Source organism: Oryx dammah, unplaced genomic scaffold (assembly GCF_014754425.2).
Source record: "Oryx dammah isolate SB20612 unplaced genomic scaffold, SCBI_Odam_1.1 HiC_scaffold_20, whole genome shotgun sequence".
Classification (NCBI taxonomy): Eukaryota; Metazoa; Chordata; class Mammalia; order Artiodactyla; family Bovidae; genus Oryx; species Oryx dammah.
This window is the reverse complement of record NW_024070204.1, coordinates 69615346-69759524: the sequence shown is the minus strand read 5'-3', so window position 1 is coordinate 69759524 and position 144179 is coordinate 69615346. Positions and strand designations below refer to the sequence as shown.

Below are 144179 nucleotides of genomic sequence, written 5' to 3'. Positions count from 1 at the left end.
TGCCTTTGGCCATCTGCTCAAGACAAACAAAGCCAGACGAATGGTGTGCCATCTTGAAGGTGGGGATGGAAGTCATTAAGAAACTAAGAGAGCAGGAAATGGAAATGGTTCTGTAAAGTTCTCAGAGTAAGAAGCAAAACCAGAGGCTTTCTGGTTCAAATAACATAAATGCATACAATGATTCCCTGTTCAGGGTGCTGGACAGTTCACATGATATTCCACAGTTTGTAAAATGTTTTCACATCCATGATCTCACCTGAGCATCATGACAAATCTTTCAGTAGACAGGACAGGGGTAATGGTTCCAGTTTCACAGAAAAGGAGATATAAATCCAGAGACCTGATGGGACATGCAAAGGCCCTAGAGCTAAGTTTTGACCTGTGGTGTGTAGATGCCAAGTCCAGTCCTCCATGGTGCCTTCTTAGTGACAAGCAGCTGCTGCTGCTGCTAAGTCGCTTCAGTCATGTCCGACTCTGTGTGACCCCATAGACGGCACCCCACCAGGCTCCCCCATCCCTGGGATTCTCCAGGCAAGAACACTGGAGTGGGTTGCCATTTCCTTCTCCAATGCATGAATGTGAAAAGTGAAAGTGAAGTCGCTCAGTCATGTCTGACTCTTAGCGACCCCATGGACTGCAGCCCACCAGGCTTCTCCATCCATGGGATTTTCCAAGCAAGAGTACTGGAGTGGGTTGCCATTGCCTTCTCCAGAGACAAGCAGGGAAGTACCCAAAAAGAGCAATCAAGTTGAGTCTGACATCAATAAAAATCTCTGGGTTTTTATAAGCACATTACTCAGCTTGATTCTACTTTTCCTTCATTGCTCGTGTGTCCTTAACGATAACCATGTGAGGACATCAGATAACACATTGTCGCCTACATTTTAAAATGAGGAAATGGGATCCCAGTGACATTCAGTGATTGACAAAGTCACACACACAGTGGGTGATAGCACAGCCAGGCTAGGGTGTCAGCGTTCTGAATCCTTCTCCAATGCTCATCACCACCCTGTACCATCCACTGCTGTACACACACCTCAAGTCCTTCCAAACAAGGAAGGAGACAGTTTGGGTAAAGGGAATACTGGATGATCAGCCACTGATTCTCCAGCATCATGGGAATGCAGATGATCTACAACACGAAATAATCAAGAAGAACTTTTCATTTAAGAACATGCTCTCAGGTAGGAAATCTACCTCTTCCATTGTGCTGTGTTCTGCTTCCAATGAAAAGTAAGAAAGGAGGCTAAAAAAATGAATGCTTACTGCTTCCACTACATTATCTTATCTAACCATAACAACTGTTACACAAGAATACTATCATCCACTTCTATCCACTTCACATGAATGAGGAAATAGGTTCTGAGGCATTTGTTCAGTCGTACAGGCAAGAATTTGCCTTCCCAAATACTCATGAACTTTGTAAGGAAGTGCCCCTTTAACATGATCCAGCTTTGCCATTAGAAGGGACGAGTATGAATTCTGGTTCCACTTCTCAGGCTCTGTGTGATCCAGAACCAGTTATTACCTTATTCCCTGAAATTGTTTCTTCATTTCTAAATACTGCAGGTAATACCTCTTCCCAAGAAGGTTAAGAGGATTAATAGCAATAGCTAACATGTGTTGAGTGTTTGCTGCATGCTAGGTGCTATTTTATGCTCTTTCCATTTATTATCTCCATCAACTGCTCTGAACATCCCTATAGGATTGGGTACTACTTTTTAGCCCCATTCTCCAGGTGAGAAGTCTGAAGCCCAAAGAATTTAAGGGACACCTCCAAGTTAGGAGGTGGAAGGGCTAGTATTTTAAGTCAAGGAGTCTGATTCCACAGTCTAAGACATAATAAGAGCTCAATAAACAGTGTCTGTTTCATCATTAGGACTGGTAGTTGAGGTGAGTGTGAAATGAGCAAGTCACTGGGACCAACCTACACAATAGCTTAAATTACCCACCTAAGGTGCATAAATGGGAAAACGTCAAGGAATCCTTCATGGACACAGAGGTAATGTAAACATTGACAGGTTTTAAATTACTTGATGGAGGCCTCAGAGAGAAAGAGGTCACCTGCTCCACCTCCTAGCACACACAGGGTCCCACCTCATCTGTGGAAGGTTTGGGGGTCCCCGGCCTTGTCTCTTCTCTAGGCTTGGGTAGGAGGATGATCTCAAGGAAGGGAGCATGGGTTTTAGAAACATTCAGAAGACAGAAGAGTCTGATTGTTAAAGAACAAAACATTTTAAATAAATAAACTGAAGGCTATATGGACATAGTTATACAAACACACACACGCTTTTTCACAATTTTTCTTTTATCTTTCATACACTTCACAAACACTATCCTTGCAGCTGGCAAACTGTTCCTCATTTTCCCACTTAGCTGAATGCCAATTGTCCCACTCCCACACCCACCCCCAGTCTCTCATAACTGCTTAAGCTTCCAAGAGACAGCTTGACTCAAAATGCCATCCAGTCTTATGCCAGGGGGAGGACTAAGACTTGTCCAGCAGGAAGGGACAGAAAAGATAACAGCCAGAACCACCATCCCAGTAGAACAGTAAAAACATGAGCACCTGCAGGGCATTTCTGCCCAAAGGTGGGCCTGCAACCTCTGAAGATTACTAGCCTATCAGTGAGTATGCCATGGGGCAAAAGGGTCTTTAGTATAAGTTCCTGGCCTCAACTTACGTTAAAAGTTAAATGAATGAGACAAATCAAGCAATTCATGTTACTTGTCTGCATCTGTTTTTCCTCTCTTAATAGTGCATCATAAGTACCTCACTTTGTCCTAAATTTCACTCCTATTTTAGCAAGAAACCTCAGAAACTCAAGGGGGAAAGACTCGGAAAATCTGAAAGCTCTCTGATTTACTTTTTTGGATTCAGATTCCTCTATCACCTGTCAATTTTGTCTATAATGTATTTATTCCTGTCCCAATTGTGTCACCTGAAGCCACATTTAATTGTAAAAAAATTTGAGAAGTTTAAGTATGATGCTTTTAAACGGGAATTGTGCTTCCATTTTTACAAAATAATTTAAAAATCATGTGTGTGTGTGTGACTGAATAAGCATGAAAGTGCATGAAAAAATACATATCAGGTCATTAAAATTGTTTATGTGGGGTGAGGAAGTAGAGACAAAGAAGGGAGGCAAGTATCTTTCATAACAACTTTTGCTTTTTGTATAATAATGTTTTTGCAAATAACTTTTACTTATATGCTTTTCCGATTTTTAGGGGCTACCCACATTCCTTGGCTAGTGTCCCCCTTCTCTGTCTCCAAAGCCAGCAATGACTCCGTGGCGTCTTTTTCACATCATATCACTTCGACATTGACTCTTCTGCTGCACATCCTTCACTGACACATTGAAGGATGCTGGTGACTACACTGGGCCCACCTGAATAATTTAAAATTATCTTCCTATTTTAAGGTCAGCTGATTAATAACCTTAGTTCTATCTGCTCTTTCATTCCCATTTGTCATGTAACCTAACATTTCACAGGTTTTGGAGATTAGGATGTGGACATCTTTGAGGGCTCTACCTACCACAAATTATGATCCCATTTATGCAAATATAGATATATATAAGACAACAAATGGTAGGTGGTCATCAAGACACAGTGGTTATCTTAGGCAGTAAAAGTCAGTTCTCTTTCTTTTTTTCCTCAAATTTTAAGTTGTGTCTTATCATTTAAATATTTGTAAATGTATGTACAGAAAAAAGCAAAAAAGCTAGTTTCATTGGTGAAAATGATCAAAATGATCTGAACTCCCTCAAATACCATAGAGCGGGGCCCTGGATGGGGAGATCCAGCCTCAGAGGAACTTTGTAACCACTGAAGCTCCCCTATCAAACCTCCTTCTTCTGTACACAATAGGAGATACTGAGCCAAGGCAATAGTAGGACTCCCATCTGGTATTGTCATAACCCAATCAGAGTGATCCAAAGCCAAGCAGAATATGCAGACTGATGGATGTGCAGAAACCAACTTTCAGTGGCTCCACAGGAGCAGGGGATGGTAGGAAGAGTCGGAAGGCAACTCTGAGGGTCTTAGAATATACATCTCAAAGGAAGCCACTTGCCTCTCCTTCCCCTTCAGCCCACTGCAAAACGTCTGCTCATTTTCATCACCCTCCAGCTGTCTCTTTCCATACCCTGGGTCACTCTCACACACACCACTTTCAACTTCTCCATTTCTTCGTCTCAGAGGGTTAGAACACTGCTTATTTAAGAGCATCATCCATCCATTAATTCTCGCTCCAGAAGACAATATGTGACATCAGCACTCCCCATATCATGAGATATTTATCAGGTGTGCAGTGAAACATATCACTCAGTGGTCAAAACATAGGAAAACAGGACAAAAACAGAATAAAACTCTTTTTGTTTTCCCTCTGCAGGACACCCCACAGGCCTTAATGCTATAATGAGCACAATGTGCTATCATGAGTATTACCATGCTCCAGGTGGTGGCTATTGTAAGCAGCTAATCCACCTAAATGTCGAATCATGTTAGTGAAAGATAACTGATAAAACTAGTTGGATAAAATCCAATGGATGTGTTGGAAAACAGCATCAAAACATTTCCATATGGGACTTCCCTAGTGATCCAGTGGTTAAAAATCCACTTGCAAAGAGGAGAAAAGAGTTCAATACCTGATCAAGAAAATAAGATTCCACATGCCTTGGAGCAAATAAGTCCCCATGCCACAATTAGAGAGAAGCCCACATCCCTCAGAGAAAGATCCTGCATGCCTCGATGAAGATCCTCTGTGTTACAACGAAGACTCAACAGAGCCAAAAAAAAAAAAATCTGTATGATGGTAGAGCAACACCTAATCAGGGAGCCAGAGAGAGCCCAAGATGCCATCTAGTAAGCACAACTTTATTTTGAAGCTGAATAAAGGAACAGAAACGGCAAGTGATTTGTCTTAAGTCACATAGCTGCTGCTGCTGCTGCTAAGTCACTTCAGTCGTGTCCAGCTCTGTGCAACCCCATAGACAGCACCCCACCAGGCTCCTCTGTCCCTGGGATTCTCCAGGCAAGAATACTGGAGTGGGTTGCCATTTCCTTCTCCAATGCATGAAAGTGAAAAGTAAAAGTGAAGTCACTCAGTCATGTCAGACTCTTAGCAACCCCATGGACTGCAGCCCACCAGGATCCTCTGTCCATGGGATTTTCCAGGCAAAACTACTGGAGTGGGTTGCCATTGCCTTCTCCAAAGTCACATAGCTAGTTAATGGCAAAGATGGAAATCTCTTTGCAGTGTACCACCTTACTCACTATTTTGTGTTCAAGTTACCTCTACCACACATAGAAAAGAGGCTCACTTCATGAATCAGATCTGATGCAGATCACAGATTACCCCTGGACACTGTAAGCTTTATGTAAGTTGGTGTAATGGCTTTTTACCTCTTAAAGATATTTTAGATATTACAGTCAAGATGACTTGGGTATTTTGGTTTGTGAATGTGGTGAGACAATAGGCATGTAGAACTGTAATGCCCCTTAATGGTTTCTCCATTACACATGGGACAAGAATTTCATCTACAATAATACAGAAAATGATTACCGGATATTTGAAAAGTGCTTTCTTGAGGTTTAACTGACATACAAGAAACTCAATACAGTATACTAACGCATATATATGGAATTTAGAAAGATGGTAACGATAACCCTGTATAAGAGACAGCAAAAGAGACACAGATGTATAGAACAGTCTTTGGACTCTGTGGGAGAGGGAGAGGGAGAGGGTGGGATGATTTGGGAGAATGGCATTGAAACATGTATAATATCATATAGGAAACGAATCACCAGTCCAGGTTCAATGCATGATACTAGATGCTTGGGGCTGGTGCACTGAGACGACCCAGAGGGATGGTATGGGGAGGGAGGAGGTGGGGGGTTCAGGGTGGGGAACATGTGTATACTTGGGGTGGATTCATGTTGATGTATGGCAAAACCAATACAATATTGTAAAGTAATTAGCCTCCAATTAAAATAAATAAATTTATATTTAAAAAATAAATAAACATAATAAACTACACACTTACAATTTGATAAGTTTTCACCCATGAAACTCTTATCACAAGGTGATAAAGAATCTTATCACAAGGTGATAAAGAATCTTATCACAGTGATAAAGAATCCACCTGCCAATGCAGGAGGCTCAGGAGACGTTGGTTCGATCCCTGGGTTGGGAAGATCCCCTGGAGAGGAAAGGGCAACCCACTCCAGGATTCCTGCCGGGATAATCCCATCGACAGAGAAGTCTGATGGGCTACAGTCCATAGGGCTGCAAAGAACTAGACATGACTGAATGACTGCCACACACATATCCATTACCCCCAAGTATTTCTTCATGCTCCACCGTCATTCTGCTTTCTTGCCTCCTGCTCCCACTCCCCAACCCCAGCAGCCACTGATCTGTTTTCTATCACTACAGATTAGTTTGCATTTTCAGCAATTTTATATAAATGGAAACATACAAACTACTTCAGTTTTGATTTGGCTTCTTTTACTTGGCATAATTTTTCTGAATTATATCCATATTGTTGCTGGCATCACTTGTTTATTCCCATTTATTGCCAAGCAGTATTCCACTATATGCATACATCACAATTTGTTTATCCAGTAAGCTATTGATGAACTTTTGGGTTACTTCCAGTTTGGGACTATTACAAATAAAGCAGTTATGAACATTCATTTACAAAACTTCATATGGGCATATACTTTCTTTTCTCTTGGGTAAAAACCTAATAACTGAATGACTGGATAACATGTTAGGGGTTTTTTAAAGTACCATCTAATGTACCAACAACATGCCACATCTCTTTTCTAAAGGGACAGTACCACTTTATGCACCCAACTGGAGCGTGTGAGAATTCTAATTCCTCCACATCCTCACCAGCAAAGGGTAAAGTTACTCTTACTAATTTCAGTCATTCTAATAATAATTATGAATTTAATTTTCATTTCTTTAATTACTAATAATATTGAACAAATTTTTTCATATACTTATGATTTCAGTGCTTTCTTTGATGAAATATAATTTCAAATCTTCACCTATTTTTTAAATGGGTGATTTTTTTCTCATAACTAAGCTAGAAGAACTCTTTGTATACTCTGAATACATATAGCTTATCAAATATATGCTTTGCAAATATTTTCTACAAGTTTATAACCTGTTTTCATTTTCTTAGTATATTTCAAAACACAGAAGATTTTTTTTAATGTTGATAAAGTCAAATTTATCAAGTAGCAGCTTTCTTTTTTTATAATGTCTTTGTCATGGTTTGGAATTAGGGTGACATTGGCACCAAAGAATGAGTAGGAAAGTATTTCCTCCTCATTTTTCTAGAAGAGTTTATATAGAATTGGCATTATTTCCTCCTCAAATATTAGGTGAAATTCACCAGTGAAACCATCTGGGTCTTGATGGCTTCTTTGTGAATAAACTTCTAATTACAAATTCAATTTCTAAAATAGACAAGCTATTCAGCTTATCTATTTCTTCTTGAATGAGCTTTGGTAGTTTGTATCTTTCAAGAAAATTTTAAGTTGTTTAATTTATAGGAATAAAGTTGTTCACAATCTCTCCCTTATTATTCTTTTAATATCTGTAGAATCTGTAATAGTATTATCTCAATTGTTCCTGATTTTGGTAATGCATGTGTTCTCTTTTTTTGTCCTTAGTGGTTTGGATATACTTGATCAATTTTAATTATCTAAAAGAACTAGCTCTTATTTCATTGGTTTTCTCCATTTTTTGGTTTTATATCTCATTGATTTTTGCTTTATTACTTCCTTTATATACTGAGTTTGCTTTTAATTTGCTCTTCTTTTTCACATTTCTTATGGAAAAAGTGAATGCATTGATTTGAGACCTTTTACTTTTTTAAAACAGTGATCTCCCGCTATATTTCTCCTAAGTATCTCTCTAGCATCATTCCACAAATGTTGATATGGTGTGTTTTCATTTTCACACTGTTCAAAATACTTTCTAATTTCTCTTTTTATTCAGAAGAGTATTATCTAGTTTCTAAATATTTGGAGGCTTTCTACACATCTTTCCAGGACGGATTCATAATTTAATTTCACTGTAGTTAAAGAACATACTTTGCATGACTTTAATCCTTTTAAATTTACTGAAACTTGTTTTAAGACCTAGAATATGGTATATCTCGATACATGTGCTGGATACACTTGAGAAACATGTGCATTTTACTGTTGCAGGGGTGATGGAGTGGGTGGAGTATTTTACAAATGTCAGGACAAGTTCGTTAGTAGGACTGTCCAAGTCTACTACATCGTTGCTGACTTTCTGTCTGCTCATTGAGATGCACTTATTTCTCGCAGTATAATTGTTTTTCTTTCTATTTCTCTTCTTAGTTCTATCAGTTTTTCTTCATGTATTATAAAGCTCTCTTATTAGGGGCTTCATTTATCTAGGGTTGTTATGTCCTCTTAATAAAGTGGATGCTTTATCACCAGGAAATGACCATTTTATCTCTGGTAGGGCTATTTTCTCTAAATGCTTCTTTGCCTGAAGTTAATACAGTCACTCAGTTAGCTTCTTAAAAAAATATTTATTTACTTGGCTGTCTTGGGTCTTAGTTGCAGAACGTGGGATCTTCATTGCATCATGTGGGAACTTCTGTTGTAGCATGCAGATTCTGGTTTTGGTGCAAGGTCTCCAGAGCACACAGGCTCAATAATTGCAGCATGCAGGCTTTCTAGTTGTGGCAAGTGGGCTTAGTTGCTCCACGGCATGTAGGATCTGGTAATAATCAGGTTTGATCATTCCGTGATCAGGGATCAAACCTGCGTCCCCTGCATTGCAAAGTGGATTCTTCACCACTAAACCACCAGAGAAGTCCTGTGATTAGCTTTTGATTAGAGTCAGCATATTTTTCCCAACTTTTTACCTGTAATCTGTTTTTGCCTTTATATTTATTTAGTCTTTTTTAGCTTTTAATTTATTTATTTTAATTGGAGGCTAATTACTTTACAATATTATAGTGGTTTTTGCCATACATTGACATGAATCAGCCTTGGGTTTACATGTGTTCCATCTTGAATCCCCCCTCCCACCTCCCTTCCCATCCCATCCCTCTCGGTCATCCCTGTGCAACAGCCCTGAGCACCCTGTCTCATGCATTGATATATTTAAACTGTGTTTTTTTGTAGATAACATCTACTTGTTTTTTTTTTTTTTAATTGAACCTGAAAATCTGTGACTTTCAAATGGGGTTTTTAGACCATTTACAACTAGTGTGATTATTGATATGGCCAGGCTTAAGTCTATCATCTTGCTACTTGTTTCATATCAGTCTCCTTTGTTCTTCATTCTCTTTTACCTCTTTTTCTGTGTTATTTTGAATTAATAACTTTTATTATTTCATCTTTTTACTGGCTTATTAGCTCTCTTTTCATTTTACTGGTTGCTTTAGGTTTGTAATATACATCTGTAACTTATTAAACTCTAGCTTCAAGTGACTTTTATAACACTTTATGTGTAAGACCTTGAAATACTATACTTCATTTCTGTCCTTTCAGGACTTCTGCCATTTTTGTCATACATTTTTACCTACACCTATGAAATAAAGCCCAGGACACGTTAATATTACCATTGTTAAATAATTTTTCTTTTAGAAACATTTACTTTATAAGAAAAAAGCTATACATGTAACCATATAGTATCATATCTGGTGCTTTTCATGCCTCTGTGTAGAAATTTCCATTTAGAAGCATTTTCATTCTGTCTAAAGAATTTCCTTTAACATTAAGCTAACTTTTTTGTGGCACAAGTGTTCTGGTGATGAGTTCTTTTCTTGCTGGGTTTTTTTTTTTTCACATGTGAAACTGTCTTTACTCATCTTTAGTTTGAAAAGTATTTTCACTGGGCATACAGTTCTGGCTTTATAGGTTATTTATTTTTTCCTTTTAGTACTTAGATTGTTCTACTGCCTTTATGATTAAATTATTTCCAGTGAGAAATCTGCTGTCATCCATATCTTTGTTTCTTTGTATGGAATGTGCTTTTCTCTACCTACTTTTGATATTTCATCATTAGTTTTGAGCAATTTCATTATGGTATGCCATAATGTAGTTTCCCGAATATTTTTTGTGCTTGGGGTTCATGAAGGTTTGTGATATGTGGGTTTTTATCAAAATTGGAAAATTTTCAGCCATTAATTATTTTAAAAAATATTCCCTCCACCTCTTGAGGACTTAAAAGTACTTGTATGTTAGGTTAATTGTACTTTTCCTATAACTCACCGAAATTCTTTTTTTTTTTTTTTTTTTGCTGTGTTTCATTCTGGAGCATTTCTATATATTCAACTTCACCAGTATTTTCTTTTGCAATATCTAATCTGGTATTAATCCCATCCAGTGTAGTTTCATCTCAAACACTGCACTTTTCATCTCTAAAAATTTCACTTGGCTCTTTTTCATGACTCTGATCATATGTTCAATCTTTCCTCTAAATTTGTGAGTATATGGAATACAGTCATAATAATGTTTTAATATCTTTGTCTACTATTGTTGAAGATGTCATCTTCAGATATCTAAGTTCTCTTTCTGTACAGTTCTCTCTCCAGGATTCTGTGCTATGAACACTAGCTACCTTGGGCTCTACTCTCCAGTTCATCTCTTCAACTCATGGAGCCCACCAGGCACTGGCAGTGCTGGCTCTGTGCTGCAGCTTAGGAATTCCCTCAGGGTAGTAGCTGGGCAATTTTAGGGCTTACCTCAATTATCCCTATCCTATGTGGATCACTGTTGTTTTCTGCTTAATGTCCATTATCTTGAAAATTGTTGTTTTACAATATTTTTCTATTTTATTTATTTATTTGCTTTCAGGCAGAAGAGTGAATCTAGTCCCTTTTACTCTACATTAAGTAAACATAGAAGTCCCCAATTATAACATTTTGATAAGACTTCCTTGGTTTTTCACTAGCTTTCCTTTATTCTCTCTTTAAAACTGAATATTTGCATCCTCATCCTTCTTCCTCTGGGGGAATCTCATCCCAAAGTTTCAAGTAAATAGACATTAATGAATCCTAAATTTCTGTAATCATCTCAGTCCATTCTCCTAATTTCTAGATCTAACTACCCAATAGCTTACTGGTTATCTTTTTCTAGATGTCCCATAAGTTGCATGAGCTCAACATATACAAAATAAATAGCCCCCTCCTACATGCTCCTATCAACTCATTTAAATCTCCCTGTAGCATTCATCATACAGCTCCTTGACACTAAAAAGCTTCTCAATAAATATGCTGAATTAAATTGAATCCCACAGATAAGGGGATCTGTCAAAGGCAGTGAAGACAAATAGTCTAAGCTAAAATCTATCACACTAAACAGGGTCTGGTCCTTCTCTCTGAAACAATGGATTGGGAAGCAGAACCAGTCTGGGGTGCTGGCTGACTTTCCATCTCTGTTAACTGTGAAGGAGATAACTGGGATAAGCAAGGATGGAAAATTAAGAGGAAAGAATGGAAGGAAGCCAACTTCCTAGGCTCCAAAATGCTAAACATTGCCTCTTAGAACTGTGTCCAAGTTAACTACTCATATTGCTCCCTTCTGTGCTGAATATACCAAATTCATTATACATTGCTTTTTAAAGTGTTCTTGAGTCACTTTATGTGAAGATGTTTCTTCTCACCAATCATATTATAAATTTCAACTAGACATAATAACACTTATTTCCCAGTAACTTTGAGAGACTTCAAGAACAAGGACCATGCCTCTTTATCATAATAAATGCATCTCAATAATAAGGACCATGACTCTATTTTCCCCCAGGAGAAAGATAATGCATAAAAATATTGTTTATCTATACAAAGAGTAGAGATACAGGATTACTTTGGGGTCTGAAGTCCACATCTGGTCGTAAACCTCATTTTCACACATTCCCTATCCATGCTATAGCCATAGTCCAATCATACTGAGAAGCTGGGCTATTTCACAGTGGCAAAACAACTTCAGCTTGCCTAAAGCTTGTTTTTCAGGGAAATCCTGGCACAGCTTTTCTGGATGCAGACTTCGTGGCATGTTTTTCTGTCTTTAGGGAAAGTTCTCAGCATGTTCTGCCTCTGTTCAAACTGGCTGGGTGGAGTTAAAGTTAACAAGAGATTTGAAGAGTAGGCCAGGCAGGTGTGAGGGCCTCTTCCAGCCATCCAGATAATAGACAATCTTTTCAATCATTTTGTCTGGTACCCATGTCTGGTTCCTATGTCTGGTTCCTCTCAGAGAAGAGGCTGGGATGGCTCAGCCCTCCAAATTCTAAGACCCAATGTTACAGAGAGTATAAAGTAATTAGACCTGCCTTAGAAGACTATTGTTATAAAGAACAGTCCAAATTCTCAGCAACCACACTTAATCACATTCTGTTCTAGTAAAGTTTAATAAAAATTTCCAATAAAGGTGGAAGGCCAAGAGGTTTAAAGATTAAAAAATGATGTTTAGTAAACTAAAACAAACATGGGGTATCATTACTTGCCTAAATTAACAATCTTTTTTAAACTGATAATAGCCAGTTATTGGCAGAAGTATGAAAAAAAACAGTAATTCTCCTATACTTTTGGTAGAAAATTTTAAAGTGCATTTTGGAAGTATCTATAAAATTTACTGTAACTATACTTTTCAACTCAGCAACTCCAGTTTCAATTATCTGTTCTTGAGAATTACATTCTCATGTATACAAAGATACACACTCAAGGATGCTCAATTCAGCATAATTTTTTTCCTTTTTTAAAAAAAATTATGTATTTTAATTGCAGGCTAATCACTTTACAAGATTGTAGTGGTTTTTGCTATATATTGATATGAATCAGGCATGGGTGTACATGTATCCCCCATCCTGAATCCCCCTCCCACCTCCCTACCCATCCCATCCCTCAGGGTTGTCCCAGTGCACTGGCTCTGAGTGCTCTGTTTCATGCATCGAACTTGGACTGGTCATCTATTTCACATATAGTAATATAAACGTATCAATGCTATTCTCTCAAATCATCCCACCCTCGCCTTCTCCACAGAGTCCAAAAGTCTGTTCTTTATATCTGTGTCTCTTTTGCTGTCTTGCATATAGTGTCATCATTACCATCTTTCTAAATTCCATATACAAAAATTCAGCCTAATTTTTTAATATTTAAAAGTTATAATCTAAATCCTCTTTAGTAAGAGTAAGGGAAAATTATTCCATGTATCCACATTATGAAATACTTTACCACAACTCAAAAGAATAAAGAGTCTCTCTGTATTATGACATTTTCTGAGAAATGCTGTTAAATAACAAAAACCATTACAAGATAATATGGATAGATGATCACATTCATGCAAAAAGTAAAAGAACCTTGGAACTCTGTCTGTATACAAAATACACTTCTATAAGGCAGCACATCAAACTATTCACAATATTAATGCTGGGACTCCAAGAAAGTGAGTGAATAGGGAACAGTGAGAAAAGGGCAAAGAGAGAATTTTAAATTTTATTCTATACTTGCTTTAAAATTTAATAAAAAGGAACATTAATGAAAACTCCATGTCTATATACATCATCTCTGGAAGTGATGCGAGTTCAGATCTTTCCCAGAGGAAGTGTTTTTCTAGTCTGACTATGTGGTAGAATTACTTGAGGAATTAAAAAAAAAATTGTCTCAACTCAGTCTCTGTAGGAAGTAGAATGCTGAGACTTTATTTAGGTGGTACAATTATAGGACAGTGAAGGTGAAGAGATAAGAAAAGTGGGCAAAGAGATACAAATTAATGTTATACAGTATTTCTTTTTGATGCTCACACTTCACAAAAAGTACTGACAATATAGAGCAGTTGCTCAACAGGACTTCTCCAGATATGTAAGAAGCAGCTACACCTCAGAACAGTCAACAGAAGAGAGAAGGAGGGGGGACCCAGACCCCTCCACTAGCCAAGACTTGCCTCATGGTTAGCTGCCTCCCCTTACCATCAAGCCCAAGATTTCTGGGAGAAATATCAATAACCTCAGATACTCAGATATGCAGATGATACCACCCTTATTGCAGAAAGTGAAAAAAAATTAAAGAGCCTCTTGATGAAGGTGAAAGAAGAGAGTGAAAAAGCTGGCTTAAAACAACATTCAAAAAATGAAGATCATGGCATTCAGTCCCATTACTTCATGGCAAATAGATGGGGAAATAATGGAAACTGTGACAGACTTTATTTTCTTGGGCTCCAGAATCACTGCAGATGGTGACTGCAGCCACAAAATTAAAAGACACTCGCTCCTTGGAAGAAAAGCTATGACAAGCCCAGACAGCATATTAAAAAACAGACATCACTTTGCCAACAAAGGTCCATCTAGTCGAAGCTATGGTTTTTTCACTAGACATGTACGGATGTGAGCGTTGGACCATAAAGAAAGCTTAGCACTGAAGAATTGATGCTCTTGAACTCCGGTGTTGGAGAAGACTTTTGAGAGTGCCTTGGACTGCAAGGAGATCAAACCAGTCAATCCTAAAAGAAATCAGTCCTCAATACTCACTGGAAGGACTGATGGCCGAAGCTGAAGCTCCAATACTTTGGCCACCTGATGCGAAGAGCCAACTCATTAGAAAAGACCCTAATGCTGGGAAAGATTGAAGGCAGGAGGAGAAGGGGATGACAGACAATGAGATAGTTGGATGGCATCACTGATTCAATGGATATGAATTTGAGCAAGCTATATGAGATGATGAATAATAAGGAAGACTGGCATGCTGTAGTCCATGGGTTCGCAGAGTTGGCATGACTGAGTGATTGAACAACAACCATCCAGCCCAAAGCTACTTCAATAAGTCATATCCCATGCCCTGACATTTGGCATTTTATCCAAATCTACATAAAAAGAGAAGAAACTTGCAGTAGCTGGAACTCAGCATATGGGTCATGAGATTCTTGCCTCTTGGGATTTTATGTTGAGTGCTAGCCAGGTCAGGGGAGGTGGGAGCTGAAGAGATGAAGGTGGTGTGGGTGGGGTGTTCCACAAGGATCTAGCAAAGATAAAAGTGGTAGAACAAGGTCAGAGGGGCAAGAGCCTTCGAAAGTTGAAGGAGATTAAGAAAAACTAAGATGGTACATAAAAGCTTCTGCCCACTGTAATTCTATGAACTACACAGAATTACAACCTATGAACTACAACCCTATGAACTACAGCCTGCCAGGCTCCTCTGTCCACGGAATTCTCCAGGCAAGAATACTGGAGTGGGCTGCTATGCCCATCCAGGGGATCAAACCCATGTCTCCTGCACTGCAGGCAGATTCTTTACCATCTGAGCCTTCTAACCCTACTTATGACTAAGAAAATCAGAATGTCTGTAGACTTATATTATTTTAAAGTTTCCCTTGGTTATTCGAATATTCAGCCAGCATTGAGAACCATTGCGCTAAAGCATCTATCAAAACAAACTTCCTGGAACAAATTTCATATCATGGTGGCCTAATTTTTTTTTTCCTTGCAACTAAAAAATAACAAAACTACCTAGATGGACATCTTGAGAGCCACTGTGCTTCAAAAGTTTAAGTTATTTCAGAGTAGTATTTCAGAATCTTCTAGTATTTCTGGAAGATACAAACATTTCATGACCTTGACTTCCTGTTAGTGAAAAGGCCGCAGAAGTTCTTGATGCAAAACAATACAATTTTCCATTAGGTTACATTTAAACAGCAATTTTACAAAGGGTAGGGAGAAACAGCAGGTACCTCAGCTGCACTAAATAGGTTTTGTTTGAAAAAGAATAATCAGTTCACTGCCTTGGATTTGGAGGGCACATCCTTCCTCAAAATGAACAATGTCACATTTTATTTTCTCCACATAAATTGTGCTTTAACCATGTGCATCCAGATGAAACCAAAACATGAATAAAGTGATTTCCTGGACTTTTCCTAGATATATATTTCTTGGTACAAACCTCCGTCTTTTACATTTGTACTCAATCTATTGCATGCTGGTTTCTATATGGATAAAGAGGAAGAAACTGCTCTGAAAAGAAGTTAAATACTGCATTCAAATGCAGCTTTCTTAGATAGCCTAATATTAGTTGAATGCCTTTGTCCCTCATTCCATTTCCCCACTTCCAGCTGCCCCTTTGTCAGTTCAGCAATTAGAGTAAAACTTATCACAAGTGATGATGAACCTACCAAAAATAAAATATATAAGGAGTATCTTGAGAGATATAGCATTTAGATATATCCCTTTTGCTATCTGGTCACTATTTTCCCCATCTACAAATGAAGGAGTAGGCCTTGATAATGTCTTCAGTCCTTTCAGTTCCAATATTTTACATTTCTAAATTCTTGGACCATTTCCCATATGAATCTGTCAACATACACTCTTGGCTGTGAATTCTGCCCACAAAGTTTCCAAAGATTTAGTGGTCAAGAAAAATTATCTCAAAATAAAATAATCAAAATGTCTATTTAAAACAGGCATGCATATTGGCTGCATTATATGTTGCAAAATATAGAAAAATGTAGAACCTTCCTCTGGGAACTTACAATTCACTCTCTGTTATCAGCAGAGATACAGGGAAAGGCAGTAATGACAAGAGAACCCAGATGTTGAAAAAATGTATGCCAAGTAAATTTTTTAGAGTATATATTATGGTTTGGGGATTTTGAAGATTATTATTTATTGATGATAATCATGAGCTAAATATGGATAAATTTTTTAAAATGACAATTAATAATGATGACCCAGCTATTTATATCTAAAGCATCTCTTTCAGTCTGTCTATACAAATCAGCCAAGAAGTTTGTGAGATGTGCAATTTAGATTCATTGAGTGTTAGGAAGGCTTTCTACAGAATATGCATGTGAGGATCATTATTCCTGCACTTTTTATTTCATGTTCTCGTAAGACCATTTATTTCTCCTTTTTGGTAATTTTAAAAAATCACTGGTAAAGGTATTTAATAACTATCATTCTCAATGGGTTATGAGAATCATGAGAACAGAGGTAGAGGGTCTTATTTGCCTCTGGTTTCTCTGCAAACAGCACAGGGTCATGTATATAATGAATACCCATAAATATCTGTTACATCATTGTGTGAATAAGTCAATGAACAGATTATATCTACCTGCAGAAAAAGATTTGAGGTGGCTCATTATAAAGTATATGCTGACCATTTTAAGAAGGACACTGGATCAACAGCCTTGTAATGGTGGAGAAGGGGACTATAATTTGACCAGAACACTTGCCTAAAGATACTTACTGCTATTAAACACAAACTTTAACTCTAGGATATCTGGCAGTTAAGTTATAAAAAATAAACATCATTATGACCATATAAAAGAAGCATACTGTTCTCTGCCTAAAAAGAAGAGCATGAAATCAGGACTCCTTTTATAAGTATCTTGAGGAATAATGACCAACATAATGGAAACGTCTTCACTCACTTCATCTGAATGCAAAGCACACCAGTTACTTGGGCATCCAACAGACAGCCTGCCTTGACACACGTTTTCCCCAGGTGAGTTGCGTTTGGCAAGCATTCCTTTAGCCTGTTTACGGTTCTGTTCAATGCAAATCATTCTGATCCATGGCCTTGTGGTTGGGAATATTCTCAAGGACACTGAAATCAAGTAAGTGCTTTTCTGTGAAATGACAGAAAACATTTTAAGGCTTTTGTGTCAAGTCAGAGGAAATTTTCATCGTTTCTCTCAGCACATTATTGAAAATCAAATGTCCATTTTCAAATGCTTCACAAATGGCAATAAGTATGAATAGGCTCATCCATAACTAGAATCACTCCAGTGCTCACGGGCCCTACTGTCAAGATCTTCATTCAGGGTAGTTTAAGCAGCTGTGGGTAAAGTGCAACTCTGCTTTGATGAATTGTTTAATACATTTTCAGGTAGATTCATGAATGGGAGAAAACATATTAGTTTCCATATAGTACATGGTGGCACAGAGGAAAACATCAATATTATTACTGCATGTGTAATTTTATTCAATCCTTTCTATAACCATGGAACATGAAGATTATTTCCACCTTACAGATAAACTCAGACACATACATATTAAGCAAACTGCCCAGGGTCACAGAACCAGTAAGTGACATATTAGTGCTTTCAAGTCCAACTATTTGAAACTACAAACTCTAAGCCCTTTTTGTTACAAAATTCCTGCCTCCAAGAAATACAAGGTCTACTGTTTTTGAAATACCTGAGGACCTGGCATGAATGACTTGGAAGATGAAAAATACTGCCTTTGACTATAAAACATAGTTAACCCTTTAACAAATGACTAATTTTCCGAGCACATTTAGTAGTGCTGGAAAACAGTGGAAATTTCTGGTGACGTGTGCCATGTCTCCACTCAGAAGAGCCTATTGATATACATCAGTAAGGATGATTTTTGTTGCAAGTAATGTAAGTCCCAATTTAAAGTATCCTCAATAATAAGGAGGGTATGGACTACCTCACAAAATAAGATGCCCAATGGTAGATAACTACAGAGTTGGGGTTAGAGTTAATTCAGCATCTCAGCAATATCATCATGGCAGGGGCTCTGCCATCTTCTGCATGGTTGATAATATGCTTATCACATTTATAATAATAATACTTGTTGAACTCCTATCATGTTCTAGACAGTTCTAAATGTTATACAAGCATTTCAACTCAGTTGATTCTCTCAGCACTCCTATAAGACACCACTGTATTGACATAGATAAAGGCCCTTTATGGACATACGATAGCTGCAACAATGCCAAATATCAAAGTGGACAAAATGACAACCAGGAATAAAGAAGGATGTTGTCTCCCATATGCTCTTCTTTCCAGAAGCCACTGAGCAGACTTTCTCCAAGGTTCCATGCTCAAACTAATCACCAGCAAGAGGAATGGAAATTATTACAATTATCTTGAACAAATCATAACTCACATAAGTTCCTCTGGAGTGGAGGCCACCCTGCACCCCACTTCTTCAAGCACATGGCCACCAAGGGAGGTGACACCCAAATGAAAGCTGGACTCAGATGCTACAACCAACTTCTTTATCCCCACCTAGATAGGGAACATTCTTAGACACCTTCAAAGCTGACAGGTTTCTTGTAAAAGATGGGCACACTGGATATATTTAGAGGTCCTGTTCCTTGGTAAACACTGGAAGTATTCTGCTTGAGCAATTGTAGAGGTTCTAAAGAATGAATCGCCAGTCTAGGTTCGATGCAGGATACAGGATGCTTGGGGCTGGTGCACTGGGATGACCCAGAGAGATGATACGGGGAGAGAGGTGGGAGGGGGGTTCAGGATTGGGAACTCATGTACACCCGTGGCAGATTCATGTCAATGTATGGCAAAACCAATACAGTATTGTAAAGTAAAATAAAATAAATAAATAATAAAATAAATAAAATAAAGCAAGCAAGCCAGGATTTGAGTTTTAACAAAAAAGTACGATCTCTTTCAGGAGACAAAAGTCAAGGTCTGAGTTTCACAAGTACAGCATGACTTGAAGTAATACCATTTGGAGTTTACAGAGGTGAGGAAAGAAGCCCCAGCGTGACTGTAAAGAGTGCTGCAGAACAGGAGACATTCCTGGTGGACGACATCATGCTGTATTAGGTAGATTTACTGCATATCTCTGTCACCATGCCTCCAGCAATGGCAGAACTCCCTCAATCCGCACTAAGATGCATGTATGTTTTTGTGTAGCAGCTAAAAATATGTGCATCTTCAGAGATAGCGGGTATGTGGGTAAATGTGTGTAGAAATTTCCCCAAAACTGCAGGCGCCTTACTGTTGACTGAATCGTATCCCCTCAAAATTTGTATGTTCAAACACTAACACCCCGTACCTCAGAATGCAATTCTATCTACAGATAGGCCTCTAAAGAGGTCATTAGGATAAAATGAGGCCAGACTTCTTACAAGAGGAGGAGAACGGAACACAGAAACAATGACTGAAGAAAGACCTTATGAACAAGCGGGAGGAGACATCCATTCACAAGCCAAGGAGAGAAACCTCAGAACGACAGCACCCTTGCCAACATCTTGAGATTAAACTAGCCTACAGAACTGTGAGAAAATAAATTTCTACTGCTTAAGCCATTTAGTCTGTGATATTTGTGAGGGCAGCCCTAGCAAACTAACATACCTACCAGTTTGTACAAGATAAAAGCATATACAAAATACATCATATATGGAATGTTGGCTTTTTACAAATGACTGGTTCTTCCTTGCATCTTTCCTCCTAAATAAATTGCAGAATGAAAGACAATGTAGTTGAGTGGTTTAGCTATTTTAATTGAATCAGATCAACTCTGCAGCCAATTGGGAGTGTTGTGCAAAGACTAATATTTTAAACAGCCCGGGCTTCCCTGGTGGCTCAGAGGTTAAAGTGTCTGCCTGTATTGCAGGAGACCTGGGTTCAATCCCTGGGTCGGGAAGATCCCCTGGAGAAGGAAATGGTAACCCACTCCAGTATTCTTGCCTGGAGAATCCCATGGATGGAGGAGCCTGGTGGGCTACAGTCCATGGGGTCGCAAAGAGTTGGACATGACTGAGGGACTTCACTTTCCACAATACGTGACCCAGACAATATCTTTCCTCCTAAGCTCTGACTCTTGAATCTATGAAAACATTTTGGTCACCAACAAGGACATAAAACTTACCTCCTCCTCCCACAAAGAAATTAGAAGATTTCACTGGAGAAATGAGAGGTGAGGTGAAAACTAATTATTCTGCAAAGAATATATGAAAACTTTCTTTTAGCCTTTCTATTCTCCCTCACATCTTTTCTAAAGATTGACAGCTTTGGAAGTCATCTCTCTTTTGCTTCCCTAAACACCATTCATGCTGAAGGTTCACCTACTCTGGATGCCCCCAGAAAAGCCAAATCCCCAATTCCCTTTTCCCTACTTAGCAGCAGAACTTTTCTCTCTTCCTCTGAAAACCTGGATGCCGGATGATAATACCAAGGCCCTGAGACTCCAAAGTGAATTTATCAGTGCATTTTCTCAAAAAAGCCAATGTTTCATTATAAGAAGTTCTGATACCAGCTTCTGAGATAATAAAATTATTTTCCTGTCTTTACTCATAAAAAAAATAAAAAGAAAGCAAATAAAAGAAAGAAAATGTAGCTGAATACAAGATACTCCAATTTCCTTGTGTCAGAGAAGAAAGAGGCTTGTGTATTGTGGGCTAAATAACAAGGACAAGCCTAGAAAATGAAAATAAGCAAAATCGCATAGCTGTGCCTAAGGGTCAGCTAATCCCATTTCCAGAGACAGAAAAAAAATTGAGGTTTTCCTTTTGAATTAACATTAACTTATACTGCACACGCGCACACACACACACACTTTATATTTAGAAATGTTTTAGCCCTGACTTTTCTGCAGGGCTAAGTGCCTTAATTTCCTGCAAATCATTGTTAAGTGTCTAGACAGGAGAAGTGGAAGCAAAGATAAGAGATCCTGAATTTCAACAGAGGGCCATCAAGCTAAATCCAACTCAGCTGTGCTTTTTCACTTGGCAACAAGTGATAACCCTGATAGCCACATTATCTTCCCTGTTGCCTTTGACTTCTGATAAGAAAGAGGAAAGTGGGAAACAATGATGAGCGTTAATGATAAACACCCTTGGCCATACATTTCCCTCGGTCTCTTACAGTTAACTGAACTTCAGAGGAATCCCAAACCCTACAGATCTGTCTGGTATCTGGAGAGGTTTATGAGCATTTGAAGCTACAAATGAACAATACTTTAAAGGGTTTATGACTTGTTTAGTGCCTTAATTTTAAATATATTTAAGTCAATCAAAGTCAATCAAACATGCTTTGCAGAAATTCCTAAAGTCAACTCTCTTAATCTTTAAGAACTGGGCATGACCTCAGAAGTCAGGATCATCCTATACACATATATTAAATTCACTGTGAGAATACCTGAGATCAGTATAAAAGTTTCTTCTCTTGGAAATATTCAGAGAATACCTTCCCTAAAGACCCAATCTTTGACTGTGTTACATGAATATACAATTTGTCCAATCCAATCCTCATTCAATCATACATTCATCAAACCTTTTACTTGGATGTCTTACTGAATACGGTAGGGGTTAAGTGAGTGGGTAGTGGAGTAAAAACTAAGTGGAGTTTTTACTTAGACAAAATTTAGAACAAATAACGATTCCACTATCCACCCTAGTTTAGAACTCTGTGAATCATTACTGTTCACTAGCTATGTGAATCTGAGCAAGTTATTTAGCTTCTTCTGCCTCAATTTTCCTATTTGTAAAACAGGGATACTGACAAGTCTTATCTCTCAGGATTGCTGTGAGGGTTAGAGAGTTATAGTTGCAAAACACTTAGGATAGCATTTGGCATATAGTAATGAATTTTAATTATCACTATTTTAGGTGAAAATAGCACTCTTTAATCAAAAGAGGAAAAGATAGGTGAAAATAATTTTGTAGGGATGATGGCAAAGAAGAGAAATTCACCAACTACCTAATTTAAGAAATAAGAAAACACAGTGGTACATAGTTTATTTCTAGGACTTGTCTAGATATTAATATAATTATAATAAGCTTCAACAGTAACTTGCACGATAGCACTAACTTAGGTAAAACATAGAACAAATAATGAAACAGTCTGGTTTGAAGGATGGTACTAGTCCAAAGAAAAGAGAGGTCACTATGGACTGAAGGGGCCAGACAAGATTTCATGGAGGAGGCATGACTTTTCCTGGGCCATGCTGAATAAGCAGGATATGGATGAGCAGATGGAGGAGAAGGAGTTTACTGAGGGAACGGCGGTAAAGCCAGAGAAGTGGGAACCACTGTGACGCAGGCTGCACTGTGTCATTTCTATCAGTCAGTCTCGGAAGAGGACTTGCCATCATCCTCAGTCTCTGCCTCACAGCTTCAAAGCAGAACTCGGCACAAGGTCCAGGCTGCATCATCCTCAGTCTCTGCCTTACAGCTTCAAGGCAGAACTCGGCACAAGGTCCAGGCTGCCTCTGAGTTTCTCCTTTCCAGTAGATCTTATACAATCTACTCTAACTCAACCTGCTTTCAACACTGCTGCCTCCTTGTCTCTACCCTTTTCCTAACCATCAGTATCCATCTCAATTTCAACTATATCCCATTCTTTTCAGGGTAAAACCAAATTTTTTAGTCCAATACTCAATGCCCTTTACAATCTGACTCTAAATTGCCTTTGGTTGCATCTCCCAGTATAGTGTGAACTCCGTGGGTCCATTTAATATGTGGATTTTTTTCAACAGTAAATACTACAGTACTACACAATCTCAGGTTGGTTGAATCTGAGAAGGCAGAACTATGGATACAGAAGAAGTGCGTATATAGAGGGCCAACTATAAGTTATATGCAGATTTCCGACTACACAGAGATGGTTGTTTCCCCCTAAGCCTAGAGTTTTTCAAGGACCAGCTATATACCTTGCCCCTTCTTTTGCTCACAGTTCTTCCATCTAGTCTTTCTTTCATGCTTCTGTCAAAGTCTGATACGAATTTACCTCCATTCTCTTCCTAACCATCTTATAATTATTATATCTGTGCATAATTTGTGAACTTTCTGGATCTCTGCCAATTTTCTAATTCAGTTAAATTTTTTGCTGACTTTCCAATCTCTTCACTAACTGCCTTAACCACCACATTTTCTCTCTCTCTCATGCTCACAGAACACATCTGTTCCATTTACCAAGCAAGCAAATTTGCAGTATTCTTTCAGCTAGAATTTTATATTATTATTTAAATTGGTGTTGGTGGGTTAGTCACCAAGTTGTGTCCAACTCTTGTGACCCTATGGACTATAGCCCACCAGGCTCCTCTGTCCATGAGATTTCCCAGGCAAGAATACTGGAGTGGGTTGCCATTTCCTTCTCCAGGGGATCTTCCTGATGCAGGGATCTTTCCAACCCAGGGGTCGAACCCAGGTCTCCTGCACTGCGGGTGGTCTCCTACATTGCAAGTGGATTCTTTACCAACTGAGATAGCATCACTGACTCAATGGACTCCATGGACATGAGGCTGAGCGAACTCCAGGAGATAGTGAAAGACAGGGAAGCCTGCATGCTGCAGTCCAGTTCAGTTTAGTTCAGTCACTCAGTTGTGTCTGACTCTTTGCAACCCCATGGACTGCAGCACACCAGGCTTCCCTGTCCATCACCAACTCCAGAGGCTTACTCAAACTCATGTCCATTGATTTGGTGATGCCATCCAAACATCTCATCCTCTGTCATCCCCCTCTCCTCCTGCCTTCAATCTTTCCCAGCATCAGGGTCTTTTCCAATGAGTCAGTTCTTTGCATCAGGTGGCCAAAATATTGGAGTTTCAGCTTCAGTATCAGTCCTTCCAATGAATATTCAGGACTGATTTCCTTTTTGATGGACTGGTTGGATCTCCTTGCAGTCCAAGGGACTCTCAAGAGTCTTCCCCAACACCACAGTTTAAAAGCATCAATTCTTCGGCACTCAGCTTTCTTTATAGTCCAACTCTCACATCCATACATGACTACTAGAAAAACCATAGCTTTGAATAGATGGACTTTTGTTGGTAAAGTAATGTCTCTGCTTTTTAAAACACTGTCTAGGTTGGTCATAACTTTTCTTCCAAGGAGCAAGCATCTTTTAATTTCATGGCTGCAGTCACCATCTGCAGTGATTCTGGAGTCCAAAAAAATAAAGTCTCTCACTGTTTCCATTATTTTCCCATCTATCTGCCATGAAGTGATGTGACCAGATGCCATGATCTTAGTTTTCTGAATGCTGAGTTTTTAAGCCAATGTTTTCACTCTCCTCTTTTACTTTCATCAAGAGGCTCTTTAGTTCTTCTTCACTTTCTGCCATAAGAGTGATGTCATCTGCATATCTGAGGTTATTGATATTTCTCCTGGCAATCTTGATTCCCACTTGTGCTTCATCCAGTCTGGTACATTATGCTCTCTGCATGATGTACTCTGCATATAAGTTAAATAAGTAAGGTGACAACATACAGCCTTGTAGGGTGACAATATACAGCCTTGACATACTCCTTTCCTGATTTGGAACCAGTTTGCTGCAGTCCATGGGGCTCCAAAGAGTTGGACACAACGTAGTTTTACTGAGCAACAACATTTCAGTCAGAGGGAGGTTAGTTAATTTTTAAATTGAGGTCTTAGCTTCCAATCTGGGTAGTAGGTTCCTTCAAATCACAACTTGTATCTAACTCTTCTTGCAAGCACAGTAGTTGATTAACTATTAGAGATGACAAGAACCTGGAAGGTCAATTTATAAGACTAATTTATTAAACTACACAAATGAGGACAAGAAAAGCATAAGGAAAAAGATAAGAGTTCAAGATTGGTAGGTTATAGATAAGGTTCCCTGGAAAATATACCATGAGATGCCAAGGTTTTTATTGCTGGTGTTTTGTTTTATTGTTGTTGTTGCTTTTGTTCTGAAACTTGTACTCAGGAAGTTACTACTCTTGGGCTCAACACCCCTGGGACATGAGGAACGAGGGTGAAGGATGAGGACTGGGCAGAGGAAAAAGTGAGAGGCTGAACTGTGCAGTACCTGGTAAGAGGATCTTCGGTCAAGTTCATGGGGAGCTCTGGACTGGGATGGCCACTGAAGCAAAAGGGCCAAGTCTTGGTACATCCACTTAGACCACTCTTTGAATGTGTACTGGACTGGAGGGAAGGTAATAACTCTGAGCAAGGCTGTTCTTGGCAATTCCTGGGGAGGGATGCAGCTGTGAGCTGCCAGGAGCCAACACTCCTTGGCTTGGTCCTAAAGGCAGAGCCTGGTGGTTTACCACAGTATTTGCCACTGTGTTGGGTAAGATGATAGCATGAGGTGCTGGCCTTCTCATTTCCACCTCTGTGGCTGCCACTCAGCTCTGCCTGGGATTATTCTGTTCAATGGCTATTATTTCCTACATGCCTGACCTGACTATGTTCATCTGTAGATCAAAAATCGAGTCCTTAATAAGTCCTCTCTTTCTGGCAGTTTTTTCTTCCACTCATCACAAAGAAACAACCCCAAATTGTTCATTTACTGGCCCAGCAACTAATCAGTGTCCAAATCATCAGCATTCGCTTTGGATTAATAAGTAACTATTCCATCAGATGTTTTCTAGACTCTCAAGTGAAGGGCCTCTCTAGAGATTGAGCTTTCACTGGATCTATTCTAGCTGAAACTGATAGGACAGCCTGAAGTTTTCGCCCTTCCCAGAAACAGCAGCTGACCAAACACTTGGAAATATCACAAAGCCAACAAGGAAGCGCTTGTGTGAGAAAAACTAGCTTAGCAAAGGGAAACAAGGAGACAGTCTGCACTAATCTGCTGATCCATGACCACCTCGAAGAGCTGACGGTTTTCACTTGGGTGGCCCTTCCTCCAATCCATCACCCCTGACACTGCCACTTCTCATATTTACATCTTTTGTTATTGATGATAATGATGGTGATGATATGAGAAATTTAACAAATACAGAAAAAAAACAAGAATAGTGAAACAAACATTTAGGTGTCTGCATCCCAAAATTCACTATTGTTAACTTTTTGCTCTATTTTCTTCTCTGTTTTTTTAAATTTAAAAAAGTTATAGGTATAATTAAAATTATCTCTTTTGCTACTTTCCATAGTCAAAATCATGATTTTTAATGTGCATCTTTCCAGCTCATTTTTAATAATTTTAAACGCATATGTTAGTATCCATGAAAGTGCAAAACACTGTCATGCATGATTTTCACATTGCCATAAATGGTATACTATATTGCACTTTGCTCTTCTTCATTAACTCTTTTTGAGAATTTTTCATATCGCTTTATACAGATTTAGTTCATTTTTAACTGCTTATGATAGTTCATCTAAGAATCATGTTACAATTGATTTATTTGTCCTTATACTGATGGACACTGAAGTAGTTTTCAAGGTTCTCCTTTTTGTGCATTTTTTTTCCTGATTTCCTTGACAGCTCAATATGAATGAAAGGTCTTTTTTTTTTTTTTTTTTTTTTTTAATTTCTTGCTGAGATTGACCAGGCCTCCAGAGAAGAATTCCTGCTATATCTTTGTTCTTTGCCCTTCTCCCTCAGTCCTGACAAATACCAGGTGCTGGTTTCAAGAATTCTCATTGTTTTCTGAGTTGGTTCTGCCGACAGTTTTCAATCCTAGCCAGACCTAAGGAACAGATTATAGAAGTGATGACTATGGGCAAAATTAATACATTTAACTGGGCCTCAAAATAAAATTGGAGTTACCTCCAGAAATTTAGCCCAAGAAAATAATTCAAAGAAGAAAAATCATCTATACACATGAAGATTTTCATTATAAAACTGTTTTTAAGATTTACTTATTTTTGGTTGCACTGGGTCTTCGTTGGTTTGCACAGGCCTTCTCTAGCTGCAGCAAGTAGGGGCTACTCCTTGTTGGGGTGCATGGGCTTCTTATTGTGGTGGCCACTCTTACTGTGGAGTGGGCTTCAGTAATTGCAGCACATGGGCACGGGAGTTGCAGCATGCTGGCTCAGCAGCTGTGATGCATGGGCTTCGTTGACCCATGGGTGACATGTGGAATCTGCCTGGATCAGTGATCAAACTTGTGTCCCCTGCACTGGAAGGTGCCACCAGGGAAGTCTTATAAAACTGTTTTTAATAGGAAAATATGAAAAATAATCAAATAGTCAACAATGGGTATCCTTATATAAATCACGGCATATTGACTCAATAGAGTATTATTCATTCTTTTACATGATGATTCTGAAAACTCGGTATTACATGGGATATGTGAAATTGCTCTCTCCAACTCAAAATAGTTAAATATCAGCACTTTCACATGATCCAAACTAAGACTAACAGAGAAGGACAGATGATGGTATAACAGCTAAAAAATGTATAAACCCCAGGTGGCTCAGCAGATATGGAATCTGCCTGCAATGCAGGAAACACAGGAGATGCAGGTTCGATCCCTGGGTTGGGAAAATCCCCTGGAGGAGGAAATGGCAACACACTCCAATATTCTTGCCGGGAAAATCCCATGGAGAGGGGAGCTTGGTAGGCTACAATCCAAAGGGTTGCAAAGAGTCAGACATGACTGAGTGACTAAGCACACATACAAAATTACATCTAGAGTATGTGAAAATATACTTGCATTCGGGTAAGAACTTGAAAGAAGCACAACAAATTAAAAATGGTTATACTGAGAAAGAAGAGTGGAAGAGAACTAAAATTTATTAAACTTACATATGCAGGACGTTACCTATATTATTATTTTAACAAACACACAGGAAGCCTTTATTATTCCCATCTATAGATGGGGAAGAGCTTCCCTGGTAGCTCACCTGGTAAAGAATCCTCCTGTGATCAGAACTCCCCAGTTCAATTCCTGAGTCACGAAGTTCCCCTGGAGAAGGGACAGGCTGCCCACTCCAGTATTTTGGGGCTTCCCTGGTGGCTCAGTGAGTAAAGAATCCACCTGCAATGTGGGAGACCTGCGTTAAGATCCCCTGGAGGAGGGCATGGCAACCCACTCCAGTATTCTTGCCTGGAGAATCCCCAGGGACAGAAGAGCCTGATGGGCTTCAGTCCAAGGGGTCGCAAAGAGTGGGACAAAAATGAATGACTAAGCACAGCACAGCACATAGCTGGGGGAATGGTGGTTAAGAGTTATTAAGTAAGTAGTTTAGTGTCAAGTCGATAGTGCCAGAGCTAGAATCTGTATGCAGGCCTCCTCCACTCCAAAGCCTGTGCTCTTCCCATATTCCTCTCTGGATGAAAGAACATCCTTTCTTTATAGTTCTCATATTATTATTTGTATAAGTATAAATTCAAATTAAAAATTCCCAAAGGTTGTGAGGATAAGGAAGACAGGATAGGAAACATCTCTCCCTGGTCCCAACTGATCTAGAGAGATAGGGCACCTACTAGAATCATTCTTTGATTTTCTTAGCTTGCCCTTAGGGTTCCTGGTATAGAACAGTTGCTGCTGGCAAGAGGGTGACAATCAACAGACAAAGCCAATTGAGCTGGGAATGGGATAAGCCATGTACTGCCTAAGGCCACTTCATCAAAGCTCTTGAACAAAGAGACCTCAACTATTATATGAAGGTATTGAGAGTAAGCTGAAAACTGTTTGCAGGCATGTGGGTGTTCTCAAGGAGAAGCTTCCAAATTCCAGCCTCAGTCAGGCTGGGAGTCAGGACTCCTGGGTTCCCTAATACAGCTCCTGAGCAGATGTGTACCCCTGGGCAAGTCACCCAGGTGCCCAGTTCTATCATATGCAACCTGAAAGGATTTGACTCTTCCAGCACTAAGTGTTTCTCTGGCTCTTTCTTTCTACCCAGAAAGAAGGGTTCCACAGTCCACTACCTGGAGAAATCGTATGTCAGACGTCTGAAGGAAGTGCTTATTCCTCTTACCTTCACTCTTTCAGAAAAGGGGGGACCTTCCACCAACAATTCTGTTCTTCTCTCCACCGACTCCTGTCATCATCACCTCCCTGCCTAGTGAGTTCCCAGAAAGGCCATATCCTGGGTCTAGTGCATGGAAATACTCTGCTATAAAGGCGGCAGGCAGGCGCCACCAACTCTCACTGTAGCCCACCTGCCAGCAAGTAGGCAGGGCTGCACCTTGTGCTCCTGCTCTCAGGCAGAAAGCATATCAGGTCAGGCTGCAGCTCTGCCTCCAAGGGAAAACCTAGAGACACAGACGTTCTGTCTGCCAGTTATCATCTACAGCCCTCCAGGTAACCGGCCGGCTAAACAGACCCCAGAGTTTAAACTTGGGGTGTGGGGAAGAGGAAGGAGCATGATGCCCCATTATAACATCAAGATCAGTCTGTATATTCCAGCAGTTTCAGTGGGGCCAAACTGGGGGTTCATAAGCTGATCCTGGAATTTGATCTTCCTCAAGTTCCTTGTATCTGTTTGCCACTGCTTAAAAAAAAAAGGTTAATTTGCATCCCCAAATCTCAAATACAGAACCAAAATCTGGAAGAAAAACCAGCCCAGGATCAGGCATAACCTCCTCATCAAACTGTTAGTGTGAAAATGAGAGAATGAAGGGATCAGAAGAGAGATGGGAGAAAAGTGGATGGCAGAACTGAAGCAACATTCTGCAATTAAGCTCTGGGAGAAAGAGAGCTAAATTAAAAATAAGAATGCCAAACTGAACTTTGGGGTCTCAGGAGAGACCGAGATATGGGTCAGTAAACCAAAGACCAGCCAGGGATGTGTTCTGGTTCCCAGAGCACCAGTACACAAGGAAACAGACTGGGGGTAAGAGCTATAACTTTGTTTATGGGGCTGCGCTGGGAAGTGGGAGAACGGGACGGACAGGTGCCTATACACCCTAGTGCCTGAAATCAAATGCGACCATCACCAGACCGTAGACAAAGCTGAACCACGTACGCCCTTAGGTTTCAAAGAGCAGAACAGATATCATAATAGCAACAACAGGGTTGCTGGGAGCATTTAATGAGATGATCCATGTAAATTACTAGCACACCTGGTGCTCTGAAAACATCAAGGTCCCCTCCTATCACTAGATGGTAGGTTCCAAGAGGCCAGGAGCCATAACTGCATTTGCTAATTGGTGGATCCCCAAAGCCTAACACAGTGTCTCAGAGAATATTTACTATTGGTGCTGACACTATGGTACTGGAGAAGAGACTGGAAGAAGCATTAATACCCTCTTCATCCTCCCCAGATCACTTTTCCCCTCATTTGAAGCAAGCTAAATACATAGCAGAGGGACAGCAATGAATTTCCCCTGCTACTTCAGGAATCATCACTGTATAGGAAAATGGAAGCTAACCTAAACTAACCCAGCCGAAGTCTCGGTCTGACTCTTATTTCCCAAGATGGGGCCAACAAGGCAGCATACTACACACTGCCCTTATTTGGTTGATATGATTTGATTTAATTAATTGTATTCCATTTGATTGATTTTCAAATTCCTTTCTTGCTTTCACTCCAAGTTCCCCAAAATGCAAGGGAGAGAGAACAACTACATCCTAGGAGACAAACTTTAATATTAGAATAAGTGCATTTACTTGGTCGTGAGGGGCTGGAGAAGAGGCCTCTATTGGAATAAAGACTAAAAGAAGAAATGCTTTTTCCAATTTAGATAACTTACTTTTTGAGAAGAAAATTTATCCACTTTCTTATATCCAGACTAAACAGTTGGTGATGAGGGGTTTTGGTTCTGGACTCCTGCCAATTAGAAGGAAAATTTAGTATTATTTGTGGTAGAACAGAGCTAGTACCCTGATTAAATTCCCAGTATCATTTAGGACCTGGATTCTAGGTAGGCAACATACAAACTCTTTACTGTTCACACTAATTCACTATCTTATAGCCCCTGAGTTGCCATGATCACACAAAGACTTTGGTGGCCAGGACCCAGGTGACCACCTCCAGGCTGGCATGGCATCAGGAGCATCTTGGATGATTAACAGATGTTCAGTCAAGTTTAAACATTGAGGTTGTCTGTCTAGACAGCTAGTCAAACTTCTTCACATGTCCCAAGAGCCCTGCCCTGACTCTCCCTGGCTCCAGCTGTGGGGATGATTGACATTTTGGACCTTTTAGAGACACACACTTTCTAAACATGAGTCTTGAAGTGAGGAAATGGGGAAGTGAATGAGGACCGTAGGGTCCCACTAGAGCAGGAATTTGTTTCAAACCCCTCAGCCTGTGGCTGAATACAACCTCGAGCCTCGGTCTGTGGACACTAAGGCCAGTGCTGTTTCCACTAAATGACATGAATATTGATAAATATCTTACCTTTTCTTCACACTTAACAAAGTCTGTGAAAACAGAATTTAATAATCCACTTCTGCATCTGCCAGTGGGCATTACAGGCACTTACAGGTTTCTACCCTTTAGAAGCACATATTTTTAAAATGTCAACAACTGTCCAGGAGGCAGTTAGCTTCAAGCATATGAAAATAATAATGCTGGGAAAGACTGAAGGCAAAAGGAGAAGGAGACAACAGAGGATAAGATGGTTAGATAGCATCATCTGCTCAATGGACATGAACTTGAGCCAACTCCAAGAGACAGTGGAGGACAGAGGAGCCTGGCCTGCTGCAGTCCATGGGGTCAGAAAGAGTCAAACACGAATTAGGGACAGAACAACAACAGTATGAAAATAAATTCTGTATTAGTTAGTGAGGGCTACTGCAACAAAGTATCACAGACTGTATGGCTTAACCAGTACAAGTTAGTATCTCATAGTTCTGCAGGCTAGAAGTTCAAGGTATCATCTGGGTAAGGCTGAGTTTTTCTGGGGGCTGTGAGGGAAGGATCTGTTTCAGGCCTCTCTTCTTATTAGTAAATGGTTGTCTTCAATGTCTAGTCACATCATCTTCCCACCATGCATGCATGTCTCTGTGTCCAAATGGTCCCATTTTATAAGGACATCAGTCATACTGGATTAGGAGCCACACTTAGTAAAAGACCCTACCTCCAAATACAGTCACATTCTGAGGTACTAGGGGTTAAGACTTCAGCGTAAATTCAACGGGGAACACAACTGAACCAATGGGAGGGGGGTTCATGTTTGGGAACGCATGTACACCCGTGGTGGATTCATGTCAATGTATGGCAAAACCAATACAGAATTGTAAAGTAAAATAATAAATAAATAAATAAATAAACAAACTCCAAATCAGTGTTTCCCAAATTTTGACTATTTGTGTATGTATCATCACATACCTTTGCTATATTCATATACCATCTATACAATTAACCCCTTAATATTTAAAAATCAACCTTGCTTAGCAAAATAGATTTACTGTAAAAGGTAACTTGATCTCTTATATAAATAATAAACCAATGCTTCTCTACTATACATTAAAACTATTATTATGATTAAAAAGTCCTCATACCACCCTGCCTGGTGGCTTCGGTCCACGGGGTCACAAAGAGCTGGACACAACTCAGTGATTAAGCACACACGCATGCATAGCACTTAACATTTTCTCACATACCACCATCGGCAGGCATATCATACTTGAAGTAACACAAATCCAAATGGCTGTGAGTGGGTTTGCATACACTCCATGTGAGTTGAGGTTTTGCAGGTTATTTATTAAATAAGACAAATCTCATTTAAGAGGCAATAGTTCTGCCACTCCAAATCAATTCTCAGTATCTTCCAGCCTCACAGAAACAGTCCATCTAATTTTCTGTATGGTAAAATTCCAAGAAAATTCTAAAATGGGAAAACAGGATCAAGGAGTCAACTCCTCATCTTTCTTCTCTCTAGGAATTTGACTGCTTCAAGTGACACATAGGAGAGCTGCAGAATAATTTTGAAAAGATAAATTAAGGTGGGGTCCACCCTGCAGCTCACTGGCTATATGGTTTCTGAATGAATTATTGAAACTTCTGCTGTGAAAGGCTTGGAGTGGAGTAAGTTGATTTTAAGGGAAGTAATGGGGAAGTACATCATCCCACAGTCTTCCCAGCTCATGTCCTAGACATTAGATCATAAGAAAAATCCTCCAGAATAGGGATAAATGGGGCCCAGGGGCCCCTCCCACTCCTATGATAGATACAACCGGTATTCCATGGGTCTCCTTACTCCTGAGCCCTTAAGAATCTTAAAATCCTTGCCAACACAACACTCCAGGAAGCCACTGTCAACTACAGAGAGGAAAACTACAGGCCAGCTCTTTGGTTCAGGGTGCTTTCTCTGGCCTCCACAAGGGCCAGTCCTATAAAGTAATAGGAAAAGGTCTTCACCACCCTTTTCTCCCATGTTTTCTTCTTACCCTTCAGGACTCAGTTGAAATGCATGTCTCCAAGAACACCTTTCCATAGACACCTAATAAGAGATCTAAATAAATGTGTAAATGCCTCCCATTATTCTCTATATCAAATATTTGATTCCTTTATATCATTTACTATGACTTATAATTACTATTTGCTTAAGTACTTACTATTTTAACAGTCTCAATTACATTCAAGGAATGTAAGTTCCTTGAAAGTAAGGGTTATATTGGTCTTATTCATCATTCTATCACTACCATACACTAAGCACTCAATAAATACTTCTTGAAAGAAAAACAGAAAGGAAAAATGCAAGGGGGAAAATGATAAAGCAAGGGGAGGAAAGAGAAAAGAAAGAAAAAAGTGGAGGTGGAAGAGGAAGGGGGGGGCAAAGAGAGAGTGTTCTAAGCCACTGACAATTCGCCATCATCTGTAGTTGCACGTGACTGATCGCCAGTTAATCTGGTGAGTGAGGTATTCCTCTCTGCATGTCATATAGTGAAGCACCTTTTCCTCTTCCCAAAACCTTGCTTCTCAAATAGGAATATCCCCTTCTTAGAAGTACTGGCTGTGGGGGAGGAGTGGGAGACTTTTGCCGTCCTCTCTACTTCTTTTCTGGTTCTCCCCTGTGAGAAGTGATTTATCTGTTTGATGAGGTGATCAGCCTCTAGGATCAAGTGTCTACCAATTGCTATGGTGCAGGGTACTGATTTGAAGTCTTTGCTTGGGCTCATTCTCCATGCTTCTCTTTTGGTCCCCTGACCTCAGAAGGATGTGAGGGTGGCTGTGTCCATCCACATGATTGGCTGGTGGAGTGTCTGCTGGGCAGATCCGCTTTGTTCAAGTTCATCCCAAGGTCTAGACTTGGGGGTAAAAAAATAGAACACTCACTAGACACTGTCAGGTCACATCATTCTACATTTTCACCAATTATGATTTGGACATTTTGAGCCCTATATAACTTGGATATCTATTTCTTGAAAGACTTATAACTCAGAGGGGAAAAGAGTGAATTTGATTACCCCCTCAGAAAACCTAATATGAAAAGACAAAGATATTGCATGATACCAGCTTGACTGTGTAGTACTAGAATCCTAGCTGGCAGAACATGCGGCCTTTTTTGGCAGGCTAACAAATGTTCCAAGATCACTCTTGGCATCATGCTTCCTCTTCAGACTCTTTCTAAGCTTATAATAAGAGCCGTACAACACCTAGTAGATCAGAAACATAACAGGCATGGAGAGAAAAGGCCTGTGGAGCTGGGTGAGGTCATTTCAGAGGGAGCCTGGCTCGCCATAGGACGGCTTTATATGATGAGACCCCCATTAAGATGGAGGCCAGGCCCTCTCGCAGCAGATGTCCTGTCAGATTCTGAGAATTTTAACACAAAAGAGGAATGTTCCTGCAGTGGCTTGCTGCAGCAATTCATGGGATGTGGGAATACTGTTTTTGGTGGTTAGGAATTTACAAATGCTTTTAGGTATGAATACCATCCGTGTCTGCAAAGATGCAGAGAGCTGTTCATACAGAAGAGTTTGGTTTTATTGTTCCAGGTGTGAAATGCTCCTTTAGAGACATAAGAGAGAAACTGAGGATATTTCATAGAGAGAAGAAAGTGATTTTTAAAACAGAGGCAGGGATATTCTTTTTTAAAGGATCTACATTAATTTGTGGCATTAAGGAGCCCACAAAAAAGGAAATTCTACCTCTCTGAAACAGCTCAGTCCATGACCCACTTCACCCTCAAGCCTTGCCTGATTATTGCAGAAATTAGTGGGTTCCCTGACCTCTTATCCTCATGGGACTCAGCCTGTTCCATTTTATTGGCACTTTCCATGTACTGTTTAGGGTGGTCAGTGTTCCCAATTAGATTACCAACTTTTTAAAGAAGGGAATTACATTTATGTCTTACATATCTTAATATTATCACAGCATCTAGCATCTTGTCCTAAATACATTAGAAACAAATTTAATAGTTTGAATTTTTTGATTTCTAAAAAGAGGTCACATTCATGAATTTTACATTTGCAGTGTTCCCGCCATCAGTTCAGTTTAGTTCAGTTGCTCAGTCGTGTCCGACTCTTTGTGACCCCATGAATCGCAGCACGCCAGGCCTCCCTGTCCATCACCAACTCCCGGAGTTCACCCAAACTCTTGTCCATCGAGTCAGTGATGCCATCCAGCCATCTCATCCTCTGTCGTCCCCTTCTCCTCCTGCCCCCAATCCCTCCCAGCATCAAAGTCTTTTCCAATGAGTCAACTCTTCCCATGAGGTGGCCAAAGTACTGGAGTTTCAGCTTTAGGCTGGGAACTATCCTGGGGTTTGAAGCTGCCATGATTTTGTGGAGAATGAGGATAAAACTAATAACACCACCATGAACAATAGTTACCATAGCTAAGAGTTATTAAGTTTTTATTACAGGTCAAGCACCACTTTAAGCATTTTACATATATTATCTCATTTAGTCTTCATTGCATCACTAGGAGGTGGTTATTACTAAGCTTATTTCTCAGACAAGAACATTGAAGCACAGAAAGAGTAAGTGAAACAGGGTCCATGTCCTGGAGTAGTTCACAGACTGGTGGGGAGTCAAAATGTAAAGTGGCGATGATAATATTCATAATACTAATAATACTCATAATGCAAATATACTTTTAAGTGAAAATTGGAAAACCATACATAAGAAAAAAGTGTGTCAACTATACGAATAAGGTGTATATGTGTAAGCAAGAGAGAAGATGAAATTAAGTGTAATAAGGGATCTGAATTAGATGAATGAGTATTTCTTTTCTTCATAATTCAATGAGTATGATCCAGTGGTGTTGATTAATGTTGAACAATGAGATTTCCAGGTGTAGTCGCTGATGAATGTTGTTTGATATTTTCACTTACATTAATGAGTAAGATGAAATTGAAATAAATAATAAGAACATATGTCAAAACTTCATTTGTCTGTAAAGGATGAGTAACTTCTTTGTTAAATCAGATAATAGTTTTCAAACACTGGGAGAACATTTCATCAATTTTCTTCAGCTATTCACAATGCAAAAAGACCGCATAAACACCACACAAGTTAAACCTGCATTCCTGCCTTTTCTCTGTCATGTTGTTACAACTAGAACAGGGACTAGCAAACTACAGTCCATGGGCTCCTATTTTTATAAAGTTCATTAGCTCATTGCTTCCCCCCCACCCCATTTTTAAAGGATTATAAGGAAGAAAGAGGAGGAGAAAGAGGGAGAAGAGGAGAAAGAGGGAGAAGGGAAGAAAGAGGAGGGAGAAAAGGAGGAGGAAGTTATGAAGTGGAAGACGGGGAGAAAGGGGAGAAGGAAGAAGAAAAGTAACAGTAACAAAGCCTAAAATATTTATTATCTGTGTCTTTATAGAAAGAGTTTGCCAACTCTTGGTCTCTATAATCAACAAAAGAAATTATGCCTTGATTTTGTAGCACTGCTGATTTCTATAGTGCAAATATTCCCTCTGTGGCTGATCTCAAGCTAACAGTACAATGCAAAGTTGAGAGGAGATGTACAGTCCGGCACCATCATACACTATTTCTACCACACGGAAATAATAAACATAGATTATCTCAATAGCATTGAGAATCAGAAAGTGCAGTAAAATAATTAGGGAGGGATGAGTTTTGAGTATTTATTATATTAAAAGGTAATTTTATTTTATTGTAAATTTATGGAATTTTTTCTTTTTATAATGATTGCTTTTTCAAATTCATGAAACTTTAACAATTTCCTTTTGCAAAATAAAAGAAGCTGGCCGCAGCACACTACAGTGTAATCACAGAAGTAGCTGGTTTCCCATGATGTTAAAGTTGATGCCACAATGACCCATGTACTACTGTAAAGTAACAAGTCTAACCAGCAGAACATGCTAGTTCAGTTCGGTTCAGTCACTCAGTCGTGTCCGACTCTTTGCGACCCCATGGACTGCAGTACACCAGGCTTCCCTGTCCATCACCAACTCCCAGAGCTTGCTCAAACTCATATCCATTGAGCCAGTGATGTCATCCAACCATCTCATCCTCTGTTGTCCCCTTCTCCTCCCACCTTCAATCTTTCCTAACTTCAGGGTCTTTTCCAATGAGTCAGTTCTTTACATCAGTTGGACAAAGTATCGGAGTTTCAGCTTCAGCATCAGTCCTTCCAATGAATATTCAGGACTGATTTCCTTTTAGATTGTCTTGTTGGAGCTCCTTGCAGTCAAAGGGACTCTCAAGAGTCTTCTCCAACTCCACAGTTCAAAAGAGTCAATTCTTTGGCACTCTGCTTTCTTTATGATCCAGCTCTCACATCCATACATGACTACTGGAAAAAACATAGCTTTGACTAAACAGACCTTTGCTGGCAAAGTTTTGTCTCTGCTTTTTAATATGCTGTCTAGGTTGGTCATAGTTTTTCTTCCAAGGAGCAAGAGTCTTTTAAAATTTCATGGCTGCAGTCACCATCTGCAGTGATTTTGGGGCCCAAGAAAGTAAAGTCTATCACTGTTCCCATTGTTTCCCCATTTATTTGCCATGAAGTGATGGAACCGGATGCCGTGATCTTTGTTTTTTGAAGGTTGTGTTTTAAGCCAGCTTTTTCACTCTCCTCTTTCTCTTTCATCAAGAGGCTCTTTAGTTCCTCTTCGCTTTCTGCCATAAGGGTGGTGTCATCTGCATATCTGAGGTTATTGATATTTCTCCCGGCAATCTTAACTCCACCTTGTACTTCATTCAACTCGGCATGTCACATGATATAGTCTCCATGTAAGTACCCTACATATAGAACATGCTAAGAATACCCTTTATGAGGATGTTCACTACAGCCTTGTTTATAATTGTGAAAAATTAAAAATATCTAAATATCCAGTGGTAGGAGAACGGGTAAATAAAACATTGTATAGTTGTATTATGGAATATTTACATTGTGGAATTCCCATTATGCTACAATGGTAATGCATTATCTATCCCTACATGCATCAACATAGACAGATTTAAAAAATAAAATTGTGAAAAGGAAATTTCAGAAAAATATGTACAAATGATGCAATTTATGTTGATTAAAAACAAAGGATACAAGCTGCATATTGTCTATAGCATATCAAGTGTGATAAAGTTGCCAAATCCTAAAGGAGGAAGATGATCCCCTACATGTGGTATTAGTTGCCTCTACAGGGTAGGAAGAACAGGCCTCCCCAAAGTATCCATTATGGGTTTTAGACTGATCATTCACTGTATAGAAAATGTTTTATGTATGTGTTCCTAAACAATATGTTGTTTCATTTTGCCTTTTCTATGAACTTTATATAAATGTATACCTGATGTTATCTTTGGTGACTTTTTTCACCACATTATTGCTTCAATATGTAAACAGCTATTTAACAAAGACTGATTGGTTTGATAATACAAGTAACAGTGAGGATTTGGAGCTACCTGAACTGTTTGTAGTAGTATAAACACTTCGGAAAACAACTGGATGCTATTTTGTAATCTGAACAAATGCACGTACTACATGCACCAACCTATTACACACTTGTACCAGAAGACACAGGTAAATGCAAAAATGTTTACAGAGCATGCTCTTAATAGAAAATACCCGAGGTGAAGTATTTTTGATCTTGGGGATTATTCATACACTGTAATTCTGAACTAGGCAACATATTATTTGTTGTAGAAAAGAGATGAAAAAATGGTTTTTATCTGTCATTAATAGCAAAGTAATTTGGATTTGTTCTAGGCTAAAGTATAGCCTTTGTGATTGTATCATATATTTAGGCTAAACACTTTCAAAAAGCCAATTTCTAACTCTTAGAAGTCAATGGGGTTGATGTCATCATAAATTCATAGCAAGGTCTCTGCATTCTTTTGTAATAGGTCGGACAGGGTGGGAGAAGTGATGCTAGAGGCAGATAGAGGGGAAATGCACAGCTTTTCATCGCCCTGATCATCGCCCACACCCAACCCCACCTGCTTCCACCTATTGAGCATCAGAGTTTATCTCCTCTGCAGAGAACCATGTTTGTTGAGTCTGAGAAACAATTAGATTAAAATTTTGGCACTTATTACCTATTTAAAAGCATAGAAATATTGAAATCATGTTCAACTTTGAAGGATTTCTTCCTTGGAAGAACAACTAAAAGAAATTTGAGATTTGGCCTTTCCCTCCAAAAATGATTATTTTGTAAAGAAGAATAATTCTTTACAGACTCTTTCCCCCCCCACACACACAGGTTTTCTTTTCAGACTCTTTAAAATGAGCCACATAAGCCCAGAATTCCAAAATCAGCTGTTTCCTCAGTGACTACTCTGTGGTTAAAATGCAACACAGAAAAATACATGTACAAATGTATCAAGTGTTAACAGTAGAAAGTTCAGTTCAGTTCAGTCGCTCAGTCGTGTCCGACTCTGCGACCCCATGAATCGCAGCACGCCAGGCCTCCCTGTCCATCACCAACTCCTGGAGTTCACTCAGACTAGAAAAGATCTTCCAATTTACGAAACAAAATAAAAAGCTCAGTCATTAGTGAACACCTAGCTCCCATCCTTCCTCAATCCCAGCTTGCCCCAGCATGCACAAGAAGTCCCTGCGGTCAATCCTATAATTCCACCAGAAAAGTTAACCCTGTTAAGTGTCAGAGGTTAAGTGACCTGCTCATGATCTTTGGGTGAGCATCAGGGTAATGTCAAGAACCCTGTTCTGAGGAAAATCTTTGCACCTAATCAGGATGTTTCCTGCTTTTCTGGTAGTTTTTACATATAGTTCTATAAATGGGGAATGCTTTGTTTGTATTTGTTGTTTTGTCTCCACTGTTCATAAAAATGCTTTGAGACCCTTTCTTGATTTGATTTCTTGGGTGATACTGTTTGCATTTTAATCAAATGAAAAGAGGAGCACAACAGCTCACCCAATAATGCCACCATGCCATGTACAAGAATACCAATTACCAGTCTTAATACCAGTTAGATATTCACCTGTCACTAACTTCCTTCCTGATAACACTTCCTGCAGATTTTGTAGGCAGCTGGCTAGGTCCCAAGTTCCACAGAGTGGACGTGGGAAGCTTTTCACAAACTTGGGCCCCTCCACCTCCTGCCCTCTTTGTCCCCATCCAAGCACAGCCAGAGACGTGCAGCAGGCTTCTAAGCACCAACTGTGGAGAGGCACTTGGGGGGCTTCATAAAAAATGGCAAGAGAATGCTTCTGCTCACTCTAAAGACTTCAGCTTTTTGCAAATAAATGAGAAATTCTCATTGCCCTAGAGAAAAGATATTTACTGCCTTCCCTCTAACTCATCTCTCTCTCTCTCTCTCTCTCTCTCTCTCTCTCTCTCGCACACACACACACACACACTCACAGACTGCACCTAAACAGTTCTTCAAGATGTTAATACCTTTACTCAGGTTTGAGAAAATGCTGCATTCCAAAAGTTTCTGTGGTTGAAAGAGAAAGACAACATTTCCCAAAAGGCAAAGCTACACTATCATGGGAAAGGCAGGAAGAGGAGACTGTACCTTAGGGAACTCCTGCAAAATTCAGAGTGATGCTTTGAAGTCAAGGCAAATTGATAATTTACCTCCCACTTAACCAATGTGAATATTCATTGCATTCTGATACACTACGGGTAAAGAAGCATGTGAACTTAACAACCCCTTCCAGGAGGAATGTGTGCATCACACATGGGGCAAAATCAAGGAAAGAGAAGGCTACTACCCTAGTTCTTCAGAAGAGAAATTCTCTCAATATCCCCACCAGGCTGTAGCACCATGCCCACAGATGGCCCTCAAAATAAGCTGAGGAGCCTGTGCTGGGGGCTGCTCTGGGCTGTGTCTCAGCACATATGCTGCATTACGCACTGCCTCCTTTTCTCCTCAGTGCTTCCAACATGCTAGTGAATTAACCAGAAGCAAAAGGGATTCAAAGCTGGTCCTTCGAGTGGAGGGAAAAGGCTGGGAGTGGATACCAAAAGGCAGAGATGGAAATAATGATGTTCTTGGGCTATAGAGAAGCACATTTGCAACTGTCTGCAGAAACATTTCTTCCAGGAACCGTCAAGAAAAATTCACTGGTTGAGACCTGAGCAAGAAAGCTTTTTCCACAGAATGGGTGTCTATGTTATTCTTGGCAAGATCTCTGTGGATGTGTAGATTCATTCTCAAAGAAGGAATGGTTCCCACAGCTCTAGACTTACAACCCATGTTGATAAACGCCTTGAAGACTGGGGTCCCAACTCTTTCATTCTCAGTGTTTCAATTCCCACATTCAGAAGAAGGTGAAAATGACTTCCTCACAGTTTTTGTGACTAAATAATATAACATCAGTGATACTGCTCCAAAAAAGGGGCCATGTAAATGGATCATCCATGAGCTAGAGCAGGAGTTTTGAGTTCTGATGTCCCAGATACATCTCAGTGAACCAAGAGCAGCATTCTGTTGTGTCAAGGAGGCAGTCACCTTAAACAGCCAGCCAGACAACAGGAAGGCAAGCCTGCTTTCAGAAAATGTGCGGTAAGTGCCTCATGTCATGCTGGGCATCTTCTATCCCCTATCTCATTTAGCTGTTGCAAAACCTCTGCAACAATACTTGCTACTATCCTTACTTAACAGGGAGGAAACAGACGAGGAAACAGGCTCAGACTGAGAAGGTCTGTCACTTGAAGACAGCTGGTAATGACTGCTGTTTCTGTAAGAGGTTACAAACAAGAGGTGCTCACTTTCAACCTCTCTCCCAGCTAGAGCATTTTTGTGTGCCCTAATTCTGGTCCATAAGACCTAAGCAGGATCTGCTGGGATTCCATGAAGATTTTACTCCCTAATTAAAGGTATGCAGGAGGAATCATCTCACTTTTCCTCACTGCATAACCTCATTTCTTCCTGTGACCTCTGGAATCATTAAAGCTCTTCCACGGTCATGATGGCTCACATTATCAATTCACCAAGTGGGCAGAAAATGCTTGTGGGCCAGTCATGATACTGTAGTCCTGAGCCACTGAATTAACCAACAGGAAAAGCTAGCCTCTGGGTATCTCCATGTGTTGAAAAAAAACGCTTCTGGCACTCCTTGGTATTTACCCAAAGGAGCTGAAAACTTAAGTCCATGTAAAAACTTACACACAGACATTTACAGCAGTTTTATTCATAATTGTCAAAACTTAGAAGAAACCATGTGTAGAGTCTTTTTGCGTTGCTGGAACAGGGCGTCTGCTATAACCAGTGCGTTCTCTTGGCAAAACTCTATTAGCCTTTGCCCTGCTTCAGTCTGTACTTCAAGGCCAAATTTGCCTGTTACTCCAGGTGTTTCTTGACTTCCTACTTTTGCATTCTAGTCCCCTATAATGAAAAGGACATCTTTTTTTTTTTTTTGGTGTTAGTTCTAGAAGGTCTTATAGGTCTTCATAGAACTGTTCAACTTCAGCTTCTTCAGCATTACTGGTTGGGGCATAAACTTGGATGACTGTGATACTGAATGGTTTCTCTTGGAAACAAACAAAGATCATTCTGCTGTTTTTGAGATTGCATCCAAGTATTGCATTTCAGACTCTTTTGTTGACTACCATGGCTACTCCATTTCTTCTAAGGGATTCTTGCCCACAGTAGTAGATAGGATGGTTATCAGAGTTAAATTTACCCATTCCAGTCCATTTTAGTTCACTGATTCCTAAAATGTTGACATTTACTCTCTTGCCATTTCCTGTTTGACCACTTCCAATTTGCCTTGATTCATGAACCTAATATTCCAGGTTCCTATGCAATATTTTGCTCTTTACAGCACTGGATTTTGCTTCTATCTCCAGTCACATCCACAACCGGGTGTTGTTTTTGTTTTGGCTCCATCTCTTCATTTTTCTGGAGTTATTTCTCCACTGATCTCCAGTAGCATATTGGGTACCTACTGACCTGGGGAGTTCATCTTTCAGCTCTATACAGTAAGCAAAAAGAAGAGCAGGAGCTGACTGGCTCAGATCACAAACTCCTTATTGCCAAATTCAGACTTAAATTGAAGAAAGTAGGGAAAACCACTAGACCATTCAGGTATGACCTAAATCAAATCCCTTAAGATTATACAGTGGAAGTAAAAAATAGATTCAAGGGATTAGATCTGAGAGACAGAGTGCCTGAGGACAGGACCTTGTACAGGAGACAGGGATCAAGACTATCCCCAAGAAAAAGAAATGCAAAAAAGCAAAATGGTTGTCTGAGGAGGCCTTAAAAATAGCTGAGAAAAGAAGAGAAATAAAAAGCAAAAGAGAAAAGGAAAGATATACCCATTTGAATGCAGAGTTCCAAAGAATAACAAGGAGAGATAAGAAAGCCTCCCTCAGTGATCAGTGCAAAGAAATAGAGGAAAACAATAGAATGAGAAAGACTAGAGATCTCTTCAAGAAAATCAGAGATACCAAGGGAACATTTCATGCAAAGATGGGCACAATAAAGGACAGAAATGGTATGGACCTAACAGAAGCAGAAGATATTAAGAAGAGGTGGCAAGAATACACAGAAGAACTATACAATAAAGATCTTCACGACCCAGATAATCACGATGATATGGTCACACCTAGAACCAGACATGCTGGAATGTGAAGTCAAGTGGGCCTTAGGAAGCATCACTAGGAACAAAGCACGTGGAGGTGATGGAATTCCAGTTGAGCTACTTCAAATCTAAAAAATGATGCTGGTAAAGTGCTACACTCAATATGCCAGCAAATTTGGAAAACTCAGCAGTGGCCACAGGACTGGAAAAGGTCAGTTTTCATTCCAATCCCAAAGAAAGGCAATGCCATAGAATATTCAAACAACTGCACAATTGCACTCAACTCACATGCTAGTAAAGTAATGCTCAAAATTCTCCAAGCCAGGCATCAACAGTACGCTAACCATGAACTTCCAGATGTTCAAGCTGGATTTAGAAAAGGCAGACGAACCAGAGATCAAATTGCCAACATCCGCTGGATCATAGAAAAAGCAAGAGTGTTCCAGAAAAACATCTATTTCTGCTTTATTGACTATGCCAAAGCCTCTGACTGTCTGCATCACAACAAACTGGAAAACTCTTAGAGAGATGGGAATACCAGACCACCTTACCTGCCTCCTGAGAAATCTGCATGCAGGTCAGGAAGCAACAGTTAGAACTGGACATGGAACAACAGACTGGTTCCAAATAGGGAAAGGAGTACATTAAGGCTGTATATTGTCACCCTGCTTATTTAACTTATATGCAGAGTACATCACGAGAAATGCTGGACTGGACGAAGCACAAGCTGGAAATAAGACTGCTGGGAGAAATATCAATAACCTGAGATATGCAGATGACACCACCCTTATGGCAGAAAGTGAAAAAGAACTAAAGAGCCTCTTGATGAAAGTGAAAGAGGAGAGTGAAAACGGTGGCTTAAAACCCAACATTCAGAAAACTAAGATCATGGCATCTGGTCCCATAACTTCAAGATAAATAGATGGGGAAACAGTGGAAACAGTGGCTGACTTTATTTTCAGGTCTCCAAAATCACTACAGATGGTGACGCTTGCTCCTTGGAAGAAAAGTTATGACCAACCTAGACAGCATATTAAAAAACAGAGACATTACTTTGCCAACAAAAGTCCATCTAGTCAAAGCTATGGTTTTCCCAGTACTCATGTATGGATGTGAGAGTTGGACTATAAAGAAAGCTGAGCATTAAAGAATTGATGCTTTTGAACTGTGGTGTTGGAGAAGACTCCTGAGAGTCCCTTGGACTGCAAGGAGATCAAACCAGTCCATCCTAAAGGAAATCAGTCCTGAATATTCACTGGATGGCCTAACTCTGAAGCTGAAAGTCCAAAATTTTGCCCACCTGATGTGAAGAACTGATTCATTGGAAAAGACCCTGATTCTGGGAAAGACTGAAGGTAGGATGAGAAGGGAACAACAGAGGATGTCAAGGTTGGACAACATCACCGACTCAATGGACATGAGTTTGAGTAAGCTCCGGGAGTTGGTGCTGAACAGGGAGGGCTGGCGTGCTGCAGCTCATGGGGTTGCAGAGTTGGACACAACTGAGAGACTGAACTGAACTGAAGAAGCAATCAAGATGTCCCTTAGCGGTGAATGGATGCATAAACTGTAGAACATTCAGACAATATAATATTATTCAGGGTGAAAAAGTAATGAGCTATCAAGCATGCAGAGACATGGAGGAAACTTCAATGCATTTACTAAGTGAAAGAAGTCTGAAAAGGCTGCACAGTCTATGGTTCCAAATATGTGATATGCTGGAAAAGGCAAAACTATGGAGACAGTAAAATATCAATACAAGAGGTGGAGGTAGGGTAGAGGGATGAGTATGTGGAGTACAGAGGATGTTTAGGACAGTAAAAGTATTCTGTGTGACACTATAATGGTGGGTACATATCATTATGCATTTGTCCAAACCCAGAGAATATACAACCCTGAGAGTGAACCCCAATGTAAACTATGAAGTTTGATATAGACATGCTAAGAGAAAGGAGGTCTCTCTTTTCCTTTGGATCTAAGTTATTAAGATTAGGACTAACTGCCATTTTTCTCACTATGTGTAAAAAACCTGGCTGAGATTGTCTAGTGGGAACCAAAGCCAAGAGGTTAGAAAAAGAAAAAAACACCTTAATACCATTTGATACCCTTGATTAGATTGCTCCTGAAGTCCTTCTCTGGGTATCTCAACATCATCATCCATTAATTTTTCTTTTGTGTCAATGACAATTTGCGTTCTATTTCATGCTACCAAATGGATACCATCTAATTCACCCAAATCATCCAGGGGAGATATTTTTTCATTTCTACTGTGTTGGCCAAAAAGTTCTTTCAAACTTTTCAAACAAACATTTTGGCCAACCCAGTAAATAGAGGCTTGGATAAGGAAAATGTATGGAATTCTTTAGAGATAATGAAAGTCCAACCCTAGAATCTCTGACCCAAGACTCACTCAATTTGGATAAAAATTCAGATTTGGGGGACTTCCCTGGCAGTCCAGTAGCTAAGACTCCACACTCCCAATGCCAGGGGCCTGGGTTTGATCCCTAGTCAGGGAATTAAGATCCTACATGCTGCACCTAGGCCCGAGCATTGCAACTACTGGGCCTAAGTGCCGCAACGAAGGGCCAGCACAGCCAAAACAAATAATAACTGAACAAGCAAATAAATAAACAAATGTGTGTGCATTCAGTTGTGCAGGACTCTTTGAGATCCCATGGTCTGTAGCCAGCCAGGCTGCTCTATCCATGGCATTTCCCAGGCAAGAATACTGGAGTGGGTTGCCATTTCCTTCTCCAAAATTAATCAATCAATCAATAAAAATAAATTCTTTTTTAAAATACAGGTTTTTGTTTCTTCACATGCTGCTGTTGTTCAGTCGCTAAATCGTGTCCGACTCTTAGTGACCCTTCACATGGGAACGTCTTCACTGCTGTTTTTCAGAGTTTGCACTCACTCCTGGGCTACGATGGGGTGACCTCTCCACCTAGTCAAGTCCTACCTCCAGGTCCCTACCCCAACATCCGCCCACTTGGAGGTGCAGGAGGGAGCAGTGGAGCAATCAGAGGCCCAGTTGGCAGTCTTGAGGGAACCCTTCCTAGCCTCTGTACCTCATCAAACTTCACAGTATACTGAGTTGATTTATGAGAAAAGGTTATTAAAGCATGTAAGAGCTCCTGCTGGAGAGAAAATTATCTGAATAAACAAAGTGCTATTACGGGAATCAGGGAAGCCACATGAGGGAAAGGTCATTAAAATCAGGAAAAACTGGCATATCAATCTCTTCTAAATCACTGAACTCGCCTGAGAGAAGTTAAGTATCTTTATATCTCACGTTTCTTTTTGATCATTAGTCCTTCCAGCTCAGAAGGGGACATTCTCAGATGCTAAACTGTTGAGCAGTTTAAATTAGAGGGAATTTCTAAGAAATAAGTTGTGAAGTTGGATTTTTGAAGGAGGGCTCAATTAGAGACTGCCTCGTAATACAGAGCAGGCATTTGAGTCTCCCTAGTGTTATTTTCTCTCCTACAAATGAAAGTTTAATTTTTTTCCTTTGCTTCATTTGACAAGATTTGATGTTTTCCATTCTTTTTCCTAACAAGGAGGAATGCACAAACAGTCACCCTGTATACAGTGGTGTACTTCACAAAAATGATTTTCAGGCTTTGGGTTAAGAAAACAAATCCCCTTAGTAGATTAATTTGTATTAAAAAAAATTTTGAGTTAGGGCCAGATTCCTCCCATGGAAATCATATTAGTAAACAGTTGGTTCCATTAAGATGTTTTACTCAAGTTTGATTCTCTGAGCCAGATTCCTTTGTTCTTAATGAGGGGTTATGACAGCCCAGTTCAGACTACTGATCTATATTCTTCGAGCATGTGAGCCATATAATGAGTCCTTGATTTCTCTTTTATTCATTCTTTGGAACTTTAGTTCTGGAATTCAGAGACAATAATATTATATCTAAATGTTCTCAAAAGTTATGTTTGCAGTGCACAATTAGGTGCAGTTAAGTATTGGTATAAAGATATTATGATGGCATTTCAGTCAGGGGCCCTGGCACTACCTGAATTCTTGCCTTGGGCACACCACTACTTCTTTTACAATGTTTCCAAGGGAGATATTAAACAAAGGAAGCAAAGCACAGGGGCTTTGACCCTAAATGCCAAAGTAGAATTCAAGCATGCTGGGCTCAAATACATAGAGAGCTCCAGAAGCCAAGTGAGACAGGTTTGAATGGACTAGAAGCAAGTAGAAAGGCTATTCTGTCTCAACAAAGCCTGGCAAATTTGAGTGCTTATCTCTGCAAAGTTTTCAGTGCCTAAGCCTGAACTGGAATTCTTAGGATCTGGTGATGAAGAAGCATCGCAAGAGAGATAGCTAGATTTTCCCCCAGTGTAGTGGGACCAGGTCAGAATATCACCCCAAAGGAGAAAAGATGAATTCTTAAATCATGTAGTGATCCACCCAAAGTGGTCCCTTTTTGCAGGTGGAGGGAAGTGGCTATGATGAAAAAGAGGAGTCAAAAACCCCTTCTCCATTTTTAGAAAACAAAATGTGAAAAATTTTTATGCCTTAACATTGTGTATTTTAACATACAGACATATAGACTTGATCATGTAGGAAATTCTAATTAGCATTAGTGTTGTCTTTTATATAATGCTAGTACTCTTGCCTGGAAAATCCCATGGACGGAGGAGCCTGGTTACTGAGCGACTTCACTTTCACTTTTCACTTTCATGCATTGGAGAAGGAAATGGCAACCCACTCCAGTGTTTCTGCCTGGAGAATCCCAGGGATGGCGGAGCCTGGTGGCTGCCATCTGTGGGGCCGCACAGAGTCGGACACGACTGAAGCGACTTAGCAGCAGCAGCAGCAGCAGCAGTAGACATAATTAGTCATCCAACATAATGAGCTTGGTCTGAATTTCGGTATGTACTAGAGTCCTCAATGTTGTCAAGTCGCTAAGTCACGTCCAACTCTTTGTGACCCCATGGATTGCCACACACCAGCCTTCCTGTACTTCACTATCTCCTGGAGCTTGCTCAAACTCATGTCCATTGAGTTAATGATGCCATTCAACCATCTCATCCTCTGTCACACCATTCTCTTCCTGCACATCTCATCCTCTGTAACCCTGTTCTCCTCTTGCCCTCAATCTTTCCCAGCATCAGGGTCTTTTCCAATGAGTTGGCTCTTCTCATCAGGTGGCCAAAGTATTGGAGCTTCAGCTTCAGCATAAGTCCTTCCAGTGAATATTCAGGAGTGATTTCTTTTAGGATTGACTGGTTTGCTTTCCTTGCTGTCCAAGGGACTCTGCTCTAACTCCATAGTTCAAAAGCATCAATCCTTAGGTGCTTAGCCTTCTTTCCGGTCCACCTCTCACATCCATACATGACTACTGGAAAAACCATAGCTTTGACTAACTGGACCTTTGTTGGCAAAGTGATGTCTCTGCTTTTTAATATGCTGTCTAGGTTGGTCATAACTTTTCTTCCAAGGAGCAAGTGTCTTTTAATTTCATGGCTGTAGTCACCATCTGCAGTGACTTTGGAGCCCAAGAAAATAAAATCTGTCACTGTTTCCAGTTTTTCCCCTTCTATTTGCCATGATGTGATGGGACCATATGCCATGATCTTCATTTCTTGGATGTTGAGTTTTAAGCCAGCTTTTTCACTCTCCTCTTTCGCCCTCACCAAGAGGCTCTTTAGTTCCTCTTCATTTTCTGTCATTAGAGTGGTATCATCTGCATATCTGAGGTTGATATTTCTGAGGTCTGTCGAATCACAAACTGGAATAAAGGTTGCTGGGAGAAATACCAACAACCTCAGAGTCCTCATAGTTATACTCAATGTCCTCCAAATACATTTAAAAGCATTCATTACTGTGCTGTCTATAATCTTTGTATCTTTTTTCTAGTAGCTATATACTAATTTCCTCCACTTTCAACCTATGTGCTTCTAGTGAAATTGACTCTAACTTTAACTCAAGAATGGGATGAATGACCCAGACCTGGCCAAAGTCCTGCATCCTGATGGCATCAGTAATCCAATCAAAGGTGAGCACATGGGCTTACCCAGTCCAATCAGAGTTGACCCCTGACTATTCCTTGGAAATCCTGGGATAAAGATGCTCACTTTTTTTCTGCTTGATTTCAACACAGAGGCATGCAGCTCCAAGAGCTGACAACAGTCACCATTCAAGCAGGAGAAGAGAGCCAACAAGAATGGAGATAACACCAAGGCAACACAGCTGAGAAATGTGTAGAGAAAAAGTAAACTCTGGAGATAACTTTTGAGTCTTGGATCAAGTTATATCTGAAGCTGGTATGTCTTTGAATTACTTGATTTGCAAGAGCCAATAAATTATTTGCCATGTGTAAGACAATTTGGGTTGAATTTTTATCTTTTGTAGACTTAAAAAATGCCATAAATGATACACATATGTGCATTTCATAAACATTACCCAAGATAAAATAACACTAGAGGATAAAGATACTTCTATAAATTCACACACTAATAATAAAATTTAGATCTAAAATGTGTGAGTACTTAATGTAGCCCAGACATTATTGTAACTTCATTCTATGTTTAACTCATTTAATTCTAACAAAAAATCCAATAAGTGAATGCTATTATTTTTCCCCTTTACATATGGAAAATGTGACACAATGAAGGAAAGATGGAGCTCAAATACTAACCCAGGCAATCAGAACCCAGAGCTTGTATACATAACTCCTATGTTCTACTGCTAGGACCTCCCAAAAAGATACTTTCAATGCTCATCACCTATAAAGGTGTTTACTTGAGAGATGAGGATCATTTTATGATGTAACAATCAAAAAGTGGCCTTAAGATGAATATCAGTTCAGTTCAGTCGCTCAGTCGTGTCCGACTCTTTGTGACCCCATGAATCGCAGCACGCCAGGCCTCCCTGTGCATCACCAATTCCCAGAGTTCACTCAGACTCGCGTCCATCGAGTCAGTGATGCCATCCAGCCATCTCATCCTCTGCCGTCCCCTTCTCCTCCTGCCCCCAATCCCTCCTAGGATCAGAGTCTTTTCCAATGAGTCAACTCTTCTCATTAGGTGGCCAAAGTACTGGAGTTTCAGCTTCAGCATTATTCCCTCCAAAGAAATCCCAGAGCTGATCTCCTTCAGAATGGACTGGTTGGATCTCCTTGCAAGACCCTCAAGTAAAGATATACATGTATTTAATCTTCAATAAGATTGGAGCCCAAGGAGCAATTTCCATATTAAGAGAATGGCCTTAAACACTAGTCTTTTCAGTCATGGGCACAGAAACAGGTGTTTTGAAGTCAGTCTTTCTCTGTCTCTCTCTCTCTGTGGAATGACCAGTGAGAAATGGGCAGAAATGAGGATATGGAGCAATGGAGTACAAAAACTATGGTTTCAATTTCCAGTTGGCTTGACAATTCTCAGGGGTTGCCTCCTATGGCTGTGTGTTCTAGCAGGGGCAGAGGTGATAGCTCTTGATCTCTGTTATGGGATAAATTGTGTCACCCTCTAAATTTATGTACTGAAGCCCCAACCTCCATTACTTCAGAAAAGGACTGTATTTGGAGACGGGACCTTTAAAACGGTTAAGTTAAAGCTGTTAGAGTGGACTTGAGTCCAACCTGATTAGTGTCCTAATCAGAAGAGATTACGACAAACAGACACCAAGGAGACACACACAGAGAAAGAGGACCAAGTGAGAGGACACAGCAAGAAGACAGCCAGCTGCAAAGAGAGAGGCCTTAGAAGAAACCAAACCTGCAACACCTTGATCTTGGACTTCTAGTCTCCAGAACCATGAGAAAAATAAATTTCTGTTTTTCAAGTCACCGAGTCTATGGTATTTCGTTAGGAAGACTCTAGCAAACTAAGTCTCTGAGAATTCATGGTAAAAGATATATTCGAATACCCTCTGCATAGCAGCTTTATATCTACCTGGGTAGAGTTTATTAAAAGCTGGGGAAACGCCATGGTTCCCAGCCAGATGGAGAACTGGAATGCTGAACAGAATGCCTAGGTAAAAGCAAAACAGTAGTGACAGACCAATGGGCCATGTTTGACGAGCAATGGATCAGACACCCAGCTCAAAATCGTAGCTCTGCTACTAACTAGCTATGTGACCTTGTGCATGTTTTTAACCACTCTGAGCCTGAGTTGCTTCATCCATGAGGATCCCTATCTCGTGGATATTGCAAGGATTAAATGAAAAGAAGTAATATATGAAACACAGTATAGATACAAGGCCACTGCAAGCACTCAATAAATGGAAATCATGGGGTGGCCAAGATTTTATGGATGCTGCATGCCTAGGGTTCACCCTAGTTAGAACCTGTGGCTTCCAGCCTGACTCTGCATAGATCATGGCTGGCAGGGCCAAGTCTTGTGGCCTTTTGCCTGCCTTGGTACAGACTAACTTCCCTACTGGATTGTGCTGGCAGGAGCAGAGGTTCAAGGCCCATAGCTGAACAGGTTGAGAAGCCAGAGCTAAGATATTCCCCCATTCCACCACAGATAGAAAGTAAATCTATCCAGTAGGGTCATCTTAGAACATAAAGGGACGATACCAGGCATGGATTCCTATATCCTGTTTAGTACCCACTTCAAAGCACTCTGACCCCCCAGACCTCCCTTGAACATGGGTGGGAGAAAGCTCCAGAGGAGGAAATTCTCAGGATACTATGCAAGGAAAGGGTCATCATTTTGATATGTGGATGTCATTTGCTGGGAAAAAGAAAAAAAAAAAGTTCTTGAAAAATCAAAAACACACTAAAGTGTAAGCAGTAAATTAGGTTTACATATCCAAAACACCCAGACCATTGCTACAATGAAATTAAAAACATTTTTAGTAAGTTATGATTCTAAGAAGGGAATTTTACAAAAATGAAGCTATATTTTAAAAGTACTTCTTGAGATTCAGTCACACCAGAGAGGAAACATTTTTTCTTAAGATATTTTCATCAAGGATGACTTTGTTTTCTTTCTCTGCTGAATTAGAAACCCATTTACAATGCCAAACCATTAGAACAAGACCAATCCTGTTATGACAAATATCATTGCCCAGCCAATGGTCCACTCACTGCAAAATGTATTTAATAAACATTTCCAGAACCACCAAGAATGGAAAAACTATGAATGCTATTTCCTGTTGAAGGGTCTTAAGCAAGCCTAATGGGAGAACCATACAGTGTGGCAGATCTCTGGTGCTGAAACTAGAGGAGTGTTTACTCAAAGCAACTTGAGGGAGAATGGCTGGAAATGGGCAGGGGAGGAGGAACCAGAATCCTAGAGAAGTCAAAACAGTCACCAGGAAAACAACCTCAGATGTTAAAATATCAACAGAAGGATGAGGCAAGGGCAGAAATTGAAAGTAAGTAATAGTTTTAGCAGATATGAAACTAAAGCGTAAGTGAAAGAGAAATGTTAAGTCAGAACTGGGGCTGCGAACCTTAAATACTGGCTTTCTTTGTGGGGTCACATAGATAAAAAGAGTACAGGCGTGCCTGCATGCCTGCCAAGGCGCTTCGGCTGTGTCTGACCCTTTGTGACCCTATAGACTGTAGCCCGCTAGATTCCTCTGTCCATGGGATTCTCCAGGCAAGAACACTGGAGTGGGAGGCCATGCCCTCGTCCAGGGGATCTTCCAGACCCAGGGGTCCAACCCGCATCTCATGCCTTCTGCATGGGCAGGCTAGTTCTTTACCACCAGCACCGCCTGGGAAGTTCGAAAAGAGTGCAGGACTGGACATCAACTGAAATTTATTTACCAATACACATTTGCAGGAAAATCTAATCTATGGAAGAAGATGCGACTATTAAATTATTGCATAAAACCATCAAAAGTATTCTAACTGATATGCTGAATTTCCATGAAAGTAGAGAAATTTTTAATACTTATGCCTACAGTAATATCACTGTAAATTTTTAGTCCTAAAAGGTACAATTAACTGACAAATTTAAAAACAGAGTAAGTGCAAACCAGAAGTTGCAAACTGGGTATCTTCAGACTGAGTAAAGTTGTGTTTGCCTTGCACATTTTATAAAATGAATGACTCGTTACTATGGTGGACTTCCCTGGGTTGGGAAGATCCCCTGGAGGAGGGCATGGCAACCCACTCCCGTATTCTTGCCTGGAGAATCCCATGGACAGAGCAGCCTGGTGGGCTACAGCTCTTGGGGCTGTAAAGAGTCGGACACCTGAGCAATTAAGCGCAGCACAGCAGATGGCGGGACCTCCCTTCCCTGGCCTTCTTCGTACCTTATATTTTAATGTGCATGTGACAGGGACAGCAGTGGGGACTTCCATTCTAGCTCTCTCATCTCTCATCCTGATGGGTAGACGCTTAGGTCTGACATTCATTGGTCCTTATTTCTTAATTGGATAGAGTTACTCTATTAACAATCTGAGAGCCCTGTCATTCCTCTTTTTTCATCCTTTCTCTCCTCACCAAACACTTCTGCATACCCAAGGTTTCTTCTGAGAAGAGTGGTAATTAGAAAATACATTTCAGCCTTGTTCTTCCATCAACTTTGTCAGTAATAATGTTGACATCTTGATCTCCAGCTGTCTCATTTCTGTGTCATTTCTCTATTGGTAATGAAATCAAGAGGAGATGAGAGAAGGTGCTATTAACTGGGTCTAACGAAGTTCAAGAGGTTGCTAACATATAAACATTGGGGAATTTAGTATAAAGATCTAGGTTCCTGACTTTGGTTGAAAAATGGAAGATCTGGCAAGTCTGGGACCATGTTTGCACATTGCATGCATTGGCTGAAGTTGAGTAATGGATGCCACCTTTAGAAGGAGCATGAATGTTCCAGCTTGCCAGTCTCCACCATTCCATATCATCTCACACTCTGGCATTTAAATGACATCTTGTCCTAGCATTTTAAGTTTATAATTTCCGACTATAATCTTACAAACTTCTTTCTTCAGAATACAGACTTTTTCTAGGTTAGTGGAATACTGATTATCAGAAAGAATGATTAATAAAAATTTTGAGTAACACTAGTATGGAAAATCCTGTATCTGTAAGTCTGATTGTAAAGCTAAGTGCTGTGGCATTCCAGCTCCTAACCTGGAACATCTACAGATCTCTGTTATTTCACTCCACACATTTCCAGTGCACAGACCTAGACCCACAATTTTCCCCTAATTTAGATGAGATTGCACTTGCCAACTCAGAAAAATCCTTTAAGCCCAACAGCAAAGAAAATTCTCCATCTCCAGCTTATATTTGTGTCCAGACATCATAAGATTGTCTCTCTCTCTGGCAAAACCAAAGTAGACAATTGGGAAAATTATTGAACTAGCTCAAGCAAAACCCATGTCAAATGACCCAGGTAATTTCCAGAAGAGCCAATGTTTTCGCTGAATTAGAGTACTTGGAGAATTGCCCCAACCACCTGTATTGCTTAGGTCATGGAGACAGACTGTTTTCACAACTAAAATAATCATAGTTGAACCAGCCTTGGAAGCCCATCTCAAAAGTAGATTTTGCTGCATCACTGTGGATCAAATTACCTGTAAAACAATCAGTTGTGGGGATAGTAAAACATATTAATTTGATTGTCCTGAAGTAACTTAATCATGTTACACAGATATGACTAATATTATACTGATTCTCAATTTCATTTCATAAGATAGCAAAATAACTAGTCAATCAATCAGCTGCCTAACCCAAATTATAGTAATAGTTGGTTTGAGATTTTTATTTAACTAATTGACTGCAATTTTGAAATTCTTTAAAATACCCTTATAATCCAGGTACAGGCTAAGATTTAGCTCCCTTAGTTATTTTTTCCTTATCTAGAACCTAGCTTTATTTCCCTTCACATACCTGCTTGGATGACTTCTAAATAAAGCTAAATTCCTCCACTGGCTTGCTTTCTGTGGGCTCTTACCTATTTATTTTTTTGTTTGAGAATAAAGTCTCTTCTGGCTTACCTTCTGAGTATCTTTGACATTGATTTTTTTGAAAGTTAACTGTCTCTTAACTATCCATTAGTGTTTCTTACCTGAAATCCTGGCCACCTTGACATCATTCACTTCAGAAAATACATACAAAGTAAATATGACTCCAGATTTACATCCAGGAACTTGAACAAGCACTACAGACTACAGTGTCTGGCTTCATGTCTTGCTATGAGTCAGAGCCAGGAGGTTCCCATTAAGGTGTGTGTGAACTCCTCCGTGCGGAAGTTTGTCTATACTGTAAGGTTGTAAGGCTGCCAAGTTCTTCCAACAATCTCCTGGGCCAATTTTCAAAACATATCAGTATCTCATTAGAGCCTTCATTTGTAAAAAGTTTTACGTTCTACTCAGCAAGCTATAGTTACACAGATATTTTGTTATAAGGTAAAGTAAAATCCATTTTAAATAAGTTTATTACTTCCATTGTCTTAGTACCACTCAGGTTGTCGCATTCATCTGGAATGAGGTACCATAAAAAGAGGAAATAAATGCAAAGAATTATGCATGGAGTGTGCTTTGATATAGCTCAAAGTAACAGCAGGGGCATTTTCAGGGAAAAATTTGTTCTACACTCCCATCACTATTCAAGACCAGGGCAAGAGCCCTCAAACTAAGTCACTTGGCAGGACAAATACTGTTCAAATAAGCTCAGATCATGAGGAAAAAAAGCAACAAATATTCTCTCCTCAGCTTCAAACCCCTCTCTTTTCCTCTTGCTCCTCTCCTTTAAATGAATCCCTCAACAGTTTTAGGCAAATATATTTTGAAAAAGTGCTGAATCCCAAAAGATTTAGTAGTTGCAGAGTTCATTGCTAGACCCCCTCCCACATCTCCTCCTTATTCTTCAAAAGCCACTTCTTCAAATAATAACTGGTGAAGATGTCCCTCATCATTAGGTCATCTCTCACCCTAGTATGTCACCACCTCCAAAGATAAATGACCTGGTAAGAGGATGAGACGTATCGGGGTTCAAAGCTCCCATGGATGGATGGTCCCAGCACCATAGCTGGGAGATTTCTTTTCCTGTCTTACTAAGCTCTGTGTTCTGTGCTGAAAGGACAATGATTATTTCATCGGCTCAAGAAGTGAGACATGAAGGATGAGGGCCAATAGAAATTGGAACCAGGGAATATAATCACGTGTTTTCTAGGGGGGATAAAAAAATCAAACAAACTGAAAAAGAAACTCTGACAGCATAAAATAAAGAATTAACACTAGTCTGTTACTCCTTTAAAGAGGGTATTACTGAGGGGCCTTCAAGAAGGAATCAGATGTTCTCCACTGTCACTGAGAACAATAAAATAAAATAACACTAAATTACCGGAAGAGAAGAAAACATTATATACTAAGCAAAGCTCCATGACTGGGTAAGACTCTTCTTCCACAGGTCTTTAAAGCTATTGGAAGTAACCGTAATAGCAATAATCACAGTAATTTCTTGCTCTGAGCAGGGGAGTGAGTGAGATCTCGAGCGGAATCTGGGCATCATGTTCCCTGTTCTCCCCTGTGTCTTTCAACCTATTTCCTGAAGTCTCACTACTAACAGGTGACAGATGGGTTTGTTCTATATATTGCTCCTATCAAACACTGCCATGTTTTGTCTCTCTGTTTTTTAAAAATTGTATTGAACTATAGTTGATTTACCAGGTAGCTAGTTTCAGGTGAATCAGTTCTATACATACATACATTCACTCTTGTACAGATTCTCTTCCCATATAGGCCATCACAGAGCACTGAGTAGAGTTCCCTGTGCTCTACAGTGGGTCCTCATTAGCTATCTACTTTATATATAGCAGTGTCTACACGCTGATCCCAACCTCCCAATGTGCCCACCCCTCCTGAACCTCACAAGTTTGCTTGCTCCATCTGTGACCCAATTTCTGCCTTACGGGTGAGTTTATTTGGACTCTTTAAAAAAGATACTGCATGTAAGCTAGTTGCTCTGTCCAGCTCTTTCGCAACTCCATGGGCTGCAGCCCACCAGCCTCCTCCATCCATGGGATTTTTCAGCCAAGAAAACTGGAGCGGGTTGCCACTTCCTTCTCCACACCTATAAGCACTATCATGTGATATTTGTCTTTCTCTGTCTCCTTCACTCAGTATGACAGTCTCTAGACCCATCCATGCTGGTGCAGACTGCATGATTCCGTTCATGGCTCCTGGCTGAGCAGCACTGCCTTGTATATGCGCACCACAACTGCTTTAGCCACTCTTCCGCCGACGGGCTTTAGGTTGCTTCCACGTCCTGGCTATTGCAAATGCTGCCATGAGCACTACAGCGCACATCACGGTTTTCTCTGGTTTCACATGCCTGTTTCTTCTACTAGTCTCTAACTTCCTTAAGGCAACAACAACTGTCCTACCCAACTTAGCAAGATGATCTACTATGGAGACGTGTTATGAGAAGTTTCCTTTTTAAAGTCGACATGAAAGGTAAAACCATTATATGGCCAAGTCATGCTGGGAAATCTCCTAGAAAGGGGCAATTTGGAGATCATCTCTCATTAGGTCCACAACGGCCAGGTTTCCCCTGGTGCTGGAACAGTCATGACATCCTTTACTTGTGTAAAGCCTTTTCTTCTACTTTTTTTCAGTTGACCATTTGGCTTGTAGTGAGGATCGATATTGACTGAAAAACACATTATTAATAGTGAACACCAGACTCTCAGTATTACAAGATATTTCTCAGCCATGAGAAGCACACACGATCTGACAGTGAATGAAGAAAGAGAACATTTGTATGTCTCACCTCATGCTCACTGTAGTCTGAACTCTGTCAGAAGCCAAGCTACGTGTTTCAGAGAGAGATGATTGAATACAGGGGAACAGTTACATAGGATTAGAAGGCTGAAAGAGCGGGAAAGGTTTCTAAGATAACCCTGGTGTTAGTAGCTTGGGAAGCAGTGCCACCACTCTTGGGGCTGGAAGTGTAAAAGAGCAGAAATGGTCTACCAAAACCTGGGGGCCTGTGGGGAGTGTTTCCACAGAGCAGATGCTCAGCCCCCCAAGGTACAACTACTCAGCTGGTCTGAGGAAGACAACACATGACTGCTGCCTGTCCTCTGACAGGAGTTCTAAGAGGAAGTATGGCAAAGAGAAAGGAGTCGCAGTAGGACTGATGCTAGAAACGCTGAGATTAGGTGGAGGCTGGACCCTTTTATGAATGCAACAAATGAAGGGAAATTGACTACAACTGAAAACAAGAAGAATATTCCTTCTGCTTTCTTATCAACTTATAACCTCCAGCCAATGCCTCTAGTGGGCAGATCCCAACCAGAAGCCAGCCATCAGAGAAGTCTGGGGAATGGCTTGCATAGTAGCTTGCATAGTCCCATATCCAGCGTCACAGAGCAGAATGTAAAAGCTTGGGCCTAAGGTTGATGGGCAGCAGGAAAATTAATCTGAGGCACAAATTCATTGAGAGGAATAACAGGAAGAATTTTATTTTATCTAGGTTGCATTCCAATAAGTTACGAATCAGCCTGCATTGCAGAAGACCCCGGTTAGATTCCTGGGTCAAGAAGATCTGCTGGAGAAGGAATAGGCTACCCACTCCAGTACTCTTGGGCTTTTCTGGTGGCTCAGCTGGTAAAGAACGTGACTGAAATGTGGGAGACCTGAGTTCGATCCCTGGGCTGGGAAGATCCCTTGGAGAAGGGAATAGTAGCTACCCACTCCAGTATTCTGGCCTGGAGAATTCCATGGACAGTCCATGGGGTCAGACACGACTGAGCCACTTTCACTTTCATGCATGATGCAAATTCACTTTTTCTTATAATCTCAGAGTTCATTAGTCTAATATCCTACTTGTAGTGTGTGATTAATACATATGTTGAATGGATTAATGAAAGTCCTTTTGCCTTTTTAATGCTGAAGGGATTTTTTCCAATTAGTCCTGTTTGACTGCCACTGAAAAATGAGTCAGAGAAAATATATAGGAACCTAAGGGCAAACTCTGCCACAGTTCACTGACAGTGCAAATGTACCTACCCAAACAGTTCAAATGGTTTCTATCCCTGGCTATATCTCTAACTGTCCATTTCCAATTCACTATTGAAAAGTCACTGCCGAAGCCACATTTGCACAGTTTAAGAGTGACACCCAGTGGCTTATAATTTAATCACATATTATAATGCATCCGGGAGTATAATCAGTTCTCAATTATCAATATAAACAGAGAGGTGCATAATATATAAAATACGTAAAACTGTAAACAGAAAATGAACCATTACATTTGTTAATACTTTGATAGATTACAGAAGTAGACTTGCTTATCTAGTTGTTGAGATTCCATATTTAAGGTTGTTTGCAATTTTCCTTTCCTGAGGAAATGCCTGTCACAATTCTGATGCTAACTGCTAATGGCATGAGCTGATGGGCCGGGAAGGAAACTGAGAACAAAACAGACTGGGACTGGATTTATCAAATATTGAGCAGTTCTAGATCTGACTCCCAAAGTTCATTATTTGGGGCTCCAAAGGGTATGGAAAATTTAGCCTAGATCTAGGTTAATATGTAAAGGTATCAAGGAGGGTAGTAGAGCCTGTCTGCACAGGTCTCCAGGCAGATGCAATATTTTAGAGTTGGGCAGGCTCTCCAGTTGGGGGCCCAGGGGATCAGCCTACTTAAGGAGGAGTCCCAGCTTGCAGTTGCTTTAGGGAGTCTGGGATCAGCAAAATACCAGGGCAGCAACTGAACTTCCTCAAGATCAGAATGGCGCTCCATTCTCAGTGACATGCTGCAGGAAGCTGAAGGTGATTTCTATTTGTGGTTTGTGAAGTCAACCTCATTCTAGGATAGACGATCTTAAAAACAAAACAAAACAGAAACTCCACATATGCTTTAAATTCTCCTATTTCTTTCAATGGAATGGTTAAAGAAACCAATAACTCCATCACAAAATCTCACACTCAAATAAAATAGAAATAGAAATCTTTTCATCTGTTTAGATGGATTTTAGCCTGAAAAATACTACCAATTCAGAATTCACAGTGATTGAATATGTTCTCAGGCCTGAAGGAATTTGGCTTAGACAAGCTCCTTCTCTATTAAAAAATATTTTCCAGAGGCAACAAAAAAATGTATTTACTCATAAATATATAGCAGTGAGTTCAAAGGAAATCTTGGTGGTGACAGTAGTTAGAATTAATTCAGACACTTCTTTGATTCAGCCTGACTTGGGAGCAGGATACTAATAGCGAGTCGTGAAAATGATTAGTATAGCTCATAACATCAACATATGGTAAGAGATTTGCTGTGGCTTCCTTCTATATAATCGTATCCCACAGGGAAATGGAGATATGATATGTTTATGATTATGGAGTATAAAAGAAATCTGTTCCCACAAAGTCAGCTTACCTCTCACATCAAAAAGATAAGTAGAGTTAGCCTCTCCTATGGAGACTTCCTATGCCTTTCTAAATATATATATATAGAAACTGAGAGGCAGAACTATAGAAATTCATAGATGCTTACAACCTCAAAATGGTCTTTTTCTCAGTGAAAATGCACTGTCATGATGACAAAGAGGATGATGATAATGATGATCTTACCTTTTATCAGGATTCTTTTTCATTCCTTTGAAAAATGGGAGCTCTCAGCAATCAAATGGAAATAATTTCAAGACCAGCCTCTTAATGATAGTGTTTTAATTATCAGAGAAAAGAGCCAAGTCTGAAACTTAATAGGAAACTAGGAGATGTACATCTTTCACCTTTTTCAATTAATCTGGCCTAACAATGACTGATTGGCCAAGAGAGTAGAAGGTAGATATTTCAGTGAAGATAGAAACATATATCTTAGTGTTTTGTCTAGTTTTTTTTCTCAAAAAAATGCTATTTTAATAGGAAACAGATTGCATGTCTCAAATCTAATAATCAATAAATGGAAAAATGTCAATTACCCTCTCTAGTTTATTGTCCATAGCAAGCCTGCTTTTGCATTTTGGTTTACTTAACCATGGGCATTCGCTTATCAAAAACACACACACACACACACACACACACACGAGATGGAGTAACTCTGGGAAATGCTCCAGAACTGAAATGCTTTTGCAGCTTACTCTGCTTTGGCAGAGCTGGTGGTAACAGAAGGCATTGTTTTCAGGAGACCCTTCAATTCTATCAGCTCCACTGCTATGGAGGCTCACGTATGACTGCAGTTTACTTTACTGCACAGCTCACCAGCAGATTCTCCCTTCAGTGGGGGAGACTTGCCCTCCTGGTCTCCCAGCTCACATGCATGGGGAAGTATTTCAAGAGAGTCTCACAAGAATCTAAAAAGAGGTCAGAGCTATCTTTTAGGAATTGACTTTAACTCAGCGATAAGACTTTTGTATCAATGTCTGTCTTCATGGAGAATGAGAAAGGTCATGATTTAAACAGGCCATTAATGGAGAGATAAAATGAAAAAAAAAAAGTGTGTATCTGACTGAGGAAGTTGTACAGTGAACATAAAAATAAAAGGAGGCTCATAACTGAATTTCTCTTAAACACTTGATTTAGATTTTCTACCATCAGTTTGGGCTTCCCAGGTGGCTCAGACAGTAAAGAATCCACTGCAGGAGATATAAGAGACACAGGTTTGATTCCTGGATTAGGAAGATCCCCTGAAGGAAGGCATGGCAACCCACTCCAGTATTCTTGCCTGGAGAATTTCATGGACAGAGGAGCCTGGTGGACTGCAGTCCATAGGGTGGCATAGAGTCAGACACAACTGAAGCAACTTAACATGCAGGCATGCACCATTAGTTTACCAGAGGTACAAGGAATAAAATGCAATATTTACTATTTATATATATACTAGTATATATATAGTATATATAATATATACTATTTATAAAGCCTAATGGAGCATAGACTGTGTTGAGGTATAAATGGAAGGAGTATTTGTCCAGGAAGCAGAATATAATTCTACCAACAAACACGACCTACAAGCTCAAATTCTGGCTTCTCGGAAAATTATCAGAGTAGAGTCCTTGTAAAAATGTCTTCTGCTCATACTGGTGTGGACCTCTCATGTAGTTCCCAAGAGAAAGAAGTTTCAGGTTAAATACGATCCTGTCCTCTCTGTATCATATCCTCTGCTTACTCTGTGTTCAGGGGTACTCAGAAGTGACCCCCTGCTTCCATTTCCAGGTCTGTAAATCAAGGCAAAGATACCTGACTACTTAGAAATTCCCCTCTCTGGACTCAGTTAAGGTACCCATCTAAATGCGATGCTTAACATAAACATAGGACCTTGAAAAAATGACATTTCTGTTGAGTGTTCAATATTGTTCAGAAAGTGAATCTGTCATAGGGGAGCAGAGACAGGTGACAAGATTAGTGAATAAAAGCAAAAAGTGAACTAAAAAAATTAAAAGGCAGAGATATTTATATTTTTGTGAGCATAAGAACAAGCATAATCGAAGAGCTCTGTTAAGCATCCAAACAACAAAAATGACCCAAGGAGATCCCAGTGACATGGAAGTGTGCTCCCTACTACAGTCCCCTAGGCAACTGGACTTCCTCTGCATGCTGACTGCATTATTATGAGACCAGTCAAATGCAAATGAAATAAATTGGAATTTGAGGCAGAGTAACAATGTGGACTAGGCAAACTCTCCATGAGACAGACAAGGGGAGGAGTTCTGGAGGGTCTATGAAGCAAAGGATGACATCATGGTATAAAAGGATAAATAGCTTGAGATCTCAGACATTTGTCAAATCCTGAAGATTTACCTGTCATATCTTGCTCTGAACTTGATCATGTTCAGGGTCAATAATTAACCAAATACATTGGTCTCCTCTTACTTGAACTATCACACTTTAAAATGTGCTTTGAAAATGTGAACTATCATACCTTTAAATGTCTTTTTAGTACTCTATCTGCAGACATATTTGCACAGGCACACAAAGACACCTAAACTGGGGTTTTTGAATGCTGCTGCAATGTCACATAAAATAATCTAATATTGGAGTAACCTAAATGTCCATGAATAGGGCAATGCGCAATGGCACCCCACTCCAGTACTCTTGCCTGGAAAATCCCATGGATGGAGGAGCCTGGTGGGCTGCAGTCCATGGGATCGCTAAGAGTCAGACACGACTGAGCGACTTCACTTTCACTTTTCACTTTCATGCATTGGAGAAGGAAATGGCAACCCACTCCAGTGTTCTTGCCTGGAGAATCCCAGGGATGGGGGAGCCTGGTGGGCTGCCGTCTATGGAGTTGCACAGAGTCAGACACGACTGAAGCAACTTAGCAGCAGCAATCATAATAAAGTATGATATACCTATACTAGGAGCAAAGTATAATGATTGGAACATGATCTCCAAACCCAGACTACTTGGGATCATAGCTCTGTTGCTTCCCAGCTATGTGACTTTGGCCAAATTTCTTAGCTGCTCAGTGACTGTTTCCCCTAATGGTAAAAAGAAGATGAACATTTCCATTTTTGTAGAGCTATTGTAAGAATTAACTGTGATACCACTCCAAAAAGCCAGAACATTGTGTGACACATACCAGGTATTCAATTCTTGGTAGCCTGATTCTTATTTTGAACACATGATTATGCAGCATTTAAAAAGAATGTGATCCATAAGAACAAGGATGGCAGTATCACATACCCTGGTTTTTTAAAGAGAAAAACAAATATCATATATATGGAACCTAGAAAAGTGGTATAGATGAACCTAACTGCAGGACAGGAATAGAGGCACAGACAGAAGAATGGACTTGTGGAGATAACAGGGGAAGGAGAGGGTGGAATGAATTGAGACAGTAGCATTGACATTCATACACTCTCACCAGTAAACAGACAGTGGGAACCTGCTGTGTACCACAGGGAGCTCAGCTCAGCGCTCTGCTATGACTTAGATGGGTGAGATGGGGAGCGTGGGAGGAAGGCTCAAGAGAGAGGAAACGTGTACATATGGCTGATTCACACTGCTCTACAGCAAGAACTAACACAGCATCATAAAGCAATGATAGTCTAATTAAAAACGAAAAGGTACTGGGAGGGAGATATCTGCATGTCACATACCCAATAAAGTACTATATTTTAATACTCAAAATACAGAAAAAATACATACAACTGAAAAAAAAAATTTGAAAATAGGCAGATGGTATGAATAAAAATTTTTTCAAAGAAGACATACGGATGGCCAATAGGCATATGAAAAGATATCCAACATCACTATTCAGTTCAGTTCAGTCGCTCAGTCGTGTCCGACTCTTTGCAACCCCATGAATTGCACCACGCCAGGCCTCCCTGTCCATCACCAACTCCTGGAGTTCACTCAGACTCACGTCCATCGAGTCGGTGATGCCATCCAGCCATTTCATCCTCTGTCGTCCCCTTCTCCTCCTGACTCCAATCCCTCCCAGCATCAGGGTCTTTTCCAATGAGTCAACTCTTCACATGAGGTGGCCAAATTACTGGAGTTTCAGCTTTAGCATCATTCCTTCGAAAGAACACCCAGGACTGATCTCCTTTCAAATGGACTGGTTGGATCTCCTTGTCCAAGGGACTCTCAAGAGTCTTCTTCAACACCACAGTTCAAAAGCATCAATTCTTCGGCACTCAGCTATCTTCACAGTCCAACTCTCACATCCATACATGACTACTGGAAAAACAATAGCCTTGACTAGACAGATCTTTGTTGGCAAAGTAATGTCTCTGCTTTTGAATATGCTATCTAGGTTGATCATAACTTTCCTTCCAAGGAGTAAGCGTCTTTTAATTTCATGGCTGCAGTCACCATCTGCAGTGATTTTGGAGCCCCCCAAAATAAAGTCTGACACTGTTTCCCCATCTATTTCCCATGAAGTGATGGGACCAGATGCCATGATCTTAGTTTTCTGAATATTGAGCTTTAAGCCAACTTTTTCACTCTCTTCTTTCACTTTCATCAAGAGGCTCTTTAGGGAAAAGCAAATCAAAACTTCAATGGGCCATAACCTTATACCTGTTAGAATGACTATTATAGAAAAAATAAGGAATAACAAATGTTGAGAAGGATATGGAGAAAAGGGAACCCTCCTAACACTATTAGTGGGACTGTAAACTGGTATATATTATGGAAAATAGTATGGAGATTCCTCAAAAATCAAGATTAGCTCTATCACATGGCCTAGCTATTGCACTTCTGGGCATTTACCCATAGAACACAAAAATGCCAAGCAAAAAAAATATATGCACCCCTGTGTTCACTACAGCATTACTTATAATAGCCAAGATACGGAAAAAAACCTCAGTGTCCATCAGTGCTTGAATGGATAAAGGTGTAGTATACATACACAATGGAATACTACTCGGCCATAAAATGAATACAATCCTACCATCTGTGAAGGGATTATGCTAAGTGAGATAAGTGAGAAGGAGAAATACAAAGACCATATAATTTTAGTCATATGTGGAATCTGAAAAATGCCTCAACAACAACCACAAAACCAAACAACAAACTCATAAAATAAAAACAAACTCATAGATACAGAGAGCGGATTAGTGGTTACCAGAAGGGAAGAGGGACGTGGGGGTGGGTGAAATGCGTGAAAGGGGTCAACTGTACGGTGATGGATGGTAACTAGGCTTCTGGTGCTGATTACTCTGTATGTTGAGCTATAATGGTGTACACTTGAAATTTATATAATAAAAAATAATAGTAAAAAAAGAAATAAAAAGAATAGAATACAGCTTTAATTCCTGCCTTAGAAAACTCTGCAAAGTAAACTGTGAGATGAAAAAAAAAGTTGCAGAACAATATGTAAAGGGTGATTCTTAATTTTTAGTGTATACAGGCAAACACACATCTGGGTATACATAAATGCAGAGAAGAAAGCATTAAAGGACCAGACAATAACAGAAACTATCTCTAGAGAAGGGATAGGATTGGATGGAAGAAGGACCCGAAAGGAGATCTTCACGTTCTTCTGCTATATTCTGCAGTTGACGAGCTGTTTTACAAACACAAAATTACGTGTTACTTACATACTTTTAAAATATATACTTTTGAAAATATAATAAGTAGACAAGTAAAGGAGCAACAAGAACAGTGAAAACGACTTTGAACAAGTGAATGTCGGCAGTGTTTTCACAATCTGAGTTTCCAAGGAAAAGGGAAGTGTTCTAGCACAGGACAAGACAAAGACAAGCAGGTGGCTAGTGCAGAAACCTGAAGGAGGCATTCAGCTTTAAGGCCACGGCTTGCACAGCCCTTAGGCCTGGCCGTGTTCTAACATTACATTGGAAACATCATCACAGGGCCTGCTCCGTAGCAGCCAATATTATACAAAGCCAGTTGCTCGGACTATATAATATAGATTTTTTTCTCTCTTAATTCCCATTTTAAAGAAAAAAAATAGTAATAACTTAATTGATTTTAAACCATCGATTTTTTCCACCTGGAATTTAAGTCTAATGCATCCTAGGTGCAGTCTCCCAGAATGCAGACCGAACTAAAGTCCCACTCTTGTCCTAGCTATCACTCTTCTCTTTGGTAATGTTGGCCTGACCAAAACAAAACAAAACAAAAAACAACAAAAAAGGAGAGACTGTTTGTGAGGGGGAAGAAAAGAGTTTTCATGAGTCTTTTTAAATGCTTGAGTACTAAACTTTCGACCCTCAAACAGTTTGATGGGAATTTACCCTCTTCCTTTGGCTAGTGTGATATTAGCATAGTCATGTATAAAGTAAGCTGAGATTAGAAATGCAGTATGACAACTGAACCAGGGTGAAATGAAATATCCAAATCATGGTGATATTTGTTTATCTGTATAAAATGCCCCACTATGGCTCTACCATTTGTTTACGGAAAACATTCACTCTGACTCGTCAGCGCCCATACCTTCTTGATTGTAAATAATTCTGAATATCCCTCTGGGAAAAACTAAGACTATGGCTCAACAAATACTTTCATGAGCAGTCTAAGCAGCTGAGCTAATATCTAGATATTTAAAATGATAGCTTAGTCCCATAACTGCACAGTATCTTTGTTTAGTTTTGTTTTTTTAATTTTACTTTACAATTCTGTATTGGTTTTGCCATACATTGACATGAATCCACCATGGGTGTACATGCACCATTAGATGGCAATAGTCTCTGAGTGTCAAGCACCAAATCTGATCATCTCCCCAGCCGTGATGCTTTTTTCAAGTGCAGGCCTTCATTACCCAAGGGAAACTGAGCTCAGAAAAGCCCCACAGAAAGTAAATCAATTAAAAATCGTGACCAAAAGTTCATAGTAAATAGCGAGGGCTAAATGTGATTGGGGGATTTACTTTACAAAATTAAATTTTTAAAATGAAATTGCCTCCATTTTCATTTCTATAACTTATGAAATTTAAGTTATATCTATCTTCTAATTATTTAGGATAAAGAATGAATCGCCTTTTCATTATGTTTAGAGACACAAAATTTCTTTAACAAATTTTATGGGAGCATAATATAATATCCTTTGGAAAGTGGAAAATAAAAGTCACTCAGTCATGTCTGACTCTTTGTGACCCCATCAGGCTCCTCTGTCCATGGCATTCTCCAGGCAAGAATACTGGAGTGGGTGGCCATTTCTTTCTCCAGGGGATCTTCCTGATCCAGGGAATGAACCTGGGTTTCTGTTACTGTTTGAGTCACCGGGGAAACTTATTTCAAGGCTAATTACCTGAACTTCTTTAAAAACATATATATACCTAGGGTATTTAACAATTTTTTCCAAAGGCATTTCTTAATTCCCTGATAGCTAAATCATTCTCTTCTGAAATACTACCATCTTTATCTGTTTTTTGTTTTTTTCATTTGTTAAGTAGTTTACTCAGTCATATGATCTGGGAATCAAGCAGTTCTTCAAACATCATTTTCATCACTGTCATTAAATCCTGCTGCAGTAGACAGAACTCTAAGACAGCACCCAAGATTCTTGTCTGCTCATGAACATGTGCTATAGAATTCCCTCCTTGTGAGTATGGATGGGGACTGTAACTCTGATGGGATAGTTACTCTTGCAGTTAGGTTATATTGTATGAGACTCTATCAGAGCAGACAGGAGTGAGATTCTCCTGCTGGCCTTGAAGAAGCAAGCAGCCACATGTGAACTGCCTAAGGCCGGGACATGTGACAAGCTCCTGAGGGTAGCCTCTAGGAGCTGAGAGCTGTCTCTGCTGACAACAAGCATGAAAGAAGGGACTACACCATAGGGATTACATAAATGGGGATAATAGTCTATAATCACAAGACACTGAATCCTGCCAACAACAAATAAGTTTGAAAGAAGGCTCCAAGTCTCATGAGGTCACAGTCTCAGCTAAAACTGTAATTTCAGACTCAGGAAAACCTGAGTAGAGACCTCTGATAAGACTCCTGCCTAGCATTAGAATCTCTCAATCCAAAAAAACTGACAGAACAGTAAAAAAAAAAAAGGACAGAGTAGTTGGTAAGATAGATTAGGATACACAGATTCTACTGTTAAGAACAGATTTTTGAGTGATGATAAATATGGTCTTCTCATTACTGAATATTATATTGATTTTTACTTCCCTAAGCAACTCTGTAAGGCAAGGGACACTTAGAAAATAAAGACTCCTGGCTGATGGTTATGATAGAATCCCTAGCCTCAAGGTGCTTGATTTGCACTTTCCAGTGTTGGCAAAACAGTGTGTTTCAGGGCACTGTTCTTCCAGCCCTACTTCTTTTTCCTCTTTCACAGGTCTTAATTACAAAGGAACCCTATAGTAAACATCCTGCATAACAAATTCTGTCTCAGTGTCTTCAGAGTCAGTTTACCAGAAAATCCAACCTACAAAACCAAATTTCGACAATGACGTCATCTGCAATATATTCCTAAAGATCTAATATAAACTCACACATACATATGCATATAAGTGTATATGTGTGTTTTTCTTCTTCTCTCCCTGCAAATATATGGGCAGAGAGAGAAGATAAATGCGGAAAATGTTAAAAATTGGTCTCTATTGGTAAAATATAGGTTTTCATTACACTATTTTTTCATGTTTTCTATTGTTTTAAATTTTTTCAAAATGAAAAGTAGACAAAGAAATAAGATGCATTAGTAACAAAAGAGACAAAAATGATACTGACAACATAAATGATGGAAGTGAGAAGACAATGAAAGTATCTCTGGAAAACACTGAAGGGAAATAACTGTTCATTTATCACTAATAATTCAATTCCCAACAAAAAATATCCTTTAAAAATGAAGGCAAAATAAAGACATTTTATATAAATAAATACTGAGAGAATCTGTCAGCAGCAGACTCATCATAAAAGAAAAAATAAAGTAAGTTATTCAAAAGTGGAAGGAAGGTGATGTCAGACTGAAGCACCAGAGAGCCAAGAAGTAATATTTAAAAATAGCAGAAGCAAATATGTGAATAAATATTAACTTGATAGAATAGTAATAATTTACTTTGGGGAGATACTGCACATTTAAGTCTACAAACTTAGGTCTCTCACCTGGCTCTCTGGCAGTTCCTAGGCTTGACTGCGCAGTCAAAGGACAAGGTAAACTAATGAGCATGAGGCTAAAGGGCAGGAGCCTGCATTAAGCAGCTAAGACACCTAAGTGGCATAGGAATCTGTCTTTGTGCCTGTAAAAAATTTAAAAGCAAACTCTCAGATATCTACTTGCAAAGGACACCATGACAGCACAGATAAAGCACAGGAGACATGTATTGTACATTTAAATTACGAGTTCAAATTCCTCAGCTAAGCATTTTACATTGGTTTTGGGTAAGCAGCAAATTAAATTTTCCTAAACTATTTTCTCTCTAGTACAGGGAAAATAACTGGTCATAGTAATAACAACAGCAGTAGTAATAAATATCAGCAGCAAAAATAAAAAACCAAATGCTATATTTACATATACACACAACTCTCACCACAAACTAGCAAAAAAAAAAAAAAACCAGCAAACCGTAAGAGACCTGAACAGCCCACAGATTGGTCTTGTTTTGAACAGTGAGCAGGAAAGATTTAACCCCAGAGCTTTGGGATGGGAAGCATTTTTTTTTAAGGTATTTACTACATTCCACTTTTCTCTTCTCTTGTCACTCATACATTTTAATACTATAGTTATTTTCCTGGAAATTACAAATATTCATTCTTACTGAGTTTAAATCTAACATAACGAGTACTTTTCTACTTCCCAAGAAACTCAAGGATGTCAGAATATTGTAAAATGATTTACCTTCTTCCTGCTTTCTTACATTCCTGCTACTGTGGTTTCACATATATATCCCATTAGCAATATTTGCCCACTTTCCTATAGAGTTATTTTTTTTCCTATTGATCTGTGGAAACTTTTATTTTAACACTGTGGATATTAATCCATTTTTAGCTTTATGTATTGCAAATATTTTCTCCCAATCTATGTTTCTTTTTGATAAAACACCTTTATTGAGGTATAACTGACATACAATAAACTGCACATACTGAATATGTACAATTTGATGACTTTTGATTTCCCTTGTCACTTTCATGCATTGGAGAAGGCAATGGCAACCCACTCCAGTGTTCTTGCCTGGAGAATCCCAGGGACGGGGGAGCCGGGTGAGCTGCTGTCTATGCGGCCGCACAGAGCCGGACATGACTGAAGCGACTTAGCAGCAGCAGCATACACCTGTGAAACCATCACTACAATCAAGATACTGAACAAATACATCATCTCTCAAAGTTCCTTCATGTCACTCTCCTGCAATACAGTCCCATCTTCAGGCACCTACTATTATGGCTTTCTGTCTTTGCAATTTCTAAAATTTTATATGAAAGGAATCATACAATATGTACATTCTTCTTTGCCTGTTTTTTTCACTCAGTATAGTTATTTCGAGATTTATCTATGTTGTTGCTTCATTACTTTGTTTTTTTTTTCTGAGTAGTATCCCACTATACAGACATACAAATGTATTCGCATGTTGGTAGACATTTGGGTTGCTCATACTTGGTGTTAGCAGTCTTTTAAACTTTATTCATTCTAGTGGTTCTGAAGTAGTATCTCATTATATTTCACTAGTGACTGGTGTTATTGAGTACCTTTTGTCTGCATTAACCAAAGTGTCTGCTTGCATCTTTTACTCATTTTTAATTGGATTGTTTGGCTTATTATTGAACGGTTAGAGTTCTTTATATATTCTGATATAACTTCTTTATTGCCTTCTTATTATTGAACTGTTAGAGTTCTTTATATAGTCTGATACAAATTCTTTATCATATAGATGCATGGTAAATAACTTTTTTCCCAGAGTGTGACCTGTCTTTCAAAAAAAAAAATAAGATTTTTTTCTTTTTTCTATACATCCCAGCTTCCCAGGTAGTTCAGCTGGAAAACAATTCACCTGCAATGCGGGAGACCTGGGTTCAATCCCTGGGTTGGGAAGATCCTGGAGAAGGGAACAGCTACTCACTCCAGCATTACTACCTGGAGAATTCCATGGACAAAGGAACCTGGCAGGCTATAGTCTATGGGGTTGCAAAGAGTTGGACATGACTGAGCAACTTCCACACACTTCCCAGCAACAGCAAAGCATGTTTTGAGGGTTAGTTGAGTAAATCCCAGAATCTGAGCTCAATTGTTTATGCTATTAGTTGAACAAGAATAATTACTCTTCTGCATTTCTATCACTGAAGTATTTACACAACATCTCTCTAATGTCAAGTAAAATACTGCCTAGAACAGCACAAAAGGCCCTGAGTTCACTGTCATAAAATTCTTGGCTTTATGATGTCAGCCTCTCAAAAGAAGCAAGGTTGTCATGTTCAAAATCTGCAACTGATTTAAAGTTCACAAGTTATCAGCTCTAATGAATAAACTGAGCTCATCCTCCAAAAGACAGCCTCAGACTATCAGAATGAAAAGGCTGTCCTAACTTGCTACACTAAACTGAGGTTGCTCCTGACGCTTTTAGCTAGCAATTTCCTTTGGTACAGCATCCTTCAGAGTTTCATCTCCATCTTCATGCCTGATCCACCAACTGTCCTTCTAAAGTTAGTCAGTGTCCAAAATGTACCTTCAAGACACCAACTAAACATATTTTCTCTGTGGCATCAATTGCAATAATACAACAGTAAAGAGCAATGCTCAAAATTCTCCAAGCCAGGCTTCAACAGTACATGAATCGCGAACTTCCAGATGTTCAAGCTGGATTTAGAAAAGGCAGACGAACCAGAGATCAAATTGCCAACATCCGTTGGATCATCAAAAAAGCAAGAGAGTTCCAGAAAAACATCTATTTCTGCTTTATTGACTATGCCAAAGCCTTTGACTGTGTAGATCACAACAAACCGTGGAAAATTCTTAAAGACATGGGAATAACAGACCACCTGACCTGCCCCCTGAGAAATCTGTATGCAGGTCAGGAAGCAATGGTTAGAACTGTACACTGAACAACAGACTGGTTCCAGATTGGGAGAGGAGTACATCAAGGCTGTATGTGGTCACCGTGCCTATTTAACTTATATGCAGAGTACATCATGCGAAATGCTGGGCTGGATGAAGCACAAGCTGGAATCAAGATTGCCCGGAGAAATATCAATAACCTGAGATATGCAGATGATATCACCCTTATGGCAGAAAGTGAAACAGGAGAGTGAAAATGTTGGCTTAAAAGTCAATGTTCAGAAAACTAATTCATGGCATCCGGTCCCATTACTTCACAGCAAATAGATGGGGAAATAGCAGAAACAATGACAGTCTTTATTTTGGGGGGTTCCAAAATCACTGCAGATGGTGACTTCTGCCATGAAATTAAAAGACGATTGCTCCTTGGAAGAAAAGTTATGACCAACCTAGACAGCATATTAAAAAGCAGAGACATTATTTTGCCAACAAAGGTCCATCTAGTCAAGGCTATGGTTTTTCCAGTAGTCATGTATGGATATGAGAGTTGGACTATAAAGAAAGCTGAGCACTTAAGAATTGATGCTTTTGAACTGTGGTGTTGGAGAAGACTCTTGAGAGTACCTTGGGCTGCAAGGAGATCCAACCAGTCCATCCTAAAGGATATCAGTTTTGGGTGTTCATTGGAAGGACTGATGCTGAAGCTGAAACTCCAATACTTTGGCCACCTCGTGTGAAGAGCTGACTCATTGGAAAAGACCCTGATGCTGGGAAAGACTGATGGTGGGAGAAGAAAGGGATGACCGAGGCTGAGATGATTGGATGGAATCATCGACTCAATGGACATGAGTAAACTCTGGGAGTTGGTGATGGACAGGGAGGCCTGGTGCACTGAAGTCCATGGGGTCACAAAGAGTCAGACATGACTGAGCAACTGAACTGAACTGAAAAAGGAATCAGGAGAGAGAGCAAGAGAGAGAGAGAGAGACAAAAGGGAAGAACATCATTCTCTAAGACTGAGTTCCATAAGGAAGAACAAGATGACACTGGAGGAATGATCAAAAATTCTCAAGGAGAAAATACACTTTAATGGAAGACAAAAACTCGTATGTTTGTAATAATACTAAAGCAAGATAATAATGTGAAGTGTAATATTAACAAGCATGGTTTATCCTTTCTTCAGCCTTCCTTTGCTGGCACTCATTGCACACAGGATAGGTATCCACAAGCAAAAATGCGAGGAGTGACAAAAGAATTGATCTCTTGGCTTTTGAACTTTAAAAACCAAGGGCTAAGCTAAAGAGCAAAGTGAGTTTTTCCCTCCCTACTTTCACCTCCTCTCTCTCCATGTACTTGAACAAGGTAACAATTCTCTGAGCTGATAATCTCAATCAAAGGCGAGTAAAGATCCTTGATGACTAAATGCAGTTAGTGATCCTGAATTGGACCCTGGATTAGCGAGGGAAAAACATTTGTAAAGGACATTGAGGGGATGACTGGAAATTTTCGGACACAGAAAGTAGAAATACTAGTAAAAGTATGCGACAATGTTAAATTTCCAAATGTGATAAGATTGAACACCTTGTTCTTGAGAGATACATGGTATTTCAGGGTTACATGGCATGATGTAGGCAACTAACTCTTCACTGATTCAGGTAGAGGGAGTACGTGTGTGTGTGTATGTGTGTAGACAGAGAGATAAAATATGTGTGAGTGTGTGTGTGAGTGTGAGTGTAGACAGATAATGTGAGACAGAAAGGTAACCGTTGATGAGTCTATATGAAAACATGGACAGATAGATATTCATTACATTAATCTTAACAACTTCCCTGAAGGTTGAGGTTTTCAAAATTAACACACTTTTCTGAGATAGGAGAAAAGAAACAGAATCAGAAAGGAGAGCAAAATAGTGAGGTGCTGATCAAAGGTTTTTACCAAAGGAGTGTTTGTTGCTACCAAAGGAGTGTTTGTTGCAAAAGGACAAAAGATATAATACTCAGATGTGGTAGCACAGGGGACCTGTACCCCTCTTTCCACCTGGATTACGGGAGGCAGTAGCCTTGCCTGGAGGAATAAGGTAAAGAGGGCTGTGTGGAGTGTTGAGGGCCAAGAGGATATGACAAAGCTAATCACGTTACCCATGGCAGAGCAAAGCAGCTATGTCCGCATCATTGCCAGTACTTCAGGGGGATTTGTAAACAGCCAGCAGTGGGCTCATCTCCCTGATGCCAGGATGTGGTCTGCTACTCCAGGAAGAAGGATGGAGAAAGAAACTCAACTTACGGATTTTAAACTTGGAAAAGCTGAGTTTACCCACAAATGACTAATTTTGTATTTTATGTTGCTCAACAGAAATAGAATAGGGATGTAACATTGAGATGAGTATCAGTGTTGTTTTTTTTTTTTAAGTGTTACATTTCTTCTACACCTGTGTTTCTGTGGCCTGAGATTCTATATACCAGAACAGCAACATAACAAACAGATATTGCCTGGATATTCATAACATTTCAAACCTTGGACAGTTGTAATTTAATCTGGATCCTGTTCCCAAGAATCCTTTGCCATCAGTATTAATTGACTGGGGCAAAAAGGGAAGAGAAGGTGACTTTACATTTATGAATATCAAATATGAAGACTCAGCTTTTTGCCTTCCAGCAGCCAAATTCCTTATCTGGGAAGTCACTGTTGTTGTTCAGCTGTTAAGTCATGTCCAACTCTTTGTGACCCCATGGACTTCAGCATGTCAGGCTTCCCTGTTCTTCACTATCTCCCAGAGTTTGCTCAAACTCATGTTCATTGAGTCGGTGATGCCATCCAACCATCTCATCCTCCGTCACCCCCTTCTCCTCCTGCCCTCAAACTTTCACAGCATCAGGGTCTCTTCCAGTAAGCCAGCTAATTGAGTTGGCATCAAGTAATCAAAGTACTGGAGCTTCAGCTTCAGCATCAGTGTCCTTCCAATGAATCAGTCAGGGTTGATTTCCTTTAGGATTGACTGGTTTGATCTCCTTGCAGTCCAAGGGACTCTCAAGAGTTCTTCTCCAGCACCACAGTTCTAAAGCATGAATTCTTCAGTACTCAGCATTATTTACGGTCCAACTCTCATATCTGTACATGACTACTGGAAAAACCATTGCTTTGACTACACAGACCTTTGTCAGCAGAGTGTCTGGGAAGTGCTTTGCTGTTAAAATGACACTTTTAAAGTGACAAATACCTTTTAAACAGAGCATGTGGGAAAGCTTTCTAAAATCAAAATCCAATTTTAGTGATCACACAGTTGTTACTCTAAGTTCAGGCATGGCACCTTATATACTTTTAGAATTTTGGAAGAGTTTATAGTTACAATTATCTGCTTAAATTGTGTTTTAAATGTCAGCCCTCTAAAAAATACCCAGGAATATTCCCTGTAGTCTATGTCATTAAGCTAGATTTTCACTTGGCAGCCCTCAAGGTGAGGATTCTTGCAATATTAAGATAATAGTCTCTTCTGTGCAGATTTTTAGTACCTTGGGAATTCAAAGATCAAGTTGCTTAGAGACCCCATGGAATTTGCAGAAAAAGCAAACTCTAATCTTGACATCTGTAATTAACGTTTATCTTACTCTGAAAATTCAGTTTGCTGGCAGCTTAGCTGCTCTTAGGAGGTGAATAATGTTCCTTCTACACCACATCCCACACGCTTTCCCTCCGGAGGGTGGGTGGGGTGCTCCGAGGCTCTCCACAGGCTCTTCTCTCTTGGACACAGTTTCAAGTTCTTGTTCTTATTATGTAGTGCTTGCAGATGCCTAGGTTTCCTTTCAGTCAAGCTCCCTGCAGGTCTCCTGAGCAAGGGTAGTGCTGGCGTGGTTTCAGTGCTTTTTATACTGGGGTCTCAGCACAATGTGTACATATGCCTAGAGCACAGGATCAACTGAAGGTTGTGAAAATAACATACTAGGTCATAAAATGTGAAAACATCTGTATAATCCTGGCACAATGTAAAAAATATTTAGCTTTCCCTTGCTAACCCAGATCATTGGCTACTTAGGCAAAGCCAAGTTATACAAGCCTGACCTATATGTACGCGCGCACACACACACACACACACACACACACACACACACAAATACGCATTTTACTGTGACCGACCCATGTGCTAGTTCTAACTGTTCCAATACTGTTTCCACGTATTTACATTGTAACTCTTGGGGCTGAGGTGCACACTCGCTTGGCTAACACATAAATCAACACCATTACCACATTGAAAAGAAACAATCTATCTTCCATCTCATCTTTAAAAGACAATTTATTGAACTGACTAAGTAGCTAAAGTATTGATAATCGGAGCATCATTCATTCAACCAGTATTTACTGAGCTCCTACTCCAGGACCTGGCATCTTGGCTGAGTATGCCACAGAGAGTAAGACAGAGTGGGTCCTGCTGCCTCTAATCCAACATCCTAGTTAGAAAAGGGAGAGGGAGATCGAACAAGGAGAAAAGGTAAGAAAATAATGGTCAGATGTTGATAAGCGCCTGAAAGAAGTTAAAATGGAGTGAGACACCTTAGGGAGGCTGTGGGTCTGCCTCCGTTGAGGGATCAGGGAATGTTTCCTTGGGGTAACTTTTGAGCCGAGAGCTGGTTCACAAGTGTTTAGGATATGGCTCTGTCTTCAGTTTTTAGGGTCATTTTATGACTTGGCCAGGAGAAAAAGATATCCTTGGTACACATTCAAATGCAGTTATTAGAATAAACATCTTATGGATAGGGTTCTATATTATGACCTTGATGTCCATCTTCTTCCTTTTTAAGCTTCATTCTAAAGTGATATTATACCACTGGAATCCACTTTGGAAATATAAGTGGCGAGTCCAGGCCCATTAGCTGTGAGTGATACAGAAATCCCAAAAAGATGTTCCCGCAGAGGCTATGCTGGCCTTTCAGACAAAAATAACGAGTTCACTCTGTACTGGCTGCCATAGGCTTGCACATCTCAGCCTGTATCAGTGACCAAAATCACCCAAGTGACTCTTTCAGTGTCTATGATGGAGCACAGCTACTAACACACCCAGGCAAGCATCCTTCCGCTCGTTTCTTCTGTAGATTCATCAACCAGCAGTTCTCATGCTCAGGGTAAAAAGCAGACATAGTTCTCGTCAGGCAGTGTATCTACTGAGATGCTGTAGGGTGTCAAGAGTCTATCATCTTGGACTTAATATACCTTATGACTTTTGACATATAGGCAACAGAAATAACCAACTGAAAGTGCTACCATGCAAAGTTCTAAAATGATCTAAAAAATTAACCACTAGTCACATAACCTTAAGGGGCTTCCCAGGTGGCTCAATAGTAAAGAATCCACCTGCTAACGTGCTAGTGCAGGAGACACAGGACACTCAGGTTTGATCCCTGGGTCAGGAAGATCCCCCAGAGGAGGAAATGGCAACCCACTCCAGTGTTCTTGCCTGGAGAATCCCACGGACAGCCCATGGGGTCTCAAAGAGTCAGACACAACTGAGCACACACACATACATGACCTTGTGCTAATCATTCACCTCCCATAAATATTAACTTTTTGTATGTAAAAAGAAAAAAATTTAACCAGATGAACTCTAATTCTAAATAAATTCTAATTTTAGTTCTAATTTGTGTCTTTTAGGATTCCACAAAAATGACTCACAAATATTTCTATGCAAGGCAAGATAGAAAACATATTTAAATGTAAGAAAGAATACCTGAGCATTTTCAGCACTGTGTCCTCTGGAAATACACTTGGTGCAACTAGAACAAGAGTCAACAGTGGCTTGAACAAATAAGGTATTCTCTTTCCAGCAAAACAAGAAGTGTGGAGGTAGGCTTCAGCTGAATTTGGTTCAGCAGCACCCCCTATTAGGGTCAAACTCTCCTTGATCTTTCCCTCACTTGTATCCTCAACTTTGCAAAACAGCTGCTACAACTGCAAAACTCATATCCTCACAAATGGCTGAACAGCTTAAGTGAGAAGAGAGCATCGCCAGTTAGATTGGATCTTTCTACCAGGAAAGTAGAGAATTTGACAGAATTTCATGTTGCATCCAGTACCTTTGGTCTCACGGATCACATGGCCAACTCTAGGTACAACAGTGACTGCAAAGTGAGTATCCAGCACCTCCAGCTGGCAGGGTGGAGACCTCTTCAATGACTCTTGGGCCAGCCAAGTGTCCATGTTTATTACAATTTAACAACTTAATTTCCCTATGCACCTCCTTAATGATAGCTCTCAGGATAGTTATATCAATGGTTCCACTAAAATATAGATATGAAACAAATATTAAACTATTGAATAAATGAAATTTAGGAAGGAACTGGCTTGTAGAAAACATTAGCAGGGAAAACCAACACCATTTGAGTCAGACAGGAATGCCTCAACGTGTATTAAAAACTAATTATGGTTAAAGTTTGCCAATTTTTTAAAAATATCTTTTCTGACTGTAAAAGAAGTATAAGCTTATTGAACAAGAATCTTAGATTATAAGGAATTGTAAAGGAGAAAATGAAAGTCACCTGAAAGTAACCCTGATATAATAAATTTAGTATTCACCCCTTCAAATGTTTTTTCTAAGCATTCTACACATATTCTTCTTTCCTCACTCTGTTCTTTCTGTAACTAAACCAGCTTCTTCTGAAATCTACTTTTCTCTACTGAATATATCTTTTCCCCTTTCCACACAGTTGTTGAGTTACATTCCACACACAGGGGTTAAGAGTACAGACCAGGCCAGAATGCCTGGGTGCCATTCCCAACTCTACTATTTACCAGCTGCACAGCCTCATGCAACTAATTCAACCCTTTTGTGTCTCACTTTCCTCGACTTTAAAATGAGACAAAATAGTACTATCTACACAGAGGATCACTGTGAAAATTAAGAGTTAACCCCTATAATAAACTTAGCACAGCATCAGGCTATGTAATATGTAATAGCACATAGTAAGTGCCATGGATAAGGTACTTACTATGTAATAGTAAGTACAGTATAATAGTAATTGTAATAATTGTAAGTATAATAATTATTATATATAACTATATGTAATATAGTAATAGTAGAGTAATAGTAATTGTAAGTATAATTATTACATATTATTATATGTTATAATAATATTACATACAATATGTAATAGTAAGTGCTCAGTAAATGTCAGTTATTTTTAATGTACGGAAACATGTCAACTAATTTCATCATCCTGAACTGGTGAACAAGTTGTTTTAAAATATTTTATTTTATAAATGGCCCATCCATTAATATCCTTGAAGTACATCTTTGGACACACGTCCAGTGATTTTCCAAGGATACATTCTATCAAATAGAATTGTTGGGCCTGATGATATCCAAATTTAAATTGTTTATGCTTATTTCCAAGATTCTCTTAAGAAACCTTGTTCCTGGCCCAGCAGAAGTGCTTATTTCTGTGTACAAAAGTGCTCGTTTCTCCACACCATCTCTAACACTGGATGTTAGCTTTTGCCAAACTGGTCAGGGAAAAATCTTATTACTCCTTAAATTTGCATTTCTTTGATCAGTTAAAAAAAAAGTTTAAAACTTAAAAATATTTTTAACCATTTATGTTCCTTTTGTTTGTTTAATGAATTACTTGATTACATCCTTCAAGGCTTAATTGATTTTTTTGTAGGTATTAATTGCCCTATATGCTCTTGAAATTGAGGACTCAAGTGGCAAAAATGAGTCTGCCAATTCTCCAAACGTTTCTTCTTACATTCTCAATGCCTGCTACCAAATTTTTCTCAATTTGGAAGAAATATCTGGTCAAGAGAAATTTTCAGCTTTTCTGAGATGTATATCTCAGAAGAACCTATAAGAAGGGACACAGTGAAAAGATGAGAAAAAAACCAGGAAGAAATTATTTTAAATGAGAATGAGTTATTGAATTACCTATTTGATTATTTTTAAAATTTTGATTATATTTTGATTTGTCCCAAATTGCCAGGGACAAAGGATGGAACTCCACTGTTTTACTAAGTATTCCTGCTGTACATCTTTAGAGGGAATATAAGTCACACAAGGCAGCTTTTTCCAAAACTCTTTTCTCGGCATCACTTGGAAAGCTTAAATACTTGATTCTGGAGTTCAATTTCCATGCTAATGATGAAAGTCTCTAAAAATATAGACTGAATAGTTGACTCTTTTAAAAGCTCTTCTGAGGGGATTCTTAAAAATATCAATGTTGGAAAAACTTCAGAAGATGTCAGTTTATTAAGATTACTCCATTCAATTGCTCAGCTATTCATTAAGAAATAATTAAAATAGCTACTGAGCACCTACTATGTACCAGCCACTGGCCTAGTGATATAGCAAATTACATGTTCTAATGGAGTTTACATTAAAACAGAGGCAGGCAAATAATAAACAAATATGTATCATTAGGCAAGGTGGTAAGTGCTATTACAAAGTAAGGAAAAAGAGGGTGATGAGTGATATAGAGTGGGTACTACTTTCTTTTTATTAATAGTAACCCCCTTTTATTTATCTCTCTTATAATCAATAACATTATTTTAATATCAGTTTGAGAGGACTTCCAGTTCCTCGGTTATCCTCAGTTTGGGGCTGACTCTCAGTCACTCAGCATCCCCTTGCTCTCTTCCATCCTTGCCTACTCCTGGAGAAGGCGGGGCCTTATAGCATATCAGTAAGGGAAAGACTCAGTGGCCAAAGGACTGGCCGTTTCTACGATAAGATAATGAGCAAACTGGTGTGTGACAAACAGCAAAGACAATAATCAGGTGGTGGTAAAATAAAAACCAAGGCAAATATTTATAGTCTGCACAAGCCTAATAAATTATCAACTACAATCTTTAAGAAAAACACTGCCAAGCCCTGTGGAAGCATCCAGCACATTGGACAGTGCCAGCAGCAAGCTAAGGTGCAGCTGCTGAGGGTCTGCTGAGGAGCTGCCAAGTTCTGGAACATTCCATTGCACAGAACTCAGGCTAAAGGAAGATCAGGACTGGGAGTGGGAAGAATGTGCTTAAAGCTTTGAAAGGCTTTGAAACAAATCTGGTTAGACTAAGCACTGGTTAAGAAGCTTCCATACTCTAAACCTGAAATCAAGCCAGAGACTCATACCAACAACTCCTCGTCATTCATCAGTAGCTGCAACAGAACAGGAATTGAAATGATCCTTGGCAAATTGTCATACACAGACTCTTTGGCATTTAGAGCTGATTATCAGCCCTGGGATTCAAGTAAGGGGTCTGCTCACTCAAGGTCAGAGTTCTTTAACTGTATCTACACATTATCCCCTGGAGAAGGGAATGGCTACCCACTCCAGTATTCTTGCCTGGAGAATTTCATGGATAGAGAAGCCTGGTGTCAGACACGACTGAGCAACTAACACATGCATCCACACATTAACTGATTCATGAGCCCTATGATGTAAACAAAACTCTTATCTGTGTGTGTGTGTGTGTGTAACAAGAGGGCTGTATACCCATGCGTTTTTTTCCTATGTAAATGTTCTATCAGTTACTCAAAAGAGACCATGGCCCAATATAGCTTGTTCAAGTATCAACATTCCTTGAGCCTTAAGTTGGAATAGCCAATTCAGCCATAGAAGGCTCACAGTTTGAATGAATATCTTGAAATACTATTTCCACCCTGACCTTAATGTGCTGACACTCTCCTGTAGAGTTTTAAAATGTTTCCTGCCCTGTAAGTTCAGTCCCCTGGTCAGGATGGTAAAAGCAACATGTTTGTTATGTATGAAGACCTGCGTTCACAGTTCAGTTCAGTCGCTCAGTCGTGTCTGACTCTTTGCGACCCCGTGAATCGCAGCACGCCAGGCCTCCTTGTCCATCACCAACTCCGGGAGTTTACTCAAACTCATGTCCATCGAGTCAGTGATGCCATCCAGCCATCTCATCCCCTTCTCCTCCTGCCTCTAATCCCTCCCAGCATCAGGGTCTTTTCCAAGGAGTCAACTTTGCATGAGGTGGCCAAAGTATTGGAGTTTAGCTTTAGCATCAGTCCTTCCAATGAACACCCAGGACTGATCTCCTTTAGAATGGACTGGTTGGATCTCCTTGCAGTCCAAGGGACTCTGAAGAGTCTTCTCCAACATTAGGCACTTTAAAAAACACGTCATTGTGTTAGGTTATCTACTGCTGCATAATAAACTGCCCCAAACTTAACATGCTGTTTATTCACAATTCTGTAAGGTCAGCAACTTGGACTGGACTCAGCTGAACAATTCCTTTATCTAGAAATTACAAGACATAGGTTTAGAATCCCACATCATCACTTTTGCACATTCATCAGTCACAGCATTTTACAAGACCACCTCCTAATGGGAGGAGCTGCAAAGGCATGTTACAAAGAAGTTGCACACAGAATTACTGCAGTCATCTTATAAACAATCTATTGTACCTACATGCTGAAGAATTTATGGTTAATATAATATCATTTTTGTAATTTGCTCAAAAAGTCTCATAAAAAAAAAATGATGGGACAATAGTTGAAACAAAAATGGTCATCACTAAAACTTGATGCTGGGCACCCAGGATTACAGTTTACCCTTGAAATAGTCAGTTCTTAATGCACCAACCCCCAGTGCAGTTAAAAATCTCTGTAAAACTTTACACTCAGCCTTCTGTATCCATGGTTCCACATCCTTGGATTCAACTAACCTCAGATGACATAACACTATAGTATGTATTTATATTAAAAATTCCATGTGTCAGTGAACCCTTACAGACTCATGTTGTTCAAGGGCTCACTGTATTTACACTAGTCTCTCTAAAATTTCTTTTTGGTTCTTTCTTTGGATTTCCATCTCTCTGCTTACATTGCCCATCTGTTTTTACATGCCATCTAACTTTGTCCATGAAAGCCCTTAGCATATTAACCAGTTGTTTTAAATTCCCAGTCTGATAATTTCAACATCTCTACCATGTCTGGTTCTGATGCTTGCTCTGTCTCTTTAAATTCTGAGGTTTGTGTTTTGTTTTACTTTTAGTATGCCTTGTAGATCTTTCTTGATAGCCAGACACGATATACCAGGTAAAAGACACCACTGTAAACAGACCTTCAGTCACATGGTGGAGGGAGGAGGGGAAGTGCATGACAGACCTAAGGTCAGGTCTCAGTATTTAGTGAGCCTATGTCTCTGGACTGGAAAGCTGACTGCAGGTTTTTCTCCCCGCTTAGGTGGGACAAAGTGGCCATAGTAGGCTGGAGTTGAGTATTTCCCAGCCCCAGGTGAGTTAGGCTCTGATAATACCCCAACAGGTGAGGCTCTGGTTAATTAGTTTCACATGAGGACAGGCCTTGTGAAAGAAGAAAAGTGCTCTGACACATTTCATAATATGTTCCTTCCTCCTCCCCTGATGGAAGCATGAGGAGATTTTTCCTTGGTATTTACTATGGGAACCTGCTTGAGTTCCTGGAGATAAATCTCACAGTATTGTCCCCTCTCCCAAGCCAGGGTCCCCTTGGAGTTTTGAGCTCTGAGACTTGTCCCCACTGAGCCTCCAGCAATTCAGCAGTTACAGACCTGCCTGAAAGTTTCTGCTCCAGGAAGCCATGCCTCTCTGTATTCACCTCTGTCTCTCCAATCTTGGGGGCAACAGTTTGTCATGTGTCCTCCCTTCTCTTACAGATCCAAGATGAGTTGTTAATTTTTCAGTTTGTTAGACTTGTCATTTGCTGTACAACTTGTAATCGCCTTACATTTGCAACTGGAAACTGAAATCACAGTAGTCTCTACTTTGGTGTGTGTTTGCAATTTTTCAAATAAAAAGGTTAAAATTAAATTAACAAAACCCATGCTCTAAATTAATCCATATAATTTGCTTTTCCACTCATATATGGGGACACTGAGAGAGGGACCAGTCACTGGCCTTTGCTAAGGTGACACATTTAGTAATAATATTTACTAAAGGCATACAATGTGCCAGCACCTTTCCAATTACATTGCATAACACATTTCCCCTTAATCATCAAACACTATGCACCAGGTGGTATTATAACCTCCATTCTGAGATGAGAAACACCAAAGGGTTGCCCAGGGTCACAGAATAAGTAGAGAAGGTAGAATATAGACCCAAAGCGTGTGGCCCCACGGACTCGACACTTAGACCACCACCTAACAGAGGAGGAAAGCTGAGGTTAGAGTCCAAGTCTGCCTTTCTCCACCGGCAGGACTTACCCAGGCCCCAGTGGCAGGCTGGGACTCTGGGAGTGGGTGGCTCCCTGGTCATAGTCTTTCAGCCCGTTGCCTGTCCAGGTTTTTTTCTCCCAAATTTACACATTGTATTGACAATTAATATGCCACACTCTACCAGGGATATGACTAAACTGCATAGTTTCGGTTTTCCATCTCTTCTACTGTGAAATATAATGTACCCTAAGTGCTTTAAGCTATAAAAAGGACAATTTCACTCATTCACCAACTAGCATTTTAAACCGACAACCATTTGTAAAGTTATTTTCACAAGAAGCCAAAACTTGTGGTAAAATAAAGTTCCACTTTGGAATTTTCCTAACTTCCTCAACTGGAAATGTCCTTTAGTGTACACCTGCACTATTTCAGGGTGAGAAGCAAAAAGACTCATGAGTGAGGAGGGATTTTGACTATGAAAGTTTGTTTCCAGGAATGACCTGAGAAGAAGTACAGGGAGCTGCTTGGGAGTTTTCAATTACTCTCCCTTCTAAACAGAGGTGCTCTTTGTCACTTCTAAGCACTCCCCTTTTTTAAAGTCAGAGCCTCAGCTACTCAGTCTGAAGGCATGGCTTATTACTCCTGACTCAGAGGAAGTGAGAAAGTATAATTTACCAAAATACTTAGTGACAAACAGCAGGGGGGGGATTTCATACCTAGGCCATGTGAAGTACTGAAGTATTGTTGGGGGAAGCACACTGATTGAAACCACTCACCCTGGCTAGGCATCATAGTAACCATTTGCATGAGTTGTTTTATGACAGGAGATCCTGATAAGGAATACAGAACTAATAAGCCACCACCAACCTGAAGAGTTCGGGAAAGGTTGAAAGGAGACACCGCGTGTCCGTCCACTTCCCAGAACCCCTCTCGCTAGCATCCATCTTGGCTGAGCGATGCGTGTGCCACCAGGAAAGACTCTGAATTAGAATGACTGGCCAAAGACCACCCGGAAACGAATCCCATCACCATAAAACCCGATGTTGCAAGCCACATGGCAGAGCAGTTCTCCTGGGTTTCCTCACCCTGCTGCTCTCCACTCGGGTGCCCTTTCCCAATAAAATCTCTTGCTTAGTCAGCACATGTGTCTCCTCGGACAATTCATTTCTGAGTGTCAGACAAGAGCCCAGTTTCGGGCCCTGGAAGGGGTCCCTCTTCCTGCAACAGTATCACTAGGCCTTGTCTGAAAGGATCTTCCAACTCCATCAGCAGCAGGAGTGCCACATCCCAACTGTAACAGGAATGTTTATAGATGGGGATTAAGGAGAGGGAGGGTGGGGGTGTGTGTGTGCGTGTGTGTGTTCATGCTGATTAGAAGTTAAAAGAGGTCATGACTTATCTAGAAACATAGCAAACTTTTAAAAAGGGAGCAGTCCCTCCAAGAGTTAACTGCTGATACAAAAAGTTGATGCAAATATTTTATTGATTTCAATTTAACTTGTTTCTCTGAGGTCCTAAAATATCCTTTTGTAAACAGGCTTGTGAGTGAGTGAGGGTGGCTCAGTCGTGTCCGACTCTTTGTGACCCCATGGACGATACAGTCCATGGAATTCTCCAGGCCAGAATACTGGAGTGGGTAGAGTCCCTCCCAAAAGGGAATGAAGGGAAAGTAAGTAAAATAGTGCCTGACTCACAGACACAAAACATGGATCTACTTGTCCACTGTATTCCCTGTATTGCACCCCAGCTTTGCAGAGAGGATGTCAAAGGACTGAGGATTGATCAGCACTGAGCTATGCAATGTTCTTTGATGCTTCTAAAGCAAGAAATACCAAAGAAATTGAAATACTGAGATTAAGGAACACGAGAAAGCAGAGTGAGCCATATTTAAACACTTAATGTTTTCAAAGTAGAGAGTGGGACAGAGAAGAGAGACAGACAGGCAAGCTCCTGACACCAGGCTCCTTAATTACGTGGATATCAAACTCAATTACAAACACATAAAACAGTCAAATATTTAATAAAAACAGTTGGAACTTGACCTCAAACACTCATAGGTGCATTGTTTGGATCAAGTTTCCCAGAAACAGAAGTAGTAAAAGCAGATTATTTATAAAGAAGCATTTTCTCTCTCCATCCAAGTAAACTCTTCCCCTGGTAACTGCACAGCTGTTGCAGTAGCCTTTGGGAGAGGGGTCGGTTGCTTCCCTTTCTTTAAGCTCCCCAACACTAGACAAAGGTAAATCAAAATCTGAATTCTTCTCAGCTTTCAGAATTTCTAAGAAAATAAAAGTTCATCCCAGAAGATTGGCCTAAATCGATTAGTTAGATACTCTGAGGGGATCATCACCGAGGAAGCTGCAACTGCAGGATTTTTAACATTGGTGTTATTCAGCCCGGAATGCATCCTAGGGCTCAGCCCTCCGCACATGTCCCTTACAATCACAGCCACCAGGCATTTTTCTTTCACTGTGGGAAAGTGTCAAATCCTTTCTCTTTATGTGCATATTTGAGTCACAGGAAATGGTCTTTACATTCCATTCTTAGGAATGAATGAGGTGTGAGAACATTCTAATTTCACATAAATGCTTCATGTCTTTATCACAGTAGATTTGCTTTTTTTTAATATATAACGGTTTAAAAATTCTAGTAATTATAAAAGTGATATAGACTCACGGAAAATTCAGAACACAGACAAGAAAAAGAAAAAAGTGAGAGAAGCCATCTAAAGTCATGCAAAGACAACTACTGGTAACATTTCCTGTTGTTCGGAAGCCTTTTTATTAAAATATGAATTATAAATTTTTCATTACTAAGGGTCATCTTCACATTTTAAAAAAATGTATCTACGAAATGAGTTACAGTTTCATTATACATGATTCTGATAATTATAAATGTGTAGCTATGCCAACGTTAATACAATTTTTGCTACAAATAATGCTATTGCAATAAACAAAAGCAACAATGAAAGCTGAGAAATAAACCTGAAACTATCTATATAATTTTAGAAGCAATAAGGATAATATAGGGCTTGGTGGCTCAGTCGTTAAAGAAGCTGCCTGCAATACAGGAAACTTGGGTTCGATCTCTGGGTCAAGAAGATCCCCTGGAGAAGGAAATGGCAACCCACTCCAGTATTCTTGCCTGGGGAATCCCATGGACAGAGGAGCCTGGCAGGCTTCAGTTTATGGTGTCACAAGAGTCGGACATGACTTAGTGAATAAACCACCACCAAGGATAATATAAATAACATAGGCCCTGGTTAAAGTCAAAAGAAATGGGTTTAGGTCTCAGCTGGGATACTAACCTGTAGTGTAATTAAGAATAGGTTGCTTTAAGCCAAACCTGTGACAACTCTACTTGGGAATTCTGAATGTTTCCTCTAATTGCCCGGCTGAGATTCTGTAACGGTGATGTGAAAGATCACCTTACTCTTCTTCCCTACATATAGGAAGGTGAGCACCCAGTGCACCAAAGGGGCTCTTTGAGAAAAAGGCTCACAGCAGATTTGTCTCAAGAACTCTGGCAAGGCCTAAGCTAAATGGAAAAGCAAGACAGAGGTACACAGGACACAAAGAAGTGTACCTCTTCGTTCTCACGCACACTCTGAGGGTCACCCATTGACAGATGCTAGTTTCAGATGCACCAGGTAGAGGGGAGTGGGTAAGGGTGATTCAAGACTCTGGACAATCAACAGGCTCCTCCTCCCAGCAAAAAAGAATAGTTTGCTTAACCATTCTGAAGTTCCATTTTTTCATCTGTGAAATGAAGAGGTCAAATTTTAATCCCTAAAGTCCTTTCCTGTGTTAAGGTTTTTTGATATTAATAGGTGATTAACATTAACAGTTGAGCATGTGTTTGCTAGATTTGACCTGTACAGGCAACCACCTCTGATAATCAAATTACTAATTTCTGTTTTCTACTTATAGATGAGTTCATCCAGATGATCACTTTAATTCTCCATCAATGAAAACACTGCCAAAATAAAAGAAAATCAACTTGAGTTACTCTGTAGTCACAAATTCATTTGTGCTCTAAGACTAAACTGAAATAGGGCAGAAACAACTTTCAGAACTGCAGAAGTATAGTCAAGTTCTTTCCTCAAGCAAAGTTTCAGATAATCTATAACAATATTAAGAACTCCATTTGCACAAAACAGAAAATCCACAAAAGAAGCTTGAAAGACACTTGAGCAACAACATAATCTAGTCTTGCCTTATACCATGGATCACAAACTCAAATGCATATAGGAACCATATAAACAGGTAATATAAATGTCTCCTTATATCTGTATCATTTCACTGAATGAATAAACCCAATGACAGAGTGACAGGGGCTGTAGCAAACTGGAAAAAGCGTGTCCAGAAAAAGACAAAGATCTACCAGATTACTGGCAGGAGGAATGTGAGCAAGCATAATCAAATCTTTTGATTTTTCAAGGGAAGCTGGCAATCCAGATGTGTCTGTGTGTAAAATCCCAAGTTTATAATTATGGCTCAAATTTGCTTTTTGTGTTCTCCCCTGCACTGTGTGGGTCAAAGAGTAAAACTGTAGGCCACCAATTTGCAAACCTCCAACCTGTATAAAAAATCTGATTCCCTGCATATTCTGGAATGTACACTGCATAGACATGGTACAGAAGCAGTCAGGCAAAAAGTGGAAGGCCAAGCCAACCATCTGTGGAAGAGAGAGCTTCACCTATCTACACTGCCTTAAAGCTTAAAGAAGTTCAGCATATAAACCAAGGAGATCCATTTTGGAAGTATTTTCTCCAAATAGCTACATGTTTTCTCACCTATGAATAAAACAGCTGATGATAACTGGATTGCTCACAGGTGGATGAACATACAGCTCTTTGGTTTTCAGAGTCCTAAGATGATTTTTAATCCCTTTTAAATGAACTTGGAAAAAAGTCTTACCATCAAAATATGCAATTTACTTGAATTCAGTTTGAACAATAAAATTATTCCAAAGCCTCTGAGCCCCACCCCCTCCCCTCTCTTTAGCCAGGAGAAAGGGGCCTTATGCAGAGAAATAGTCTGCTGCTTTGCTGATGTGCTTAACATCAGAACACCTGCCCTTCCGTCTTGTTCCTATAAAAACATCTGCACAAAGTGGGCCCAGCTGGCATGCAAATATGTTCCATGATGCAGCTTTCAGCCCCTTCCTATCACCCTTTGTCTTGTCTCCTTTCTGCCAGTGTGCATTTCCCTTTTAAACATCTAATGCTTAGTGAAAAAAACCATTGTTAACAGGTTAAAAGTTAATGTGCTTCACCTGTTTCACCTCCTTCCATTAGTAAACTTGGACCAGCAAAGGGGGATTTGACATACTACCTGTTGGCCTATCTCTTCCATGGAGGACATTATGAGGGGTGCTCAAGAGTTGTTCATCAAAATGTCAGACTCAAATTTGGTAAAGTCATTATAACACCTGCTTTCTGGGAATTCTTGTGAAATCTCACTCCTTTTCTCTTTGTACAGAGCCTTCTATTGGTCAAGAAATGCACCTACCTATGACTTATTTACAGTTCAAGGCCTATTTGGGGATGGTGAGGAGGAAAGAAATTTCATGAATCAGCTAGTGGTGAACAGTCCCAGAGGAAGAAGCTGAAAGGCATCCAGACTGCTTTGGAAGCCTCTTGAGATTAGAGGGTTCTTACAAGATTGCTAGGGACTCCTGAACCTTCCATTAGTACAGACTCAGTATGCTATGAGAACAGTTTCACCTGGAAACTATCTTAACTCCAGTCAAATATCCAATATTCAGATAGATTAAAAAGAAATAACATGAAAAAAAGAAATCAAGTCTGAAGTACTTGAAAGTCATAGAAAAAGCTCAAAATGGCAATCCTTTTGAGAGTGCAGAAGCAGGGTTCCTGCAACTAAAGCATATATTCAAGTCTTCATCTCTTTCTATGCTCTATCTTCTTGCACAATGACACCCAGCCTCTCCTATACTCCTCACCTGCTGGTCAGCCAATGACATTCTAAGTAAAAGGGAAATGTGGGTCCTCCTGGCTCACTGGGAGATCTTAAGTAGTTTTTAATTCCCAAATCACTCATGCCTTTCATCTACCACTTCTGCAGCTAGAAAGGATAAGAACTAAAAGGCTAAACCTTGAAGATTCAAAGGATGGGACTTTCCTGAAATTCAGCTGCTAATTTTTCTAAGAATGAGCCATGCTCTCCCACCAGTTAGTGTTGGTAGACGTAGTCAATATAGGACACTAGTTAAATTTACATTTCAGAAGACAGCATTTATTGATTAGCTGAAATAAAATGTAACTGGCTCTCCTGTATTTCATCAGGTAATCTATTACCAGTGGATTTAGGAAAATGGTTGGAACTTAAGAACCTGGTGAACTGAAGAAGAAAATTCATTCAACAAGGCAAGTGGATAGGAATTTTAATATGCATAAAGTTCTTACTGTAAGAAAAAGGCTAAAGGACCCACCTTATGGCTAGCCCAGTGATTTTTTCACCATGGCTGTACGTTAGAGTCAGCTGGGGAACAGCAAAGCATTTCTGACGCTTACATCCAGCCCTAGACCAAATGGATCAGAATAGAATATTTTAAGATGCCTCCTAATTCTAATAAGCAGTCAGATTGAGAACTATTGAGATAAAGAAGCAAGGGAGAAAAGCTGAAGAGCAGGTAGGGAGTGTGTCTGTTTTAACTCAGGTTCCCAAACTTTACTGTATATTGCCTTCTCCCTGGGAATCTTTAAAAATCACTGATGCCTCCATTTATGATAAAAACTCTCCAGAAAGCAGGAATAGAAGGAACATACCTCAACATAATAAAACCTATATATGACAAACCCACAGCAAACATTATCCTCAATGGTGAAAAATTGAAACCATTTCCCCTAAAGTCAGGAACAAGACAAGGGTGCCCACTTTCACCACTACTATTCAACATAGTTCTGGAAGTTTTGGCCACAGCAATCAGAGCAGAAAAAGAAATAAAAGGAATCCAAACTAGAAAAGAAGTAAAACTCTCACTGTTGGCAGATGACATGATCCTCTACATAGAAAACCCTAAAGACTCCACTGGAAAATTACTAGAGCTAATCAATGAATATAGTAAAGTTGCAGGATATAAAATCAACACACAGAAATCCCTTGCACTCCTATACACTAATAATGAGAAAGTAGAAAAAGAAATTAAGGAAACAATTCCATTTACCACTGCAACGAAAAGAATAAAATACTTAGGAATATATCTACCTAAAGAAACTAAAGACCTATATATAGAAAACTATAAAACACTGGTGAAAGAAATCAAAGAGGACACTAATAGATGGAGAAATATACCATGTTCATGGATCAGAAGAATCAGTATAGTGCCAATTGCCAATACAGTATACTAACACATATATATGAAATTTAGAAAGATGGTAACTGTAACCCTGTATGCGAGACAGCATAAGAGACACAGATGGACTCTGTGGGAGAGGGAGAGGGTGGGATGATTTGGGAGAATGGCAGTGAAACATGTATAATATCATATAAGAAACGAATCACCAGTCTAGGTTCGATGCAGGATACAGGATGCTTGGGGCTGGTGCACTGGCATGACCCAGAGAGATGGTATGGGGAGAGGGGGTTCAAGATTGGGAACACTTGTACACCCATGGTGGATTCATGCTGATGTATGGCAAAACCAATACAGTATTGTAAAGTAAAATAAAATAAAATAAATATAAATAAATAAAGTTAGACTGTTAAATCATTAAAAAAAATCACTGATGCCTGACAGACACCCCCAAGCATTCCAATTCAATTAGTGCTGGGTATAGAATGGGCACCAGGGATTATAAAAGCTTCTCAGGTGTTTATATATACAACAAAGTTTGGGGGGCACTCTTTGAAACTTAAATACCTCTATTTATTAGGATGGAAGCAGCAATAATTAACTTTCATGGGAGCAGAAATGAAATCAAATCTTCCAACTATATTTAAGAATAAATTAGATGCTACTTTTTCAACCTAGTTTTTCCATGTTGGCTGAGAAATTTAAACCCTATGAATAGTATGCTGTTTTTAAGAGCTTAACTCTGCCTGTTTATAGGATGCCTATTAATTCCTTTGCCAAGAGTTTTATAGGTCGGAGGAGGACTGTCACCCAAAAACTTTCATAACTCCCTTCCTTCAGTCATATGCAATAATACTGATTAAGTGCCAGTGTACTTCAGAAGCCATATTTCTGTCCGTAAAGGTTTGCTCTATGCACAGACTGATGGATTGGCATGGGGTCGGGGAGAGTGTGATGCCAACCTCCACACTGATTTGCAAAAAGGAAAAAATAATCTGGACCTTGCTATATTCAAGAAAAGTGACAAGTATTTCTCTGATCTTTCTTACAAATTGCTAAGCTCACACTGATGCCTGAAACTGTTAGTCTTCCAACATTTAAAAGGTTACTCACCCCCAGGAGATTATTCAGCCCTGATCTGACAGAAAGTGCAAGAACACTGTTTTTTAGTGCCAAACGCCAATAGATCTGAATTCCAAAGAAACACGCTTTATGGGAGGATATGGGCCTTAACCCAGCTGGTGGGGTAATCTGAGAGCCAAGGGAAGACAGGACTGTCAGAGAGGACACCTGATGAGTTCCAGAACTCAAGCTTAGGGAAGTATTTTACAAGACTAACCAATTTATCAAAAGTAGCTGAATACTGCCAGCACGCAGCACATCACGGGGAGTGGATAGGGTTCATTTGCGATAAAGCAAGAGTCTGAGTATCCTGCCTGATAATGGAGAGGCAAGTACGTGGTAAAACAATGATTAACACAAAGCAAGGATCACATCTAATATTAGGGCTGCCTAAGGTTTTATCACTGCAATAAGAAGAAAGGGAGCTTGTCCTGTCTATATAAGGTACATAAAGCCTGAAAACCACTTTCTCATGTCTCATATTTTGAGAGAACTTTGAAAGCAGAAAATTATCTTTTAAATACACATAATTAGCATTTCTTGTTACTGCGCTTTTGAGTCTTTTTATATAATCAAAGAACTTTAAAGGTTACTGGAAACATACACTCCTTTTAATATTTTCTATTAAGGAAAAGGTAATAGGACAGCATGTGCCAGACATATTTTGCAGGAAATAGATAAACCTGTCTGGGACATAATAAAATATTAGGGAAACATGAGTTTTAAAACTTTAAGTTCATCGAGAGCAGCTTTTCCTTTAAGGAAATAACACATGAGAGTCTCTATTTACACAAAAGTGAACATTTACTTTAACCAAGGAGTCTTTGCTTTATAGGCCTCTCTAATAGGGTTATTTTATATGCAAAGTTTCCTAGTACAATTTAAAATGCTTGAATTACAGAAATTACATCAATACACAAATTCTGAATGAAGAAATATTAGTTCAAGTGAGGGACACATATCATCACAGGCAAATGCAACAATAAGAAAGTTCAGAGGGGATCAGTATCCTACTTATTCAGTGTACTGTCTCTGTGACATGGAATCTGTTTCATGTTGACTGATTCATAAATTTTTAGCACTTTCATTTAGTCATAAATTTTTAGCACTTTTCAATTAGAATTAAGAATAGTATTTTTTAAATAAGTTATTTGACTTTGATCTCTCAAAGAGAGTTTATAGATTCCCCATTTAAATGAATGAATTGCATTCATCAAACACGACTTTAGCAACAAGCACGTCTCAAGCACTTGCTGGGAGAAACCATAGTGAGCAAAACATATATTGGCCATTTCCATTCTGAGCAAACTTACCTTTTAGTGAGGGAAGCAGACATAAGTTACCAGAAACTACTATAATTGTTTCAAAGGATAGGCACAGGGTGGTATAAACTGTACATAGAGGACATGCCTGAGGATAAAGATTCAGAACAGAGGGAGCGGCATTTGAGCTGAGATAATGCTGTTGAGAATAACAGCTACTATTTACTGACTTTATGCTAAAGGTTAAAAAGTATTAGATCACTTAAACTGTACAACAAATGACTGAATTAGACACTTTAATTATCCCACTTTATATTCCAGGAAACTGAGGCCTAGAGAGGCCAAGCAGTTTCTTAAAGGCAATCAGAGGAAGTAACAGAGCCTGCAACTGAACCAAGATGCTGACTAAAGAACATGTATTGTAATCTTAACCATTAACATGGCTTCTCTAGTGAAAAAGATGAAATGGTGTTTATCTTAGTCTGCTTGGGCTGCAATAATGAAGTACCTAAACAACAGAGAATTTACTTCTCACTATTCTGGCGGCTGGAAAGTCCAAGCTTAAGATGCTGGCCCACTCATTTCCTGGTGAGGGCTCTCTCCCTAGTCTTCAGATGCTTCTCTCACTGTCAGTTTACAGCTTATGGTCTTTTTTTTGCTTTGGTGCAAAGAAAGGAGACACTTTTCTTCCTCCAAGTCTTCTCATAAGAGGCCACCAATTCTATGGGATTAGGGTCTCATCGTTATGACCTCAATTAATCATAATCACCTCTAAAGGCCGTATCTCTAAACACAGTCATGTTTAGGTTAGGATTTCAACATACGAATTTGTAAGAGACACCATTCAGTCTACAGCATGGAGTAAACTAGGTAGGAGAACGATGGGGAGTAACTATGACCTCAAAAGACTAAAGAGTACAGGTTATAATATGTGCATTTGGCTAATCTTCTGGCTGAAACTAGCATAATAACCATCAGTTCAGTTCAGTTCAGTTGCTCAGTCATGTCCGACTCTTTGCGACCCCATGAATTGCAGCACGCCAGGTGTCTCTGTCCATTACCAACTCCCGGAGTTTACCCAGACTCATGTCCATCGAGTTGGCGATGCCATCCAGCCATCTCATCTTCTGTCGTCCCCTTCTCCTCCTGCCTCCAATCCCTCCCAGCATCAGGGTCTTTTCCAAGGAGTCAACTCTTCACATGAGGTGGCCAAAGTATTGGAGTTTCAGCTTCAGCATCAGTCCTTCCAATAAATACCCAGGACTGATCTCCTTTAGGATGGACTGGTTGGATCTCCTTGCAGTCCAATAACCATATCTATAGACAAAATCTAATTTCTGTAACAGAAATGCCTGTAGGACAAAATATTTTCAAAGACTGTCACCTAGTGGCAATAGGCAGGAAGTAGCTCACAGTGACTATTACTGAACAGGTGAATTCAATGTATTTTGTGTGCATTCCCAAGTTCTCCCCAAGGAATAAAATACACTAAATTGAGCATTACAACATCAAGACAACCACCACTTCTTTCCATGCAGAAAAGTAGTGTGACAGTTTCAGGCCCTCAGAGCAAGAACAGTATTTAAACCATCCCATTTTGAGTCAGCCAAATAAATTTGGGCTAGCAGTATAGTTGAGTAATATATATCATAGCTAGTAAATATGTTTTATTCAGCAATGTAGATTTGGGTCACAGTGCTGGATAAAGGGTTCCAACTAGCTGAGGTATGTCATAAAATAAAAGGAACATGTGACAGACACTGGAAGATACAAAGTCATAAGTAGAAACTACGGAACTATGGTTCTATAAATAGCTGCAAAAATCAGGATGCCAGATTTTTTTTAATATATGCATATATACCCTGAACTAACTAGAGTGGGCACTATTCTTGGAAAGTAAAAACCATAACTGCATCATAATTCTAACTGGCTTAGGTGTTAAAATCATCTGAAAAAGCAAGCTTAACAGGGATGTAATGATAATGTGAAGTGGTGCCAGGAAAGGGATTACTTACAAGCTGTTTGGATCCTTATTTTTCTTTACTCTAGACTAGGCCCCTTCTTCTAGGATAAACCTTCCTTTTGGTTCAACTAAGACATTTTTCTCAGAGGAGCCATCACTATATTCTATCCTTGGAAGTTAGTAATTTTCAGTTTTAGCCTCATAAACTCCTAAATGCAGAATGAGAAGTTGACAGGTTGAAGTCAACTAGTCCACTCAAGTTTGGACATAAGTGTTATTTTATTTTATTGTTTTGGCCATACTGCACAGCATGTGGGATCTGAGCCCCCGACCAGGGATCAAACCAGTGCTCCCTGCAGTGGACGTAGAGACCGCCAGGGAAGTCTCAGATATGTGTTACTGAGTGTACTGGTAAACAATTATTATATTTCAAGTAACAGAAAACTCAGATTGAAGCTATATGAGCAAAAACTAAACAGTTCAAGGATATCTCTAGCTTCAAGAGAAGCTTGATGTAGGACCCTGGCAGCTTTTTTCCCCCTCTCTATCAGCTCTGCTTTCGATTCCATTTCAAGTCAACTTAAGCTTCATGGACCTAAGATGGCACTTGGCAGCTCTAGGCTACAAAGTCTAAGTACAGAAGGGGTTAACAAAATCCAATTTTTTCCAACAGCCCCAGTCTTATTTCACCCACTTGGATTTAGTCACATGTATATCCCTGAACCAATTATACCCAGGGGGATCCAAGAGTTGAAGGCTAGGATCAATTTTAAACAGTCCACATGGCTGAAAATGGAGAGAAAGATGACTTACCCAAAGTATAATCAGAATGCTTTGGGCAGGACAAGGAAGAGGGAAGTGATGCTAAAAATTCAACTAATAAATGTCCACAATATTGGGATGAGGCACCTTTGCTCTGAGTGAGGACTGCACCTATTTGTGGGGAAAGGACTGTAGCAGTAGGGCTCATGAAGAGTCGAAGCTGGCGCTACTATACAAAGCAGAGTCAACAGAGACTGCAGACTAGGCTGCCGTGGTCAGTATTAACACTCAACTGTCAAACCCACCACCAGTACAATGATGCACTTTGATACCAAATCATCATAAGAGATCTGTGACAATTCAATTTCCTGACCTCTTCTCGGATGGCTCTTCTGTTTCTTTTGCTGGATCCTTATTTTCCTCCTGTTCCATAGACTAGGACAATGACCAAAGTCCTGCACCAGCCCTCTCTACTCTCTGAACATCTTTCTTGACTTCAGCCATTCTCCATGTGTTAATGACCACAACCTTAAGTGTAACTTCCAAAACTTCATCTTCTGGTCCATCCTGTGAGTCACGGAACTTTGTAAATTAACCCAGCTCTTATTTGCAAAACTCTGTGTCTTAAGTCTCCTGGGCTCGTTCTTCTTTGGCCCCCAGTTCTTGGGCCAAAGCTTAATAATACGAAGGAACAAGAAAATCTTAAGTTGCACTCTGAATAACGGCTTATTGTTTGGTAAATGCCCCTTCCACTAAACACTAAGTACCTTGAGGGCAGAGAGTATTCACCTGTGGTACCAAAACAAACATGATGATTTAGTAAGGTCATATCAAAACACACACAGCTTTCAGGGCAATATAACAACTCCCTTCTACACCATTTTTGATAACCAGTCCTCTTTTCCACTAAACAGTCATAGTTAAGGAATGATGGCCAGTTTACTACAGCAGTCTTTCCCAGTTTTGAATAGCTATAATATTAGGAATTATACAATTAGAAATATTAGTAGTATTATTTGAAGTAATATTATAGCAATATTAGGAACTGATTTCCAGCATCTAAATTCTCTTGCTATGCTTGATGCGTGCCTTCTCACACTTTCTGCATGAGGAGGCAAAAATCCCATCTCTTATTACGTAAACTAAAAAGTGACAAATGCATTTATTTTCCTGACCCTTGGCATTTAGCACATGGTATGTGGACCTCCCCTGGGTAGGCAGGTCTGCATCTGGAACCCTGAATCTTAATTATCCAGGCAGGGAGAATCTACCATTCATTTCACTTGTGACATCTAGTGTCCAGTGGTGGTATAGGCAGCACCCTATCCAGACGGCTCCTAAAAACTAACTTTAATGTTGATATAGGTAGCGTCTATGATTTTACTAATGCTGTCTACTTCCCTGGAGTGTTTTCATCCTCACTTAGGTTGGCCGTTTTTCAAGGCCCTACTCAAGTGCCACCTGCACGGTGAAACATTAAAGGGAAACCATAATAAAACTGATCTCTCCCTTCACACATCTTTAGTGTAGGGTATATACCATTGACATGGCCTTCATACATAGCTAAATGCCAAGGGTTATGTAAGTTTGTTTTTATTTAATCCTCCACTACATTGTGAGAATCTTCCAGAGTTGAGTGGCACTTACCGTATCTCTAAATTCCTTGCATTCTGCCTAACATGTTGTGGTCACTAAGGGACATGTGGACACAGGGATGAATTGGGAGAGTAGGATTGAGATATATACACTACCATGTGTAAAATAGATAGCTACTGTATAGCACAGGGAGCTCAGCTTGGTGTTCTGTGATGACCTAGAGGGTGTGGGAGGGAGGTTCAAGAATGAGGGAGTATATGTATACATGTAGCTAATTTATGTTGGTATACAGCAAAGACTAACACAACACTGTAAAGCAATGATACTCCAATAAAATATAATAAATAAAAGTTTAAAATATTTCTAAAATATTAAATTTGAAAGAGACATGAATGAAACATAGGCCTATGTATTCATGTAACTAAGGAGAAAAATGAAGTTCAGATACATTATAGACTACCTAATTTCAGCCAGTCATGATTGGACTAGGTTAGAATGGTATCTTCCCGAGTCCTCAGTTGAAAAATCTTTGTCAAGTGAAAAGGAAAATCAGGTTTCATTTATTCAAGAACTTGGGGGTGACGACAAATGAAGGAGTATCTGGCTAATTCAGGACCGAAGTGCATTTGTTAGGCTATACTGTGAGCAACACGAAGGCATCACTGTTGTCAGTCTTTGAACCCAGATCAATCCTTAACTTAGTGAGGCCTATCTCAGTCAGAAATAGAAGCCTGCAAAGGAAGTTGAGAGTGGAAAAGCAGGGAGGGTGTGGCATCCCAACACCTAAGGAGACAGGGAGAGCTACCAACTGTTAATTGTTAAGTGAGGGCTGAAAAATGGATTTTGCAATATAGTACTCACTGGTGATGTTGAGAAGAGCCATTTCACTGGAGTGGTGAGACCAAAACCTAAAGTGGTAAAAAAAAAAAAAAGAATAAGAAAATTAAGATAATGAGTATAGGCTTTTTTCCTAGGAATTTTTTTTTTATCAAGGGAAGCAAATAATGAGGTGGTAAGCTGACTGAGGTCGACTTGTTCCCTGTTTAGTGGCTCAATTGTGTCTGACTCTTTGCGACCCCATGGACTGTAGCCCACCAGGCTCCTCTGTCCATGGGCTTTCCCAGGCAAGAATACTGGAGTGGATTGTCATCTCATTCTCTAGAGGAATCCTCCCAACCCAGGGATTGAACCCAGGTCTCCTGCTTGGCAGACTGATTATTTACCACTGAAGCACCAGGGAAACCTAATGAGGTCAAGGAAGATTAGTATTATTTTTCAGATGGAAGTCATTACAGTATGTTTATTTGTTGATAGGGAAGATCCAACAGAGGGGGGAAAAACTGATGATGAAGAAGAAAGCACGTATGGCCAAGTCTTCAAGTAAGCAAGAAAAAAATGGGCTCAAAAGCATAACTTGATCTGTACTACAGTTGCTAATGGATTCAGAAGTGCTCACTAAATGTTGGCTATTATTATTTCGGATTGCTTAAAATTTTGAATAATGAATAGGCATCAGGTTTACAAAATGTAAAATAACTGTTTAAAGACACACGCAAGAACTTGGACTTTAGCAGACTTGTTGTTCAGTCGCCCAGTCATGTCTGTTTGCGACCCCAAGGACTGCAGCCCAAGAGGGCGCCCTGGTCCTCACCACCTCCTGAGGTTTGCCAAGTTCAGGCGCATTGCCTCGGTAATGCCATCCAGCCATCTCATCCTCCTGCCTTCTATCTTTCCTAGCATCAGGGACTTGTCTAATGAGTTTGCTGTTCATCTCAGGTGACCAAAAACTACTGGAGCTTCAGCTTCAGTAACTGTCCTTCCAATGAGTATTCAAGGTTGGTTTCCCTTAAGATGGACTGGTTTGATCTCCTTGCTGCCCAAGGGGCTCTCAGGAGTCTTCTGCACCACAGCAGGCTGCATTAATTTAAATTCTACTTCTATCACTTGTCAAAGGTACCTTTCTTCTTGGGACTGTTTTCCTCTGTAGAACCTCACAGGGCTTCCCAGGTGGCGCTAGAGGGAAAGAACCCGGCTGCCAATGCAAGAGACGGAAGAGACCGGGTTCCATCGCTGGGTCAGGAAGATCCCCTGGAGGAGGGCACTGGCAACCCACTCCAGTATTCTTGCCTGGAGCATCCCATGGACAGAGGAGCCTGATGAGCTACACGGTTCACAGAGTCGCAGAGTCTTACACAACTGAGTCGATGAGCACTCACCCACCTCATAAGGCTGTTGGCGGGCTTAAATGTGATAATCCGTGTAAAATTAACGGGCACTCTGTCTTATAAACGTAACTGTGATTCTGCCTATGATGCTTTTCGGCCGTGTCACACTCACTGAAATTTCTGGAACCCTAAGATAGGTACCACAGGGCAGAGCCTTCAGGATGCACACCGGCCAACGCGCCGTTAAGCCAGCACACGAGGGAATTCCCCCGCCGCCTCGCCTTCGAGTGACACTGTCCCTCCAGAAAGCACTGTCTCTAGGGAAAACGAAGACCAAAAAACCCCCAAAGCGTCCAGAAAACCAACCGTGAGTAAGGCTGACGCGACACAGCTTCGTTCGAGCCTGCGCCAAAACCGCCGTAGCTGGGGCGTGGCACTATCTTGGGCGCTTCGTCCCCTTTTTTCCTTTTACGCGCTGTTAGGGCGGAAAGTATCGCGTGACCTGAGGTCTCGCGGGAATTGCATTCAAAAAGCCCTGGCGCTTCCGGAAATTGCATTCAAAAAGCTCTGGCGCTTAACCCTAGTGCTTGGTGAGTGAGTGGGCCGGTGATTGTGCGCTGCCGCCGTGGAGTTAACGTCGGGAATCTGATCGCGGAGAGCTGCAGCAGCAGGCAAAGGGGTGAGGAGAGAAAGGTAGGGGCCAGGGGCCCGGAGGGAGGTGCGTATGAAGGGGGACGCGCCGGGGCGGCGTAGAGAAGGGCTGGGGAGAGGAGGGCAGGGCCTAGGAATACCTGGGGTCTGGGTCTCCGCCCAGGCTCTTAGCTGGAGCAGCTTCTTCTGCAGAACTCAGCTCTTACAGACCAGGTTCCGAGCCGGCCCTAATATTCCGCTGGGCCGCTACGACTCCCCCCGGGAATTCTGCGTAAATACGGAAAGTCGGGTCCGTTACCTGGGTCTGGGGGATAATGAGCACTGGATCTGCGCTGGCTGTATGACCGCCCCCTGTATGATTCGAGAAAGCCTACAAATGTAAAATACACACTGGATTTTAAAGACTACACTCTCGTTGGTAATATGACGTCTACATGTTGAAATGATAATCTTTTGGATATACTGCGTTAAATAATGCATTGTTCGAGTGAATTTCACCACTATTTACTTTTTAAAATAAACGTGGAACCTAGAAATTTGAAAATTAACATGTCTTGTTCGCACTGTATCTCTACTGGACAGCGCTGCTCAGACAGTTTCTTGTAGGATTCCGCTCTAGCTGCTTTTTACCCATTGCTGGTTTAATCTTAAACAAAAACCCTATTGTAACTGACCTTGGTTTATGGGTGACTAAACAAGACATTGGAGAAATTGTTCAAGTTGATGTTGCCAGTCAGTACTGAAGATGGGGTGACCACTCAAGCAGTCTGATCCCAAGCTTCCTGTCTGCTACATGCTTTTTTCTGTTCCGAGAAGCAGAACAGAAAAGTGGTTAGGAGCACCAGGCTATGGAACCGAATCCTGCTCCCATCTCACTTAGCCCCTGAGTTATCAGTGTTATCACCTGATTACCCTGAGCAAGTTACTTAACCTTTCTGTGCCTCTGTTACTTAACCTTTCAGTTGGCATTTGTGTAAAATGGGGGGTTGTTGTTCAGTCCCCAAGTAGTGTCTGACTCTTTGAGACCCCATGGACTGCCTGCAGGTTGGCATGCTGCAGTCCATGGTTTGTGGGGAGGAGTGACCCTTTTATCTCATAGGGTTGTTGAGAGGATTCAATAAAATAATGTTTCAGTTCAGTTCAGTTACTCAGTCCGTCCGACTCTTTGCAGCCCCATGGACTGCATCGCACCAGGCCTCCCTGTCCATTGCCAACTCCCGGAGTTTACTCAAACTCATGTCCATTGAGTCAGTGATGCCATCCAACAATCTCATTCTCTGTCGTCCCCTTCTCCTCCTGCCTTCAATCTTTCCCAGCATCAGGGTCTTTTCAAATGAGTCAGTTCTTCGCATCAGATGGCCAAACTATTGGAGTTTCAGCCTCAGCAACAGTCCTTCCAATGAATATTCAGGACTGATTTCCTTTAGGATGGACTGATTGGATCTCCTTGCTGTCCAAGGGACTCTGAAGGGTCTTCTCCAACACCACAGTTCAAATGCATCAGTTCTTCAGCACTCAGCTTTCCAGCTCTCACATCCATACATGACTACTGGAAAACCATAGCTTTGGACCTTTGTTGGCAAAGTACTGCTTTTTAATATGCTGTCTAGGTTGGTCATAACTTTTCTTCCAAGGAGCAAGCATCTTTTAATTTCATGGCTGCAGTCACCATCTGTAGTGATTTTGGAGCCCCCAAAAATAAAGTCTGTCACTGTTTCCGCTATTTCCCCATCTATTTGCCATGAAGTGATGGGACCAGATGCCATGATCTTAGTTTTCCGAATGTTGAATTTTAAGCCAGTGTTTTCACTCTGCTCTTTCCCTTTCATCAAGAGGCTCTAGCTTGTGCTTCATCCAGTCCAGCATTTCTCATGATGTACTCTGCATATAAGTTAAATAAGCAAGGTGATAATATACAGCCTTGACATACTCCTTTCCCTATTTGGAACCAGTCTGTTCCATGTCCAGTTCTAACTTTTGCTTCCTGACCTGCGTACAGGTTTCTCAAGAGGCAGGACAGATGGTCTGGTATTCCCATCTCTTTAAGAATTTTCTAGAGTTTGCAGTAATAATGTTTGCAAAGCATCAAGTGTGATATCTGGTACATATTAGCTATAGTTTTTATTCAACCCTGGCTACCTTTCTCTGCAGATTGATAGATTACTCTTAGACGTTCATTACACCTGTTGAAAAGTCACTTCCTCAGGGAAATCTTTCTTGTCCTTATTCCCTCTGACCCTGCTCACATGCCACCACCCAGATTGAGACTGCTGCCCTGAGTTATAGGCTCAGATAGCACCATACACCTCTCCCTCTTGCACTTAACACAGTTGTAACTTTACATTATCAGTTATTTGATTTAACATCTTTCTAGTAATAGACTGTAAAATTCAAGAAGGCAGGCATATTGTCTTTTTTGCGGATCACATTGTGTCCTCAGCAACAGCACAGTACCTGACACGTAATAGGAATTCCAGCAACTCTTTAGAGTCAATGAGAACTAATGTTGTGGCTGCCGTGGACATTGATGGTTGGGATATCTTGAGGCTAGTCCCATATTTTCTTTGGTAACTATTGATGACAATAGTACTTAGCTCAGGTCCACTAAGAGAATTAAATGTCATAGTTCATTTGAAGCACTCTACCTGGCAAATGGTAAATCCTTAGCAAATATAAATTATTATTAACAGCTCAACAATTAATGGCTGGCTCCATCATGTACGGGCTTTGGAGAGGTCTTGCATTTTAGAGCAGTGATAGCCAGTCCTGGATAACATAGGATTCTTTTTTTTACCCCCTCTTCTAAAACCTATTACCCCTCTTCTATTTCCTCCTCCATCTTCATTCTCAAAGACCTTCCTTCCTAATTTACTGATAAATGGAAGCAGAAGGGCACTCATGCAAACTCTGAACACTGTATCTACCTACTTATCAGTGTCTGTACCCGTATACTTTACTTTCCTTTAATTCAGATGAAACATACCTGTCCAGAGATCAGACCCTGTACATTCATTACTCCAGGAGTGATCCATGTCTTCTATATCATTAGTTTTCCTTTGCTTGATCTCGCCTTTGTCATACAAGCTTGCTGTTGTTTTTTCTTAAAGAGTTTTTCATCTTTAAAAAAAAAAAAAAAAAGACCCTACTGCATCTCCAGCTACTGCCCCGTTTATCTGCTCTTTGCAGCAAAACTGTGCTTGCTCTCTACTGTTCTACCATTCTCTCCAATTAATTCCAGTCAGGCTCTTGCCCCAGTCTCCCCATAAAAACTATTTTTGGGGTCATCTTCTAGTTGACCTCTGTGAATTTAAATCCAATGGCCAGTTCTCAGTGTTCACTTTATTTGATTTAGAATTTGGTGCAGTTCATCATCTACCTCCTTAATACCTGATTGTTTATTGAGTTCTAAGACAGCACGTGCTCTTCCTTTTCCTCCTAGCTCACTGATCGTGCTTGAGTATCATTTGCTGTCTTCTTTCCCATCTCATAACAGGGTTCCATCCTTTGTCCTCTTCTCTTTAATTATGCTCATACTTTGATGAATAGAGAACTCAAAAATTTATGCTAATAACTCCCAAATTTATATCTCCAGCTTATACCCTTCTCTTACAGCTGTTACTTACTTGACATATCTCATGTTTTAAAACTTAAACCTCTCATTTTCTTTCCAAAACATCTCTACCCACAGTTATGTGTCAGTTATTGGCAAATCTCTTTTACTAGTTGCTCAGCCAGAAGCTTTGGAGGCCTTTTAAAATTCTCTTCCACATATCCTATATTCCATTTGTCAGAAAATCATGTTGGCTCTGCCTTCAGAATATATGTTAAATCTCATCACCTTTTGTGGCAGCCACTCTGGTATGAGTGGTCATCCCACCTGATCTTTCTGCTTTCAACTTGCTTCCCTCCCAGCCATTCAGCCTATCAGCCAAAATGATCCTTTTAAATGTAGCCTATCTCTACTCCAAACTTTGCAGTGACTTCCCATTTCACCCAGAGTAGAAGCCAAAGTTTTTGTTTACAATGGCCTGATCTCCATATTCTCCTCTGTAATCTCCTCTGACCTATATTCTATCTTGTCATTCTTTGGACTTCTTCCACTGTACTGCTACCCCTCTACATGGAACATGCTTTCCCTTATGACTGCTGCTGCTGCTAAGTCGCTTCAGTCATGTCTGACTCTGTGCTACCCCATAGAGGACAGCCCACCAGGCTCCCCCGTCCCTGGGATTCTCCAGGCAAGAACACTGGAGTGGGTTGCCATTTCCTTCTCCAGTGCATGAAAGGGAAAAGGGAAAGTAGAGTCGCTCAGTCGTGCCCAACTCCTAGCGACCCCATGGAGTGCAGCCCACCAGGCTCCTCCATCCATGGGATTGTCCAGGCAAGAATATTGGAGTGTGTTGCCATTGCCTTCTCCTCCCTAGTGGCTAATTAATGGCTAATTCTCTGATTCTCTCCAAGGCTTTGTTCAGAAGTCACCTGAGGGGCTCCTGATTCAACACATTTTAAATTTCTTCCTAGTTAGAATACAGCCACTTCTTCCAAGCTCACTTATCCTGTTTTGCTTTTTTTCCCATTTTTTACTTTCTAGTGAATTTAGTTATTATGTTATTATTGCTTGTCTTCTCCTACTGGAGCGTAAGTTTTATGAACGAAGAGCCTTTTAGGGGTCCATTTGACCACTGCTTGATGTATCTGAAGTGCCCAGCATGGAGCTTGGCGCATAGGCATTCAAGAAATGTTTGTTGAATGAATGACTCCATTGACTGGAGACATGGGAGAATACCTTAAAAACGACTGTTGCTCTTTGAATTCAAAGCTGAGTTTTAGTCTAGCCTAGGAGCCTGGAAACACTGGGCTGGAAGAAGCACAAGCTGGAATCAAGATTGCTGGGAGAAATATCAATAACCTCAGATATGCAGATGACACCACCCTTATGGCAGAAAGTGAAGAGGAACTAAAAAGCCTCTTGATGAAAGTGAAAGAGGAGAGTGAAAAAGTTGGCTTAAGGCTCAACGTTCAGAAAGCTATTTCATTGGGTCCCATCACTTCATGGGAAATAGATGGGGAAACAGTGTCAGACTTTATTTTTTGGGGCTCCAAAATCACTGCAGATGATGATTGCAGCCATGAAATTAAAAGATGCTTACTCCTTGGAAGGAAAGTTATGACCAACCTAGATAGCATATTCAAAAGCAGAGACATTACTTTGCCAACAAAGGTCCATCTGGTCAAGGCTATGGTTTTTCCAGTGGTCATGTATGGATGTGAGAGTTGGACTGTGAAGCAAGCTGAGTGCCGAAGAACTGATGCTTTTGACCTGTGGTGTTGGAGAAGACTCTTGAGAGTCCCTTGGACTGCAAGGAGATCCAACCAGTCCATTCTGAAGGAGATCAGTCCTGGGATTTCTTTGGAAGGACTGATGCTAAAGCTGAAACTCCAGTACTTTGGCCACCTCATGCGAAGAGTTGACTCATTGGGAAGGACCCTGATGCTGGGAGGGGTTGGGGGCAGGAGGAGAAGGGGATGACAGAGGATGAGATGGCTGGATGGCATCACCGACTCAATGGACATGAGTCTGAGTGAACTCCGGGAGTTGGTGACTGACAGGGAGGCCTGGCGTGCTGCGATTCATGGGGTCGCAAAGAGTCGGACACGACTGAGCGACCGAACTGAACTGAACTGAACTGAGGAGCCTGGAACCAGTTGGGGAAGGAAGGATGAGTGAGGTTGAGCTCTATATTAAATGTTTAAGTCTTTGCTTGAAAATCTAGAATGGGGTTGTTCTTTAATTACTCTAAACATGGTGTCTGTTTTACATGTGTTCTTATGAATAACTAGCAAAATGCTAGTGAGTCTGTTTTCAGTAAAGTACATTTAATGTAACAAATTTCATGTGTTCAGGAGTTAACACTGTTGTGAAAACTTGTGGACATGCTAGTCCTTACCTTACCAATCTTATTCAAAGGTACCTTTTTATAGTTAAGTAGAAGTTATGCTACTATAAAGTTTCTTGATTTCTTTTCCTGTTCTCTTAACTTGGTTACCTGTATAGTGATATAATTATGAGATCATCCTACCGTAGCATTTAAGGAAGCGTAGCAACAACTGAATAGTTTCCTAATACTGCATTCCTTAGAAGCAAAATTAAATTGTATTTATCCTTTTTTTTCTTTTTGCTATATTTGATTTGTTCTCAAATTGGGTAACAAAATAGTCAGACTTCACTCTTACAACAAGAATGCAAATTTGACCATTTAAAAGTCAAAGAGAAAATCTTTAATACTGTGTTTTCATGTGACAGTGATATTGAATATATACATACACAACACACTTGTGTCTTTTATTAGTGACATGAAGTTTTTTGTTTAAGTTTAGATACTTTTATTTCTTCTGTTTTCAGTAGACAGGAAAAAAATCATGGAGGCAGATGTAATAGCAGATCTTCGATGCAAACTCAAAGAGACTGAAGAAGAGCGACGGAAAGCTGCGCAGTATGGTTTACAGCTAGTGGAGAGCCAGAATGAACTGCAGAGTCAACTGGATAAATGCCGTAATGAAATGATGACCCTGACTGAGGTGGGACACTAGACTCCTCTGCTCACCAGTTTGTGCTTTGCCACTGAAGATTGCTGTTGTCCAGCAGTCATTAATATTATTAATTTAATATTTTTCTTTTCTGAAAATTGTAGGTCTAATTCCCACCCATCTGCAGGGAAATGAGCTGAATGAATCTCTAATATTTTTTTTTCTGACTTTGTTCTGAGTTTGAAAAATACGTTCTCTTTCTTTACTCCATACTGAGTTTTAGACTTTGGTTTGTCTTGATGCTACACCAAGTCCTTAGCTCTGTCCTAAGTCTAGACTTCTGTATTCAGTTGCCCACTAATGGTCATCTCAGACTTAACGTAAATAGAACAGTTGATTCCTTGCCCACTAACCGAACATGCTCTTGCAGAATTCTTTACCTTATTTGGTAACTATAAAAACATTTATCCAGTTACTTGAGCCAAAAATCTATGAGTTTTACTCAGTATCTTTCTGTCCCACATTTCTCATATTTAATCCACTAGTAAGCTATCAAAACGTGACCTGCTGCTCTTGCTCAGTCCACCGTCATCTCTCCCCTGGACTGTTATCATGGCCTCCTGACCAGGCTGCCTGTCTCCCAGACTGCCATTCACACTGTTCACTCTTCACACAACAGCCAGGTGGTCTTTGAGGAGCATATAAAAGATCACGTCACAGCTCTGCTGAGAGCACGGAGCAGCTTCCCATTCTATTTATGACAAAAACTGAGTTCACTACCTGGGTTTGTAGATCTCCGTGTAATCTAACCTCTTTCAACCTTTGACCTCATCTTATGAATTACTTCCCCTTGTTCTTAGCTATACGAGTCCTGCTTTATGGGCTCCACAGGAGCTTTTGCCTCATTCTGAGTTATTTGTCCCCCACCCTCATGAGAGACACGACAGGAGAGAGGGGAATTTCGTCTCCTTGCTCATGGCTGCATTCCTAATACCTGACATGCTTTTATTAAAAGAATGAATAAATCCGTTTTACTTAGAAAATGCTCAGTAATGTATTTAAACTTTGATCTCCAAATTTAAACATAACAGTTAAAAAAACTAATGACCACCCTTGTTGTTAATTTTTTCCTTTTAAATCTAATTTTATCTTATTTTTTTAAAGCTTATTGAAGAGGTTTGAACTAATGACCTTTTCTTCATTTTACTTAGAGCTACAAGTAGAGAATATTGTTATCAAACCAAATAATTCTTACTAAATAAACTTAAGTTCTATTAATTTTTTTTTCTTCCTAGCAGAGACTACTTGACTTGACAGCCAGAGATCACTTTTTACTTCTTTGACAGGATCTAGAAGCAATTACCGTATCCCCAGCATGAACTTTAATTGAGTCTCAAATCGCCTCTCAGGGGTTTGTTTACATTAATACTAGCTGTAGTTACTCCAGATTTAATGTGTGGTTGTTACTTAAAAGGCAGCAAATGTGTGAAACAGGAATGATTCAGTCAAAGAGGAAAACTGCTTATGTGTGATGGCTTTAAGTTATTTTTATATAACTGAGTTATAATTGAATCTGTTTTCAGAGCTACGAACAAGAAAAATACACTCTTCAGAGAGAAGTTGAGCTCAAGAGTCGAATGTTAGAAAGTTTGAGCTCTGAATGTGAAACTATTAAACAACAACAGAAAATGCATTTGGAGCAGTTAGAAGAAACACTGACCAGAAGCCACGGGCAGGAAGTGAATGAACTAAAGAAAAAGGTTTGGGCGTCTGTGTTTTGGAACAGAAGTATTTCATGCTCATGTAACCATTTGTAAACTTTAGATGATGAAAGACTTTCTTACTACCATCTGTGCAAAATAGCTGAGATGAGGGGTTCCATCATCTTAATGTGACCTTAGCGGTTTGTTTTAAATAACATTTTAGTAGTTAAATTGAATTATTTAATTTTAGCAACTATTTGTTAAGAAGGAGTTTTAGCTCTGATCAGCATGGCCTCCTTTAGAGTGCTTAGGATACCGATCCTTTTTCAGAAAGACTAGTTTCCTAGCCTTCACTGCAACTTGTGCTACACTTTATAATTCCACAAAGAAACCAATAGTTTTTGGTAAATTAATGTACATTAGAGTTGTATATTTTACAACTATAAAATGTATATTTTACAGTTTGTTTATTGAAGATAAACTAATACATATGATCAAGTTCATACACAACTCCTTAAGGGAGGTACCATTATTATCTCCATATAACATGAGAAAACCAGTGTTTAAACAGATTGAGTGAAGTTGGACAAGACTATAGAGCTAGAGACTGTCGGTCAAAATTTGATTCTCTTATTTCAAAGCCTGCTTCATTGCGTTTCATGTAGCATCTTTTAAGATTTTTATATATCTGAACCACCTATGCTGGTTAGTTAATTCTCATTAAATTGACTCTCTTTTAAATGTTCTCTAATTTTAAGTAACAATATCAATGAAATATGTTTGAGCTGGTTATTTTTTTTCCTCATATGCAATAAAATATAACTATCAAAATATGCTTCATGCAATATTTAGAATCATCCTGCTTACCACTCTGACAAATAATAATCCAGCTTATCCGAAGTTACGCAGGTTTAGACACCAATAACTGATATGGATGCTTTTTTTCTTCCTCATGGATATTTTCAGTTTAGCAATAACTTTCAATACCTAAAAAAAAAGTAATATAGGAAATATTGAGTCTAAAGTAAGGCCAGTTATAGAGATGGCTTTTTGGTAAAGACTAAATCATTCAAAAAATATTTTCAGTCTTTCTTATGTTCTCAGATTACTTGTACCAATAATTAGGAGTTTTACTTGCCATCTTTCTTTCACTTATTTCTCACATTTAGTCCATCAACAAGCTCTTAAGAACTTGAGCTACAAAATATCTGTCTCAGCTCCTCTGGGCTACTATCTGTCTCTGGGCTACTCTGTAGCCCAGCTCACCGTCATCTCTCCACTACTGTCCAGGTAGCCTGTTTCCTCTATTGCTGTCATGCCATTCATTTTCCACACAGTGACAACATGGCCAGGAGTCCAGACCTACTCTGATTATGGGTAAGGATCATTTGTGTGCTTATAAAACAAGGCATGTCACTGCCTGTTGAAAGATGCATAGCTTTGGCCAAATAGAAACCCCAGTCATCTCATTATACAATAAGTTTGGGTCATTCAGTGATGTTTTTCAGAAGGATATACACATTTCAACATATATCAGTCAGCTGAAATTTTTGTTTCACGTGATAAAATTGAAAGGGGAAAAGAAATCAAAATAGAAGTCTCTTTATTTTTTAAATAGTAAACAAATATCAGGATATATTCTAGGAATGTTGAGATCCTATTCAATATAATTCAATATAGATGATAATGGTAACCCTGGACATCAAGTAAAAGACTTGTATTAACAACAAACCATTTAGTGAATGTTAGATGTGGTGCTGAATGTTTTCACACAAGCTTTCCATGTGTGAAAAAAATGTAGTGTCTGGGAGGTACAATTAAGCAAAACACAGTAAGACAAGGAATGCCTGTATTAGTTTTCCAAGACTGAAGCAATGTGACATTTTTGGAAAAGGGGTTAAATAATTTTGTTCAGTTTGATTGCCTTCCAAAATAGTTGTCCTGCAGGTACCAGAACAGTTTGTACTGCAATTGTATGTTCTGATGACTTTTACTACCTTTTACTATATAAGATTGTGAATTTTCTTTTTTTCTTTTTTTAGTTAGAAACTCTGAAAGCTGAGTTAGATGAAGCTCGGCTAAGTGAAAAGCAGCTGAAGCACAAAGTGGATCATCAGGAGAAACTCCTTTCCAGTAAATCAAAGGAAATGCTAATGTCTGAGCGTGTACGTGAAAGTGTGTCTTCAGAGACGCTGACTCTTCAAATTGAGCTGACCGAAATGGAAAATGTGAAGGTAATTTTTATGGCATGTGTATTATGGAGTTTTCTCCTGTTTCTGGCTGTATATTTTTCATGTTTTTGTAATAATCCTTATGAGCTACTTTTAAGACTGAAATATTTTTTGGCCTAACTATGATCTAATTAAAAAATAAGCTTTTAAATGGATTCCTTCAATTAAAGTAAAGCTTTTAAGTTACATGATTATGTAAGGCAGACTTTACTTTTAGATTATTGGAACCTCTGGAAGAATTTAGACATTTATTCTAATCCTAGTTTGTGTCCTAAAAGCTCAATATAAAAGTTGGTCTGGCAGAAGTTGATTTGTTGTTCAGCTGCTCAGTTATGTCTGACTGTTGCGACCCCATGAATGGCAGCACCCTATTGTTTTGCCAAAAGTTTTCACTTTAGTCTCAGGTTCAAAGGATTTGTTAACAAACTAAGCCACTTGTTCTATACAAATAATACAAATATTTATTAGAGAATTATCTAGCTTACTTTCAATATACTAACATTAAAAGAAAAGGGAAATAGAACAGAGGATAAGTCACCAAATTGGGGTTTGACCAACATCCAGACTCAAATGGTGCTGGGAAGTCCCGTGTCAGAGCACATCTGAAGTCCGAATTGTCCCAAGGTCCCAGGCAGCATGTCCGCTACTTGGGTTAGACTTCAAAAAATTGCAGTTCAGGGTTCCTGTTTATAATCCCAGGAGAAAACTGGTATAATCATCAGTCTGACCAAATTGCAAGCCTGGTTTCATGTTAATGCTGTTTGTTTTGTGTTGTAAAACTTGAAATGTTGTTATGCCTGGGGCTTGGTTGGCCAGGGCCCCTCTAAGGTCTTGACAATCTCAAAATTCTTCCCCATCTTATCTGTGGTGCTGCAAGGCTTGCGCTCACGGCAGGCAGTCACTCACAGTCAGGGTAGTGTCCAGGCAGGCTAGAAGCAAGGTCAGAGGCCAAGACCATTTAATTTCCCTAACACCTGTCCTTCACTATCTCCCAAAGTTTTCTCAAACTCATGTCCATGGAGTCAGTAATGCCACCCGTCCATCTCATTCTCTGTCAGCCCTTCTCCTGCCCTCGGTCTTTCCAGCATCAAGGTCTTTTCCAGTGAGTCGGCTCTTTGTGTAAGGTGTGCAAAGTCTTGGAGCTTCAGCTTCAGTTCTTCCAATGATTTCCTTTAGGATGGACTGGTTTGATTTCTTTGCTGTCCAAGGGACTCTTCTCAAATGAATCAATTTTTCGGCACTCAGCCTTCTTTATGGTCCATCTCTCATGTCTGTACATGACTCCTGGAAAAACTGTAGCTTCGATCATATGGACCTCTGTTGGCAAAGTAATGTCTCTGCTTTTTAATATGCTGTCTCAGTTTGTCATAGCTTTCCTTCCAAGGGACAAGCATCTTTTAATTTCATGGCTGCAGTCACCGTCTGCAGTGATTTTGCAGCCCAAGAAAATATACTCTGCCACTATATCCACATTTTCCCCATCTATTTGCCATGAAGTGATGGGACCAGATGCCATGATCTTCGTTTTTTTGAATGTTAAGTTTTAAGCCGACTTTTTCACTCTCCTTTTTCACCTTCATCAGGGGGCTTTTCAGTTCCTCTTCACTTTCTGCCATTAGAGTGGTATCATCCGCATATCTGAGCTTGTTTATCTTTCCTGGCAATCTTGATTCCAGCTTGTGATTCATTCAGCCTGGCATTTCAAATGGTGTACCCTGCATATAAGTTAAATAAGCAGTGTGACAATATACAGCCTTGACTTACTAATTCTGAAATTTAAAACCCATCTATTGTTCCACGTCTGTCTCTAATTGCTGCTTCTTGACCTGCATGCAGGTTTCTCAGGAGGCAGGTAAGGTGGTCTGGTACCCCTTTCCAGAGTTTGTTGTGATCCATACAGTGGAAGTTGATGAATGAATATAATTTTTTTCATTGTAAGCTAAAGTTAACTTTAAAATGAAAGTTTTAATTTCATAAAAAGGAACAGTCTCTAGAGTCTTTTTTTGATCACTTTTTTAAAAGTTAGTAATTAAAAAAATTTTTTTGAGTTTTTTTTTACTTATTTTTTATTGAAGGATAATTGCTTTACAGAATTTTGCTGTTTTCTTTATTATGCACTTTAATAATCTTTAACTAGTTATTAGTTTTAGTTTTGAGTGTTAACCTCTGCTGATAGATAAACTGACAGCTGCTAACTGAAGGATTATTCAAGAGTTTCTTCTTTTTCAATTCCTGTTTAATAGACCACCCTCCAAGAAGAAGTGAATGAGCTACAGTACAGACAAGAACAACTCGAACTTCTTAATTCTAGTTTAATGCGCCAGGTAGACCGGCTTAAAGGAGAAAAAAAAGAGCGAGAGAAAGAAGCGGTTTCTTACTATGATGCCTTAGAGGTATTGTGATTGTAGTAATACCATCTTTTCCAATTTATATAAGTTGTTTTCGTGCTAATCTTATCTCAAGTAGCTGAATTGTTTTCTCTTTTGAATTTAGAAAGCTCGTGTAGCGAATCAGGACCTTCAGGTGCAGCTAGACCAGGCCCTGCAGCAAGCCTTGGACCCTAACAGTAAAGGCAACTCTTTGTTTGCAGAGGTACATATAAACATTCCATTGATTAAGTTGGCATTTCACTTAATAAAAGCATAATTAAACATGTTATATTTTCTAGGTGGAGGATCGAAGGGCAGCAATGGAACGTCAGCTTATCAGCATGAAAGTCAAGTATCAGTCACTGAAGAAGCAAAATGCATTTAATAGAGAACAGATGCAAAGAATGAAGGTAAGAATTAGTGTAAGATTTATTAAACCTTATTTTGTATCAGTATGACTTGTACAACTAATACACTTACATGATTATTTCTAGAACTACATGACCTTAGGAAAAAAATTTTTAATTGAATGAGAGATCCCTTTTATATTTTATTTAAAAACGTTTAATTCTGTGTAGATTTTAGTGGTATATGTAGCATCCATGGATTGATTGAGTTTTTAATTATTACTCACTAGCCTTGAGTTTTTAATTCTTTCAGTAGCCTTGCCATTAGCTCTTTCTTTGTAATGGGAAAAATCAAGTATTAAAAAGTTTTTCTGTCCTACTGTTGGCCTGGTTTCTTCCTGAGGGTAGCCCTGAAATGTCTGCTTCAACTAAAACTAGCTCTCTCACCATTCTTCAGTCCTCCCACAAAGGCTTATTAACAGACTGAAGTTTGAATTTCCTTTCCTTGCAGTTTCTCAAGTCAGGAATATAAGCCCTTTTAATTTTAAGGTTTATTGGGCGTCATTTTTGTCAAACAGCTGGTAACAGAAAAGCATGTGGAAATTGTATTCTAGTATTGTGCCAACCCTTAGACTCCTGATCTGTTGTGCCTAACTCTCCTGAAGTGGTAGCACTTAATAGAAGTCTGTAGGGTTTCCTGCCTGTTTTAAGGATGATGAGATTTACCAAAGTAATAGGAAAGATCAGTGATTAAACTTTGACATCAGATGAACTTGTGATTGAATCCTAGTCTCACTTGTTAGCTGTGTGACTTTGGATAAGTATGTTTATTTTTCCAAGCAATTAGTCACCTCATTTGTAAAATAGAGATGATAGAACTTGCCTCTTAAGAGATGTCCTGGAGTTAAATGAAGGCACAGCAACATGCTTACATGTTTGGCAAATAGGAAAGTGCTGACTTAATAGACAACAACTCTGTCTTTTATTTCTGAGGATTTCAGTTGTGTCATCTGGTTTACCTCAGCTCTCCCCTATCTGGGAATTATTTCTTTGTAAAGTTTCTCATATTTGCTCTTTGTTTTCTTTTTGTACTTGTTGGGCTATTGTTACTAATCTCTCACTGTTCTGCTACCCCAAACTATCTTTAGACACAGGTAGCATTCTGAATTTGGGGGGGATTGATATGTCTAGCTTCCAGTATGAAAGTGAAAAAGTGAAAGTGAAGTCACTCAGTCGTGGCTGACTCTTTGCGACCCCATGGACTTTAGCCTACCTCGCTCCTTCGTCCATGGGATTTTCGAGGCGAGAGTACTGGAGTGGGTTGCCATATCCTTCTCCAGGGGATCTTCCTGACCCAGGGATCAGACCCGGGTCTCCTGCATTGTAGGCAGATGCTTTAGCATCTGAGCCACCGGAGAAGTCCAGTATGAAGCAGGAGCAAAAAGTGGATCCTTAAAAATGTTAAAAGTCGTCTTTATCTCTTACTTATAACCATAGCTGCAACTTCATATCATTGCTATACTCAAAAATGTATTTTAACTAATTGACACTTTTTAGAACTGCAGAAATTTCCAAACACAGAAAGGAATGCTAAGTTTAGGTTTTAGCTAATTTCCTTCTAACTGCTGTGCAGCTCCCAAGTTGAGGTGGAATCATAATTAGGTAGGTTGATTGCTGCTCTTAAAAAAATACATTGAAGTTTGCTTCAAGACCCTTAGGTTGCCCTTTACCTTTGCTTTCCATCCTTGTCCTTTGCAAAACTCACATTGTGAATGTGAGTAGCTTAATAATTTCCCCCACTGAATACTACTGAATTTTATTAAAATTTTTGAGAAGCTGCACCAGCCCCTTGATGAGAGTGCCTATGGTGAGTACAGTACAGCGTTCTGCCGGGTTTCTCTACCACTTAACCTGGTGACTTCTTGACCACAGCCATGCAGTTCAGCTGTGTTTCACAGAAGTACAGATAATTGTTATGGACTTCAGATACCAACTCATAAGTAGTCGAAATAAGTACTAAAGAGTTATATCTGTAACTAGGCTATCTGAAATAAATATTTTCAAATTATTAGAGTATTAAACTAGACACAGCTAATTTGTTTAGCTTCTAAAATGAAGCCAAAGTAGTATAGTACAAAATATGAATTGTATCAAAAATACAGTTATCAGAATCTTCCCCACTCAATTTTATGGGGGAGAATTTTTTTTTTCTTCTAGGTACAGATCGCTACATTGCTACAAATGAAAGGGTCTCAAGCTGAATTTGAACAGCAGGAACGGTTGCTTGCCATGTTGGAGCAGAAGAATGGTGAAATTAAACATCTCTTAGGTGAAATTAGGAATCTGGAGAAATTTAAGGTATATGTAAACACCTTTTAAAAATATAACAGTTTTTTGTTTGAATATCTTGCTACTTTTAACTTGAATGGGTTTCTTTATTATGTAATTAATCTATAGTTTCTATTGAGATTTACCAATATTTAATTTTTTCTTTCAGTTTCTTTTTGCTTTTCTGTGGTTTGGACTACTACTTCTTTTAATAGAGCCGCCATATTTGCTGTTGTTATTGTAAATTTTAACTCATTTATACTCAAAGCACCCATATCTTAGGTGTACAACTCAGTGAGTTTTACATACATATACCCCCTTAAATTCTTACCTAGCTCATGGTATAGAATACTTCTAGCATTCCAGAAAAGTTCTGCCATGTCCCTTTTGAGTGAGTACTCCCACCTTCTAACTTGGTACCAGCTTTACGTGTACAAATACTCTTGAACTGCATAGAAATGAACCCATTCATTACACACTCTCGTTTCTGTCTTCTGCTCTACATTATGTCGGTGAGAGTTGTTCCTCCTGGCAAGTGTTACCAGTAGTTAATTATGTTTTGGTGCTTTCTACCTCTGTTTTTTGATGAATGCAAAGTAAGATTTTTGTCATATTGTCCAGTATTATGTGGCAACTGCAGTTCATACAAGTCTTTAGTAAACTATTTCAAAATTTTTGAAATTCAAACCCTCAGGAAAGTTGTAAAATTATTACTGCAAACCCTTCACCCAGATTCCCCAGTTGTCAGTTTCACCACATTTGCATTTTTATTTTTATTTTCTCTCTCTCTCCATGTATGTACATTTTTATCTGAAACATTTGAGAGTAAGTTGCAAACCAGATATCCCTTTACCCTTAAGTTGTTACTCAGTATTGAAGTTTATCTTTTACATAACCATAGTACAATGATCAAATCAGGAAGCTTACATTGATACATAGTTTTAGCTGAAGGCCTTTTACATTTTAGGAATTAACCACTGATGTCCTTCCTGGAATACAAAAATGACCAAATGCTTTCCTTTCTAGGGTGCAGTCTGTGATCATGTGTTGTATTTAATTGTCAAATCTCTTTAAAGACTCTAAAGGTCCATGTAATTAAAGATAGGAAAGATTGACAGCAGGAGGAGGAGAAGGTGGCCATGGATGAGGTGGTTGGATGGCATCACCAACTCAATGGACGTGAGTTGGAGCAGACTCAAGGAGATGGTGAAGAACAGGGAAGCCTGGCATGCTGCAGTCCATGGGGTTGCAAAGAGTCAGACACAACTGAGAACTGAACAAAAACAGTCTGGGACAATTCCTCAGGCTCTCTTTATCTTTTATGACTTTGACATTTTTGAGGGGTACAGCCATTTGCTTTGTAGATTCTCTCTCATTTTGGGTTGTGTGATATAAAGTCACTGATTCAGTGAACATGAATTTGAGCAAACGCTGGGAGATAGTGAAGGACAGGGACACCTGGCATGCTGCAGTCCATGGGGTTGCAGAGAGCCAGACGTGACTTAGAGACTGAACAACAGCTATGTATCTTTGATGGGAATACTCCAGGACTAGTATTATACTTTCTCAGTATGTCACATCAGATGGCACATGGTGTCTGTTTGTACTGTAACAGGTGATATTAACCTTAAGTATTTCATAGGGAGTTACTTAGGCCAGTTATATATCTATTTCCCCTTATACTTGAACATCCATTGATGATTCTTGCCTGAAACAGGTATTACTGTGATGATTGCCAAATGATAATTTCAGTTAGAATAAGGAATTAGAGCTTTTCTCCTCACTTATTTATGTCATACAGTCTCATAAATTCTTATTTTATCCTATGGACTCTAATCTATAACTTCCTTATTTACTCTGTCCCAGATTTGGCCAGTGGGGGTACTTCCTTACTCTGGCACAACAAAATATTCCTAGCCTTGGAATCAACATTTCTACAAGGAACATAGGTTCCTTTAAACGAAGAAGGGCACTTAGAAACCAGGATCTGGGCACTGAATGTGCTTATTGCTACTGAAATGTCATCACTTCTGGATTCTTTTAGCAGACAGAACTGGAAGTCTGTGTCCATATATATAGTGTATCTATGTATGTGTTATATGCATGTTTAGGAATGTTTCATGTAAACAATTTTGTGTATCACACACACATATACACATACACACATGATAAAACCTTGATGTCATACTTCATAACCCCAGTTTGAGTCCAGTGCCACAGGATTCATTGCCTACCCCATTTTTTCCAACAGTGAAAAACCTGGCTCTTATTATCCTCAATATACTTGCTTATTTACTCATTCTTAAAATATGTATAGTTTTGAAATTATTCATTAAAGTTCAGGATTTGTTCTTTTTGCTTTTAACTTGAGGGTATATAGTCAAAATACTATGTTCAAAAGTTCTGTTGTTATTGTTCAGTCACTAAGTCATGTCCAACTCTGCGACTGCATGAACTGCCGCATGCCAGGCTTCCCTGTCCTTCGTTATCTCCCTGAGTTCACTCAGGCTCACGTGCATTGAGTCAGTGAAGCCATCCAACCATCTCATCCTCTGTCACCCCATTCTCCTCTTGCCCTCAATCTTTCCCACCATCAGGGTCTTTTCAGATGAGCCAGTTCTTCACCTGAGCTGGCCAAAGTATTGGAGCTTTAGCTTCAGCACCAGCTCGTCCAGTGAATATTCAAGGTTGATTTCCTTTAGGACTGACTTGATCTCCTTGCTGTCCAAGGGACCCTTAACAGTTGTCTCCAGCACCAGAGTTTGAAAGCATCAATTCCTCGGCATTCAGCCTTCTTTATGGTCCAACTCTCACATCCGTACATGACTACTGGAAAAGCCTTAGCTTTAACTAAATGGACCTTGGTTGGCAAAGTGATGTCTCTGCTTTTTGATTCACTGTCTAGGTTTGTCATACCTTTTCTTCCAAGGAGGAAGCGTCTTTTAATTTTGTGGCTGCAGTCACCATCTGCAGTGATTTTGGAGCCATCTTTTTCACTCTCCTCTTTCACCTTCATTAAGAGGTTCTTTAGTTCCTCTTCATTTTCTGCCATTAACGTGGTGTCATCTACATATCTGAGGTTATTGATATTTCTCCCAGCAATCTTGATTCCAGCTTGTGCTTCCTCCAGCCCAGCGTTTTGCATGACAAACTCTGCATATAAGTTAAATAAGCAGAGTGACAATATACAACCTTGAAGTACTCCTTTCCCTATTTTGAACCAGTCCATTGTTCCACGTACAATTCTTACTGTTGTTTCTTGACCTGCATACAAGTTTCTCAGGAGACAGTTAAGGTGGTCTGGTATTCCCATGTCTTCAAGAATATTCCACAGTTTGTTGTGATCTATACAGTTAAAGGATTTAGCATAGTCAATGAAGCAGAAGTAGATGTTTTTTTGGAATTGTCTTGCTTTTCCTATGATCCAATGAATATTGACAATTTAATCTCTGGTTCCTTTGCCTTTTCTAAATCCAGCTTGTACATCTGGAAGTTCTCAGTTTGTGTACTACTGAAGCCAAGCTTGAAGGATTTTGAGCATAATCTTGCTAGGATGTGAAATGAGTGCAATTGTACATGATTTGAATACTCTTCAGCATTTCCTTTCTTAGGGATTGAAGTGAAAACTGACCTTTTCCAGTTCTGTGGCCACTGCTTGAGTGCTGCACTTTCCCTTACCAGCTATGAGTGTGTTAGTCATCTGAAATAGTTAGGTTTTGTCCATCCTTGTTGAATTTATTTACTCTTTCCAGGATGTGAATCATTAATGTGCTTCTAAAGTCAAAACTGTACAGAGTTTTGCCCGTCTCCCGTTCCTTCCCCTCTGTTTACACCCACCAGTTTGTTTCTGATTTACTCATGGCCTGTTCCTTTTGCAAAAAGAGCAGCTTTATATGTAGGCTTTATTTTCCCTTTTTATTTCTTGGACAAAATGTGGCCATAACACAGATAGTCTTTTATAGTTTACTTTTTTTTTTTTTTTTTAATTTTAACCTGGAAATCACTTCATCTAGTTTAGAGAGATCTTCCTAATTCACACCAACAGAGGATTCTGATGTATGGGTTCTCATACATTCTCCTCTGTCTGGGTATTTAGATTATTTCCAGTATTTTGCAATTATGTACAGTGCTACAAAGTATTATTTTGCATGTATGTGTGTTTCCTTATTGTAGATGTATCACCCTGAATAATTCCTACACTATAATTGCTGGGTCAAAGTAAACTAACATTGTATCATAGTGCTCATTTCTCTGTCACCTCACCAATAAAATGTATTATTTTTTTTAATTTTTGCTGCATTGATAGATAAGAAATGATATCTCAGTGTAGTCTTAATTTCTATTTTTGTAATAAGTGAATTTTAGCATGTTTTCATATGTGTATTTACTTGCATGGGTATATAGAGAAACTGACACGTGTTTTCTAGTAGTGTTTGTATGGTTTCACATTTTACGTTTAGAGACCTGATCTCGATTGAAGTTTATTCTTGTGTATAGGGTATAAATCTAATGTTACCTTTTCCAAATAATTAGCCAGTTGTCCCAGCATCATTTATTTAAAAGTCAGTCTTGATAGCAGTGATTTAACATAACATCTTTATCATATATCAGATTTTCATATATGCTTGAGTCTATTTCTGGACTTTCCATTCTATTCGATTGGCCTACTTTTCTGCACATCAGTGCCATACTTTTAATTTTAGAGGTTTTATAGTTATGTTTTGTCTGGTAAGGCTCTTCTCCCACCATAGCTTTCCTTTCTCAGCATTTTTTCTGTCCTTTCATGTTTGTTTTTCCCTATGAACATCTTGTCTAGCTCAAGAAAAAAGTTTGTTGGCATTTTTATTAGGATTACATTGAATTTATAAATTAGGGAGCACAGATATCTATCTTCTCACTAAAGAACTAATCACAGCTTATAAATGACAAACTTTGTAAACATTAATAATGTCAACATTCTATATTGTAGCTATTATTATAAAATTAGCTATTAGTGTAAAATTTTAAGTTTATATAATTTATTTCTCTTACAAGAACTGTTGAAAGGACTGCAATTTTGGTTGAACTTGAAAAACATCAGTTGATAGTTGTATGTGGCTCACCAGTAGACTCTGCACTATACTTCAAAAATTATGGCTTTAAATTAAGGGCTTTTACCTGCAGTCTCTGAATTTGTTTACATATTTTTAGGCAAATTGCACAGAGATTCCTTCAGAATCTCAGAAGAGCAGGCACCGAAAATAACTTTACGGATTTCCATTCTTTTTCATATTTTTGTTATTTATGGCTGTTTCATAAGGCTGGAATTAAGGCTTTGGGATTGGGATGAAAACTGACCTTTTCCAGTCCTGTGGCCACTGCTGAGTTTTGCAGGCATATTGAGTGCAGCACTTTCCCAGTGAGTATTTGTTTCTTCCATATTGAAAACCAGGAGAGAGGAAGCAGAGGGAGGACACAGGTGCGATTAGAAGCATAGGCTCTGGAGACAGAGCTGCGCTCAGATTCCCTCTTGCCAGTGTGCTTGCCTGTAGTGTCGTGAGGCAGCTCCCTCATCTCTAAGAGAGGAGTGCTCCTTCTTATGCTTGCTTCAGAAGCGGGGTGAGTTACATGGATACTGCTTAGCACGGTGCCTGCCGTATGATAAGCATTCAGGAGAGGTAACTGGGGTCGCGAAGAGTCGGACATGACTGAGCAACTTCACTTTCAGTTTTCACTTTCACCCATTGGAGAAGGAAATGGCAACCCACTCCATTGTTCTTGCCTGGAGAATCCCAGGGACGGGGTAGCCTGGTGGGCTGCCGTCTATGGGGTCGCACAGAGTCGGACACGACTGAAGCAACTTAGCAGCAGCAGCAGAGGTAACTGACATTAATAAACCTATGCTAACCTAATTTATTATCTAAGTAGTAAGAATTGTTGTTTTCTTTAGAGTTTATATGAAAGTATGGAATCTAAGCCTTCAGCCAACTCTGTTGCTCTGGAAGATGACACCTATTACACAGATTTACTTCAAATAAAGCTTGACAACTTAAAGTAAGTGTTGGGTGCTTAGAAAGATGGAGACTCTGTTCACTTGCTTATAATAAGTGGTAGTAGTTTTGTCTTTACATTGCCAAAAGAAAGTTCCAGAAAAGAACAACAACAAAAATACCTCTGTGCAGCAAATGATATTTATTCGATATAATTATTACTGGTTATTGAAGAAAAATACTTTCAATGAATAATTAAATGTTTTTAGTTTTTTGTTTTTCTTAAAGCCTTTCAAATTAGCAAATATAAAGAACTTTAGAAAATGTTCTTATAACCTAATTTTTTAAAGAAGAAATATCATGTAATTTAAAACTTAAAGGAGTTTATTTATATATGTGGAAAGTATGCCCCTCTGTGTCCATTTCCTTTGAAAAATGCATGAGATTTTTTAATTTGAAACTGCTATTGTTAAATCTTATTTTGCTTATTGTTTCTTTGTTACTAAAAAACACCAGGGACATATGTTTTACTAAGAGTTCAAATATATAATATAGTAAACAATTGGTGGGCTTTCCAGGTGGGTCAGGGGTAAAGAATGTGCCTGCCAATGCAGGAGATGCAAGAGATGTGGGTTTGATCCCTGAATAGAGAAGATTGCCTGGAGAAGAAAATGGTACTCCAGTGTTCTTGCCTGGAGAATCCCATGGGCAGAGGAGCCTGACAGGCTACAGTCCATGGGGTTACAAGAGAGTTGGATACAACTTAGCAACTAAACAAATAGTTTGTACTGAAAACTATGTATTTTGTGTGTTATGTTAATATTCCTTGGTTCTCTCTCTCTCTCTTTTTTTTTTTTTATTAATGTAGCAAAGAAAGTGAAAGCATTAAAGGTGAATTGTCCATCCAGCGAATGAAAGCATTACTTGAGAGCCAGCGGGCTCTGGATATTGAGCGGAAACTTTTTTTAAATGAAAGGCACCTCCAGCTTTCCCAAAGTGAAAATATGAAACTGAGAGCTAAATTAGATGAGCTAAAACTGAAGTATGAACCTGAAGGTATGAATGTATCATATATTTTGTCTTTTATATCATGAGAAGCTCTGAGAAATCATATCAAATTTTTTTCTTTCTACAGCTTTATGGAAACCTCATTACAAACTAATTTGTGACTGTATCTATATTTAATAAAATAAATGTATTGCTACAGAATTTGTAGGAAAGAGAACTGTGTACTGGATGTGTGTGAATAAAATGAGTATTCCTTAACATTTGAGCCTTTTCCATTTAAGATTGCAGCATCTTATGTAATACCAAAGAGTTCAGTTTTGTTGAGGCAACTGATGTTTAAGAGCTATATTAGTTAATAGTAATTGTTCATAGAAAACCTAAAATAATGGAGTCTAAGAATGTGATGGTTCTTAGGCCAAACAAAGTTCTGTTACATGTTCTAGGTTATAGACTTTCAGCCATTTTTGCCCCTACACCATTCACATGCCTACAACTCTCTTCATCATTATTTCAGGGACAGGAGTGATTCTCAACAATAGGGGGCAGATTGTCAGCAATAATAAGGTTTCTTTATAGTTTAAAAAGGTTTCTCTTTCTCTCATCTTTTTCCCCTTCTCTGGTTAATAGACTGTCCTGACTAAGAGTTATCCACTTCAAATTTCAAAGGTCTGCTGAACTAAACAGCACAGGCAGGAGGAAGTATAGTGAATATTGTTGGTGTGGATTTCAAAGAAGCAGTGCAAGAGAAAGGAAAAATAATGATTTAAAAACAATAGTGTAGAGTAGGAACACTAGCCCCACAGTCAGCTGTGGTTTCTGCAACTTAATTAATATTCTGATTTTGAAAATGAAAGACATGTTAGTTTTGGAAAACAGAAAAAGTATTAGAATGATTATTCTGTGACTGTATATCTTGACCTGCATAGGAGATACAATGATGTTATGTTAATCTTTATAACACACTACGGCTGCTAAGTCACTTCAGTCGTGTCCGACTCTGTGCAACCCCAGAGACAGCAGCCCACCAGGCTCCCGTGTCCCTGGGATTCTCCAGGCAAGAACACTGAAGTGGGTTGCCATTTCCTTCTCCAGTGCATGAAAGTGACAAGTGAAAGTGAAGTCGCTCAGTCGTGTCCGACCCTCAGCAACCCCATGGACTGCAGCCTTCCAGGCTCCTCCGTCCATGGGATTTTCCAGGCAAGAGTACTGGAGTGGGGTGCCATTGCCTTCTCCGATAACACACTACTGATTGTTCCTCAATTAGTGCTTTTAATTCCATTTTATACATTACAAAACATAGCCCGTGTTTTAGATTAAGTGCAAAAGCATATAGCAGTTACCACAGTGCTTTGTACTTAGTAGTTGATCAGTAAATGATTATTATTCAAGCTTTAAAAAAAGTAAGAAAACAATGCTCAGAGAGGTTAAGTACTTTTCCAAGGTCACTCAGCTGCTGAGTGTTGTTAGCACTAGGATTTGTACCTGGATTGCTTGACTCTTATGCACTATATCCTTTCTAATTTCCATGCTGAAGCCCCATGCAGCTTTTATAATAACCTTCAGTTCAGTCAGTCAGTTCAGTCGCTAAGTCGTGTCCAGCTCTTTGCAACCCCATGGACTACAGCATACCAGGCCTCCCTGTCCATCACCAACTAGTGGAGTCGACTCAAACTCCTGTCCCTTGAGTCGGTGATGCCACCTGACTGTCTCATTCCCTGTCGTCCCCTTCTCCCGCCTTCAGTCTTTCCCGCCTCAGGGTCTTTTCCGATGAGTCAGTTCTTCACATCAAGTGGCCACAGTATTGGAGTTTCAGCTTCAGCATCAGTCCTTCCAATAAATATTCAGGACTGATTTCCTTTAGAATGGACTGGTTGGATCTCCTTGCTGTCCAAGGGACTCTCAAGAGTCTTCTCCAATACCACAGTTGAAATGCATCAGTTCTTCAGCGCTCAGCTTTCTTTATAGTCCAGCTCTCACATCCATACATGACTACTGGAAAAACCGTAGCTTTGACTAGATAGACCTTTGCTGGCAAAGTAATGTCTCTGCTTTTTTTTTAATAAGTTGTCTAGGTTTGTCATAGCTTTTCTTCCAAGGAGCAAGCATCTTTTAATTTCATGGCTGCAGTCACCATCTGCAGTAATTTTGGAGCCCAAAGTCTGACATTGTTTCCACTGTTTCCCCATCTATCTGCCATGAAGTAATGGGACCAGATGCCATGATCTTAGTTTTCTGAATGTTGGGTTTTAAACCAGTGTTTTCACTCTCCTCTTTCACTGTCATCAAGAGGCTCTTTAGTTCTCACTTTCTGCCATAAGGGTGGTGTCATCTCTATATCTGAGGTTATTGATATTTCTCCCCGCAATCTTGATTCCAGCTTGTGCTTCATCCAGCCCAGCATTTCTTATGATGTACTCAGCATATACGTTAAATAAGCAGGGTGACAATATACAGCCTTGTCATACTCCTTTTCCTATTTGGAACCAGTCTGTTGTTCTATGTCCACTTCTAACTGTTGCTTCTTGACCTGCACACAGATTCCTCAAGAGGCAGGTCAGGTGGTCAGGTATTCCCATGTCTTTAAGAATTTTCCATAGTTTGTTGTGATCCACGCAGTCAAAGGCCTTGGCATAGTCAATAAAGCAGAAGTAGATATTTTTCTGGAGCTCTCTTGCTTTTTTGATGATCCAGTGAATGTTGGCAATTTGATCTCTGGTTTGTCTGCCTTTTCTAAATCCAGCTTGAACATCTGGAAGTTCATAGTTCATGTACTATTGAAGCCTGGCTTGGAGAATTTTGAGCATTACTTTGCTAGCATGTGAGATGAGTGCAATTGTGTCGTAGTTTGAGCATTCTTTGGTATTGCCTTTCTTTGGGATTGGAATGAAAACTGACCTTTTCCAGTCCTGTGGCCACTGCTGAGTTTTCCAAATTTGCTGGCATATTGAGTGCTGCACTTCACAGCATCATCTTTTAGGATTCGAAATAGCTCAACTGGAATTCCATCACCTCCACTATCTTTATTCATAGTGATGCTTCTTAAGGCCCACTTGACTTCGCATTCCAGGTTGTCTGGCTCTAGGTAAGTGATCACACCATTGTGATTATCTGGGTCATGAAGATCTTTTTTGTATGCCTAGAAGAGAACATTTAAGTGTTCATTCCTATGGTCAAATATATTGAGGTCCCAAGGAAAATTTATAGCCAAATAACCTTGCAAAGATATAGTTAATGGAATCCATAAAAAAGAAAGAATTAAAGACAGTGTATTTCAGTAAGGAGATGAATAGTTTTTAAAGAAACAGGAGTGGAAAACAAAGGAAAATAAATATATTTATAGCTAGTTCTACCTTATGTTGATTGTATCTTTGATATACTGACTAGATACATTTTTAAACTGTTTTTATTCTCAGAGAAAATTGAAGTGCCTGTACTCAAAAAGAGACGTGAGGTCCTGCCTGTGGATATAACCGCTCCTAATGGTTTATGTGCCACCAGTGATGATGGGAAAGAAGTTTATAGATTATCACCACAGAAAGAGGAGGCACAATCCTATTCTAACGGTTTGGAAGATAACAACTTGCAGCTAGAAAAGACAGTTTCTGTAAACACATCAGGAGTCATTCTCTCTCCTTACAAAAATCTGCCCATGGATGTTCAGCCAAGAAAGGAAAAGAAGTGTGTGAAACTTACAGGAGTTCCAGCTGACTCCGAAGCCTTAAGTGAAAGAAGTGGAAACACCCCTAACTCTCCCAGGTCAGTGTCTTTCCTTCAAGGCAGTGAGCAGCCCTCTCCATCTCGCCTCTATCGCTGCATGAACTGTGCTATCTGTTTCTTAATCTATTTTCTTAGTATTGTATGCAGTATAATTCCCCAGTTTCATCTACGTACCTTCCAATTTTCTAAAACTTTAAGAAAGACTAAGATGATTACCAGGGGAAAAGACTCCTGAATAAGGGAATTATTTTAAACAGTAACACTTTTCTGTGTCACGAGTCAAGTACATCTCTGAATGTTTTGTTGTTTTGAATAAATGTAGTTATTTTTTTCCTGGTTCAGGAGTGACCTGAAAGAAAAATTACCTTACCTCCTAAAAGGGCTTTCCAATTAGTATTAAGAAATTTCAGCCTTCCAAAAAACTGTTAGGTGAATTTTTTTTATGGCTTTTGAAATTGTTTATTCTAAGCCTTCAAGCATGTGCTTTAATACCTATTCTGACATTTTTAAATATCAAAGGTAACTCGTTTTCAATTTACACCCAAACTTCAAAGTCTCTAGTTTCTGCATAATTGAGTTTGTGACTAAAAGAGAAGGTGTCAGACATACATGTCTGTAGGAATTAACATTAAAAAAAAAAAAAATTACAATAATAGAGGCCAGAAAGAAGGTAAGAGAAAGTGAGTGGAAGGGAAAGGTAGGTACAGTGACTGAGGTTAGGGTGGTATAAAAACACATTCTTGATGTGTGTAGCAGGACCAAGTGTGGGCAAAAAAGAAGTGAATGAGGAAAATGGAGAAGGTAAAAAAGGATGATAAAAGATGAAGGATGTCTTTATGCAGTGGAATGATAGTGGAATTAAAATAAATAGACATTTTAAAAATTAAGCATATTGGTATGAAAATAGTTAGCTGGGATTGTCTGCTATGAAAGGAGATCTTTAAGGTGCTACTATATCTTTAAGGTACTATATCAGTCTTAATGGAGACATACAAATAAGACATTTTATATTTTACTAAATGTAGTATTTAACAATGAAAGCATTTCAGTAATATTGCAGCTTTTATTGTTAATTGGAGTAATGATTACTCCATTTCTTGAATTTTTATGTAATAGCATTATAACCTATAAGTCACTTGAACTAAAAGCAGAATATTCTCAAGGAAAAAGGTACCTGTAAATAAATGCTATCTGACACACACATGTTTTCAACTAATTGTGAATTGAATTCAACAAGTTATGCTTGTTGTGTATATGTGATTCATTGTGCATGTGTGCTTGACCATTGTATATTTCTGGAGGTGAATTTCCAGAATTGATCAGTGCAAATCTTACTCTCTATGTTGTCTTCATTTCTTCTTCTGCTTTCTTTTGCTTAATAAAAATTATTCAAGCAAATGTTCAGCTAATTGTTTGACTCAAATAGCACATTGAAATTTTTTTCTCTTGTTTAAACAAAAACAAAATAACAAAACGTTTGTGTGTGTGAGTCCATCTGCTAACTTGAGATGTTTCCAGCCTTTTGCCCTCTGCATGATTAATTTAGACACACAATCCTATGATAATATAGTGACAAACATGGCTTCTGTTAGGAGATTCACTGTTGGCATGCTTTATAAATTTAATTGATGCTCTTGCTATAATAAAATATCTGTATAGGCCCTTTAAAATATTTCTTCATTGTTTATTTTTTTCTTAAACTATTCTTTTGCTAGTTGAAATTTGAGTTTTTTAATGGGATATTTAGATCTATTCATGCAGCCGAGGATTCCTTGTTAATTTTTATCTTGCGTTTGCCTTTTGTTGAGTCATGTTAACATTAATATAGTGCTCTAGCATTAAACTGGAGAAGGCGATGGCACCCCACCCCAGTACTCTTGCCTGGAAGATCCCATGGACGGAGGAACCTGGTAGGCTGCAGTCCATGGGGTCGCGAAGAGTCAGACACGACTGAGCGACTTCCCTTTCACTTTTCACTTTCATACATTGGAGAAGGAAATGGCAACCCACTCCAGTGTTCCTGCCTGGAGAATCCCAGGGATGGGGGAGCCTGGTGGGCTGCTGTCTCTGGCGTCACACAGAGTTGGAAACGACTGAAGCGACTTAGCAGCAGCAGCATTAAACATTTTTTATTAGATATGTTTATCATGATCAGTTCAGTTAAGTCGCTCAGACGTGTCCGACTCTTTGCAACCCCGTGAATTGCAGCACGCCAGGCCTCCCTGTCCATCACCAACTCCCAGAGTTCACTCAGACTCACGTCCATTGAGTCAGTGATCCCATCCAGCCATCTCATCCTCTGTCGTCCCCTTCTCCTCTAGCCCCCAATCCCTCCCAGCATCAGAGTCTTTTCCAATGAGTCAACTCTTCGCATGAGGTGGCCAGAGTACTGGAGCTTCAGCTTTAATTCCTTCCAAAGAAATCCCAGGGCTGATCTTCAGAATGGACTGGTTGGATCTGCTTGCAGTCCAGGGGACTCTCAAGAGTCTTCTCCAACACCACAGTTCAAAACCATCAATTCTTTGGCCCTCAGCCTTCTTCACAGTCCAACTCTCACATCCATACATGACCACAGGAAAAACCATAGCCTTGACTAGACGGACCTTAGTTGGCAAAGTAATGTCTCTGCTTTTGAATATGCTATCTAGGTTGGTCATAACTTTTCTCCCAAGGAGTAAGCGTCTTTTAATTTGATGGCTGCAGTCACCATTTGCAGTGATTTTGGAGCCCCCAAAATAAAGTCTGACACTGTTTCCCCACCTGTTTCCCATGAAGTGATGGGACCGGATGCCATAATCTTTGTTTTCTGAATGTTGAGCTTTAAGCCAACTTTTTCACTCTCCACTTTCATCAAGAGGCTTTTTAGTTCCTCTTCACTTTCTGCCATAAGAGTGGTGTCATCTGCATATCTGAGGTTATTGATATTTCTCCCGGCAATCTTGATTCCAGCTTGTTTCTTCCAGTCCAGTGTTTCTCATGATGTACTCTGCATATAAGTTAAATAAGCAGGGTGACAATATACAGCCTTGATGTACTCCTTTTCCTATTTGAAAACAGTCTGTTGTTCCATGTCCAGTTCTAATTCTTGCTTCCTGACCTGCATACAGATTTCTCAAGAGGCAGGTCAGGTGGTCTGGTATTTCCACCTCTTTCAGAATTTTCCACAATTTATTGTGATCCCCACAGTCAGAGGCTTTGGCATAGTCAATAAAGCAGAAATAGATGTTTTTCTGGAACTCTTGCTTTTTCCATGATCCAGCAGATGTTGGCAATTTGATCTCTGGTTCCTCTGCCTTTTCTAAAACCAGCTCACGGTTCACGTATTGCTGAAGCCTGGCTTGGAGAATTTTGAGCATTACTTTACTAGCACGTGAGATGAATGCAATTGTGCGGTAGTTTGAGCATTCTTTGGCATTGCCTTTCTTTGGGATTGGAATGAAAACTGACCTTTTCCAGTCCTGTGGCTGCTGCTGAGTTTTCCAAATTTGCTGGCATATTGAGTGCAGCACTTTCACAGCATCATCTTTCAGGATTTGAAACAGCTCAACTGGAATTCCATCACTTCTACTAGCTTTGTTCGTAGTGATGCTTTCTAAGGCCCACTTGACTTCACATTCCAGGATGTCTGGCTCTAGATGAGTGATCACACCATCATGATTATCTTGGTCGTGAAGATCTTTTTCGTACAGTTCTTCTGTGTATTCTTGCCACCTCTTCTTAATATCTTCTGCTTCTGTTAGGTCCATACCATTTCTGTCCTTTATGGAGCCCATCTTTGCATGAAGTGTTCCCTTGGTATCTCTAATTTTCTTGAAGAGATCTCTAGTCTTTCCCATTCTGTTCTTTTCCTCTATTTCTTTGCATTGATCGCCGAAGAAGGCTTTTTTATCTCTTCTTGCTATCCTCTGGAACTCTGCATTCAGATGCTTATATCTTTCCTTTTCTCCTTTGCTTTTTGCTTCTCTTCTCTTCTCAGCTATTTGTAAGGCCTCCCCAGACAGCCATTTTGCTTTTTTGCATTTCTTTTCCATGAGGATGGTCTTGATCCCTGTCTCCTGTACAATGTCATGAACCTCATTCCATAGTTCATCTGGCAGTCTATCAATCAAACCTAAGCCCTTAAATCTATTTCTCACTTCCACTGTATAATCATAAGGGATTTGATTTAGGTCATACCTGAATGGTCTAGCGGTTTTCCCTACTTTGTTCAATTTAAGTCTGAATTTGGCAATAAGAAGTTCGTGATCTGAGCCACAGTCATCTCCTGGTCTTGTTTTTGTTGAATGTATAGAGCTTCTCCATCTTTGGCTGCAAAGAATATAATCAGTCTGATTTCTGTGTTGACCATCTGGTGATGTCCATGTGTAGATTCTTCTCTAGTGTTGGAAAAGGGTTTTTGCTATGACCAGTGCCTTCTCTTGGCAAAACTCTATTAGTCTTTGCCCTGCTTCACTCCACATTCCAACGCCAAATTTGCCTGTTACTCCAGGTGTTTCTTGACTTCCTACTTTTGCATTCCAGTCCCCTATAATGAAAAGGACATCTTTTTTGGGTGTTAGTTCTAAAAGGTCTTGTAGGTCTTCATAGAACTGTTCAACTTCAGCTTCTTCAGCGTTACTGGTTGGGGCATAGACTTGGATTACCGTGATATTGAATGGTTTGCCTTGGAGACGAACAGAGATCATTCTGTCGTTCTGTGATTGCATCCAAGTACTGCATTTCGGACTCTTTTGTTGACCATGATGGCTACTCCATTTCTTCTGAGGGATTCCTGCCCGCAGTAGTAGATATAATGGTCATCTGAGTTAAATTCACCCATTCCAGTCCATTTCAGTTCGCTGATTCCTAGAATGTCAACGTTCACTCTTGCCATCTCTTGTTTGACCACTTCCAATTTGCCTTGATTCATGGACCGACATTCCAGATTCCTTTGCAGTATTGGTCTTTACAGCATCGGACCTTGCTTCAAGAAAATAGAAATCACATCCACAACTGGGTATTGTTTTTGCTTTGGCTCCATCCCTTCATTCTTTTCTGGAGTTATTTCTCCACTGATCTCCAGTAGCATGTTGGGCACCTACTGACCTGGGGAGTTCCTCTTTCAGTATCCTATCATTTTGCCTTTTCATACTGTTCATGGTGTTTTTAAGGCAAGAATACTGAAGTGGTTTGTCATTCCCTTCTCCAGTGGACCACATTCTGTCAGACCTCTCCACCATGACCCACCTGTCTTGGGTTGCCCCACGGGCATGGCTTAGTTTCATTGAGTTAGACAAGGCTGTGGTCCTAGTGTGATTAGATTGACTAGTTTTCCGTGAGTATGGTTTCAGTGTGTCTGCCCTCTGATGCCCTCTTGCAACACCTACCATCTTACTTGGGTTTCTCTTACCTTGGGCGTGGTTCACGGCTGTCCAGCAAAGTGCAGCCACTGCTCCTTACCTTGGATGAAGGGTATCTCCTCACCGCTGCCCTTCCTGATTTTTCAACCTGGGATAGCTCCTCTAGGCCCTCCTGCGCCCACACAGCCACAGCTCCTTGGGCGTGGGGTTGTTCCTCCCAGCCACCACTCCTAGCCTCGGGCATGGGGTGGCTCCTCCCAGCTGCCCCTGACCTCGCATGCAGGGTATCATTATATTTTAATTCTTTATTTTAGACTTTGCCATGACTTTTTATCAGCCTTAAAGAGATTTATTTCTTTAGACATTTGAAAAATTAAGCCTATTGATAGAAAATGTTTTTAGTGAGGCAGTGATTTAGTTTTTTTTAATTGTATTGGAGTCAAGTGTAATTTTTCTTCTTAAATACCTTAAAAAAAATCACCGTGTCTTATTAAGAGATCCGTTATACTATAGGATTGTTTCTTCTTTAATTTTTCCTGACCACATTTGAATTCAGAGTGGATGCTTTAATGCCTGTAGGTTAGCTGCTGAATCAAGGCTTCAAAGAGAAGTTAAACAAGGGAAAGAAACTGCAAGCAAACTGGAAAAAGCAGCTTGTAAGAAATCACACCCTATTGTATATGTATCCTCCAAGTCAACTCCAGAGACCCAGTGCCCTCAGCAGTAAAGACTTTTCCTTCATCAGAATAAGGTACCACTTGCCCCAAAGATTGCTCTGAAGCTTAAAGATTGTCTTTATCTGAGGATATCTTCTTGCAGCCTATTTTCCTTCTACTCATTGTGCCAGGAACTGGTATTTTCATGCTTTGACCAAACATTCAAAATGTCATTGTGATTCTAACCAGGAGAGTTCCTTAAGTGATGAACTGTGAATCACATTGAATAGACTATTAACTGAAGGAAAGTGTTATTATAAATCTATTGGGTGCATTGTATATAGATTATTAAAGTACCTTCAGAGCCATATATACTTGAAAAGGGAACATATTATTATATTTTCCTATATACATTTTTATGAACGTAGTTTTTCACTGTGTTGTGAAAATAGAAAACTTTGTTGAAAAATATATTGTAACTAGATTTTGTCAGTGTTTAAAGCATATATGTTCATCTTTGTATTCATTTACATGATTTAAGTTTTATTTCGATTACATGAAAAATACAATTTTGCAATTTAAAATAAAGCTGCTACAATTTATCTCCTTTTTGTTTTTTTATTCTGCATAGATTATAGTGTGTTATCAAAAAGAATAAAAGAAGAAAAATGAAACCAGAGATTCTTAATTCCCTGGTACATATAATTTTTGTATATATTTATATATATATATGCACACAGACATAATATACATTTTCAATTCTAAATCTTCCAAATAAAGACTTTTTCCCTGTAAGTGATTATAGCCTGGTCTGTAACTTAATTTCATGTATACATTCGGTGGTGTATTAGTTGAGAGAAGAGAGATTTATTTTAAGGAATTGTGTTTTGCAAATAAGGAGGCTGGCAAGTCCAGAACCTACACAGTGGCCTCTCAGGCAGTAGACCCAAAGAAGAAGAGCTGATGTCACAGTTAAGTCCAAAAGCTGTCTGCTGCAAAAGTTCCCCTTTTTCAGGGGAGGTTAGCCTTTTTTTTTTTTTTTTTTTTAATCCAGGGCTTCAACTAATTACATGCATAGGCCCACCCACATTCCAGAGGGAAATCTGCTTTACTCCAAGGCCACAGATTTAAGTGTTAATCTCATCCAAAAGCACACACAGAAACATCTAGAATGGTGTTTAACAACATTTCTAGGCCTCATAGCTCAACCAAATTGACACATCCTTAACCATCACGTTGGGTTAATTAGATAAGTCTATTGAAATATATTGTTTGCTTCCCTGGTAGCTCAGACAGTAAAGCGTCTGCCTACAATGCGGGATACCCGGGTTCAATCCTTGGGTTGGGAAGATCCCCTGGAGAAGGAAATGGCAATCCACTCCAGTATTCATGCCTGGAAAATCCCATGGACTGAGGAGCCTGGTAGGCTACAGTCCATGGGGTCGCATTGAAATATATTAGATAAAAAGAAAATTGCCTCTCCCTTCTAAATAAATCGAATAATAAACTAATTTTAATTTGTCACAAAAAGTATAAAGAAGCTACAAGTTTCATATTAAATATTTCTTATAAAAAGTAGCTGAAGGCACTAGAAAACAAATGATTTTAACCTGAGGATGGTAATGAATGACTACCATATTCCTTGCATATTATAGAATATAGATCAGTTCCTTCCAACACAGTTTGTCAAGAATTAGGTGCTAGTGGTACAAGAATAAGCCTTCAGAGCTCACAGTTTAATAGACCCATATAGATGAATAGTGGTAGTTGGTGGTATTACTAGTCATCATAGTTATATCTAACATTTGAATATATCTAATGTGCCAAGCACCTGTTTAAACCCTTTCACATATTACCACATTTAACCTTTCTAACATCTCTGTGAGCTAGATATTATACCCTACTGTGCTCATTTTACAGATGAGGAAATCAAGGTATCAGAGAGGTTATTTGTCCAAAGTCACAGTTTAGTTAAGTTGCTCAGTCGTGTCCAACTCTGCGACCCCATGAACCATAGCATGCCAGGCCTCCCTGTCCATCACCAACTCCTAGAGCCCACCCAAACCCATGTCCATTGAGTCAGTGATGCCATACAACCATCTCATCCTCTGTCGTCCCCTTCTGCCCTCAATCTTTCCCAGCATCAGGGTCTTTTCAAATGAGTCAGCTCTTCACATCTGGTGGCCAAAGTATTGGAGTTTCAGCTTCAGCATCAGTCCTTCCAATGAACATTCAGGACTGATTTCCTTTAGGATGGACTGCTTGGATCTCCTTGCAGTCCAAGGGACTCTCAAGAGTCTTCTCCAACACCATAGTTCAAAACCATCAATTCTTTGACATTCAAAGGTTACAAGTGTTGGTAAATAATGACACAAGAGTTGTAGATGTTGTATAAGTGTGTATAGAGTGCTATAGGAACCAAGAAGGAAAACAACAAACTGACTTAGGGCTTTTTTAGTTTTCATCCTTTCTAAACTAAGATTGCTTCAGAGGTTTCCTAAGCCACAGAGAATAGCATTACAAGTGGAAGAAATAGCTGTTCAACCAATAAATGTATGAAACAACATCTTTAATTCAGCAAACTGAAGACTGAAATGGCTGGGTGTATAGGGCTTGTGAAGAAAACTGTAACAGTAAACAGAATCTGAAGAGATGGCTAGGAGCAAAACCATGAAGAGTGCAAGTTAGGGAATCTGTTTTACAAACAAAGATTTATAAACATAATGAGCAAGTGTGTTTGAAGGTTGAAAAATAGAGATGACAAGAGAACCTTATCCAATTCTGCTGAGTCTTGAGTCTTTTAGGAAAATGTTCTGAAAAGTTGGCACACTAAATAATGAGAAAACTGAATAATCGATAGAAGCAAAGCAATTACTGAACAAATTTAAAGGGTTGAATGCTCAATTTAAAAATTATTGTAAAAATACGCTAGGGGCATAATGGAAAATGAATTTAGAAAAAGATAAGAATGGAGGCTGAAAAAAGCTAGTTTGGCCATTCAGTAGACCAGGTAGGAAATACAAGTGTGAACAGTGGAAATGCAGAGTGGTGGTTGGAGTTGTGATATTATTTCAAGAAGCAAAGTATTGAAGAGTTAGTTGCTGGCAAAATAGGATGTGCTTCTCTGAGAGAAGGGAATATATCTGCTACATGTGGATTAGTTGTGCTGGTAACAAAATAGGGGTGGAAGGTATTTCAATTTTGATGAACACCCTTATTCAGGTCCCTATGGGGTGTCCAAGTTGGAGTCAAGGGAAGTGTTCGTGTATGTTTACATGATCGAAAATAATGTTTTCCAAACCTTCATTTTTATATAGAAAATGTGAAACTACGATAACTACTAATAATAGGCACTTTTTCCCTCATCATTAGTCAAAGGTAGCTTGAGGGTCAGATGTTTATAATCATAGCCTTGATTTATTGTTTTCACTGATTAGACATAATAAGCCCTGTGTATGGGCCTAGAACAAAGGTGACAAAGTAATTATGCTTTCTTGCCTCGAGTAAAGTATCGGTGTATGCATGCATGCTAAGTTGCTTCAGTAGTGCCTGATTCTGCCACGCTATGGACTAGCCCACCAGGCTCTGTCCATGGGATTCTCCAGGCAAGAATACTGGAGTGGGTTGCCATGCCCTCTTTCAGGGGATCTTCCTGACCCAGGGATCAAACCTGCTTCTCTCTCCTGCATTGGCAGATGTGTTCTTTACGACTAGCTCCACCAGGGAAGCTCCTAAGGTAGTGGTTCAGTTCAGTTCAGTCGCTCAGTCGTGTCCAACTCTGCGACCCCATGAATCACAGCACGCCAGGCCTCCCTGTTCATCACCATCTCCCGGAGCTCACTCAGACTCATGGCCATCGAGTCCATGATGCCATCCAGCCATCTCATCCTCGGTCGTCCCTTTCTCCTCCTGCCCCCAATCCCTCCCAGCATCAGAGTCTTTTCCAATAAGTCAACTCTTCGCATGAGGTGGCCAAAGTACTGGAGTTTCAGCTTTAGCATCATTCCTTCCAAAGAAATCCCAGGGCTGATCTCCTTCAGAATGGACTGGTTGGATCTCCTTTTAGTCCAAGGGACTCTCAAGAGTCTTCTCCAACACCACAGTTCAAAAGCATCAATTCTTTGGCGCTCAGCCTTCTTCACAGTCCAACTCTCACATCCATACATGACCACAGGAAAAACCATAGCCTTGACTAGACGGACCTTAGTCGGCAAAGTAATGTCTCTGCTTTTGAAGGTAGTGGTGGAAGGGTGCTAATGTTTATTGATTTGCTAGGTAATTTGCCTGTGTTATGTCTCTCAATATTTACCTGGTTTAGCATAATAGTTACTATTGTAGCATCTGTTATTAAACTGCTTGTGTTGAAATCTAAACTTATCCACATAAACGTTACACTTTAGCAAGTTTATGACTCAAAGAATGGTTTGTTCAGGTAATCCTTTAATTTTTTTTATATTTATTTAAAATATGTGGGGGCTTCCTTGGAGACTCTGATAAATAACCTACCCGCCAATGCAAAAGACAGAGGAGCCTAGAGGGCTACAGTCCATGGGGTCACAAAGAGTTGGATACAACTTAGTAACTGAACAACAACAACTCTGGCTTCCCAGGTGGTGCTAGTCATAAAGAACCTGCCTGCAAATGCAGAAAACATAAGAGATGTGGCTTTGATCCCTGCTTCAGGAAGATCCCCTGGAGGAGGGCATGGCAACCCATTCCAGTATTCTTGCCTGGGAAATTCCATGGACAGGTTCCTGGTGGGCAACAGTCCACTGGAACACAAAAGAACTGGATACGACTTAGTGACTAATGGACTTCCCTGATGGCTCAGAGTAAAGTGTCTGTCTGCAATGCAGGAGACCTGGGTTCGATCCCTGGATGGGGAAGATCCCTTGGAGAAGGAAATGGCAACCCACTCCAGTACTATTGCCTGGAAAATCCCATGGATGGAGGAGCCTGGTAGACTACAGTCCATGGGGTCGCCAAGAGTCGGACACGACTGAGTGACTTCATTTTCACTTTAGCGACTAAACAATAACAACAAAATATGTGGATCCAAAGTAAAATCTACAAGAGGTTTATTTAAGGAAATCTAGCTTCTGTGACTTACCTCCTCCCACCAGGAACCATTTAAATATCATAGTTTATTTTTTTCTCTCTCTTTTAGTAGATGTAGATAGTAGGTAGATAGAATCTCCATTATTTTTCTTAGATAAAATAGTGGGTGACATCAGAGAAGATTTGTGGATAGGAAACAACAAAAGCCTGTCCTTTACAAAATCTGATAATAAACTGGCAAGAATAGTCAGAACCAAATTTAGATTCTGGGAAAAAAAATCAAGGATTCACAGCAATAAAGTGAACAATTAAGAAAAATCAGCTGAATCTGGGCATTCCAGGAAATCTCCGATGAAATACCAGGTGATCACTAAGCTAATGGAATGGAGATTTCAGTAGCTAAACACAGCAAAGAACACAGACCTTACAAAATCAGTTCAGAAAAATCATTTAAAAAGTTGAAGCAATGACTACAACATGGAGCAACAACCAACTAGGGAGGGAGGAGAATCGGGTTTTCAACATGGTCACAGTATAGTTCTTTGTCCATGAGATATCCCAGGCAAAAATATTCGAGTGGTTTGCCACTTCCTTCTACAAGGGATCTTCCTGACTCAGGAAGTGGGTCAAAGAGATCAACTTCCAACAAAAATCACAAAACATGCAAGAGACAAGAATATGACCCATACATAGGAAAAATGAAATTCGTAACCACCCAGGAGGAAGCTCAGACATTGGACTTGCTAGATAAAAACTTTAAATCAACAATTTAAAATATGCTCAAAGAACTAATGAAAGGCATGCACAAAGATCTAAAGGACCGGCAATGCCAAATAGAAACTACCAACAAAGAGAAAATTATTTAAAGTATGTGTGTGCTAAGTCGCTTCAGTCATGTGTGACTCTGGGCAGCCCTATGGACTGCAGCCCATCAGGCTCCTCTGTCCATGGGATTCTCCAGGCACGAATCCTGGAATGGGTTGCCATGCCCTCTTCCAGGGGATCTTTCCAACCCAGGGATTGACCCTTCATTTCTTTTGTCTCTTCCATTGACAGGCAGATTCTTTATCACTAACGCCATCTGGAAAGCCAAAGTTGTTCAGTCGCTGAGTCCGACTCTCTTTGACTCCTTGGACTGTAGCCCACCGGACTCCTCTGTCCATGAGGATTTCCAGGCAAGAATACTGGAGTGGGTTACCATTTCTTTCTCCAGGGGATCTTTCTGAATCAGGAATTGAACCTGTGTCTCCTGCAGTGGCAGGCAGATTCTTTACCCACTGAGCTACCAGGAAAGCCTTAAAAGGAGCCAGATAAAACCGCTGGAGTTTAAGAGTATAATAATGAATGAGAAACTAGAGAGATTCAACAGCAAATTTGGCCAATTGAGATTAGGCTATTGAAAATGGAAAATCCCACGGACGGAGGAGCCTGGTAGGCCACAGTCCATGGGGTCGCTGGGAGTTGAACACGACTGAACGACTTCACTTTTCACTTTTCACTTTTCACTTTCATGCATTGGAGAAGGCAATGGCAACCCACTCCAGTGTTCTTGCCTGGAGAATCCCAGGGACGGGGGAGCCTGGTGGGCTGCCGTCTCTGAGGTCACACAGAGTCGGACACAACTGAAGCGACTTAGCAGCAGCAGTAGCAGCAGGCTAAAGAAAAGAATGAAAATACCAGACACTATAAAAGATAGCAACATACGCATAATAGGAATCCCAAAAAGAGAGAGAAAGAGACAAGAGCATATTTGAAAAAAATAAAGACAATTGCAGTCCAATATCCTTGATGGTTGTTGCTGTTGTTTAGTTGCTAAGTTGTATCTGACCCTTTTGGGACCCTATGGTCTGTAGCCTGCCAAATCCCCTCTGTTGAAGAGAATTTCCCCTCTGGGAAATCCTCCCAGGTAAGAATAATGGAGTGGGTTGCCATTTCCTTTTCCAGGGGATCTTCTCGACCCAGGGCTCAAACCCACATCTCCTTCACTGGCAGGCAGATTCTTTATCACTGAGCCACAAGGGAAGCCATCTTGATGGACATAGATGCAAAAATCCTCAACAAAATACTAACTAGTCAAATTCAATACATTATAAGGATCATATAAGATGATTAAGTTGGATTTATTCCAGGGATGGAAGGATGGATCAGCATCTACAAATCAGTCAGTGTACTATACCACATTAATGAAATGGATGAAAATTATATGATCATCTCAATAGATCCTAAAAAAGCAAAAATAAGCAAGTGGAACTATATTACATTAAAAAACTTCTACACAGCAAATGTAACCATCAACAAAATGAAAAGGCAATCTACTGAAGGGGAGAAAATATTTGCAAATCATATGTCTGATAAGGCACTGACATCCAAAACATATAAAGAAATCATACAATGACAAAAAAATAAGCAATCTGATTAAAAAATAGAAGACCTGAACAGACATTTTCCTAAGGAAGACATACAGATGGCTGCCATGTTATTATGCTTAACAACATCATCGACATATGAGCTCTTTGCAGTTCCCTTCTTCCCCAGGAGTTCCCTTGCTATCACCTTCTGGATGGTGGCCCCTGACCTGTAGCCTCTGGATAGTCTTATGCTGTGAGGAACTTTCTCAGGCAGTCCTCTCCAGGTGCCATGCAGTAAAGCTTACTGTGTGTTACTGCCTTTCATGGACTTATCTTTTTTCTGCTTTAGCCTCCAAATTCCCAAGATTCCTTATTAGGTGAATTTACATATCAAGAAGACATTATATAATGGGAAAAGTGTCAATCTATCAAGGAGGTAGAACACTTAACAAATAGGCACCTAACAAGAGAGCCTCAAAACATCTAAAGCAAAAAACCTGAATTTTGAAATTTGCCTGTGGATTCCATACAATCTCAGTGAAAATTCAAGCAGGCTTTACTGTAGAAATTTAAAATGTGATTCTAAAATGTATATGGAAATGCAAGGAAGTGACACAACCAGAGAAATTTAAAATGAAGAATAAAGTTGGACAACACATACTACCTGATTTTGAGAATTAGTATAAAATTGTGTCAGTCTGCTTGTGGGCAGGGCTGGAGGTCAGTGGGTCCTGGGGCTGATGCCTGTTCACCAGGGGGCAGAACTGGGTCCCAGGGTCTCTGGCTACTGGGCCCTGGGGTCCCGGGCTAGTGCCTGCACACCAGGTTTGGGGGCCAAGTTCTGGGTTCTCTGGTGGACAGGGTTTATCTTGGTGTGGCTGTAGGTTCAGGGGCTCCTAAGGCAGCCTGCCTTCTGCCCAGGTAGTTGCTTGGCTTGAGGTAGCACAGTATTGACTGGGTCCCAGTGCTAATGAGGTAGAGGGAAGACTCCAAAATGGCAGCCAGCACCAGTGTCCACGTGGTAGACTGTGTTCCCCAAAATGGCTGCCTCCAGTGTCTATGTCCCCAGGTGAGCTCCAGGTACCTCCTGTCTGTCCAGGAGGCCCTCCAAGATCAGCAGTTGAGTCTGACTCAGGCTCCTTTCAGATTACTGCCTCTGCCCTGGGTCCTAGAGCATGTGAGATTTTGTGTGCACCCTTTGGGAGTGAAGTCTGTTTCCCACATCCTACTGGGTCTCTCAGAAATAAGTCCCACTGGCCTTCAAGGCAAAAGCGTTCTGCAGTCTTTTCTTCCCAGTCAAGGACCTCTGGGCTGGGAAGTCTAATGTGGGTCTCAGACCCTTTCTTCCTTGGGGAGAATGTCTGCAATTGTAATTATTCTCCCTGTTTGTGCACGGTCTTCCCAGATATGGGTTGTGAGTCTACCTGAACACTGCCCATCCTACCTGTGTTGTTGTGGTTCCTTCTTTGTATCTTTAGTTGTAGAAGATCTTTTCTGGCAGAGTCTGGTCTTTCTGATCAACGGTTGCCCTGTAAACGTTGTCATTTTGGTGTGCCCAGGCAGGAAGTGTGTTCACGGCCTTCCTGCTCTGTCATGTTAGCCAAGCTCCCCATTACTAAAAAGGAGATGGGCTCCCTTTGCAGACTGGAAAATGAGCGGAAAAGAAACAAAAGGGAAAACATGGGGCCAAAGACAAAAGCACCATAATATTCAGTTCAGTTCAGTCGCTCAGTCATGTTCCACTCTTTGTGACCCCATGGACTGCAGCAGGCCAGGGCTCCCTGTCCATCGCCAACTCCCGGAGTTTACTCAAACTCATATCCATTGAGTCAGTGATGCCATCCAACCATCTTGTCCTCTGCCGTCCCCTTCTCCTCCTGCCTTCAATCCTTCCCAGCATCAGGGTCTTTTCCAATGAGTCAGTTCTTCCCATCAGGTGGCCAAAGTATTGGAGTTGCAGCCTCAGCAACAGTTCTTCCAATGAATATTCAGGACTGATCTCCTTTAAGATGCACTGGTTGGATCTCCTTGCTGTCCAAGGGACACTCAAGAGTCTTCAACACCACAG

General features: G+C 39.8%; 1 protein-coding gene and 1 long non-coding RNA gene across 6 annotated transcripts; one reads left to right on the top strand and one right to left on the bottom strand.

The window, feature by feature from the left end:
• Positions 1 to 31101: 31101 nt before the first annotated feature.
• Positions 31102 to 102283, bottom strand: LOC120879700. Its single transcript, XR_005724859.1, has 3 exons — positions 102226 to 102283; positions 100556 to 100602; positions 31102 to 31172 (listed from the first exon to the last, which is right to left on the bottom strand). It is a non-coding gene; the product is annotated as an uncharacterized LOC120879700 (long non-coding RNA).
• Positions 102284 to 102324: 41 nt separating this feature from the next.
• SPDL1 (spindle apparatus coiled-coil protein 1) lies at positions 102325 to 135500 on the top strand. Of its 5 annotated transcripts, XM_040262790.1 has the most exons (12): positions 102325 to 102552; positions 108914 to 109089; positions 110622 to 110798; positions 112784 to 112975; positions 115216 to 115365; positions 115466 to 115564; positions 115641 to 115751; positions 117906 to 118046; positions 123946 to 124049; positions 124854 to 125041; positions 128407 to 128749; positions 134629 to 135500. In XM_040262790.1, the coding sequence occupies exons 2-12, from the start codon at positions 108931 to 108933 to the stop codon at positions 134774 to 134776; spliced, it is 1812 nt and encodes a 603-aa protein (XP_040118724.1). In that variant the 5' UTR covers positions 102325 to 102552; positions 108914 to 108930; the 3' UTR covers positions 134777 to 135500. The 5 variants fall into 5 exon arrangements, with proteins under 5 accessions (XP_040118724.1, XP_040118722.1, XP_040118723.1 ...); XM_040262788.1 differs by lacking the exon at positions 134629 to 135500 and having other exon boundaries at positions 102405 to 102538; positions 128407 to 128945; XM_040262789.1 differs by lacking the exon at positions 134629 to 135500 and having other exon boundaries at positions 102414 to 102538; positions 108917 to 109089; positions 128407 to 128945.
• The last annotated feature ends 8679 nt before the right edge of the window (positions 135501 to 144179 follow it).

Coding starts and splice junctions, on each gene's coding strand:
- SPDL1 (XM_040262785.1), top strand. CDS start 108,931: ATGGAGGCAGATGTAATAGCAGATCTTCGATGCAAACTCAAAGAGACT. Junction 109,090..110,621: donor AAATGATGACCCTGACTGAG/GTGGGACACTAG, acceptor ATCTGTTTTCAG/AGCTACGAACAAGAAAAATA. Junction 115,752..117,905: donor AACAGATGCAAAGAATGAAG/GTAAGAATTAGT, acceptor TTTTTCTTCTAG/GTACAGATCGCTACATTGCT.